Source organism: Sander lucioperca, chromosome 22 (genome assembly GCF_008315115.2).
Source record: "Sander lucioperca isolate FBNREF2018 chromosome 22, SLUC_FBN_1.2, whole genome shotgun sequence".
Classification (NCBI taxonomy): Eukaryota; Metazoa; Chordata; class Actinopteri; order Perciformes; family Percidae; genus Sander; species Sander lucioperca.
This window is the reverse complement of record NC_050194.1, coordinates 14,118,683-14,262,861: the sequence shown is the minus strand read 5'-3', so window position 1 is coordinate 14,262,861 and position 144,179 is coordinate 14,118,683. Positions and strand designations below refer to the sequence as shown.

The following is a 144,179-nucleotide window of genomic DNA, read 5'->3' as shown; positions in this document are numbered from 1 at the left end:
TGAACATACCTAAATAATATAAATTCAAATAATGAAATGACAACTTGTTTTCCCTCTCTGCAGTTGTCACCATGGATGAAGAGCCTTGTTTGCTCCTTCCTCTCCACACCAGAGAGAAAGTGGAGAAGCTGCTGTTCAGGGGTAGCGAAGGAGATGACTGCAACCACATGGAGGACAGTGACTGGTGCAACCTGGCGGGCCTCCTGGGATACGAGGAGGAGCGGATCGCCACCTTCCAACAGGAAGAGCATCCTGTCCGCGCGCTCCTGTCTGACTGGGCGAGCAAGGACTGTGCCAGTATCGACACGCTGTGCACAGCGCTGCGCAAAATTAACCGCGATGACATCGCCCAGAGTCTGGTGCTAAGCCCGAATGTTGCGAAGCCTACCGCCACTTCTGTAGTGTGATTTGAACTTAACAGTAAGCAAACCACCTTAACCTTAATATTCTTCCATGGCCTTCTTTTGGGCCTGCATACCACATAATTCATGCTAGAACCGCTTAAAGTTATTCCCTCATGAAGCCAGCAGTCAAATATCATGAGTCCTGAAAAATCATGTTTAATCAAGGAATAAAAATGCCAGAAATTCAAAAACTGCTTGAATATCAACATACTTAATAAAGCCAAAACCCTTCACTTAATCATCTGGATGTGCTTATAATCATTCATTCTCATGTCTCATGTCTCAAAATCCACACACTGTAAAGCCTATGTGGAAGAAAAATGTCTATAATCATTCCATTTTTGAGCCTGGATATCCATTTGCCTTCCCACACTATTACCATCCTCTGACTTTATTAGCCATAGAGCAGAAATGGGCTTTGAACTGAATTTATTGTGGATACCTGGCTCTTTCATTCCTACAACTTGATCCTCTGCATCTTTATTCCTAAACATTCATAGTTAGTTTGTCCCTAGCTTATAGCATTCAAAAGCCAGTGTTGTACCTTGTTACTTTACAAATCTATGCTACCAAAGAGGAGTAAATGTCTCGAGACCATACCTGACAAGCGACATTATTTACATGCCATGTTAGACTTTTTGCATTTAAGTTGTCAAATGGCTTGTGTCTGTTACTGCTGCCCGATTGGGCCTGCATACCACGGAGTATCTGGATCTTTGCAAATACGACAACCTGAGGAAGGATGCTTGGATGCTTTTCAAATGAACTTGATCTCTTTCAGCAAAAACAAAAGTCCGGCTATGTGCTCTTATTTTAAATATGTGGGACATTGAGCTGCTGCAGCACACATGGGATTGATCTCAACTAACTGGTTTCTGCAGACCCTTCCTTTTTTCCGACAACTGCTATAAGAACTGCTGGCTGGACTTTGCCAACTAGGTGGTCTGTGGGGCAGGTCATTGACCGAGGCAACATGAGACACTATTCTATGTGCTCAGGTCTATCTGCATAACACAGAAGCTCGCCAGATCCTGCCATATACTGTATGAAACACTTTCATGAGAGGACCATGTATTGTTTAATCTCATTATTAGTAGCCAATATATGGTAATAGTATGTATAAAATCAATTTAATTTACAATGTGTGCTATAGATGGTGAAATGCTACCTTAACAGTAAACAGCATGCAGAAACTAGCAACTCAAATTCCAAGAAAAAAAAAACATACAGAATAATCAGAATGCCAAACAAAAGTCCAGGGTTTTCTATCTTTTTTGCTTAATTTCTCAGGGTATCTTGAATGAATGTGTTACATCAATATTACACTTATGATTGCACCCTTTATAGACACTGTGTTTATCCAAAGCAGTGATTCTTGCAACTGACAATCCTTGAGACAGGTGAATAAGAAAAGGGAAGCGGGCCAGAAAAAAAAGAAAAAAGGGTGTCTTGTTTCCTCATTGTTTGCAACAATGACCTCTGGATAAAAGGCAAGTCAGTGGAGACATAAGTCAAAGGATGTGGGATGATCAGACCGAGGGAAAGCGGAAAAGTTTTGGATTACTTAAATGTAAAAGGTGAAACCCAGGATCCAGCATTCAGCTTGTTTAAGTACAAGCATGACTTCCTCTTCTCATGGTGGTACTGTATGTGCTTTTTACATTGTGTTGTGTTGCACCCTTTTGGTTTGAATTTGTCAGAGCATACTTAAAAAAATGTGATTATGATGATATTATGCTGCCGACTGAGGATTGCACCTATTTGTTTTTTCTTTGTGGGGGAAAATATTTGAAGGAGCAAATAGTTTACTGTTCTAAACTTACCTATATCAGCAATTTCATCTGTTACTTTCAGTTACAGATTGTACATTGGTACTAACCACTAGCATACTAAGTTAATGCTGTAGTGTTACTTTAAATGAAGGTATTCTCACTCTACTCTCTAAGGGTTGTTGTATTTTAACTACCGAATAACAACTGTAAATGGTATTATGTTTCTCTTGTTGTCCTAGATTTTAGTACTTAAATGTCTAATTATGTCTGTTTGCATCACAAGTGCCTGGGAACTATTTCAGGTGTCCGCTGATGTACATTTGTTGTTTGTTAGCTGTTTTTGTAAGTATATTTTCTTTAGTTGTTTTTTAACTTGTAAATAATTTGTCTTTTTCTAGTTTTTATTTTAGTTAGAGCATAGAAGGCTCTACTGTACTATGTGAATTGGATGTTGTTACAATATCAATGCTGTCCAAGTTTAAAAGGGTAAGAAGGGCAAAGGGGAGGTAGGTGCCTTTGTGAGTTACAATTAACAAATTATTCACTATCAGTTGTATTAATGCAGTGCGTCATTAAGACTAGACACAAATTTAATATACTTTTAAGGCTAGTCAGAACTGGAAAGGTTCAAATTGTCCATTAGGAAAAACACCCCCTACCAACAAACTCAACTATACAACAATATAATACACTGTGATGTGAGTGCCCTCTACAATAAGTCAATCATTTTGCAGTATGACATTTTTGGAAATATGCTTAACTTAACTAACAATATCACTCTCATATGTGTACATTTAATATAAGGCTACAGCAAGGAGCCAGTTAGCTTAGCTTAGCATACAGACTGAAAACAGGAGAAAACGATGGCCTGGCTTTGTAAAATACACAGTACACAGTACATTTAAAGCTAGCTAATTAGTATGTTATACCTTGTTTGTTTAATCTGTAAATGTAATAACAAATTGTGGTGTTACAGGGGGTTACATACCAGACTATTTATGATAGCCTGGCTTAGTCCAATAGCATACATGGTCCAGTGCTGGTAGGTAGATTATGTTTCCTTAGGACAGAGCTAGGCTAGCTATTTGCCCTGTTTCCACTCGTTATGTTAAGCTAAGCTAACTGGTTGCTGGCCAGAGCCATATATTTATCAGACAGACAGACAAATTGAAAAATTATACAAAACTTAAATGACTCTGGTAAAATAGCAATTAACAGGATTAAGGAAACGTTACAGATGTTTTCAATATTAGCCATTACCACAGAATGACATTCCGTGAAAGCCCTTTTTTCATTGTACTATAACTTAGTCAACACTATCTTCAGAGTGGGGACTGTGACTGAAGATGGAGGCTTTTTCCTCAGACAGTATTTAGTTTGATAGATGTGAGAGATTGAATTGAGTAACAGTGAGCAGACATACATGTACAGTAAACCCAACTGAAGGTGAATATGTCATATTGCACTTGAGCGAAACAAAGTAGCCATGCAGATGGGGGTTTGAGGGAGGTGGTGGTGGTGGTGGTGGGGGGGGGGAGGATAAGCTTGTTAAAAAAGCGCTAGTAATGTGGCTCATGGTCCACCAGTACTGAATTGTAGAAATCTGAGAAATACTGAATGTTCCTTGTATAGCCTACCAATACATATACTGTACTATACTTAATGTGAATTTGCAAACCAAATTCCTACATCAGACAAGCAGAAAAAACAATAATAAAGCTCTTAAATCCACTTATACCCTGTATTGATCCAACAATGCACACACAAACATAAGAGTGCATTACCTGCAGTAACATATGAGCCCCACACACACACACACACACACACACACACACACACACACACACACACACACACACACACACACACACACACACACACACACACTAGCTAGCAAAGCAAAAGTACAAAACAGGTTAGTTTGTGAGTCAGTGAATTGGTCTACGTGTTTACAGAGCTATGAAATACTCTGATGAATACATATAGTAACATATAAATCAACCAAGAAATTATTCTGAAATGTTATTTAATCATTTATTTTTTAGCTCCTCCTAGTTGCTAGAGGCTGCTGCTGTAAATAAACAAACAACTAACCTCACCTTTTATTAAGCTTAACAAAGCTATGCTACCAACCTAGCCAGCTAACTAGCTAAACTGGGTTGTGAGCTTGAATTATTACTCCAAATGAAAGGGAAACGCAGGTAAGCAAAAATTAACTAGCTGCTGCTGCTAACACTGGCTCTTTACTGTACACTGATACTGGGTAATAATAATCCATACTAACATGAACAAATTGCTAGTTAGCTGTCTAGCTAGGTACCATAGCATGTGTACTGTAGCCTTGTTAAGATAAATAAAAGGAGGACATTATGAAATAAAAGTAGTGTTAGGAAAAATGCTATAATGAAATATAAGCATAAAATGCAATAAAAAAGAACTACAATAAAACTGTTATTATGAAAATAAGGATACAATGACATTTCACATTAATATGTTGAGTATAATGCATAACTTCTTAAAGGATTTACAATTTATAGGTTAATATGTGTTACACAATTTATTCATTTGATACATTTATTTCATAATTACTTATTCATTTATTTAATATTGTGCACTTTGGGGCTCCATATGCCCTGGATTCTTTTGTATTTTGCCCTCAGGATGGAGGTCTGTGCATTTTCCTCAAAAGCCACTAAAGTCCTTCTGACGTGTAATCCAAGCCAAATGAGACAGACTGATTACTGGAAGCTTCAACAGTTGCAGCCCAAGGAGGGAAGAAAGAGGATGGGGGACTGAAAAGGGGGCTAAATAGGATGGACTAGTTCCTCTTTAGCTTCATCAAACTGACTGCATGAATTATGGCATTGCGTGTGGTCAATGTGGCAACGGCAACACAATACTATAATAATAGAAACCAACAGCCTGTCAACGCAATTAGACTTACTCTGGTGAGTGATACGGCAAGGTAATGGTGCGTGACATGACACATGCTGGCACACTGGTTCCCACTGCCTTTATATTTTTATGTCACTGTGGGCTTAAGCCAGTGGTAGTATTACTAGTGTGGAAACATTGTGATGAATTAGTATACTTTATGGTCCAAAGGTAAATACTTCTTACAAGAAGAGGTAGCAAACATATAAAGAACAGTTTACAATAATAAATACAACATAATAACAAGGAAATTACATTGAAAAGCTGTATGCCTTACAATAGGCAGGTGATTGATTAGTGCATTGTGCAGATAGCTGTATTTGCTAGTTTGCTCATGTGTGTGAAGAGGTTATGCGTCAGATAGATAGATAGATAGATAGATAGATAGATATTAGCAACAATCTTTACCCTGCCATCTTGCTCACTGCACCCTGACCTGCTTCTGCTTATTCAGATAGAAAAGAGAAATATCATCAACAGGTTCTGACCCAGTCCCAGTACCCAGGATCAGTTTCTAAGTGAACCGTGATTCAAATGGAAAACACATTCCCCAGCTAACTGCTGCTAACCTCCAGTGAGTCGTTAGCGAGGAATGTTCGATGTGTGAAGGGAACCATGTGTGCAGGAGTGACGTGGTGGTGAAAGAGGATAGGCCACGTTGAGTTTGGGTGACCAGTTGAGTGTTGGCTTCATGTCGAACAGAGTGAAGAAAAGCTGTCTTCACTGAGTCTGTAGAGGCGCGCCGCTTATAATCAGTGGGTTTGTATTATTAATCTTTACATCATCTTGAACACTTCGACATGCTGATTTACATTCTGTAATGATGAAAACCTACTGAAGTTCCTCTTGAGTGATTACTTCCAATGTGATTCATACTGAAACGATGGATCTAAGGGCTACCTTCGATTTTGCAACAAGATCGATAATGCCAAAAACATTCAGCCACTAGACTGGGTAAACCCCGCCCAATCTCCCGGCGATTTGATTTCGCCCTGCAGCTCAGGCTGGAAACCTGTACATTTATCTATCCTGCTTCCGTTCACAATTTTGCAAGAACCAAACACTAACTATCTGATTGGTTCAAGGACTATCCAATTGCGTACAGAATCATTTGAACTATGCCCGTTGATCACGCCTCTTGTACAGAGAAAATACAGAGCAGACTCCACCAGACTAATGTTCAATCTTAAAAGATTGAGCTTGGTCTGGTGATAGTCAGACTAGCACCATACAGGAATGCAGCTTAAATGTTGCCCTTTATTCTGTGAAGACTATGAAAAGAATGAATGAGAAAAGCAAGGAAAAAAAAGTATATTACAAATTCTTATTTACTCTACAAATCACTGATAAAGTGAGAATGTGGAAAATGACTCCCTCAGGACTGTCTAGAAATGTGAGTTGGTGAAACCTTTGCCATGAAAAACAGTTTTCCACAGGTCTCACACAAGTAACACGTAATAACTTCAGAAGGTTCATATCCATCCTACCATCATCAACTAGGAATAAACTATTTAGATCCTTGTTTAAAGCTATGGTATTGAATTTTTGGGGAATACACATATTTGCTTTCTTGCTAAGAGTTAGATGAGAAGATGAATACCACTCTCCTGGTTGTAAAGTGAATATGAAACCACAGCCAGTAACTAATTAGCTTAGCACAAAGACCGGAACCTCTAGAGATCACTAGTTATATCTTGTTTGTTTAATCCATACAAAAACTGAAGTGTAAAAAGAACACATTATGGTTTTGCGGGGGGTTATGTGCACGACTATTTCTTGAAAAGATTGATGCCTTACATGTAGAAATGTATTTCTATTGACTTAAGTGAGTTATTAAAATAACCTTGCAGAGACTTTCTTGAGGTCCCAATGGCAACAATGACAACCTTGACACTCTGGTATTAATCTTCTTATCCAACTCTCTACCAAATATCGTATTTCCCCAAAATGTTGATAATTTCCTTTTACAGCAAACCATTCAACATAAGTATTTCTGCAGCTCCAGAAATGAAAAGAAATGCTGACTGGCAGCTAAAGAGTCAGAAGCAGCATACAGTATTTGCCTGTGAAGCCGATTTAAGAACTCCTTGTTAGTTATTTCTTCTAACCTCCATGTCTTTTTTCCCTTATACAAGTTAGCACAGTATTCTTTAAAAAGGCAATCATGAGATGAGGTCAAAGGTCTGAAGCATCTTCTTCTTTAAGACCAAGTGAAAAGCATTTCTCTGAGGATCTTAGTAGACACTCATGATGATGTATGGCTGACTGTAGCAAGTCTGCAGATCATTCAAGACGTTGGCACACGTGTTCTCTTTGGTCACAGAGGACTTTAACAGGAGATCAAACACAACTGTGCAGCCTTTGAAAGTAGCAACATGGCGTGGGACAGTAGGGAAGAAGTGACTGATCTCCTTTGAAGTCAGAGGTTGGCATCTGACAAGGTAACAGAGGTAGAGCAGCTTTTATTTCTTTCTTAGGCGTGAATTTAAGGGTCAGTTACAATTTGTATACAATACATTGAAGGTCGTACCAATCTGGTTTTAAATGACATTTTCCTAATACAGCAAATTAATTCAGACAGTTTATTTCTCTTCTCTAACCATACAGTAACATTCACACACTAATACCAAGGGCCAAAACTACAACCAGGTTTTTAACTGAGGATTGTGATTGTGAAGTATTATGGCTTGGGTTTGGAGACATTTTTAAGAAAGCTTCTGAAGTTATAGAGTTGTATTAGGGGAAATGAAGGATGCTGTATTTTTGGAGCTTGACCTAAAGCAAGGTTTCCTAAACTTATATTACTCAAAAGGTCCGCATTGATTGATTGATTTTTATTCAAGGTGAGAGGTCCGGAACATTTGGCAATAACAAAATAACATTCAACTCAAATCACTTAAAGGTCCTATGACATGCTGCTTTTTGGATGCTTTTATATAGGCCTTAGTGGTCCCCTAATACTGTATCTGAAGTCTCTTTTCCCGAAATTCAGCCTTGGTGCAGAATTACAGCCACTAGAGCCAGCCCCACAATGAGCTTTCCTTAGGATGTGCCATTTCTGTGTCTGTAGCTTTAAATGCTATTGAGGAGGAGAGAGGGGGGGCAAGGTGGAGGGTGGGGGAGTGGCCTTGACCAACTGCCATGCTTTGCTTGTTTTCAAGCCATGATGTCTCTCGCTTTCTCATGGGCAGGCCAAATTCTCTGGGCGGGCAAAGCAGAGAAAGGGGAGGTAACCTTACTCCTTATGACGTCATAAGGAGGAGATTCCAGATCGGCCCATCTGAGCTTTCATTTTCTCAAAGGCAGAGCAGGATACCCAGAGCTTGGTTTACATCTATCACCATTTCTAGCAACTAGGGGACCATAGGCAGGCTAGGGGAACTCACATTAACGTTAAAAAACCTCATAAAGTGAAATTTTCATGCCATGGGACCTTTTAATAACTTTTAAGCAACTTACATTCAAGTTGAGTACTCACTTTTCCTGATCAACTTTTGCCCAACAGTACCTTTTTCCACAAGTACACAGTGCTGCCCATATATTATATTGCAGTGAACGTTGTCTGTTTGGGGAACAAGCTGCAGAGGTGAGCTACTGTAGTCTTCCGTCTCCACCGCACCACGTTAAATTATACATATTGCTTTGTGTAATCTATCCCAAATCCCAGTTTTGTGTCCCTTTAATATGGTTTTAAAAACTTTCAAAAACTACAGCATGTACAGTTTACCTAAAATGTATTTATTTGAGTGAGTCTGCTTCTGAAAATACAGTATATAGAGCTGGGCATATTGGATTGTCTGGGCCAAACTTTCACTTCAGTAAGCTATAAAATATTACAATGCAATTACTGAACAAAGATTTATGAATGTACAGACAAAAACTCACTGACTCACGCATAGGTATATTTTTACTTTCCAGAACAATACATATACTGTTACTTCTGTTGTCTCTATCTGCTGACAAAACATTTATATATTTGGTTATTGCCCCATCCCTATATAGAATTGGTAGCATCTGTATCATGTTCGAGAAATGGACAAATAAATTACTTCACAATTTGTGTTGTAGAAAATATAGGCCTATGTAATGCATTTCGATGAATGCAAATTCTGACGGAAACATAAATTTATCAACTTTCAAATCATCTTTTTAACCACACTGTAAAATATACTCTTTTTGTTTAACTTTTTCTTGACTAGGAAAAGCAATCATATGTAAACAAAGGCAATAATTATATTATGTCTACATGGATTGTGTTATGGGTTAACAGCATGTTACTGTAAATCCATCTAGTGCTGTATTCTGTATGACACACTGAGATCCCGCTCAGTGTTCTGGCTGTGTTTACACTTGGCTACTCAGAGGGGACCACGTAACCCATCACTTTTACACGCTGTCCATCTATAAAAATGAAGTGATGTGGTTGCCCACTCTGTTCTATTATTCTGCTCTTCTTCCTCCTCTCCCACCTGCCTCTGTTTGCTGGAACAGAGAGTGAGCCTCTGCCAGCAACGCACACAATTAAGTGAAGAGTGATGAAATTATATCTCCGGCCCGGGCAAATGGAGGGATGAGAGGATAGAGAGGCAAAGTGGGAAGGAGGGAGAGTCCATTCTGTGTCCCTCTGGGCCAAGGGAAATTCTATTAGGCCTATAATAGAGCCATTTTTCACCTCCTTCCACATCAGCCCGTTATTCAATTCCTCCCCCTCCTGTCCTTTCCTCTCTCCTCTCCTCTTTAAAGATGGTGCATGTCCTCTCTCTTACTTCTCCCTGGAAAACCCTTCTCTTTTCTCTGAACTCTATTCTCTGCATTGTACCTTATCGATCACCTCTCAATTACAGTCTTTTTTTTACTGCCATATGATGTAAATAAGACAGAACACCCCTTACTGTGGCCTCAAGAAAATGTAGTAAAAAAAGTCATAAAATGTCAAGTACATTCAAATACAGTGTCAAATCATTCCAACAGTTAACATAATTCCTAAGAAACAACATCTTTGTTGACTGAAGGGTTATAAAATGTCTGCAGCTTTAAAGCGTGGATTAAAGCATAACGCTGGGAATGTGCTTTGGAGAGTAACAGCTTTTATTGTCCACAATTATTCCATTTTCAGCAACGATGAAGCTTTAATGTGTGTAGTATAAAGTGACAAAAAAAGGAAAGTTTTACACAATTCACACAGTGTCTTTCAGAAGCTCGTAATTGGTAAGGCATTCCAGCCAGTGGCTTTGCGGATTTATTTGTTTGTCATGGGCTGGTTCAAGGGGGAAATGTCATTAAAACATTACTGGTTTAATTGGATTTTATGTAAAACCCCGTTTCTATTTGTGTGTCCCATCTGTTTACCAGGTGCCTGGCACACACATGTCAGCTGTGCCATTAGAAAATATTCAGGCACTATTGAGATCAGACACATAGTTTCTTGTCTCGTGTTTACAACAGAATTCATACCCAGGACAGTGTTTTGGAAGAGAAAATTAATGTGGTCGTCATTACAACAACAAGATGTCAACCATAGACATAACCCATTGTTTCAAATTTTGACTTGCTTCATCACACATTCATGTGAAAATGTTGTACATGCTTCCTCCCTTTGATTCAGCCTGTCCTGACAAGTGAGTCACTGAACCAACAGAGCCTCCGTGTCATAACAGGAAAAAAAAAAAGATCTACAGCACAGATTACAATTGCAACAAGACAACCAAGATACCTCCAAAGCCTGATCTGCACCTAGAGGTACAAACACACTGCTTGAATGACACGGATACTCTGAGGCAGCTGCATATTTCAAACGCCTGTCAAAGAAAGGCTTTGAAACCTTGTAAGCACTTAACATTAAATGCTTTATATTTAAACATTGTTTATGATCCAGGGATGTTATTAGAAAATCCCATTATATCATGTAGGGGTAGTTATTAGCACATGCTGAGAATATTAGCAAAATGCAATACTGTAGAAATAAATCACATCTATGAGGTATATGAATAGAATATGAACATATCTTTTATCTTACAAATGAAACATTTGATTTATAAGCAATACAATGCATCCTTGTTCAATTAATGCCCTCAGTTTTGCTGCTAAAGCCCTACAGTACTTGGTCCGGTATGATCAGTAGCTTATGTGTCTAACGTAAGCAAACTTTAGATAACTTGATACTACTGTGTAACTGACATTACTGAGTCACTTTACTGGCTCTATGACTCTCCTCTACTTGTGCTATTGCTACACTACATTCTTGCATGTTACTTTTGCAGATCTGTGGCTTCAAACCGTAGTTGGGAGGCCTCTAGTTCTGGCTCGTATTGGTAACCAGCTTTTTACAGTTTGGGCCAACTCTGCGGAGAAGAACAGTAAAGAGATTCTGTTGCAGATGCTGTTGTAACTTTACATGAAAATTTATTATTTTTCTCTCTTCTGTTGCAGCAATCACAGCACACAACCTTTTGATAACCATTATGCTACCCCCCAAGCTTCTTTAGACAGTAACTTAACCACTGTTAACAGCATGTACTCTACTGAGGCTACGGCTGAGTGCTGGCATTTCTAACACACACCAGCTGCACAGGCACAGGTTACTGTTAAGAAATGTTTCTGTGCAGGGGCAGGGTTGGCCAGTAACACTTGTTGCTTCTATCACAAAGGTAAAACAAGAAGGTCTCTTTCAACTCGTGGTTACTGAGGTTGACTAATGAAGATGTCTTTTAAGCAACTGACTGAAGTAAATCTTTGGAAATTACGGGAAATGCCACTTGGTTCATTGAAAGTTACATTTGCAATATCAGTGGCGTATATGTAATTGGGTTGTCAAGCAAGTTATAAGTCTCTGCAAGGCAATTTTAATGACACTGACGTAAATGGAAATAAATTAATTGAATAAATTGCTACATGTAGTAGGGCATCAATCTTTCCAAGAAATAGTCGTGGACATAACTCTCACGTAAAACTATAATGTGTTAATGTGTAAAAACTGTGAAAAGTGTAAAAACTTTTCACAGTTTTTAGATGGATTAAACAAACAAGATATAAGGTGTAAGTGATCTTTAGAGGTGTTTAAAACAGAGCCACACTAGCTGTTTCCCTGTTTTTTCAGTCTTTGTGCTAAGCTAAACAGTTGCTGGCGGTTCATATTTACCATATAGACATGAGAAAGGTATCAGTCTTCTCTCCTAATTCTCACAGAGAAAGCAAATTAGCGCATATCACAAAATGTCTATCGTTTTAAATGAATTGCCACACATTGTACCTGGGGGTAAACTGGGCCCTGCTGGTAATCCAACCTAGGCTAAAACATGCTAACCAACAGGATGATCTCTTCGAGACATGGGTCATTTGTGAGATGTCCACTATATCTATTATCTGGACAGAGCGTACAGGAAACTGGAACTCTGTCCCCATATTCTGCCTCATGAAATCTGATTAGCCTTCAGAATAGCCAAGGACAAGCATCAATGTTCTGCATCTCATATAATACAAAGGCTTTAGTTTCAATCCCAGCCAACCGTCTCTGTGGTGAAAGCAGGTATAGAGTGATGATCATGATGTCACATTGATATGGCCTCTAAATAAAGGAGTGATGTAATGTTGCACTGTGGATGTGGAAGAGGACACAGATTATTGTACTCCAAAAGATAATACAGCTCTCTAGAATGACATGGTCCTTTCCCACATCTATCTCAACATCCAAGAATAAGAAAGAGCCTGTGGGTTTTGGTACTTCATCTGTGTTTTATGTAATGAAGATACCGATACCGTGTTAAGCAAGCGTTTTTTCCAAAAGCATCCCGTGAATAAAGAAACCATTGTGCTAGAAACGCCAAAATCTTTTGTGAAAGGTTTAATATGACTCCTCTGGTCTACCGCTTATATGCAAATGATGCAGAAATGATAGAGCAATTTGTTTTTAAAAGGAGCCTCTGAGGAACATGCAACCCTTCAGTTAACATTACTTGCAATGAAATGTGAAAATACTTATCTAATTGTTGGAAAGTCCTAAACATGACCTGACATAGTGGAGAATTTCACAAATGCACATTTCTAGGTTCTTTTCACTGTATTGTTCAGGTATGTTCATAGTCTGTGATGACAGACAAGAGGCCCAATCGGTCAACATCAGTTCTAGTGCTGACCTGAGGCAGAATGTGTTGCAGCTTGTCTGTTTGTGATGTATGCAAACTGCATTGGTAATCTTCAGAATTGAGAGTGGGAGTATTTCTAAGAAAACATAAGTGGAACCCAAAACACCTCAGTAAAGCTTGATAAGCTTGGTTAAGCATATACACAGAGAAACACACAACATCAAATGTCTCTGAACGCCCCCGTGTATCCCAAGGGATCTTTGTGCAGCCACTGTTTAAATGGCTTTTCTATCAATTTAATTCAGGAAGGCTCGGGTTTCTGATAGCTCTATACCATTCAGCCAATAGCAGCTAATGCTGGTGGGGCCCATCTGTAGCACCTGTGGAGGGCTGGCCATTCAGCCTTCAGACTCAGTCTGAAACGTCCCTTCAGGAAAAATACAGCTGTCAGAACTGTAAGATCAGGGATAAAGTTATGAGAAAGTTAGGCTCTTTCTTTTATGTTGTCTTCTGACTTGTTTTGAACTTCCTTGGTACACTTACACTTAGAGCAGCAAATATAGTAGACTTAACCCACGGGCAAACTTAAGACCCCTTTACACTGAATGTTGACAATCATCTTTGGTCATCAATCAAAAATAGTAGATGGCAGTGTGAGACAAGCCCTGATCCAGGACAATTTACTGCACTACATATCACAGATTGCGTCCCAACCTCCCATGACATTTTAGTCTCAAATCCACTCATAAAATTTGTCACGAGAACAATGTTCAAAACACAAAAAATACAAACGCTGAAACTATATCGCAGGCATACTAGTACTAGTATACATCTTCTGGCCAGCAGTGAAGCTGAGCAGCACATCAGTCGCTGACCGAGAAAGCACTCCTGCGCAATCTTTAATTTTTACATGATTTGTGGAGACTCTTTTCTGTCTGGAATTTAAGTTTTTTGTTAGTGCCATTTGGACAACTGGGTCAACACTAGCCCCATCCTGATATTGTGTACAGTCTGACACGGATGGAGACAAAGATTTTACGAGACCCTGGCTAGACTCACTGAACCTCCTAGCTACTATTTTCTGATCAAGCTATTGAATTCATTATGACAAAATACAGGTGTATCCTGCCTATGGTGCTTCATTGGATTTTGAAAATCTCCAGGGCAAGGTATTATCTGTACATTATCCACAATATTTACACACCTTGAAGAACAGAATCCTTATATAGATGCTAATACACAATCCCATATCACCATCATGTCCAAATTATATTTTAGGCATCCATGTGAACAGATGAAAGTGACAAAAACATCAAGAGACACTCAGGGCATTCCCTTCTCTTTATGGTGGACCGTGACCTCTTGGGCTGAGTTTAACCAAGAGGGCCATCATGTCTGTCTGGCACACAAAACAACAGATTCTCTGGCATTCAGCCCTGCTCGTCTCAATCCCATTCTCCTCTTCCCATTCCAGATTTGTTCAGAGGCAGCGCCGAGTGTCAGGTTCAGCTACAGTATCGGCTGTCAGGGATTGGAGTCAGATCAAAGTGGGATAGTGAAAAGAGTGAGATCAACACCCCGACTCCTAACCGTACAATGAAGCTAAGGAGCAAAACCCCCTCCCACGGGAGTTGTAATGGGAGCGGCCGATTACCCCTGTGTACCAAAGCCATTTGGGCCAACCCAAGGGAGCCTCAGCGGAGGATAGCATGCAGCCAACGATGAGGCCTTGCATAGCATGGGCCAAAGTTAGACCATCACTGACCATAGTGGGAATATTTTTATCCCAATCAGCTACATATACAGTATAACCATAAATAATGCCAAATTCCTGCAATTCCTGTGCTGAACAATCACAATATATATTTCCTGTTTTGTAAAACTCATTAATTGCAGCACAACCTAGACCCAACAGACCCACATTCAACCCATCCTTTTCCGTGTTAATCTAGTGTTATCCTGTCTGCTGCTTCGTGATGAACTATCCTCCTCTTTCCCCTCCGAAACCAAGTGAAAATTGCATTAGGACCGATCCGCTGCCCAATTTATCTCAAATCCTCTGCGATGCAGATCTAATTTCAGCCTCTTAGTACCACAAACAGGAAGAAGAAGCCAGTCGATAAACAGCCCATGGTCACTGTTGGAGGGAGTGAAGTGGTGGTGGGGCGGAGGAAAGAGAATATGGTGACACAGTGGAAAAGGAAAGCAGGAGGGTTGTCATTATCTTTTGTCCAGTCCATCACTCACTCCATCAACCTATGGCCTTCTAATTTCTGGGATAAACTTAATTAGAGTATGTAGGCAAATTAGCTAAAAGCATTTTAAGTAAATTGAAAATACTCAGAAAACTACATACAATCTGGTTTGACCAAATGACTTGAAAGCTGGGAATGAGACTGATTTTTCACTAAACATTTATATTCTTGCTCAAATATGAAGCCAGTGCCAGCAGAATATTAGCTTAGTTTAGCAAAAAAAAAAAAAAATAGAAACAGTGGGAAACAGCTATCTTGGCCCTGTCCAAATGTGTTTACAGGTTTCGTTTTTACACTTTGCTTTTTGTACGGATTAAACAAACAAGATATAAATTATAATTTATATAATAATGTGTTAATTAGCAAGCTTTAGAGATGCTGGATTTTGCTACCTTCCTGTTTCTAGTCTTTGTGCTAAGCTAACTAAGCTTCAGAGATAGAGAGACAAGAATGTTATTGCTCTTCTCATCGTACTCTCTCTCAAACGATTCCTTTAATCCCAAAGAAGTTCAGTTCTTAACGAAGGTCCCATCAACACTGTGTTAACATACAGATTCCTGCTGCAAGAGGCAATACTACAAAACTGAGGCCTGAATTTTAAATGTGCTCAGGATATAAAATCTGAGGTTAACACACTATAAAGTGTGAACTGGAGAAAATGCAACATGTGAGAGCAGCCAGGGGGCTTCTCAAAGGATGAAATGTAAATGTTATCTTATTTTTATATCACGTTTTTTTCGGAACGGTGTGCAATGGTGTGCAACAGGCTTTGAAGTATGTTTTTTCTCATTTGGTGAATGTGTCTCTCGTTGAGTGGCTTTGTCAAAGTGAAACCCAATCAGTAGCAACATGTATGCAAACCTGTGGTAATAAAATGGCAGTACGCTTGCGCACAGAGCAAGGTGTTCAACGCACCCGTTTCAGTTTAAATAAACGGTTTGCTACGTTTTGTCGGGGCTGAACGTGGTCCTATTCCCACATCCCTCATCTGCTCTGTCTGGCCTTCCTTGCCCACCTCCTCACCTGCATCACCCAATCACCCACCTGCATCAACCAATCACCCACCTGCTTCCCATTCCCTTTGATTAGATCCAGCTCCACATATACTGGCCCAGAGCTGTTGTTCCTCTGTCAGGTTGTCATCATAGTTGCAATGCTGTTTTGTGTCTGCCTTTTATCTGCCTGCTAGACCTGCTGCCATTTGGACACTCTGCCTGTAAGCTATTTCCAGTAAATCATTGAAATCACCCTGCTTCCTCCTCAACTGTCTGCATTTAGTTCAATCCCTGTTCCCCCCACTGTGACTGTGCGGGGGACTGCACTGTCACACGTGTTGGAGATGAGAGTAAAGTTCTCACATTAACCGATTTATTAAACCACACAAACAGTACCATAAAGTACATTATCATTATTAGGCCTATCAGATGTGTTGTAATGTCTCACTGAAAATAAAATGCACGCACTGTGCGTACAAGATTACGGCGCTACTGCACACCTTACATTGATTATGAATGGTGAAATGGTGGTGCTTGAATTTTGAATTTTGCTGCCGCAAGGACTTGTGGGACGGCATTATCGCAAAGGAGGCGATGAAGCACCTTTCATATCACTTAGACTATTCAAACGCCTCTTATCATGGCAGCCACTTAACTACTTCCGGGTCATTTCACTCCGTTAGGAACCTTCCTAAGCAAATTTGACTATTCGACTGCAGCCAATATGTGAAAGTACGAGGACATGGCTATCGCACAGACAAGACAAACCAGTCAGTGGAAGGGGGGAGGAAGAGGGTTACAATGTTAAATTATTTTATGCATGTGTTTCTATTTAACATATAGGCTAGTGTGACCATAGGAACACATGCATGCGCATGATCTTACTTCAACACATGCTTTGTACAAACATATAAATGCATTTTTTTCCCCAGATGCTTTTTAAGACAAATCTTTAGCGAGTCACTGAAAGCCGTACTACAGGTTTAAGGACTGAAGGAAGCAGTCATGGGTTGACAGCAGAACCAGATGGCAAGAGGAAGCCCTCTGGTAAACCTCTGATCTAATATTTCAAATGGAAGACTGATGGAAACAGCATGTCACAGACAATATAATTCATAATCATGGCATTTTTATTATAATGGATTTTTATGGAATTAATTGATGAATAAGCATGACCAAACACAACATCATAGTATTATTATACTTTCCCCATTGGGGAAGAGAGGCTGATAAGACATGATTAGATTTTTGTTAGTTTTTTCACTTTAAATGGGACATAATATAAATACATTAAGACTGCAGATAAACTATGAAGATTCAAAAAAATTTGCTCTTGTGAGATGTAATTTTCAGGACAGTAACAATGTCACAGTAAATCTGTGAAGAACACAGCATGGATGAAAGTAATGGTACGTACACGTAACAAAGTGCTGATTTTTCACACATGGTTTGCTCAGTCAGTTTCATGACTTCTAGGATTGCAGCTACAGTCCCCTGACTGTCCAGTCTTCTCAGGAGTATAGAATTCACCAGGGAAATCAAATTACTCTCGACAGAAACAGTAGATGTCTGGATATGACTTTATCAAGAGAGGTCAGATCAAAACAAACGGCCTTGTGAACAACAAGAAAAACAAACTACAAAAAAGGAAAGTCTTTTCCTGTGAATTTGTGAAGTTTGTTCACACAGGATAGACTGGATAGGTGGGCTAAAGTATACCTGCATTAGTCAGTCTTAGAACGTTTTTTGTCTATAGAATTAAAATACTATATTGATTTTTTTCAGTCGTATTTCAGTGTTACCAACATAAACGTATTACTTTTGTTTCCATCCTCTGTAAAAAAAAATTAACTAAAAAAAAAATATATATATATATATATATATATATATATATATATATATTATTATTATTAGGGCTGTCAGCATTAATGCGCTAATCGCGATGCGATTAAGGGCTGAGCATAATGCGTTCATTTTTTTATCGTATTAATCGCATGCCGCCATTTATTAATTTATTTTCACTTCACTCGGCTTTGCGTCGTGCCTAACAGGCTACTATTTTGCCGTACTTCCTCGTAACACATCCTTCTGCTGCAGGAATAACAACGCGGATTTCGGCGCCTCATTCTGGTGCCACTGATATGCCTGCACTTCTCTCTGATGCTCTGAAACAGACATTACAGGCAACAGAAACATTGCTGCACGTGACGCTAGTTAACACTATACTCGACAGCAGCTAACGTTAGCCTACCGCTAGCTAGTAGCTGGATTAAACACAGTTACAATGCTGACAGCTAACACTAAACGGTGTAAAGTTTGTCTGTATTTCACTGTAGAGGATTCCGACACCGGGATGTAACAATCTGCAGCTGCTGTTGACGGAAAAATACAGATGGTGCGTTCAATGAAACTGGTAATTTACAGCCTTGTGGTGCATTCAAAGTTGTTGTTAAATGCCCTTTTCCCATCTGGTGGTTGTTTTTGTCATTCAACAGCTATTTACTAGTGAAATAAGTTATTGTTATAGTGATTACATTATTATTAAACATTTAATTTTGACGATATGGCCTTAGCAATAAACAAGCCGTTCTTTAATGTTGCTTTAGTAACCTTCTTTTAAAAAGTATCGGTTCAGGCATCGTTAAGGCACCGGTACCGTTTTAAAAGTACCGCTTTAGCACCGGTATCCAAACCAAACAATACCCAACCCTAATACTGACTCTAGATTCAAATGTGTGACTAGATTAAATATATAATAAACAAATACAAATCTTAAAATCAAGTTCATAAAGTAACTGTCTTTGCATTCATTTGATTCCCAGTCAAGATACACTGGTAAGAATTGCTTCCCATTATTAATATGTACTTAAAAACAGTTCTGAAATGCAAAATAATTGAATTTTAATCATGTGATAAAACATGCGATTAACTATAGAAATTCAACGATTAATCGCAATTAAGAAAATGTTCGTTTGACAGCCCTAATATATGTAACGGTACATGTATTCGTACCGGACTGTTTCGGTACAGGGCTTTCGGCGCGGTGCACATGTGCACCGAATGCAATCTTTTCTGTACGGAACATAGGTCAATTTTCGTGTTTCCACACGAACATATTAAGTGGCGGAAGTCTCCGCGTTCAGCGCAAATCCCGCCCTGCAGCTGATTCTAAAGTTTTCATTGGTCATGTCAATATGTCAGTCACTGTACAGATTGCCTACACCAAACACTGATCTCTAAACCTACCCGCCGTCACTGTAACCTAAACCAATGAAATCGACTGCAGGGCGGGATTTCCGCTGAAGTGGTTTGGGGAAAAAAATAAAAATCACACACCGCACGCTGTACAACAACATACACGGCACGCTTTAGCCCAGCCTCTCGCTAGCTAGCGTCATGGCCAATGCAGACAAGCCCATAGACAGTACGGACAAGCCGGAGCTTGAAGAGCCACCCATATCATTAAGGTCTCCTGTTTGGGAACACTTCGGTTTCCCAGTGAAATACGTCAACGGACAAAGACTAGTCGATAAGACGAAAGCAGTGTGCTGACATTGCTCAGTAATGATCGGGTATGTTTCTGGTAACACTTCAAACTTGTTAACGCACTTGAAAAGGCATCACGCGAGTGTGAACTGAAACTGCTGATTCTGCACTTTACACTTTGGAAAAGTTATATATATTTTTTTAATATGAGCAGGCCTACAAGCTGGGATTGGTAATGCTGCACTGTAATCCATAGTTATTTATTTATATTTTTCATTATATTTTATTATGTGATATTGGTTTGAGACTGAGAGTATTTTATTTAGTGGAGAACTTTGCAGCAGTATTTTATTTCTTATTCTTTTTTTTATTTTATATATATTTTATTTATTATATTTTATTAAAAAGTGTTTTAAAAAGTGTAAACCAATTGTTAAAAAAAAAGTTTATAGTAATAAACAACCTGCAGTTTAATGTTTGCATTTCTTTCCCTTACTGTACCGAAAATGAACCGAACCGTGACTTTAAAACCGAGGTACGTACCGAACCGTGATTTTTGCGTACCGTTACACCCCTAATATATATAGATATATATTTAAAGTTTAATTATCCAAAAACTATGATTAGCTGTCTCCTGCTTACTCTTACCAATTAGCAGAGATACACCCAGAGAAAACAAAACAGTAATGAGAAAATTCACTACAAATGACAGGTAAGGTTACACTTGCCAGTTGAAAGCCTTCTGGAAAATGCAAATTACAAGTATTAAAAGCAATAATATCTCACTGTTACTAGCTAATAAATAATTACATAGCAACACTTACTACAGTGGAATACGTTCTCAACAAAAGAGTAAAGAGGCAAGGAGGCAATGTAGTCCACCTTTAGTTCTTACCGTACATTGAAACCCAATTTAAAATATAATATATATTAACTACTTTTAATTTGAAGAATCATAACATGTGTCTATAAGGTGTAGTTCAAAATGTAATTGAATTATTTCCATTGCTTTCTTTTAAAAAAATGTTGTCATTTCCATATGAACATGTTGCAATATCCTCAGAGCTATTAAACCTTGATTGATGTTAGATTTGTGTACAAACCTACAGAGCACACTTTTTTACACTTAATAAACTAATTCTCCCATGGAACCCCATAAAACATTAAATTCATTGTTTAGGGTTTTTAAGCCATAGCTTTTATCTCGAAAAAGTGATACAGCAAGAGACAATAATGTTAAAGATTTAATTTACTTGTCATTTATCTGTTTCTTAAATTATTAGTTTTTTAGCCGTCATATTCCATTATGTTTCAATAGCAATGCCTTTGAAGTGGCAGCATAAGCCCACATTCATCCTCATAACCAGAAACTGAACATGTCTTTCAAACTGTGGGCATGTAACACACTGAAGTGTAGTTGTGATGTTTGGAACTATGTGGAACTAATGTTCTTGGTGGGAACTACAATTAGTCAGTTATCAATGGTTAATGTGCCCTTTTATAACCACAAATTAAAACTTCTACTTCTGCTATTAAAACATCTTTTATCTGCATAAAGAATCCCAGAGGCTGGAATCTGGCATAAATGGACTCAAGTTCAGATGTAATTAGCTGTGAGCTGCATAGCGGTCAGTGGTGCTGACATGAGGGAAATAGGAGAGGTCAAACGTCAGATGGGACCAATCCTGACCCCTCCAACACAGCACACAGGGGACTTTATGAGCGAATCCAATTAGGCCCACTAAGCCCTCAGCATCTTGTAAAAGTCAACAAGCTATCACTCATATTTCCTTCTCTTCCCTATCCACCAACTTCTCTCTCACCATCTTTCACTTTATTCTGTCTCTCTCCTTACCTCGCTCCTGGGGCAACAAACTCCAAGGCTTGCTTCTAAAAAACAGCTCAGGTCTGAAGTGGAGGGATGAGTATTCAAGATTGGTTTGATGGCTCAGAGTTGGAAAACGCTAGGTAGACAGTCTTTGCCTGGAAATCAGACCAAAACAAAGGAAAACAGCATCCACTAGACATTTAATGAACCTTTAATGATGGCTGTTGAGATATATCAAATACTATTTAAACTGAGAATTACATATACATGCTATTTAAGTACTTGCAAAGACATTCATGAAAGTTTGCCATAGTTTACCAGCTTGTTCTTTTCTCTTCCAAGCCATCTAATGTCAATGCAGTTCACCCAGCAGCTCTCTGCATCAAGGAGCAGGATAAAGTGATTGTATGACATCCATTTACAAATAACAGATAAGGTATGACTTACCACATATGGATGTTGTTAAGTTTGACATATGTGGATGGGTTCAAAAAGGTGGGTTAAAATCTGTGAAGCTTTAGGAACTGCATTTAGTTAATGTGATTAGATACGGGATAGATGAGTTAAAGAAAAAGGACTCAATAAATGGGACTGAAAAGAAGATATGAGAGCGACCAGGGGGGATTAAAGGGCTACATGCATTTCAGGAGGATACATTATACCTTTAATTCTAAAGAGAAGAGATTTTCCAAATATTGATTAGGGTTAGCCACGGTGAAATATCTCAACATGTACTTGATGGATTGGCAGTATATTTTCCACTGGCGTTCATGCTTCCCAGAGGATGAATCTTACTGACTTGGGGATGCCCTGACTTTTCCTCTAGGTTGACATTTTTGGATTTGAGTAAAATGGCTCAATATGGCTCTTATGTCCAGCAGGATACAACAAGAACACCATTCAAGCCCAAGTCCACCTTCATACCAAATATATACAATCACACTCTTAGTACCTTCTACAAAAAAGGGACACATGAGGTGGACAAACTTTTCACATCTAAGAGAAAGGGGACTATAATTTGGCAAGGAGGAAACAGGGGCATTAAAATGGCTGTCAACTAATGATGACATCATAACTAAAAGATCTGACATAGGGGCAGCAGTAGTTGTATGGGGCAGAGACCACTACATCACAGAGGCAAATCGACTGGATAACAACCGTGAGTACTATGAGCTTTTATTGTTCAACCCAATAGAACAAATTAAGACTGAACTTACAGAAATGCTCTTACAGGCGAAAAATGAAGAGCTGATGTCACAAAAAGAACATGATTTTTTATTATGTAAGAGCCCAAGGATACCTTCTTTTTACATGCTTCCCAAAATACATAAGAACATAGAGAATCCACCAGGAAGACCATTAATCAGTGGAAATGAGTCAGTTACAGAACCAGCATCTCAGTTTATTGACTTTTACATCAAGCCATTTGTGTCTGAGTTGCCCTATTTCATTCAAGATAGCACACACGTATTAAATAAAATTAAAGATATAAAGAATACTGGACATTGTGACGAAAAGAGAGCTGAGCCAGAAGGCAAAGCTCTCGATCTACCGGTCAATTTTCGTTCCTACCCTCTCCTATAGTCATGAAGGCTGGGTCATGACCGAAAGAAGGAGATCCAGGGTACAAGCGGCCAAAATGGGTTTCCTCAGGAGGGTGGCTGGCGTTTCCCTTAGAAATAGGGTGAGAGGCTCAGTCATCTGTGAGGAACTTGGAGGGGAGCCGCTGCTCCAGGAGCCAGTTGAGGTGGTTTGGGCATCTGGTAAGGATGCCCCCTGGGCGCCTCCCTAGGGAGGTGTTCCAGGCACGTCCAGCTGGGAGGAGGCCTCGGGGAAGACCCAGGACTAGGTGGAGGGATTATATCTCCAACCTGGCCTGGGAACGCCTCAGGATTCCCCAGTCGGAGCTGGTTAATGTGGCTCGGGAAAGGGAAGTTTGGGGTCCCCTGCTGGAGCTGCTGCCCCCGCGACCCGACCCTGGATAAGCGGACGAAGATGGATGGATGGATGGAAGAATATTGGATTAGAGCCCAACCGATATATCGGCGTGCCGATATTATCGACCGATATTATCAGCCGATATTAGGCATTTTTCAAACTATCGGTATCAACATTTATAATGGCTGATAAATTAATATTTAAAAAATAAAATAAAAACGGATGAAACACCCTTCAACCATGTTGCATAGTTTGTCCACCAGAGGGCACTCTACAACGTCCTTGTGGGCAACACTCGTGTTTAACCCTTTAAGTTTCATATCTTAAGTTTGTATTTTTATACATTTTATTTATCAGAACTTTAATATATTTTGATGTTCCTCTGTTCTGTTGTGACAATAAAACAAACAAGTTTATTTTTAAACTGCATTATCATATTATTTTAGTGAGGACTCATAAATAACTAATGTTAGGGAAATCTGTTTATGTTTTGTTATGCGTTTCTGGATTTTTTTTTAAATATATATCAGCCGATATATTGGAATATCGTATTTTTAAATCACCAAATATTTGTATCGATATCGTCCTTAAAAATCCTTTATCGGTCGGGCTCTATATTGGATTATCATATCTACTAAACTATTCCAATCTGTTCATGGGTCTTTGGGAGGAAACATATGTATATTCCAGCCTAAATGTCTTTTTGGGAAAAAATGATGTAGTGGGGTAGATACACTGATGATATTCTTCTGCTATGGTCCGGGTCAGAGACAGAACTTCTTCAGTTCCATTCATATTTAAATAGCACAAACAGCAACTTGAGGCTTAGTTTGGATTTTTCTTTAACTGAAATTATTTTTCTTGATTTAAAGATCTTTAAAGATGGTAATGGTGATTTACATACTTCAATATTCAGAAAAAAACAACTGACCATAACACCATTCTTGGAGCAGACAGTTTTCATCCTCCTTGGTTAATAAATTACATACTCTTCGGTCAGTTTCAGAGACTTAAACACGTCTGTGATTCAGAAGAATATTTTGAAAGAAATGCTCAAGACATGAGCCAAAGATTAAAGAAAAGTGGATATAAACATAAAACTATATCCATAGCTTACAATAAAGCAAAATGTCTCACTAGAGAACAGTTACTTGACCAAAACCACAAGCAACAACAGTGCTCAGACCAAGTGTACTTTGTGACACAATATAGCAGTGAAGCAAATAGAATTAAACAAATCATTAAAGGAAACTGGGACATACTAAAAGGTGACAGTTCTCTTAGAGAAGCTATTCCAGATTCCCCTACCATCAACTTCAAAAGAGCTCCAACTCTAAACTTGTTAGGAGTTATCTTCCCAAAATATAAAACTTGTTTAACCACCAGAACAGGTAGCCACAAGTGTGGATAGTGTAATCACTGTGGTAATATGACTAATACCAACTACTTTACAGACATGAAATCAGGTCCTAAGTATAATATAAAGTCATTCATTAATTGCAATACCTCATATGTGACTATACAGACTTGAGTGTCCATGTGGCTGTTTTTATGTCCGGAGAACAAAACGTAAACTGAAGGCAAGACTAGCTGAAAATAAACATGCTATAAGAACTAGCAACCCCCAATACCCCATGGCGCTACAGTACAAAGAGGCTAACCACAGAAGCTGTGATTCTTTAAAGATATCAGGCATAGACCATATAGGAGATTCTATAAGGGGTGGAGACTAATTAAAAAGGCTCTTACAAAGAGAATTATTTTGGATTTATACTTTAAAATCTATGCAATATCCTGGTTTAAATAATTAACTTGACTTCTCGACTTTTGTTTGAGTTTCTTGAATGGCCTCTTCCTGTCTTGTTAAGCATCAGCGTCCTGTAAACGAAATGTGCTCTTTTGGCGGGTGTGTCTCTCTTGCCTAAATGCTGAGAGACATAGAGAAGTTTTGTATAAATATTTTTCTAGTTGTCCTGATAAATGATGGGATAGGCTGTTCTGCCTAAGAGATTTCTATTTTTGGTATGTATCTTTTGCTCTTTTTTCTTCTGTATGATTATTGCTGATTCATTTACTGCTGAACATGGTCTGTCATGTGACTATCAACAATCGTGTGACTCTTTACCTACTGACCATGTGACTACCGTCCAATAGGCTATAAGATACAGTTCAAATGGAAACATTTTATATTTGCCCTGATTAAGGCCTTCAAGGGCCAAGAAATATAATATAGGCTTTTTAAACTTTACCCTCCTCAGTGTCCTTAATCCCTTGTACATTTGGCTCTCCAAGCTGAGAAGCACCGGAGCTTTTCATTTAGAGTCATCAGGGCAAATGTTTAATTTGCCCAATACTTTGGTGACATTCCCATCACCCTCGGCTGTACTTTGTGCTAATTAGCAAATGTTTTCATGCTTGCACGCAATACTAAGATGGGGACCATGGTAGACAATATGCCTGCTAAACATCAGCATGTTGTCACTGTGAGCATGTTAGCAGACAGACATTAGCAATAAGCTCAAAGCGCTACTATGCCTAATTACAACCTCATATAGCCGCTAGTGTAGCTGTAGACACTTAGTCTTGTTGGTGGAAATAAGTAAATGTTAAATATGCACAGCATCTGCACATATTACCGCACCACTATTTTCAACATCTATGCTCGTACAAATCACAGTGGTCCTGTCCAGGGCTTTTTACTATTCAATGTTGCTTTGATGCCATCGTCAATATCTTATTAAGCTGTTTTCAAACTGTACAACTTTTAACTCTGGATAATTTCCTTCAAACTGAATTTTCCTTCAGTAATTTGGGTATACAGTACGTGTAAAGTAATACACTTTCATACTAAACCTGCCTTGTCATCTTATGTGGAGCTCAGGAACATGGTTTCCTGCAAAGCCTGGGCATGAGAGATTAGATTTGTTGCGAGATTTTCTCTTAACAAATGATGTCTGCATGCTATATAATGACCTGCAGATATCAGTTCCATTGCAAGTCTCTGTTTCTCATTCACATTCATGTTCACACATTGACTTTGAAAGCCTGCACATGCCACATAAGGCACAGGATTAACCTCCCAATGGTACACCGTGAGAGGAGCTACTTTAAGCTATTACAAGCTAAAACAAAGAGTGATCAAACAATGACTCCAGTATAAAGAGGGTGTTGGTGCTCTAGCACCATCATAAACACATAGATATGTTTTGGGTACAGAAGAAGACCATGAAAACTCCTAACAAGGATTATACACGTATATTCTTTTTCTACTAAGCCAACCGATGTGAAACATGATCTGTAAAGTAATCTCCACATAACTTACCTGAATTGACAGTAGTGGACTGGAGAGTCTGTGTACTGTATTGGGCCATGAAGTATTGGGCATATTGCCCCTCTTTGAAGTCTTTGTAGTAACACCAATGACAAATTACATGATGTAAGTGTGTGGTAAGTGTTGTCATGTCTACTGTAAATCTCATCCCATACTGTTGAGGACACGTTGACTGACAATGATGAATTTCATCCCTGAAGAGAAGACACAGGAGATACCGGCTGTGTCTGCACAAAAGAGAGAAACCTGGCCTCTTGTCTCACCAACAGCTTCTTTCATGTCAAATGACACCATGATACCATTCTGTATTAAAGGTTGGGATTGTGGTTACTGTTACATTTACTGCACAGAACATGTTGTGGTAGCACAGTGGAGTTTATTTACCTACTTATTAGTATTTCTAGATGCTTCTATGCAATTTCATGAAATACCTACAAACTTTAAGTGAATAAAAATTTTTTTAAATTTGATCAGAGTCAAAATGTTATACAACATGAATACTATATGATTTATAATTTACACATAAATGATGTTAATCTTGATTAAGGATTGTCACTAATGAAATATTGATTTAATATTTATAAAGAATCACTACAAAAGCCCAGAGGATACAACTGATAAACATTATGCTAAATACACGTTTCATGAAAAAAAAGAGCCAAATGTGTTTTTGGTTTTATGCTGCCCTCTAGTGTTGTAAAGAAAAACTACAACAACAGATCTCTCAGAGTAACACAAATCAGGAGCAATTTACAGAACACATTCTAAATATACTGATACATTTATAACTTTTTATGGCATGCACAATCATCACTATGTTATGTGGTAAATTATTTACTTGTATGCATTCATTAAAGGAAACATGTAGGCTATGGTCTAGTACTGCAGTCATTTATTATGGGAAAGAACCACTAATGTTAACTACTGTTAACTACTGTTCGACCTACTATGTGATATGATTTTATGTGTTGGTGTACATCTCTTGTATATCTCTGCTAGTTGTGTTTGTGTGAGAGTGAGTGAACAGGACACGGTGCGCTCAAGTTATTGTTAGATCTTGGCTGAATTTTTTCAACTTTCTTGCCCACTCACACATTGTTGTCTGAAGATTGTAATTGTATGGCAATTAATGTAATTGTATTTTGTCAATGAAGGAATATTAAAATAATCTGAATGACATTTTTTAAAGGGAGCAGGGAAACAAATTCAGAGATGTATACCATGTTCACATTGTACACATTTTGAATTGACTTAAATCTTAGTCTTTTGTAACAGTAATTTGCATTATACTGCAGTGCCATTCAGGTATAAAACCACAACCTGATTACTGTTGATGAGCTTAATAAGGTTGTTGTTGGCGCACCCACAGAACCATTCACTATGTACAATAGATAAAGTTTCATCCTTTTCCAGTTCGATCCGTGGGCTGGACAGGGACTCTGTACAAAAGTTCTTAGGCAACAAATGACGTTAATACTCCATGCATAAAATAGTTGAATTTATAATTTTAACCTTCATTATAAATGATTACACGATTACTTCTTATATGATAGTATATGATATGTAATGAAAAGAACCACCACAAAGAAACTAAGGATACCATCGATAAACACCTTGCAAAGTGAATACAACAAAGGGCAAGTGAGTTTAGTATGCTGCACATTGGCGTCCCCTACTGTTTTAAAGCAATAACTAATTCTACTTTTCTCCTGCATACAAATAACAAAACACAAATAGAAATAGAATGCAAAAGCAAAGGTATGTTGAGTAATTTTACAATATAGATCACCTTTGATCAGCCTAGACCAGAGTTTTGGCTGTCAGCAAACTGATTAGCAGGGTCATCAGTGAGGTCAACTGGCCTGAAGCACTGCTCGGTTGCACCATTCTTCCTGCAAGAGAAAAAACAAAGTTGAATTAAAATGTATTCATTGAGCTCTGTCTTATTAATACATCAAGTACAAGTACAAACGTATGGGAAGATAAGTTACCTCTCCTATGTGACCTCAGGGTTAGTGGTCCTAGTGAGATGTCTGTGGTGGCATGGTAGGATACGTCCCTCTGAACGCGCCTGAGGTGACCTGGGTAGCAGTGCTGCAGGAAACGACATTAGAGGCGTCTGTTTATGCACCTGTTGATAATTTATCCAAACCCACAACAAACACACACAGAAACACAGTAGTACTTACAGCTGTGCAGTTGTTGTGTCTTAAAAGACAAAGGTGGACCTGGCAGTGCAGGTAGATGGATGAAAAGTTCATAAAGGTGAACATCCTGAAGGAGAATTGGGACACAGTGGAGATGCCGTTCTGAACCATCTCTACTGTTCCATCTGCTGGGTTAGGACACCTGGAAGACGGAGAAGATGGTGAAAGTTACAATGTTACCAGGCGGACAATAAAGTAAACAGAATCAAGTTGTAAAAGAGAGGATGGGTAGAGCAAGTGAAGAGAGGTCCTTCTATGCCCAATTCTTTATTTATTGTTTCAGCTCTTAGCAATGAAGAACCAGGGATCAGTGTGCTAAGACAAGATGAAGTTGCAATAGCTCCTTTACTCTGCATTTATGAGATCCCAGCGGACAGGGTAGCTGGCGAGGTTGACTGGTGTTGCCCAACAAGAGTCCACAACGGTGGAGATCTGCCTTTGGTCGACTCCTTCTGTCCGCACCTCCACATACAACCTCTGGTCGATTTCCATTTCTATGTTCCTGTTACTGGTCAGGGGGAAGCGGAAGCCAGCGTCCTGGTAGGGGATCATTCTCATATGATACTGTCCATGGCCTACTGGAAGCTTCTTCCTCACAATGCTACGGAAAAAAATGACACATAATGTCACTACACTTGAGAAGGAACAATTCACTGGCAGGTGAAAGTCTTGCTTGCAATCTTTGTCGTATTCACATTTACAGGACAGGGACAGACTCCCCTGAATTTCCTTTTACTTTTGTTTGTGTTGTTGGCTTAAACAGTAAGTTTATTAGAGTGGGTGCAGAATGTGAGCAGTGGGCAAATACACAACATTTCCAGGAACCAATCCAATCTATCACCTATCTTCAATCTTTGTCATTGTCATTATCACTGTCATGCACCACTGTTGCCTTACTCAAAAAAGGCAAGGTGCAGATGTAGCAGTGTTTAGTATACTGTTATTGGAATACGTAAATACTGAAACCCTATCATTACATACGCCATGATGTATCACTATAGACAGATGTTCACTATAAAAAAGGACAGTCGGGGGTTGTGATTGTGTCTTCACCTCTCTATAGGGTTGATGCCCACAGCCATGGACAGCGCCTGGGCCAGAGGGTATTCACAGCAGAAACGCAGATGAATGCTTCTCTGGCGGCTGATTAGACGTTTATGAGGGTCCACGTTGCCCTGGATGGCGTTCTCATAGATGAAATGGGTTCCATTGCTCTTATAATGGAAATGACAAACTGGTTTGAGTTGTTTGAAGTTATGTCTTAAGGAGAACATTTACATCTCAAATCGTCTTCAGTCTGTGTTGATAACATTAGAGTCTATGGACTGTACCCTGAGAGTTGTCCCACACAGCTGATCATCATTGTTAAAGTTGAACACCAGTCGTCCGTTCTGGAGAGTCCCATTGCAGAAGTCATCTTGGAGATGGAGGGCGTTGGAGTGGAAGCCAGCTTCAAACAGCTGGCAGCGTGACACGGACATGGTGCCTGAACTACTGACACAAGTGATGGACGAGTCTATGAAAGAGAGAAAAAATATATATATATCTTTCTGTAGATTTTGTATAGAATCTCATGGTTAAAGGGTACTAATCAATATGTTTAGATCAAATGACAGCTGTAATTTAAAAGGTTTTTCTACCCACAACCCACAGAGAACAGAGTTGAGACTCTCACAGATATTGTACCAATCCTATGAGTTTATGTTTGATTACCAGATTTAAAATTGTTTCTGAAAAATCATGTTTTGTCTGTTATTTTGTCATGGTGAATGGTTCACATTTCTTAAATACCCATGAACCTTGGCCTCAATAGCAATGTCTACTAATCATCTCACATGCATCACTTAAGTGATCTAAAAGAGCTGCCCTCACCGTAGCTCTCATTGTTGGGCCGATGGTAGAGCTCATCACAGAAGCAGCCGTACACACCGTCCTTCTCACCACACCACTCGTACTCTGTGCAGTTCAGCTGTTTACAGGGGTCTGACTCAGCTATGGACATAGTGGGGAAAGGATGAGACAAGGAGTCATAAAACTGTAAAGTAAAAAAAAAAAACAAGTAAAAGATAATACCTCTTTCCTCAAGAAAGATGACAACAAAAGAAGTGCATTAGCTTCAAAAAAGCCAAACTACTAAGTGCCACATGTAAGTGCAACATAATAATTTGTGGTCTCATTCATTATATTGGCCGTGTATTAGCTCAGTGCAAACATACCACATTGCAAAGCAGAGCGCCATTCTGGGATGTTTAACCCCAGAACAGAGCAGGTTCTCTCATAGGCTGAGACTGCAGAACACAGCATGCCATTGGCTGGAGTGTAGAGGCAGAGATCGTAGACACAGGAACTGAAAAACGGCTGTGGGTCAGAGTGCAGGTGACAGGCTCTGAATGGGCCGCTACTGTTGGTGATGACACTACAGAGCTCAGAGTATTCTTCCATAAAGGGACAGTTGTTCAATCCATCACCACTCCTTTCATCGGTGGATCCACACCTAGATAACACATGATACGTTTAACACTTGGGCTGACTTTTGCCACAACGTACATTTCTGTAATAGTGTTATAATAATTGTCTTTCTTTAAGAAGTGCAAGACATGTCAACTGATGATACTTTAGTTTTTTTCACAACACCCCACCCTGGTTGGCTTGTGGGTGACTTCCAGCTGTGTCCAAAGTGATTGTCATTTTGTGCTGATGTGCCATTGGGCAAGACTTTGTCATCTGCAGGATCACTGTTGAAGTTTCCACACATCCCAGTGACTCTGTTTTGACAGTGTTGGCCTATTCTGACCAGTAAAGTACTCTGCCCGTCGAACTGGACTATCAAGTCAATGGCATCGACCACTATGTAGCTTCCCTGCCTTACCACCTGAGCTAATGTTCCTACAGTGGCGGGAAGAGACACTTCACTTCCATTCACCTGGAGGGATAAGAGATATGAGAGAGACAGACTGACAAGAAGTAAGGAGGCACTACCGATGTTTTCACCAGACACATATAGAAAGTTGTTCATCCAAAAAGTGTTTACCTTTACTATTTGGTTGGGTCCAATCCTGACATACACTCTCTCTGGTTGTTTTGAGAGGTATATATCCACAGCTGACACAAACGACACACGGTTGTTGCCACGGTGATTATTCGTGGCTACTACCTGAAACTGTGTTTCATTGGTGCCGTGGCTCACACTCTCAGTAATGATGTAAGAGCATGTGCCCTGGAAATGAGCCAGTGCCCCATCAAAGGTGATGTAGTGTGGGTCCCCCCACACAGTGCAAGAAGACATTGCATCAAAACAGCCCAGCCGACCATTTCTGATGGTGCAGTCTTGTGCAGGAGTGCAAGATGCAGCAGAACAGCGCAGGTCATTGGGGGCATGGCATTCACATCGCTGGGAGCAACCCTCTGTCCAGAAGGACTCACCAGCCTGTAACATGTGAGAAAAAGAGACACATAAAAAGGTTATATTTAGCATGTGATACATCAAGACAAGACAAAACGCTGCTGAGGGGGATGGGATAATAAAATTGTCATTGTTCGGTGTTGTGCATCATACATTAAATATGCATATGCAACATATTCATATTCATATGCCATGTAGTACAGTTATACAGATTTATATAAATTGTGGGCTGTGTATAACAATATAAGATGTAATATTCCAAGTCATTGCAAGGCAATTAGAGAAAACTTAAATACATTTAAAAGAATGAATGAAATAGAAAAAGAACAATGGACAAATGGTGTTAATGATAATGGAAATGGTTTTAAGAGAAAAGAGGGGAAAATTGAAATGTAATGGGGGAGTAGATGTAAAAAGGGTTAATTTGCAAATTGTATTAAGCAAAATCTGAGGATACAGTCAGCCAGTGTTCTGCAACTACAAAATTATTACAAGTTTTTACACACAAAATGTGTAGCACAATAAAGTAGCAAATTGTTATTCCATATTTAAGTAATCTGATGATAAACAGAACCACTATTGTAGCGTTGCTTTGGTCATCTCTCTATAGTATTGTGAAATAATTAACTTTGTTAAGCACAGTGAGGTTGATGGTTGATAGAGGTGGGCAGATTGAAAAAGACAATGGGAGTCTGACATCTGTGATATAGGAGAGCTGCTTAATATTTCTTGACCAAAGGGAAATGGTTGTGTGTGCAAAGGCTAAAATCATAGAGATTAATTAACTTACACTATAGTAGAAGCCGTCATATTGACAGCCACAGCTTTCCACAGGGACACATGTTGTCCCACTCCTGAGGAAGCCCTCATTACAGAAACATCCTTCAGAGCAAACCTGCTCACAGGTGGCATCAATGCTGCTGGCACAGGTGTGGCCACAGCCGGTACCACACAGCTCATAATGGCTGTTGGCTGGACAGTCAAGTCCTTTATAAGAATGAAATGATGGATGTCAGGTGGTTAAAATGATTATCTTTGGTCAATTAACTAAGCATGAACATATGTGTAGTAGATCAAAAGACTTTCTTGGGAAACACTTACTGCAGTTGTTCTGTCTCCAAGGGTAGATTCGAACATTAGCAGACTGACAGGCACTGACATATGTTTGAATGGCCCTACACTGAAGATCTTGGCCTTGATTTCCAGCCACACAAACATCAAACACACAGTCATTGAAGTATGGCGCTGGGTCCACATGCTCATGGCAGAAGCTGAGGGGACCGTCAGCTGCCCGAATCACCTCACATTGTGCTCTTGCAGGTAGCTCATTGGTGCATTGTGGGCAAGAGGAGCCACAGCCCTCACTGCAGGTGTAGTTGGCTGCCACTTTCCAAGCTGTCCCAAACTCTTGTGGAGTGGTGACCATCATTCCAGATGGGGTGTGGAACTCATCATTTGGATTGCCATTGAAGTTTCCACAAAGTCCACATGTTTTTCCTCTGTATTAATGACAATAGTTAAATACATCCAGGGTCAAAGCTACATGTGTTCAAAATGTGTGATAAAAATAATTTTTCAGAATGTAAACTAAATCATTCAAACATAAATACCTGTAACTTGAAGGCACAGAGATAGACACTGTGTACTGTCCATCGTACATGACACTCAGGCCAAAATCAGTGCTGAGATATGTGCGAGATCCACTTGCATAGATAGAAACACGACTTCCATTTAAGAGAATAGGTAAGTTTTTAGTTACTCCATTCACCTTTAAAATTGGAAAAACAGAAGATGATGAACAATCATAGATTTGTATTTGTGTTGCAACTATCTATTGCTTTAAAAAAATTATAGATGTCAAATCCAGTGTAGATTAAAATAGATGTAGAGTCAGCGGAATGATTTGATTAAGGATGTCTTAAATAGGAATCTGTGTTACTCACCTGTACCACACCGTGGCTCACCCTCGTCATTTGCACACGATAGCCCCACACGTTCACAAAAACTTCAGCTGTGATTGAAACGGTCAACCCATTCCACGGCTCGTTCTTAGCCTCCACTGAAAACTCATGGAGCCCATCAGTGTCATTACAAAGGGTCGCCAGCACATAGCGGCAGGTTCCCTGGAAGTCATAGGCCTTGTGATCAAAGGTGAGGTAGTGAGGGTCACCAGATGCAGAGCAGGTGCCATGAGGGTTTGTATGGCAGCCAAACTCACCCTCCACCACACGGCAGGACTCCTGGGGACCACAGGAGTTGGGGATGCAGTGGACCGCCCCAGTAGTGCCATTGCACATACACAAGCTCTGACATTCCTCACCATCCCAGAACTGTTCGCCCCCGCGCCGATAGCGTCCTTGGTAATGGCATCCACAGGCTGTTGGTGTTACACACTGGTTGCCATTGAGGACAAATCCATCATTACACTGGCACCCCTCCTGACACACAGTGTCACAGGCGAAAGGGAAAGAGAGGCTGGGGCAGGCGGAAGGACAAGTGGTTCCACAGACTTCATAATGGCTGTTTATAGGACAGTTTGGCTCTAGAGAAAAACAAAGCAATTCATTTAGCAAAATCATTGAAATTATATTAAAATCACCTACCCTAAAAGGGAGCAAAGTTCTTACCACATTCAGTTGCATTCCTCCAGCGTTCAAGGTGTACGCCATTCTGTTGACACATTAGTGCATAATCTCGTAGGACTTCACATAGCACTGATGCTGGATCTCTAGAGGCTCTAATGATCTCCACACATGCATTCACATGCTGCCGAGGGTCCACCATGGCCCAGCACTGGGCAAACGGCCCATGCGGTGAGCCAAGAATGCCACAGTACTCACTAGAATTGTAATTTGTTGTAGAGTTATTATTTACACTTTCCACACAGTGTGCAGCGAGAGAGCCATCTCGCCAACTGTCCCCAAAATCCTGAGAACTGTTGACCAGGACTCCATTGGGTGTGCGGAAGTCATCTTGTGGGTGACCGTTGTAATTACCACAGAGTCCACCCAGTGAATTATTGTAGATACCAGGTGCAGTGACACGCACAAAGTGAGGCCAGACTATCTGCACCGTTACACCGAAGGAGGTGCGAACTATGACACTTTGAACGCTGCTGTGGTAGATTTGTATTCGGTTGGACGCTGAGCTGAATGGTAGTCTTATCTGCTGACCATCAACCTAAAGGGACATTTAAACAGCCAGTAAAAGTGTTTTCAGTTTTCATCAAAAAACTTTTCAGAACCTTTTTTTGAAAAAAAGTGCCAATTTTAATGTGTTGTTCAAAACAATATTTCTACATGCAAGACTGTTATTCTATAATTCAATTTTTTAATAAAATGTTTCTCTGGTGTCACAACTCACTTATTTTCATTAGCTCTTGAAACATATTCGGGACTTACCTGAACACTGCTGCTACCTGTCATTTCAATGGAGATTTGTGTTCCCTCGGCCTCAAACTTTAGCAACCGGGCAAAACCCTGCTGGCCTCTGGGCACTTTTTCTGCTGTCACCACAAAATGTGGGTGACTAGACAAGCCCATTACTTTGGCAAGGGTCAATCTACATGCCCCAGGATACTGGTATGTCAGTCCATCAAATGTATGGTATGACCCTGGGCCTCTTATCCAACATGTTGCATAACTGTTAGGCCTGCATCCTCTTTCTCCCTCCTCCACCCTGCAAGACTCTTGTGGCCCACAGCCATGAGAGTGGCAAGTCATGGAGCCAGAACTGCAGCTACAACGTCTCCCACAGTCCTCGTCTAGTATTGTACTTCCTCCAGAGCGGTAGTAGCGACCCTCAAAGCTGCAGCCACATTCAGAATGAGCCACGCAGACCCCAGCACTGAGGACATAGCCTGGATTGCAGATGCAGCTCTCCTGGGCAGGGAGAGGGCAGTTGTAGGTAGAATTGGGATTGACACAGGTAGCTGGACATCCTGTGCCTTGGGACTCAAAGTGGCTGTTGGCTGGGCAGAGGATTTCTAGACAGAAGAAAGAAAGAACATTGATCTTGAAATCATGGACATTTTACCAAAAGGATTATTTAAAATAATGTTGATTGATGAACAGACATACCACAGAAGCCTTGTCTCCTCCAGCTGGGCAGCTGTATACCATTCTGCTGACACTGACTTGCATACACATTTAGTGCTTGGCACAGAATGGGTTGGTAGCCTCCTCCTACACACAGATCATACACACAACTCTCAACAAAGGACTGTGGGGGAAGTAGTCCATGGCAAGCAGCAAAAGGTCCAGAACTGCTCTGGAGGATACCACAATGGGCCATGTTGCTGTATAAAGCTGTCTGAGCCTCAGTGCAGGCAGCACAGTTCAGACCTCCACATCGCGTCCCACAACCAGGCTCATCATCTCCTGATGTTTGCCAGCTGTTGGCAAAAACCACATCAGAGCTCACAACTTCACCTTGGCGGGTTCGAAAATCATCCTCAGGGTGATTATTGAAGTTTCCACACAGGCCACATGTTGCATTCTGGTAAGTGTATGGCACACTGATTCTGACATAGTGATATGTGTCATAAGACACCTCCAAGCCAAAGTCAGTACTGATGATCACAGAAAAACCTGACTCATAAACCTGGACCGTGCCGTTGCTAAGGGAGATCGGAGTGGCTGCAAAGTTCCCATTAACCTGTAAGTACACAAGCAAGCAAAGACATAGTAAACTACTTAAATAGCGATAGTAATAGAATATGAACTAAATTCTAAATATTACAGTAGGTATAAACTTCTTATTGCTAACCTTAGCCTCACCAGGTCGTCCCTTGACAAGCTCGATTGTTTCATTATTGACATACACTTTGACCAGTCGTGTCCAAGCAACGTGAGTGCTGCCACGGTGCTCGTTCTTGCCCTCTACTCTGTAGTAGGGCAAACCACGGCCACATTGCTCAGAGAGAACATAGGTGCAGGTGCCTTGGAAGTGAAACACTGTGTTATCGAAGGTATAGTAATGTGGATCACCACTTATGGTGCAGGCACGTCTCTGCACCGTCTGGCAGGAGAACTGAAAGGCAGTAGGCTGGCAGATTTGGGAAAAGGAGCAGGGTTCGCTGTGACACTCCAGGCCAGCTGAGGTACAGGTGCACTTCTGTGCACAGGTACTGTCACTCCAGAATGAGTCACCTCGCTGCACAGGTTGACCTTGAAGACAAATAAAGGGACAATTTCCTTGAAAGGCATTGACTACAACATGCAAACACTAATAAGACATTTTTGGGGGGCATATGAGCCTTTAGTAGTAGTTTATAACAAACAGTAGAGTGGGGACAATAAATGAGGGGATAGAGAAGAGGAAGACATAAAAACAAAGGTCTCCAGCCACCTTGGACTTGGGTGCTGCAATGTCACTTTCAGCGTCTTGACCTTGTAGAATACTTAAATGCCCCAACCATTTAACTCTTCAGAACTACTTAAGCATGCCAATGCAAATTACAAATTTAATAAAATAAAAGATATGATATAAAAACTAATAATTAATAGTAGTAATTAGTAATTACTGTAAAAAGTACCATGGTGAACACCCTATGGTTCTGGTTTTACCATTGAAAGTGCAGCCTCTTGATCCAAGGTCTATCCGGAAAGCCCAACGACCGGGTACGTTGACATTGCTGCCCAGGCGGAAAGCTGAGTAAATGCCGGTTGCATTGTTTGAGAATGATCCAGGAATGGTGAAATGATGAGTAGAGTTTTCTGAGTCATATCCAGCCTGGAGGTACATCACACATTAATTTTATTAATAGTTATTTTACTATTTTAAAGTTTTTTGTACATTATTGTGTTCAGATTTAAATAATGCATGGCAACTTAAAAACACATTTTGTAGTATACATTACATAAAATTTTAATGGTTCTAACCTGAACATTGTGAGTTGTTAAGGCTATTATCCCATAGTTCATTAGCACAAATGAGTACTGGCCACCAGAGATCAAGACTGCTTGGATAGTTGTACGCTGTAAAAATTGAGTTGTGATTATTATAGTAAATATAGTAGGTAAAATGCACATACACATCATTATGTATTTCTCCACTTGCTGATCAAGTTGACTTACTGTTCCAGTGGTTGGATAGTAGGCCACCTCATACCATGTTGCAACAAAGACCCAGTTGGCATTGAAGTTCAGCCCTGGGAAATACCTATTAATGTCCTGTGTAGCTTGTTGGAGGACACTGCCGCTGGTGTATTGGTTGTAGTAGATCTCACCATTTACTCTGTTATCTAAATCTGTCCAGAATACAGTGATGATGTCTCTGGTTCCATACATTGGAAACCTTTGAGGAGTAAAACTAGAAAATGCTCCGTTAAAGGTAAGGTGTCCATTGTTGTTAACCTGGAAACAAATAAACCAGTTCTTATTAACAAAGTTAGACCTTGATTACATTGACAATTGCACGTTATCTAGGATCAATATATTTACTGTATTTTATAACCATATTAAAGATATAACAATATATTAACCACAACTAACTGTAGTAGTTTTTTTTTAAATATCTCAAACATTAAATTTAAGTTGAAGTTAAACAAAGTATTTTAGTTTCATAACATATTTAAAGCATGAAATGCTTTTTTCTTCTCTTATTATTTTTTATATAAATGTTTGCTCATTTACAACATAGATATAGAGTTAGAAGTGATTTTAGTCTCCAAAAGTTATAGATTTTGTAGTTTGCTAAAAAAATATTTTTACATACATAAATCTGAGAATATGACCGGCCGAAATACACAAAAGGTCGTTGCAGGGGAATTAGAGGAGAACTTCCATCGTCTAATCGAGGGCTTGTTGTTCCAGCAATTGGGTAGAGGGGTCCTAAGGAACAAAAAACATCACATTTAAAAAAAAAAAATAAAAAAAATAAAAAGATAGAATGCTCATCCACATTGGCCTTATTGGCAAATGTTGCAAACTGTTTTTAACATTAGATCATCATAGATCGCTAGATTTAACATAGATCCGACCAACCAAAATTCCCCTTTCCCTTTTAGATATTTTGACAATGTCATAGCGGGAAAAGCACAGATGTCTTTGAAAACATTAGAAATGACATCATTTTGCAGCAATTTGACCGAGGAGATGAAGGACCCTGGATCTTTATAAGGCTATACTGGACATATAATTGAATTTACTAATGGTTCTGCCCCCCCCCCCCCGTATGTTGTACTTTGGATTGTAATGTTTAATGAGTTTGTGGTCTTGTGTTGTATGTGTATATGTGGTTTGTGATTGTTTTGTCAGAAAAGAAAAACAAACAAAAAACATTTAAATTAAAAAGAAAAAAAAGAAAAAGAAATGACAATTTAAAAGCAACTTTACACCACCTGAAGATCTGCTTTTGCCTGAGTGTACTTTATAATGTTTCAGTGCACCATGATATCACTTCCTACCACATCCCAGGTGCAACCAGAGGGGGCAGTGAAACACTGCCTTTCAGCCTGGTATTATGTAACTTGGTAAGTATAGCAAGGCAAATCAAACCATTGCCAAGTGTGGTACTTTCCCAACCTCCACACCCTTAGCTTTTGCTGTTCTACGTAACACTAAGAATTGGCATGGGATGTAAATTGAGTACTAATATAACACAATTAATTTACGATACTTTAGGTTGTGTGCTATCAGTTTATAGTCAGTATTGGTTATTTTCCACATCGGCTTAGTGCATGTGAAATTCCTGTGTTTTTTACTGATTGTATGTCTGGCCTGTTATTAAGAATATGAATAAATGAAAACTACGAGGTTATGTAAGTGTCAATTTACCTGAAGTCACCTGAGAAGTAATATATATTTTATATACTGTGTGAAAACAAACATAAACATAGGTGGATCATTATTTGAGACTGTCAGTCGCTGAGTGTTGTTTGCGCTTATCCAGCAGTTCAGAGTAAGGGTATGAACAAATAAAAAACTAAAACATTATCTAAGCTTCAACTTACCTGAAGTCTGAGAAATCACCGTACCTATGAAAACAACGCATGAATATCAGAATTACATTTAGTGGCCAAGTATGTGTGCCCATACAAGGAACTTGACAGTTTTGTTGTTCTCAAAGTACAAACACAGAAATAGACATACAGCTAAAAACAAGCACAACAAATCTGAACAAGTTTGCCTTGCAGAGTGCAAATGGTGCTGAAACACAGAATGATAAATGTAACAGGTTGCTTATATACATTAGGTAGGTGGATATGACATACAGTGTATCTACAGCTTGCTTGGATTAGCTAGTGAATTTACGTAAATGCATCAACAGAAATAAAAAATGTGTTTAATTGAATTTTATTTAATAAAATACTCACCTATCATTCCCAAAAACAGCACAGGCAACACGATTTGACCCGCCATTCTCCAAAACAAATTCTAAACCTGCTGACTAAATATAATGATTTAAATTTAAAAATAAATAAATAGGACAGAACTAAAAAGAGAGAGCACATTTTAGTATATAAACTTATATCCTGCTAATTGGCAAGCAAACAAGACTGTAAACATCACTTAAGTGTCTTTAATCATTTTAATAAAAATAACATTTTGATTATGTCAAGTGAAGATTGTCCTCAATAATATTCTGGCTATAATTCAGTTGGAAACCAGCACCATGTTTCAAGGAAATACTATTAATATGCAGCATCAGTTTCAAAATAGTGTCTCATTTATCAAAAATAAATTGATTACCTGTTCATATGTGCTTCTTTTTTTCTTATATCTCTCATCTACGTGAGACTGCAGTGCTGCAACAATGCTTTATACAGCTAAATCTGGCACAGTCCCATACATCTGTCATCTGACCAGTTAATGGAATATCAGATGGATGAATTCAAATTGCTTCCTCATAACAAGTACAAGTGAACCAAACACTGTATTATGCATTAAGAATAGTGAAGATTAACAGACTGTGTTCAGCAGAAACAGAAAGAAGACGTAATATGCTTCCAAAGGCTTTTATACTTAAGTAAAAAAGAGTAAATTGTTAGAAAGCTATATAAGTGTCAAGATACTTGTTCCCAATGAGTATTTATTACAATATTGGTCACCATTGTAGAAAAGCTTGAACTTACTTCTACTGTCATAGTAATAGGACCAATTACCTCTTGAACTATCAAGTAATTTTCTTATAAACTAAAGTAAAATGACAGAAACGTTAATATTAACTTAGTTTTTGCAACACTGAATATTTTTTTTACTGTTATCTGCTCAGAATATATGACATACTCTTTGTTTTAAGTAATCTGCCAAGGAGGTTCTGTTTGCAGTCTCACATTATTGCAAGGCATCTTAAAAACTGCTCAAAGAGTTGGTTTGTCTAGACAACATCAGATATATTCAACAGGGGGTCCGTGACCCCTAAGGGGTCCTCCGAGTAAGTGCAGGGGCACTGCCAAATTATGTTAAAAATTGGCCTTTTATCTATAACACATTGAAGATAAGCTTACTATAGATAAGGTAGCCATACAGTTACGATTAAGGATTCACTGTGCTTTCCACATGTATGTTTAACATTAAAACATCATGTATAAATAATATATTAATATTCATTCATTTTTATTTATCCGGCCCCATTTAACATGCAACTTGATTTTATACAATACATGTACTATAGGGGGTAAGCTAAATCGTTTTGGTTTTATTTGCTTTGAGATACCAATCTCTGAGATTTCTGCCTCCACACCAGTACAATGCAGACCAATGTGATTTCTTTTGTGGTGTTCCCAACATTGACAAATTATTTCTAAAAACTTTTCTTTCTATGAACATTCACCAATAATCTGCATAATCCAGGGAACATGAACAATTTTCATGGGGTTATTTTATTCGGTTGTTAACATTTCAAGTCAACCTCTTTTGTTTTTACCATGAAGGCAATCTTTCCTTTACTTTAACCACAAAGTTTAAGTTACCTAAACCTAAACATAGCCTTAACCATGTGCGTGTGAACACTTTCTGTTCCGAGGCCCTGTTGTTTTGTTTCTGTTTTGTTTCTGTTGAAAGGTGAAGAATTTAAACTCGATAGGAACCAGATCAAGTTGTCATCAAAAATGAAAAGGGCATCTCTCATAAATGATTGATTTAAAGACTTAAAGACTAATGTATAAAAGATAGATTGTTTAGAGAAAAAAAGTTTAGACAATTGCAATGCTATAAGAATTGTATTTAAGAGACTAAAAACATTCACCCTACTCTTTGTACCTTTTAACAAAGGTGTGCTTTTTCAGGTTTCAACATTTAGTCTATTTAAAGTGTATTTAAAGTAACCCAGTTTATTAATAAAGAAACACAGCCACACCTAAACATAGACAATTGATTAACTCACAGTTAATCAAAATCTGAAAATATTTGAAGTAGGTGTGTATCAGTGTGAAAAATGAAACTGTGGCTTGTAAGAACACCATGTCTTGCAAAGAAACTATTTGGTACACAAAGGGACTTAAACAATGTGAACAATTTTAACTGGTTTGACAGATGAAGGAGTAGTGAAGTGGTTGAAAATATGCAGGATGTATCTCTTGTTATTCTGGTTTCTCTGTGTGGGAACACACACCCCAATGGTGATTTGATGATGATAAAGACTCACTATGGTTTAATCACAGAATTTGCTCTCTATCTTACAGTAACAGCAGTTATTTTATCCATGTTGCATCATTACAATGACATAACAATCTATACAGAGTGAGATTAGAGGTGAAACATCTGCATCATCTGCATCATGATAAGTAAAGAAATGCCACAGTAAATGATGGAATGACAGATAAGGAAGCAGTGGGAGCCACCTAAACTTCTTTTGTTTTATTGAATCATGGGATGTGGGCCGATTGTGAGCCCAGATTAGATAGTAATTCCTCACTTGCAAAAGTGAACCCATTTATTAAAGCTTCTGATGCACACAAATCAACAGAAGTGAACACAGAGCAAATAACAGACTGAGCTTTAGTAACAAAACACACAGCTAGGCAGGAATCACGTTTTGAATTTATTTATGTGCATTGAAAGTGCATGAAATCAAACAAAGCTCTTCTAATTGTAATTTTACCTTCCTTTGTGCAGATATTTTGGGTAAATGTACTTGTTGCTTGTACTTTGACTTAGTATGTTCAGCCTACATGACACTGAATAAACTGGCTTTTCAAACTGAAAGTTTAAATCTGATCGGTCTAGTGGCAAAGGTTATTTTGTGCAGAAAAATAATGGAGGGTAAGTAAATTGAATATCCAAAATGATCTAAAATCCATTCAAAATGGCAATTACACAATCACCACTTTATCGTCCCATACAGACCTTTTTAACAATTAGGCCGTCCACCCTGAAGAAACGCTCTGGTAGATCGCTTCCAAGGTATCTGCGTCCCCTGGCCCGGGACCCTGCTGTACTTAGCAGTGGGTCCACGCCTCTCAAGATGGCGCTGATAAATGCTCGATCCATTACAAACAAATCTTTTATTCTGAATGATCTGTTTATTAATAGGTGTCTTGATTTCTTGTTCCTGACGGAGACTTGGCAGAAAAACTTGGAATACGGCCCTCTATTTGAACTTTGTCCACCTGACTGTTGTTTTATCAGTACTCCCAGGACCTCTGGTCGTGGTGGAGGGCTCGCGGTGGTATATAAAGGCTGCTTTCAAAGTCGGACAGTACCCACTAGAGTTTTTTCCTCATTTGAACTGCAGATTACCAAAGTTGGTAGTTGTAATCCATTTTATTGTATTTTAATTTATCGACCGCCTGGTTCTAACAGTTCTTTTTTGTCTGAATTTAGTGATTTTTTATCATCCATTATTATGTTGGATAAAGTTATTATGGTTGGAGATTTTAATATTCATGTAGACGACTTGTCTTGCACTTTAGCTGCTGACTTTCTTAATGTAACTGAGGCTTTTAATTTTATCCAGCATGTTTCTGGTCCCACACACATTGGGGGTCACACTTTGGACCTTGTTTTTACTCTTGGTCTTAATATTGACTCTGTTTGCTCTGAGGAACTGCATATCACTGACCATGATTGTGTTTTGTTTAATTTGTCTTTCAATCCAGACGTATTGCCCCGTAAAAATGTAAGATGTTCTCGCATGTTAAATCACTCCTCAGCTGAGAAGTTTACTGCAGCTTTTGTCCAAAGCGCAGCGCTGTCCTCTCATGCTGACATTAACGATCTGGTCCATTCATTCAACACAAATTGCATATCAGTGTTGGATAAAGTGGCTCCATGTCAAATGCGTCGTGTTTCCACCGTCAACTCATCCCCATGGCTTAGTGACTCCATACACTATTTCATGTCGGAGGGCGGAACGACAGTGGAAATCCTCCAAGCTTCACGTTCACCAGCTATATTACAAGGACCTTTTAACTGAATACAACATCATGGTCAAGGAGGCGAGAACAATTTATTTTGCTAATCTTATTTCTTCCAGTAAACAAAACCCTAAAGTCCTTTTTGAAACCATCAACAACATTGTCAATCCTGCTCCCCCTGAAGTGCCAATTTTTTTCAAATAAGGACTGCAGTGACTTTCTCAACTTCTTTGTAAAGAAAATTAATTATGTCAGAAATGGCATTATCCCTTCGACTACTCCACTTTTGGCTCACTCAATCCGGCCACCAATCATGAACCATTTTGCTCCAATCTCGCTACAAGAACTCACTGATCTGGTTAGCAGCATGAAATCTTCCTCGAGCCCAGGAGATATTATACCAACTTCATTATTTAAAAATGTTATTGGGTCTGTGAGTAGTTGGGTTCTCGCTATACTCAACAGCTCTCTGCAATCTGGTTGTGTCCCTTCATATTTTAAACATGCAAGTGTTCAGCCACTTCTAAAGAAAACCAACCTGGATACATCACTTCCGGCAAATTACAGGCCCATTTCGAAATTGCCTTTCATCTCCAAAATTTTAGAAAAAGTTGTTGCTAAACAGCTCACTGCTGTCCTGAATGCACACAACATTTTGGACAAATTTCAATCTGGTTTCCGTCAGAAACACTCAACGGAAACCACTCTTCTTAGAGTGTCCAACGACTTATTAATGTCCTCTGACAAGGGTCAATGCTCTGTTTTGGTGTTGCTGGATCTTAGTGCCGCTTTCGATACAGTGGATCACAACATCATGCTTGACAGACTGAAGAATTGGGTTGGTATCTCAGGAAGCGCCCTGGATTGGTTCACCTCCTATCTATCAGATAGAAGTTTTTCTGTGTCTCTTGGTCCCCATTCCTCAGAAACTGCGGCCCTTTCCTGTGGGGTGCCACAGGGTTCTGTGTTAGGTCCGCTTTTATTTGCATTGTACATGCTCCCCCTGGGAAATATAATAAGCCAAGTTGGAGATATTTCTTATCACTTCTATACAGATGACATCCAGCTGTATGTCTCTTTTGAGCCAGAAGAGACTGATAAAGTGTTGAAATTGCTTAAATGTTTCAATTTGATCAAGGATTGGCTCACAAACAACTTCCTACAGCTTAATGAAAATAAGACCGAAGTCCTTATTGTTGCTCCGGACACTTTAGCTTTCAAGATTAGTCAGCTGCTGGGCTCCTTGTCCTCAGCTGTTCAGTCCAAACTGAAAAATCTTGGTGTTATATTTGATAATACTATGTACTTGGATCAACATATTAAATCTCTGACCCACACATGCTTCTTTCAATTAAGAAATATTGCCAAACTTAGAGAAGCTGTTTCACATTCTGAGCTTGAGATGATCATTCATGCTTTTATTTCATCTCGGCTTGATTACTGCAACTCTATTTTCACCTGTCTCAGCAAATCATCCCAGGACCGTCTACAAATAGTCCAGAATTCTGCTGCAAGGCTGCTGACCAGGTCTAGCAGGATGTCGCACATCACTCCGATTTTATACTCATTATATTGGCTTCCGATTAACTTCAGGATCAAATTTAAGGTTTTGGTTCTGACTTATAAAGCTTTGCATGGTCAGGCTCCAGTGTATATCTCGGACCTGCTCCATTCGTACACTACGAACAGGCCCCTCAGGTCTTCTAACCAGGGATTACTGGTTGTCCCACGCACCTGTTTAAAAACTAGAGGTGACCGTTCCTTTGAAGCGGTGGCTCCAAACCTGTGGAATGCTCTTCCAATTGTCTTACGTTCTGCAGTCTCTGTTGAAGCTTTTAAAAAGCAGCTGAAGACGCACTTGTTTAAATTTGCTTTTGATTCGTGTATATAAAAATGATGATTTTTTAATGATTGTTTTTAGTCTTTTTAGTTTTATAACTTACTATGTTTTGTACAAATTTTTATCATGTGAAGCACTTTGTGACTTTGTCTGTGAAAGGTGCTATATCAAATAAACTTATTATTATTATTATTATTTAGTTGTATTAGTGAGGTAAATGTGTAATTCAATTAGTCACTAATCAAATTAAAAATAAATTGCTTTGCGTTGATAAAGTAATCCAAATAAAGTAATCCAAAACACATTTATAATGGGTAACTTATAACAGTAAGCAATTACATTTCCAAAGTAACCTTCCTAACACTGAATGTGAGATTCAACACATTCTTTCTGTTGTGTAACTGTGTGGAATTTCTTTGAATTGCCATGAATTTAATTCCACTTCCTGTCATTCAAATTCAAATTCAACTTCCTGTGGGGCGGAGTCAATTCAATTCAAATTCCAATTCATGAATTGAATGGAGGCCAATTCTGAAATTCCGAATTTTGCACAAGCCTGATGTTTAATATTAAAACATGATGTATAAATAATATATTAATATCCATTCGTTTTTATCTATCCGGCCCCATTTAACATGCAACTTGATTTTATACAATACATGTACTATAGGGTACTATGGGGTAAGCTATGGTAATAGTTTTGGTTTTATTTGCTTTGAGATACCAATCTCTGAGATTTCTGCCTCCACACCAGTACAATGCAGACCAATGTGATTTCAAGTCAGTTTGTTTTTACCATGAAGGCAATCTTTCCTTTACTTTAACCACAAAGTTTAAGTTATCTAAACCTAAACATAGCCTTAACCATGTGCGTGTGAACACTTTCTGTTCCAAGGCCCTGTGTTTTGTTCCTGTTTTGTTTCTGTTGAAAGGTGAAGAATTTAAACTCGATAGGAACCAGATCAAGTTGTCATCAAAAAATAAAAGGGCATCTCTCAAAACTGATTGATTTAAAGACTTAAAGACTAATGTATAAAAGATAGATTGTATACCAAAAGCTTTTATACTTAGAGTAAAAAGTGTCAAGATACTTGTTCCCATGGAGTATTTATTACAATATTGGTCACCATTGTAGAAAAGCTTGAACTTACTTCTACTGCCATAGAAATAGGACCGATTACCTCTTGAACTATCAAGTAATTTTCTTATAAACTAAAGTAAAATAACAAAAACATTAATATTAACTTGGTTTTTGCAACACTGAATATTTTTTTACTGTTATCTGCTCAGAATATATGACATACTCTTTGTTTTAAGTAATCTGCCAAAGAGGTTCTGTTTGCAGTCTCACATTATTGCAAGGTATCTTAAAAACTGCTCAAAGAATTGGTTTGTCTAGACAACATCAGAGATATTCAACAGGGGGTTCGTGACCCCTAAGGGGTCCTCTGATTAAGTGCCGGGGCACTGCCAAATTATGTTAAAAATTGGCCTTTTATCTATAACACATTGAAGATAAGCTTACTATAGATAAGGTAGCCATACAGTTACGATTAAGGATTCACTGTGCCTTCCACATGTATGTTTAACATTAAAACATCATGTATAAATCGGCTATTTGGAGGACGAATGACAGGCCAACAGGAACAACATATGCGTGCAGGCATTCACATGGAATCCGTAACGGAGTTCCCCCTAGCAGACGGTCAGCTGCTACATACTAAATTCCAGTACTTGGGGGGTAGAAAAGCAGGGGATGAGTCCTGTTTCTGCAGCTGTCGTTACAACTATTTAATCACAAAAGCTGTCACTAAAAGCCATGACTCGAGGTTCCTGCTTTGTGTCGAGTTGCGTTATCGTGTGTTGGGTACTGCAAAGCCCTTGTTGTGTGAAAATTGAGCCCAGAATGTGCTTTTTCCTCCGCATAAAGGGACACATTTGAAAAAACAATATTCGTGGCTCACAGCTATCAAAACAACCTTTTAAAGTCCGTCACCCAAATGGCATGTGGTATCCATGCATGCAAATAGCTTGTTTTAATTCAGGCATTAAAACTTGCTGCCATCTTTTCTCTCCTCCTCTGCCTGCCTGACTGGTTTATTTTGTAAATTTTTTTGCCTGTGTGATTGTCTGTTTCACTTTCACTGTATAGTTAGGCAAATCTTCTGTTGCTTGTTACTGTCCCAGCAATGTGGTTTTTGTGCATGTCCACCAACATGTATGTCTATGCTATTGTACCTTGTTTGTTATAAGGATCGACCGATACTGGTTTTTCATGGCCGATACCGATTATTAGCAGTTAGTGAAACCGATAACCGATGCGTTGTCCCTGATAAATAAACCTGAAATACATTTTCCCAGGTTGTGAGATAACACTGTCATTTTTGTTGCCACCAGTGACCATTTGGCTAATGGTTAAAAGGTATAGCGCAGTATGGACTAGAAATCGCAATATGGACTAGTAATATCCAAACTGCAGAGGGGCGCACTATTTGTTAAAGGCAAAATATATGTCAAACCGTTCTGAGTGAAGTATTGTGGTGCTGCGGAGATGTCCCGGCCTACAAATCCTATCCTACAGACTACAGAAAAAATCTTTGATTGGTACAGATCCTCGCAAAAATCACACTATAATATAATATTAATAATTTTCAATAAAAAATTAGAATAATGACACAAAAACGATCATTCCCTCCAATATCGTGAATCATATCGCAATCGCAATATCAGTCAAAATAATCGCAATTAGAAATGTTCCTCATATCGTGCAGCTCTACTGCGGAGGCTCCACGCAGATCTTTCTCCGTAGCCTACGTAAGTGGCCTGAAGTTTATACTTGTGCGTTGGTGTGTGCGTCGATCTCAGCATGTGTGTGGGGAGTGTGTGGTTGAGAGAGTGACTGGCGATTAGCTTCGGAGCGAAACCGACTCCAGAGTCATAGTGAGAGAAACAAAGTGTCTCCCCTGTGCTTTCTGACCACGGTGGGAAATCTGTAGCAGGAAAAGTTAACCCTCTCCTTGAGTTCATGTTGTTTATGGAGAAGGAGAACCAGTAAACGAGTCGGGGGGGAAACGCAAAGCTACCAAGCCACGGCCGAGCGACGTGCGTCGCCGCGTAATTTTTGCACGTCAGGCTACGGCGTAGGGTCCAATGTAGGTTTGAGTCTCTACGTACGTAGCCACGGCGTAGATTTAACGCAAAAGTATAAATCAAGCTTAACCCGTGGCTGGCTTGTGTGCGTTTCCCAGTCAGGAACCGGGTGAGGACTACCTGGCCCTGTTCGACAGCAGCTCAGATGGACGCAAGAAACTGGCCAGCCTCAGCAAAGCCTGACAGAACCACATGGAACATCCTGGTATTTGACAGAATCAGAATCACAATAAGTACTCTTGTGTGGAATTTGCCTCAGATGAAAGTGTCATACATAAACAAACAAAGGAACGTATTAAACATTAAACTTGTCATCACATTAGATTTAATATACATCTTGATCATTATAGAGCTGCAACGATTAGCTGACTAGTCGATTGACAGAAAAATCCATTTATCCAATCGCTTCGATAGGAACCAGATCAAGTTGTCATCAAAAATGAAAAGGGCATCTCTCAAAACTGATTGATTTAAAAACTTAAAGACTAATGTATAAAAGATAGATTGTTTAGAAAAAAAAAGTTTAGACAATTGCAATGCTCTTCATATAAGAATTGTATTTAAGAGACTAAAAACATTCACCCTACTCTTTGTACCTTTTGTATCTCCTGTTTGTGTAAGTATACATGTCATCTATTTTAGTTCCTGTGCTTTTTCAGGTTTCAACATTTAGTCTATTTAAAGTGTATTTAAAGTAACCCAGTTTATTAATAAAGAAACACAGCCACACCTAAACATAGACAATTGATTAACTCACAGTTAAAAAAAAATCTGAAAATATTTGAAGTAGGCGTGTATCAGTGTAAAAAATGAAACTGTGGCTTACTAAGAACACCATGTCTTGCAAAGAAACTATTTGGTACACAAAGGGACTTAAACAATGTGAACAATTTGAACTGGTTTGACAGATGAAGGAGTAGTGAAGTGGCATGAAAATATGCAAGATGCATCTCTTGTTATTCTGGTTTCTCTGTGTGGGAACACACACCCCAATGGTGATTTGATGATGATAAAGACTCACTATGGTTTAATCACAGAATTTGCTCTCTATCTTACAGTAACAGCAGTTATTTTATCCATGTTGCATCATTTATTGAATGAATTCATTTCAACAATAACAATCTATACAGAGTGAGATTAGAGGTGAAACATCTGCATCATCTGCATCATGATAAGTAAAGAAATGCCACAGTAAATGATGGAATGACAGATAAGGAAGCAGTGGGAGCCACCTAAACTTCTTTTGTTTTATTGAATCATGGGACATGGGCCGATTGTGCGCCCAGATTAGATAGTAATTCCTCACTTGCCAAAGTGAACCCATTTATTAGAGCTTCTGATGCACACAAATCAAGAGGAGTGAACACGGAGCAAATAACAGACTGAGCTTTAGTAACAAAACACACAGATGGGCAGGAATCATGTTTTGAGTTTATTTATGTGCATTGAAAGTGCATGAAATCAAACAAAGCTCTTCCAATTGTAATTTTACCTTCCTTTGTGCAGATATTTTGGGTAAATGTACCCTGTGTTACATCTACTTTGACTCCGTATGTTCAGCCTACATGACACTGAATAAACTGGCTTTTCAAACTGAAAGTTTAAATCTGATCGGTCTAGTGGCAAAGGTTATTTTGTGCAGAAACAAAAACATTACATAGATCATATGAAACCCTTAACACTTATGGAGGGTAAGTAAATTGAATATCCAAAATGATCCACCAAAATGAAGAGAACACAAAACTACCAGAAGTTTTAAAGTTAACTGCTGAGAATATATAATCTTTATTTTCAAGTAATTTGAAGGAGGTTGCTAAGGAGGTTCTGTTTTCAGTCTTAGGTATTTGCAAGGTATCTTAAAAACTGCTCAAAGAGTTGGTTTGTCTAGATGACAAAAGAACATTTTTCCACATCCCTTTAGTGGAAGCTAAATGGTTTTGGTTGTATTTGCTTTGAGATACCAGTCTCCAAGATTTCTGCCTAAAAATTCTTTCTAGAAACATTCAACAATAATCTGCATAATACAGGGAACAATTAAAGGGTAATTCTAGTTTTTGATTTATTGTAAGCCTGTAGACTGTACTTAGTTATTTCTATCTATGTTATGTCTATGCAGAGGGAAATACAATATATGAGCAAAGTTGTAGTTTCAAGTTGTTGTGGCATATAGAAATTCATTAGGCCTACATAAACCTTGATCTTCTAAATAGTGACCCTAAAATTTAGGATGAAAAGTAAGTGACATGATTTGGCTACTGCCCTCTGATAAAAACATTATGGTGATCCGTTTACTGTATGTGAGGTCATCTTTGATCTCCCCACAGTTGTTGCAGTCATCAAAGAGATTTTATCATTTTGTCTGCAAAATGATTTTATCATTTTGTCATGCATTTTGTCTGCATTTTGTCATATTATTTTTTATACTCAATTTACCATGTCTGAGATGTTGTCTGTATGTTTATCTGTCTTGTATGTCTGGTGAGCCAAAGGAAAATTTCCACCCTGGCAGACAATAAAGATTTATTCTATTCTATTCTAAGTCATAGAAGAGAAGAATGGTAAAGCAAGTGGAGAGAGGCAAGAATACATCTAGAATTGAATCTGGATTGAATTCATCCACTGTTTAGTGTGATAACACAAGGTGACTAGTTTTGTACTTAGTTATAATTAGATCCAAGCAGACATGCAGACATAAGAAGAGGGAGGATGGATTATACGTAGCCTAACAGTTACGTAGTTGTTGTGTCTTAAAAGACAAAGGTGGACCTGGCATCGCAGGTAGATGGATGAAAAGTTGGTAAAAGTGAAAATCCTAAAAAGGAGAATCGGGGAACAGTGGAATTGCGGTTCTGAACCATCTCTACTGTACCATCTGCTGGGTTAGGACACCTGGAAGACAGTGAACGTGGTAGAAATAACAATCTTACCATGGCTACAGGGTTAAGTGCAATGATAGCGAGCTACAGATCAATGTGGCAAAGACAAACAACTTACTCTTTTGGAAAAAACAAGACGTAACATCAGAGCCAGTTTTATTAAATGGCCTAGCAGTTGAAACTGTGGGAACTTTTAAGTACCTAGGTATGGTTCTTGACAACCACCTGAGGTTTTCAGATAACAAAGACTATATTTTTAAGAAATGCTCACAACGACTCAGTCTCCTTAAGACTGAGCTGTGTGGGCGTCAGTGCTCAGATTACTGAGCTAGTATACACCATGCATACATGGTGTACCATACATGTAAAAACCTCAGAAAATGAAATAAAATCAAAACAATGTCCAACTTCAGGCAGGTCGACCCTTAGGACCATCCAATGGACCTATCCCTGCCTAGCTCCCATATCCCTAAGCGTCGAGAAAAAAGAAAAACATCTGAGGTCTCCATATATTCACTCCATGACAGAAAACATCCTTCTTCAAACAATTAATGCAAAAAGTATATGATACAAAGTATGTATCACTCATGCAAATATGTATATATATATCAGAACAAACACAGGAATGTAGTCCACTACACTGCAGCTTCTCAGCAGTGTCGATTATCAATGCAGTGTTGGTGTGGTGGAATCTGAACATTTCCACACCGTCTTGGTTCAGAGTTCTCCTAGTTAATTCATATTGTCCATATTTGTATCTGTATCCCCTCTGCACATTCTCCCATATGCTCTGGAAGAAAAGAAAACACCGACCAGTATCTTTTGCAAAACAACACACGGAAATTAAAAAATATGAATCACATGCCGTTATGAATCACATTCCATTTCCCCCCTTTGATTAATAAGAAGACACTAAATATCACAACAACCGGCAAAGAGGAAAAGTTGTACTCGGTGTCGCTGCTTTAGTTGATGTATTAACACTCTTTTTTGTTTCTGAGGGCAAAGTGACAAATGTCCTCTGTGTATTAGTTACTCTCAGAGTGATTACTCTAGGATATTATTCCTGAACTCCTTTGTGACTGTAGAAACTTCAACATGCTCTAAATCTTTCCTCATAAGCGTCACTTTATGAGTCACATGACCTGCTACCCAATAATTCTGAAACGGAACAATTTTAAACTCCGGCTCTAAATAAGTACACACGTATTCCCCCCTTGATCCTCCTGCTGGGAATTATACACATCAAGACTACAATCACCTTTAATCTTCAGTCTTCTCAGTTTATGTCCAACTATTATCAAAAGTATCATAGTCAATTGTCATGCTATCCATCTGAGTCTTAATAAATGAATCATTGGTAATCCTCACACTTAGTGGTTCTTCAGTAGTCTTCATAGTATTCTCAAATTTCTTATCTTTAAGCCAACAGAGCCAACAGTTAAACAACATATCATAAGGGACTGTTCGTTATTTATTTAAGGGGTTACCAGAGGAGTTTTGGGACCTTTGACCAAAAAAGACATGACCCTCCCCTCGCAGGTAAAAAAAAATTCTATGATCCTCCAAAACAATTTGTAAAAAATGCACGTCCCTCCCCAACAATTCATCGATATCTTCCATACTTGTTTGCGCTTGGCAAAGATATACAAATTCCCATTGTTTTTTTACAGCCATGAGATATGTAACTAAACCTCTGCATTCTCATCTGACGCATCACACTCCTCTGTTATGGTGTGGTGGCCATTTCAGTAGATTTAGTCACTAACATTGTTATGAAAACACAATAAGCATGGAAACTAAATACTCACTTCCTGCATTACTGCATTACTTCAAATACTAAGTTACTCATCTAGTAAACTAGTATTCACATGAAATAAAACAATAAAATATTGAGACCAGTCACCAGTCTGGGTAACATTCAACACATAAACTGGTTGCTCGTCACTAGGCTTCTTCCACTTCGCCGTTTAAACAAAGTGGAATAAACGTATAAAAGTCCAAATCTACACAAAACCCGCAATCAATTAGTAAGCTGACATAAAATGTGGCATTTAGGAAACCTTTATTGCAACCTTGGCACGGTAAGCAGGGCTCGACATTAACTTTTTGAGGCACTTGTCCTTTGGACAAGTACATTTACGTTTCACTTGTCCAATGCAGAATTTGAACAAACCGTTGAAAGCATCCAAACTATTAACATTAATAAAATTCAGTAGAAACAAACGTGTCCCAACAATAGATTTCCCCTTCAACAAGAAGGAAGGATCTCCGGACTCATAATACAAAATAATACGTTGCACGGTGCAAGTGGTGACTTGAACTTATATTATATCTAAAATAATTTTGTAGACATAACAACGGATTTTGCCACTAAATGTTGGTGTTAACGTTTTTTTTTTTCTTTCTACAATTTCACTTTCTACCCGACAGAGGCTGATTTACCAAGGGATCCTTTAAAAGGTGTAGCTACTTTACAGTTGATTATTACCTGATATTTAATCTGGCAAGTCGCAGAGCTGAGGTTTTACAATAACTGACTGAAAAACGAGCAGTGGAGTAGTAACGTTACAGGGCAGAGAGCCAGCTGCTAAATGAGTCAAATTAACTTCATGCTTCATCCACACAAAGCACACTGCTATCGCCACGAGTGACAGCTTTATTCGGCTCGTTTTCTGTGAACGATGTGGCGACGGGGTAACGTTAAGGCGGAGTTAGCAAGCTAATGTTAGCTAACTAACACCGGTTGGCTGGCTTGCTGGTTCCGCCGTGCTTTTATGCTGCATCGCTTACAGAGAATGAGCTGAACAGCTAGCGGTCCGTCCAACGTTAGCGGTCCGTCCAACGTTAGCGGTCTGCTGACCCACTGCCGCTGGGTCTAACATTAGCAGTCAGTCCGACGTTAGCGGTCAGTCCGACGTGAGCGGTCCGCTTACCCACTGCCGCTGGGTCTAACGTTAGCAGTCAGTCTGACGTTAGCGGTCAGTCCGACGTTAGCGGTCAGTCCGACGTTAGCGGTCCGCTGACCCACTGCCGCTGGGTCTAACGTTAGCAGTCAGTCTGACGTTAGCGGTCAGTCCGACGTTAGCGGTCAGTCCGACGTTAGCGGTCCGCTGACCCACTGCCGCTGGGTCTAACCTATAGCAGTCCGCTGCCCCGGATTGTGGCGAAAAAAATGTATTTGTTTCAAATCGGTAACATAGACGTAATGACGTGAAGTAACATGGCATTTTATTTTGTTTTATTTGAGTTTTAACTTGTCCAGTGGGGCAAGTAAATTTCTCTTCCACTTGCCCTACAAAAAAATCCACTTGTCCCGGACAAGCGGACAAGCCTTAATGTCGAGCCCTGGTAAGATGTCCAGACTAGTGCAACAGTAACTTTCGTTTTTTGCGTCCTGCTGCTCCCATTGTCAGCCAGGAAATACTTTTTTTTACTAAAGCAGTATATGAAATCTGATGTATTACCTACCACCATTTAGTTGTTTTGTGTTATTTAAGATAATTATAAAATATCTGGTCATGCCAGATATAATTAATTATTCCACTAATTTTTTAAACAATGCAATTACCCGTTTCAGCCACTAGGGGGTAGCTCCCTCTGCCCCCCAGCAAACTCCGTATGCGGTCAGACCCATCTGGTAGTGAAGGAGGGCCGAGACTGAGAGCTACATGGAAAAATATGCACCAAACAAGCCACTTTGAAATGTTGCTGTTTCATGAATGCAAAAGTTGGGTGACCCCCCTCTCCGGACTGAAAAATGTTGGATGACCCTCCCCTCAGCAAAGAATAAAAAGACATGACCCTCCCCTATTTTCCTCCAGTGGTCCATTCCATAAATACCGAACGGTCCTTACAACTGTGACTTTTGCTCCTGTTTTAAAAGAAGACACTACATCTGTCAATCTCAGCTGCCAAAAACAGGAAGGCTGCCTGTCCCGCAACACAGTTCACACTGTTTACGATTACCAATCCAACTTTATCTCCTAAAGTCACAAAACAGAAGGCTGAAGGAGGCCCTAATAAAAACACTTCTGTCTCCTCAAGGTTTTACGATTTCAGTATTTTCTTCTAAGTGTAAACACAAATGTAAAAGAATATAATTAATTTCATTGTTAAAGGTAATTTTTGCCATTACAGTGCTCTGGCATGTACTGAAAAGATGAACCAAGAAAACTACATGTATATTCCCTAAATCTTCTTTGTAAAACATTTACCCACTTTCTTTCATTAAGTATAAAAATACTTCCTCTGATTGAAAGACACCTCAAATCCTTTCGTGGCTATTTTCTATCCTGAATGTCTTTCCACACAGGAGGACTATATCACCTAGGACATTGTTTCACTTAGGACATTAACATGGAAGCTGAACCTAATCTCCTAACTTTGCTCTAACCATAATGAAACATCTTCCTCCCAACATTATTCTTCAAACAGATTGTACACCTTCAACAAATTAAATCAAACAAATCGACCAAAACATAAACATCCCTTTTTTTTTAACACGTATGGATGGAGAGGACCAAATTTATGTTAAGAGCCAATCATTTTGTAGCATGTAATTACTTGCTTCCTACAAAGTACCACACAAAAGTCTCTCTTCACTGTTTGTTTACCAGATAGTGGGTGTGATAAATCTCCTTATGTCCTTATGTTTCAACCTCATCTATGTGACATTCCTGTTTAAACTAGACAGAGGCTGAAAAGTAACATGACACAGCAATATACTAGCATAAAGCAATGCAGCCACTTTGCCACATTATAAAATTATAACCATGCATGTGTTAGTCAATACTGAATTCTCAATTGCCCAATGCAAGCATTAATTGAAATTTAGACTGATACTTAATATAACATTGCAACACATCAGTGTAAACATCTTGAACTGTGAATATTATCCTAAACTCTTCACATTTAACATTTTCATTCTGAACACAAGACAAACCAAGTCTACTTGCTAATGTAATGTGCAGAACAATCATTCCTCTCCAATAAATTGTTTCTGTAATTAATAAGCCAAAATTGTAATCACTATCAAAATTCAATGAATTGCACAGCTTCACTCTGGAGTCTTTGTAAGTTTTTGTTTTTTTTACCTTCTAATCCTACAGGCTTCAGTACCACCACTGCAACTTATGCAGAATAGTGAAATTCAAATCAGATTTCTAAACCTCTATATAAATGACAAAAGATGCTGATCCATCATTGGGCTACAATAACTGATTTCCGTTTGCGAATCTATACTTAGAGAGAAGTCATGAACAAATGACTGGTACACTATAAACAACAAATTAACCAATGCAAAAACCTTTTCATTTGACTAAAATATATCTGTGATTGGGAGTTGTCTTATCTTTTCTCATATTATCACTGCTACTGTTTTCATGCATTCCATATGGTCCTAATGACACTTATGATACACCTTGCCCTTCTTTTTTTTTGTTAAAGATAAAAGGTGCATTTACAAACTACATCCAAGTACATCAGGCTATTTTACTTATAGTCACACAATTGTTCTAAGCTTATTTTTAACAAAATTCTGAGAACAGCACTTTCAATCTGCTGTTTGTAACAACTTTACATCAATCCAATTCAAATTCGTACGTGAGATCACTTCCCAATAAATTATCTGGGCAGCACTCAAATAATAGAAACATGTTCAAAAGTTGCCTGTCATTAGAGCACAAAAATAAAACAGTGAAATGTTCTCTTAATATTTCCTGACACACCAACCAAAGTAACATATTTGTCACTAATCTTGTTAGAAGTTGTCACAGGAAAGTCATTACTGACAAAATGTAAGGTTTTCATACCAAGTTGCTTAATTTAGAGGCATGTCTTAACCCTTCATAGGTGTGTTCACATAGAAGTACCTCTATTTTAAAAGTAGAAATAATTACTTCTTTAGAGTATGTGTATTTTCAAAATGTGTGCTTGTCGGTGCATTATCTCGTTTTTGTGTGTCGATGCGTCGATGCGTCAGAGCAAATCCGGTTTCTCACTCCCCCCTCTCTCTCTGGTCAGTCTGCTGATACCAACGCTCATCTGTGGAGATCTGTACCAACTTGTGACTGTCCTTGTCCTTGAGCTCAATTGTTGGATCTCTTTCCGGCCCTGATGACACCCCCCTTTCAGATCTTATGGGCATCTCTAGAATCCTGGCTCCGGACCCCTATAGGGGTTCACCGGTCCTCCAGATGACCTCGACTGGCCTCTGTATCCCCCGTAATTTATTGCACTCACGGGAAAAGTGACCATCCTGTCCACAATTAAAACACTCTTCTGAAGATTGCTGAAAATACGGATCATATCTTCTTCCTCATCCTCTTCCTCTCCAGTTCTGTGTCTGTCCAGGAACTGGCTGTGGGTATGAAACAACACCTGCTTCTTGTCCTTCTTCTTATTCTCCACCAGCTGCATTCGAGTTTTCTGAGAGTTTCTCGGTCCTGTTCTTTCCGCTCATGTTCCTTTTTCCTATATAGCTTCACTTGACGGGCTATATGATCTGTATAAGAACCTTTTGCCATGCTTCCAAGTCCAACCACCTCTGCTAGCTTACTCCTTACTTCTGCAGTTTTGCGCAAAATTGACTGCTCCATTTGACTCACATCTGGATCATTTCCGGTAATATTTCTCCACACCTGGTGAGCTCTTGACACATAAGCTCTCGGATTTTCTTCCTGTCCCAGTGGTTCAATCAGAATGTTGTCTGGATGCACATTTGTTGGATATGCATCTCTCAGCGCTCTCAACAGCCATCCTCTACTTGCGGCCAACAACTCAGGATCATATACAAAAGTCCCTACATATCGATTAAGTCCAGCTCTCTGGAAAACTTCTCCCATAGCTGGAACCCCAAGGAGATTAGCCAAAAGTCTCTTAATATCTCCTATGGCATACTCTTCCAACTTTGCAATCCAAGGATGTGCTCCAGCTTGAAGAGCAGGCAACTTATCAAGAATATCTGAAATATCAGTATTCTGCAAGGGCTTATACTCCAAATTCTGTCCTTGAATGATCACTGAAAGCATCTTCTTACTTGTCTTCCCTTTTCTTGAGCGCAGTGTATACTTCTTCTCCGCTTTTCTGGACCCTTTTTTCCGCAATTCTTCCCTCTGTATCTTCAGCTTCTCCAAGTATGACACGCATCGCTCCATGTCTCTTTCAATCTCTTCTATGCTAATCGCTGCAGGATGAAATCCTGTAGCTCCTCTACTCTCCAAATCTTCATCGCTGTCTCCATCTTCACTTTCATCAGAGGTCTGATTTCTTGTATGTTTTCGTTTCCTCCATTTTTCGTCACCTCTTTTTTCCGCTATGGCCAGCCTCCATCTGATCACAGGATCATATCCACCCATGATCTCTTCTGCATCACTCTGATCATCATCATCTTCAAATTCCATCCTCCTGAACCTCTGTTTGTTCTTAGTTTCCAGGCGTTTCATTTTCTTCTTACTTCTGGAGCTTGGATTCATTTTTATGGTCGTTTGCTGCTTATCCTCTCTCAATTATTAGTTCATCTGTGAATGTTTTCACCAAAATACTTTGTAGGCATATGTGACCTTGCTTCTTTAATGTCAGTCTCTGATCATGCCCTGAAAGCCATCTGGGTGTCCAATTCAATCACTTAATCATGGACAGTTGTAAATCTGTCGCCCCTCCTTCTCTGATGCGTTTCTGGTGCAAGTGTGTGGGGGATGGGGCCAAAGTTGCCTACAGAACGGAACGCTGAATCAGCTTGTAGGGGAGTGAGACTGGTCCACTCTGACATCCATCGAGGCACACTGAATAAACACAAAACACAACACCTCCGAGAAGCATTACTTGTATTTTAATCATACTCATTTTAGTTTTCTTGCTTCTAACCTATGACATCATTGATTAAAAATGTTGCTACAAAAATATTACCTAGGTAAGAAAAAGCACCATAAAAAAATATGTACTTAAAGTATCAAAAGTAACAATGCAGAAAAATCCTCACATTTCTGAAACTAGAAATGATCACAACAGTCCTGTCAACTAACTAAGCAATTAAACAGCTAATCATTTCAACTGGACTTATAGGCCTATACATTTGTTGGGAATGTTTCACAACAATAAAACATCATATTTCATAAACATATGTTTGTTCTACACAAATCCTAATTCATTTTTTTATGTCAGATCACCATAATATCTAAAAGCAATTCGTCTTGGAAATTACATTAGTCATTCCTGAAAATTACATAATTTATCTCTTTTTTCCCTAAGTTTTGGTGCTTGTGGTATAGCAGTTTTTCCCATTTTCATCTAAATGTTTACCCTCCTGTAGATTGAAACCCAAGTGCTACAGTTGTCTCTGTAACAACAATATTAGTATGAACTCCATTATCCTAATTCAAAAGTACATTTATCTCTTTCTTTGTCTTTCTGTCACTTTCACAACACTCTCTTTTTGTCTTTAACAAGCTTAGTACATTCTTGTACACTTAACTTTCCCTTAAAGTCATGCCATTTTTTTTTTTTTAAATAAAACTTTCTTTTCCCTTTCTACAGCATACACTTACCATCTTCTCTTGGCTTTCCTTACTATCTTTTGTAACAATTGTTACCCATTTAATATATAAAGTATATGAACCAGCTCAATCTGATGTTTCATTAGATTGAATTAACTCGCTGTTTCTTCAGAGGAATCTGATTCATTCGTTCTGTTCCCCACCTTCACAAATGTCACTCATTTCCTTGGTGCAATAACATGACCCCATGTGACAGTGGAGAACCTTAGCAAAGTCAAAAACCTTATAAATTTATCAAATATTTTAGAATTATTTTATTCAAAGTAAAATCATTTTAGATGCCCCGCCACTCAAAACAAGTGGTCCAACATTTTTAGAATAGCAGAGGTGACAATCCTGAAGCCCATCAAGCAGTCCTCTCATCTCTTACTTTCAATAGAGGTATAGAGGCTGGAATTTATTTTCTTAATCCAGGGTGATCAATCACTGTATGGGTTCCAGCAAATCACCAATACCAGCTGTTAATCTCTTTCCTTTCCTTCCCCTCCCTTTTTTTTTAAATTTATTTATTTTCTTTTTTTTTCTCTTCAGGCCTGAGCCTTGTTTATACTACTTTTATCCTCTCTTTCAAATACTACTTTACACCATCTTTAAACAATCCCTTCTATGTGTGCCTATGATAGATAACACTAATCTAATTACATGATATCAAATGTAATCACCATCATTCAACATTGTTTCTAACTTTTTCTGAAATTTCAGCAATGTCTTTAAGAGAAAAATAACATATTGACAACTTCAATCTGTTTTGGGAACGTGGCTCCCTGTTCAGCAGGGATGGGATTCATCCCAATACACGCGGAAGCCAGATGCTACATGGAAATTTGCACCACGCCCTGCATACCCAGACCTCTGATTGACTGTTTACATCCCGTAAACACTCCCACAAGCACACTGACCAGACACACTCTCCCAAAGTCAATAATCAGAGATACAGCGCTACACGCCCCTCTGTGCTCCCTTCAGAGCAATCACCCATTCATAATCCCATAACCACCGTGTCTGTCCCCCGACTGAGACCGTTTAAACAAAACACTAACAAAAGAGGTGCTATACTAAACAACCTAATTGGAATTAAAACAACCACTGCAACGATAGAACAGAACAGGAAAATCAAATGTGGACTATTAAATATTAGATCTCTGTCATCGAAAGCATTATTGGTAAACAAATTGATATCAGATAACCACATTGATTTATTCTACCTCACCGAAACCTGGCTGGGCCATGACGAATATGTTAGTTTAAACGAAGCCACTCCTCCCAGTCATAATAATACCCAAATTCCTAGAGGCTCAGGCCGAGGAGGGGGAGTTGCAGCCATATTTGACTCGAGCCTGTTAATTAATCCTAAACCTAAACTAAATTATAATTCGTTTGAAAGCCTTGTTCTTAATCTTCAACACCCAACATGGAAAACAGTACAGCCAATTATATTCGTTGTTGTTTACCGAGCACCAGGTCCATATTCTGAGTTTTTATCTGAATTCTCAGAGTTTTTATCATGCGTAGTCCTTCAATCAGACAAAGTACTTATTGTAGGTGATTTTAATATCCATGTGGACGTTGACAGCAATAGCCTTAGTACTGCTTTCAATTCACTGCTAGATTCAATTGGTTTCAGTCAGAGGGTGCATAAGGCCACTCACTGTTTTAACCACATCCTTGACCTTGTGCTAGAATATGGCATCAAAATTGACGATTTAATAGTATTTCCGCAGAATCCTTTATTATCAGACCATTCTTTAATAACTTTCGAATTCCTACTACCAGACTATACGAAATTAAATAAAAGTTTCTACACTAGATGCTTATCTGACAGTGCTATAGCTACATTTAAGGAAGATATTCCAACAGCACTTAACTCAATGTCATGCCTTAATATAACAGAGGACCGTCATGTTAACTTTAGTCCCTCCCAACTTGATAACTTTGTAGACGCTGCTACGGCCTGCCTACGGACTACTTTAGACTCTGTTGCTCCTCTCAAAAAGAAGATGATGAAGGAAAGGAAACTAGCACCTTGGTATAACTCCCAAACTCGCAAATTAAAACAAATCTCACGAAAACTTGAAAGTAAATGGCGTTCCACCAAACTGGAAGAATCTCGTGTGGATTGGCAAGATAGTCTAAAAAATTATAGGAGGGCCCTCAGAAATGCCAGATCAGACTATTACTCAACACTAATAGAAGAAAATAAGAACAACCCAAAGTTTCTTTTCAGCACTGTAGCCAGGCTGACAAAGAGTCATAGCTCTGTTGAGCCATCTATTCCTATAGCTCTGAGCAGTGATGACTTCATGACCTTTTTTAATGATAAAATTATAACAATTAGAGAAAAAATTCATCACCTTCTCCCCACAGCTTCTAACGGCTCACCATTGGGCGCAGGAGGGCTAGAGAGAACGATAAGACCTGATACTTATTTAGACGGCTTTTATCCTTTAGACCTCCAACAATTAATGTTAAGGGTCTCTTCAGCTAAGCCAACTACCTGTCTCTTAGACCCCATCCCAACGAGGCTACTTAAAGAAGCACTACCCGTGGTCAATACCACATTACTAGATACGATCAATATGTCCTTATTAACGGGTCACGTACCGCAGTCTTTTAAAGTAGCTGTGATAAAACCTATTCTGAAAAAACCCACCCTCGACCCTGAGGTCTTAGCCAACTATAGACCTATATCTAACCTTCCCTTTCTCTCCAAAATCCTTGAGAAGGTAGTCGCTAATCAATTGTGTGACTTTCTGCATAGAAATAGTCTATTTGAAGACTTTCAGTCAGGATTTAGAATGCATCATAGCACAGAGACGGCACTGGTGAAAATCACTAACGACCTTCTAATTGCTGCTGACAAAGGACTTGTCTCCATACTTGTCTTATTAGATCTTAGTGCTGCATTCGACACTATTGACCATACCATCCTCTTACAGCGACTGGAACATTTAGTTGGCATTAAAGGAATCGCACTAAGCTGGTTTAAGTCCTATTTTACTGAGCGATCCCAATTTGTTAATATTAACGATAAACCATCCAAATACGCTAAAGTTAGCCATGGCGTTCCTCAAGGCTCAGTGCTTGGACCAATTCTATTCTCTTTATATATGCTTCCTCTAGGCAATATTATTAGGAAACACTCAATTAACTTTCACTGTTACGCAGACGACACCCAATTATATCTGTCAATTAAGCCCGACGAAAGCGGTCAGTTAGCTAAACTTCAAGCGTGCATTAAAGATATAAAATCCTGGATGACCCACAATTTTCTGATGTTAAATTCAAACAAAACGGAAGTTATTGTGCTGGGACCCAAGCACCACCGAACTTCATTATCTAAATATATAGCTACCCTAGATGGTATTGCCCTGGCCTCCAGCACTACTGTCAGAAATCTAGGAGTCATTTTTGACCAGGATCTATCCTTTAACGCCCACTTAAAACAAACCTCAAGAACAGCCTTTTTCCATCTTCGTAACATTGCCAAAATCAGGAACATCCTCTCGCAAAACGATGCAGAAAAACTAGTCCATGCATTCGTTACTTCCCGGCTGGACTACTGTAATTCTTTACTGTCAGGCTGCTCAAATAAGTCCCTCAAGACCCTCCAGCTGATCCAGAATGCTGCAGCACGTGTTCTGACAAGAACTAACAAAAGAGATCACATTTCTCCTGTATTAGCTTCTCTGCATTGGCTTCCTGTAAAATCCAGGATTGAATTTAAAATCCTTCTCCTGACCTACAAAGCACTAAATGGTCAAGCACCATTATACATAGAAGAGCTCTTAGTACCTTATTGTCCCACTAGAGCACTGCGTTCCCAGAACTCAGAGCTACTTGTGGTTCCTAGAGTCTCTAAAAGTAGAGTGGGAGCCAGAGCCTTCAGCTATCAGGCTCCTCTCCTGTGGAACCAGCTCCCAACTTGGGTTCGGGGGGCTGACACCATAGCCACATTTAAGAATAAACTGAAAACCATCATCTTTGATAAAGCTTATAGTTAGGGAGTGAGGAGTTGCAGCATAGTAGAGTAGAGGGAGGCAGGAAGTACAAGCCCGTTCCGGCAGGGGAGAGTACGAGCCCAGTCCAGGGCCCCTCTCTTTAGCCTGCCTCTCTTAGTTATGCTATTATAACTCTAGACTGCTGTGGGAAGCTCCTTCCAAGGACACAATGAGCCGCTCCCTCTTCTCTCTTTCACTTGTCTCCTTTTGTGTGCATCTTAATCCCAGAAATGCCTGTTACTAACCTAGCTCTGGGGAGTTTTCTCCCCGGAGTCCCTTTGCTTCTTCTTCACCCAGAACATCGCCTTGGAATTGGGTGGCACCTACACCGGGGTCCTGGGTGCAGCTGACACTATGGACTTACTACACCCTGCTACGCTCTGCGATTCCCCGCAGTGTCCGACTGCGTCCTGCCGCGTCCAACCGCGTCCACCCAGGCTGCTGTGCCACACTACACCCCGTAACGCCCTGCTGCACCCTACTATGACATGAACTACTACGACTACCATTGTGATCACTGTTTCACTATCTTTATTATGACTATTATTGCCACCATTCACCACTCCCCCAACTGGTGCCGTCAGACACCGCCTACCAAGAGTCTGGGTCTGTCCGAGGTTTCTTCCTAACAAAAAAGGGAGTTTTTCCTTGCCACTGTCGCAATAGCTACTGCTAATGCTTGCTCTTGAGGCAACCACTGTAATAGTTGGGGCTTCGTAAACTACAGAGTTTGGTCTAGACCTACTCTATCTGTAAAGTGTCTCGAGATAACTCTTGTTATGATTTGATACTATAAATAAAATTGAATTGAATTGAATTGAATTGAATAAAGTAAGTAATTTAATTTCTCCAATTTGATCCCTATTTCTACCATAAACTCACTTGAACTGGTTTGCCTTTAACTTCAATAGACTTATTGTTCACACACCATTCCCAATCTCACGGATATTCCAACATAAAACTCCCATCCCCTCAATTCTCCTCAGGAACTGACAAACTCAGTTCCAACTGCATCTTTAGTACTCACGTACAGATGTAAATGAAAGAATAAAGATTCAATGTCTTGTTGAACACACTTGCTTCATACAAACTTATTCAACCTTGCATATTGATTAATTATTTATATCATCAACTAAAATTAACCATATATTTTTGAAAGTAAACAGTTGTTAACCATTTGAGTAACCACAATATATTTTCCTATCGTTTTAAACATACCTGTATTTACTTTCAAACTTAAGAAATAATCAATCAGCTTAACTCAGGAACACCTCTAATCGCTATGATAACTCTCTTTTTTCTCTTCTGTCAACATAACTCTCATTTATAAATTTAATGAATTCCAGTCAAATAGTTACATAGTCAAGCAACTGTAACCAAATATTTTTCTGGGCTACACTCAAAAACTCCCCCCTTCTCCTTCTCCTCTCTGCCTCTGCACCTAACAGCCCCCAGTTCAGACCGAGGTGTGAAAAGCCTGAATTCCTAGCATTCCTATGCACATTTACAACACAGTGAACAGTGACACGGAACGAAACGAAATGCACAAACCAACACAAAACATAAAACACAAATCCTAATTAGTCTATTTTCGCTCTTTTACTTCTTCACATATTTTACTCTAATCTGCAGATTGTACTCTTCTCTTTTATAGCCTACACATATACATACAGTTTACAACACACAACTAAACCCCGAGCACGACAGAGACAACGCTCTTAACCCACACTCACACACACAAAAAGTCGGCATTATTCATCCATACAATTCCTAAAAAGCATGCTTTCCGCCGTTCCCTTTTCTTATTTCTTTATCATTTCTTTCCTAATTTTTTGCTACCTTACACGTCCAGTTCCCAGAACTGACCTGAACGTTCAGGATTGCGGCCTATCTAAATGGCCTCAAGTCACCCGTTACCTTGAGGGCTTTATTTCACATTAACGGCATCCTAATCGTATTTCCTCTTATTTCGCCTCAAGTCACTCGTTACCTTGAGGGCTTTATCTCTCACAATTTATTTTCACTTTAAACCTCTATTTCTCTATCTTAATTACATTCACACGACACACTCCCCCCTTTTTGCATTGTTTCCAATGCAAACAAAATTTAGAACGAAACTTCAGCTCACAGCAAAACAGCAAGGCCCCCACACGCAGGTAACACGGTGCAACCTGACAACACGCACACGGCTCCAATGAACAAACTGACGTCCAAATATGTGAGGAATGCTCACCCTTTTTTCAATAACTTTTGGAACGGAAGGCGTCCATTGAAGCCTGTCTGCGATGCGGCCTCAGGTCTCAGACTCGTCCAGATTCTGACAACGCCAATGTTCTGTGGTATCTTTAGTTTCGTTGCTGTGATGCTGTATGGAAGAAGTATTCGCCGACACTGATCTTGATAATAAAAGGTTTATTACATCAGAGATTCCAGCATCATGACGGGTCCTGCAGAACCCGGAGAGGACAGTTCTCAATTCTCAAAATGGTCACTCTGAAGATTTTTCTCTTCAAACATGAGGTTAAGTACTGTCCTGTGTAAAATGAGACGTGGTGATGGGGGTAGTTCAGTCCTGGGGCCACTCAGTCAGTGGTCCCCATTTGCTTCAGCAAAGTCACTTCCTCTAGAAGGTGACCTCTAACCATATGTCTCAGCCAATGGCACCATGTGTGTAAGTAAATCATACACTACATTGGTTTAGCCATTTAATCTGCAAACTCAAGAACAAGCTTAACAGAATAGTGTCAATGGCTAAGAAAATAGTGGGAAAACCCCAAAAACATCTGACCCAAATATACACTGACAGAATGAGGAAGAAAGCTAGGAAAATCACTGCAGATAGTACACACCCTCCTCTTTCCAGCCAGTTAGAGCTCCTGAAGTCTGGGAGGCGCTTCAGAGTGCCTCTGGCAAAAAGTGTTTTTAAAAAATCCTTTATTCCAAATGCCATCAGTATCCTCAACCAAACCAAGTGACAACATCAAATTGAGATGCTATTTTAATGAATTTAAGCATATTTATTCTGTTTTATCCTGATGTTTTTCTTCTCATATTATTTTTTATACTCAACTTACCATGTCTGAGATGTTGTCTGTATGTATATCTGTCTTGTATGTCTGGTGAGCCAAAGGAAAATGTCCACCCTGGTGGACAATAAAGATTTATTCTATTCTATTCTAAGTCATAGAAGAGAAGAAGGGTGAAGCAAGTGGAGAGAGGCAAGAAAACGTCTAGAATTGAATCTGGATTGAATTCATCCACTGTTTAGTGTGATAACACAAGGTGACTAGTCTTGTACTTAGTTATAATTAGATCCAAGCAGACATGCTAGCTGGCATCCTTGACAGGTGTGGCCCAACAAGAATCCAGAATGGTGGAGATTTGTTGTTCATCGACTCCTTCTGTCCGCACTTCCACATACAACCACTGGATCTAATGACAGAAATATAGTGTTTACCAGGCAAAGATTTAATAATTGGACAACTGCATTGGAGAAAGAAAAGCGAGTTAGCGAGGTGAAGCTCTGCTCCTGGCGGGAGGAGGAGCTGTTGCTGTCGGGCACGGAGCTCCGACAGCAGGTCGAAGGCAGCAGCGAAGCTGATCTGGGTCTGTCCTCGGCAGACTGCATGATATCTTGGCATCGGTAAATTGAGACGGTTTTAGAACCGGTTAAAAACGTCTCGTAGTCGCAGTAAATAGCAGCCCACTTCCGTGTTTCGGTACAGTTGGTTTTAACCAACCCGGTGGACTTTGGCACAAATCAATGTAGCCTACACACTGATCAAACAAACTGGACTTGGGGTCAAGTGTAGGCTACTCGGATCAGGGCCCAGGTCCCTAATCTAAAACCCCCCTTACTGCATTATATTCCATTAGCTAGGCTAATATCACATAGCCTAAATAAAGATGTGTCCACCATAAACTGGTGCATAAAATGTACCAGAAAGAATGCAGGAAATTAAGTGTTTGACGCCCAGACCCTGCCTTAATGTGTTCCCCAAAGGCTCATTATCAGCCAAGAAAAATCAAAAAAAATAACACGTAGCATGCTAGTCGTTGATGCCCAACCAACATCTTTTGTTTGAGTGAGTAGCTAGTGTGAAGGGTTTTATTAAAGCTTATGGTAATTAGGAATCACAGTTCAGTTTTACTGGAACACACCAAGAAGGTTAATCAAAATGTTAACTTGTTGCTCAGTGATGCACAGCTTTAGGTTCATTTACAGCCAACAGAAGTGTTAATCACTCTATTCACTTTGTCCTGAATTGGACACTTAATACTCTCTCAATCTGCTTCCTTACTGTAACTCTGACCATAGAAACTGAATCAGAGAAAAAAAAACATGCAACATGACCTGAGCCAGAGCAAGGCAAACTGCAGGGAGGCGGGACATTTTCCAGCTGCAAGTGATTCCAAGAAATTGTGACCCAAAAACATATAGGCCTGCAGCATGTGAATGAATGACCTCTACTGGACTCATATTTTATCTTTATCTTCAACCAATTGAGGCAAACTATGAGTTTGAATAATCAAGGTTGCTAGGATATTAAGAGTATGCAGCTGCAGAGATCTGTGCCACCTTGCCATCAGTCACATCATCTTGTTGGTTCCGTCCCCCGCGGCCGTCTCCCGGCGTGTTTTTAGGCGTCCTTTCCCCGTTCATCTTTTCCTAAACCCAACCTCCGCCATCCCGTTATTGTCGCGTGTCCGCCGCGGCCGTCTCCCCGGTGTGTGACGCGTCCTTCCCCCGTTCATCTTTTCCTAAACCCAACCTCCGTATAGATGGTTCCCATTTCGTGCTGGCCACCACGAAAAAAACTACGAGAAAAACGTGTTCTTGTACACAAATCAATAGATTAAAAATAACGTGACAATTTCTGCCATGAGACCGTGTTGTTGGTTCAGTGCCACAATTCGAAAATCTTTGCAGCCACTTTGCAGGGTTAAGCGCACAAACCAAAGGATGTGATGATGAAGTGTCTATATGCCATAAAAATGCCATAAAAAGTCATAGAATACTGTTTAGTGTAGCATCTAAAAAAGGGCTCCAGACAGGAGAATTACAATCCTACACTGTTACAAAAATGTTAATGTTAACCAGTTGTAGAGATAACCCAGATAGCAAAACACTAACCATAAATTCATTTTCATCAAATAAATCTTGTTGAATTTTACCCAAAAAGTCTTCAAATTAAATGGTTATGGTTTATACTCAAACACAAAAGTCTCACACACAAAATTCCCAATAAATACATTCAAACAAAATACAAATTTTGACTCCAGAAATGAAAATTAAATTAAATGAGGACTCCAGATAAACATCAATGTTTTAGTGAAAGAGATGTGGTGTGAGTGTGAATGTTTTGGATCCCAGAAACCAGTCCTACTAAAGTGAATTACCATCTCCTTGGTCTTAATGGTGTAATCTAATTTGGCTGCTCAGCCTGCACTGTGCAATCAGGCCACAGGGTGGCAGTACCACATTGTCTTGGCTGAGTCTCATCCTCATGTCATTCAAAAAAAGGGGGAGGAGGACTAAAGGGCAGCACACCCAGTGTGATATTAACACTGCATACCCTTAAAGAAAATATGTATGTGTGTGATTGGGTGGGAGAGAGAGAGAGAGAGACAGAGAGAGAGAGAGAGAGAGAGAGAGAGAGAGAGAGAGAGAGACCTCCTCTGTTATCAATCCCTGAACAGAGATATCCAATTGGCCGAATATCTCAAAACAAAAAATCCAAAAGAAATACGAATTTTAACAAAATACAGAGTCAGTGACCACGAGCTGGAAATTGAAAGAGGTAGACATTTAAAAGTGTGGAGACCAAGAGAGGAACGAGTCTGTACACACTGCCACCAGGATATCGAAACAGAATTACATTTCCTATGTACATGTCCCAAATATGAAGACTTAAGAACCAAATATTTCCAAAAATTTGAAAAACATATACCAGGCTTCACTACCTACACTGAGGACAAAAAGCTTCCTTTTTTATTAGGGGAAGATAAAAGCACGGCATGGCTAGCAGCTAAATATGTCGTCTACCCTTTGAGGGACACTAAATTTGTCGTATCTGCAATTATATCACAATTATCCTGTTCACTTGTATTATTAAATCTGATATATTTACTGCTTGTTGCTGTTTGTCCTTGTGATTTGGCAACACAGATGTATTTTTTGTCATGCCATTAAAGCAAACTGAAATTGAAAATTGAAATTGAGAGAGAGAGAGAGAGAGAGAGAGAGAGAGAGAGAGAGAGAGAGAGATTATTCTTTTTGTTTTTTTTAATATTATTGTTTCAACGTACCCTTTGAGGGACACAAAATTTGTTTATTATCTGCAAAAATATCATAATTATCCTGTTCACTTGTATTATAGCAGCCCACCCACCCACGGGTTAACCAGAAGTCAAGGACACTAGAGGAGAATAATGTTTCATTGAAGACATTTTTAATTTCTCTAGAGAATGTTTGTTTTACAATTTAGCAAATCCTTTAAAGTATATGTTTTAGTGACATTTATATGCTTGTTGTAGACTACAAGAATTGTATTAGACTTTTTTTTTAATCAAATGCATATAATTAGGGCCGCAACTAACGATCATTTTCATTATGGAGTTTACGATACTAATCGATTGATCATTTGGTTTGATAAAATGACAGTTGTCAAAAATGCTCATTACAATCTTTACTATCACATAAGACTAATGAAATCCTTACAAATGAATAGTTAGGTCATATTTAGCATTTTCTTTGTTTACAGACTGACGTGAACGATTAAGCAATTCACAAAATAGCTGCCAATTAATTTTCTATCGACCAATTGAATAATCAAGAAATCCTTTTCACTCTATACATTATTCCTTTTACAGTACTTTGTTGGAACTACATAATAGCTACTTTTTGGGGTTTGTAACCCTTAAGATATTATATATATAACCTTGTTTTGCCCAAATGCCTCTGCAAGAGGGAAGACATTGATGATTTCAACATGCTTTTCATTTATTTGGCACAAAAAAAGGAGAATGTGTATTGCCATCTACAGGAACTTATGTGCCTTTGTAGCACACGAAGATTGAAATATTACAGAATATCTTATCAGAATATAACTTGCATTTATCAAACTGCCAACTTCAGTGTAGCTCTTACAAAAATCGTATCCTTTAAAAGAAAAAGAGAGGAACTCTTAAAGCTCCGTTTTTTGAATAAGTCAGAATACGTTAAACATTAAAAGTTGCGATTTTTTTTTTGTATAGTTCTTTAAAAATAAAAAGGAAACTTGTTTTGGGGAGAATTAAATTACTCAAGGCTGAGTTTTCCTAGTAACCTTACTAAAAAGGCTCAGGATGCTGCAAATGTTGGTAAAATATGAAAATGGCTGGTGGATTTAAGACAAAAAATAATAATTTATTGAATGAATCAAATTTGAACATGTCTGTCAGTGGCTTGTTGATCTTTACATTGTTAGTTAATTTCCTATCCTGGCCTGGGACACACATTCATACAGTTTGATAAAGTACTTATTGGACTTTAACTATTCATTGCACTTACAATAATGAGCATAGCTGTCCTCAATTTAGGTCATCCTGTACATCTCATCTCCGTTTTTTCCTGCATCCACCGTGTGTGTTTGTGTGTGTGCGCGCGTCAGTCGTGGGGGAAACTGAGCAGCCCCGCCCGCTGCAGAGAGCCGACAGGATTGAAACAGCAGCACATTTCAGTGACTTTAGAGTGAAAAAACGTTACAGTGTACATTGATGGTAAAATGTATACAGGTTGGCAGGACGGTCTGAAATGTTTTGCACGGTCTTTCGCTGTACGTTTTCTTGGTAACTATGTCCATACCTCTTCTTTCACGTGAAAGGGAAACACACTGTCTTAGGTCACATACGCGCACAAGGCTACATTGCGCATGCGTTGAACCGTGCAACGCACTCATGGTCAGAACCGAGACAAGCGAACCGAACAGTTCGGATGTTTTTTCATGAACCGTGCCACCCCTACTATTTAAGGAAGGACAGCTGAGGCTCATTGAGAGAAGTCGAGTTTTCTACTTCAGCTGTATCTAATGTGATAAGAGTTGCATATTATTTTGTCGGCAGCATACACTGCCAGCTTTCAGATATTCCCACAGGTAAAGTTAATAAAATGGACTAAGTGTACAGTATCCACTAAACCAAGTAGCCCAGTAAGCCATCAGGATTTCAAGAAACGGTTTGATGATTTCACACTGATCTGATCTCACTACTCTGACACCAAGTTGGAGGCTGACTTTGAACACAGTATCATACTAGATGGACATTTTGAATGCTGAAATGATATTTGCAAATACCACATGAATACTGATGAGGACAGTAAATATACTGACATTGTGTCCTTTCTCTTTCAGTATGCTCTGGAGAGACTGAAGGTAATGTGCGAGGACGCGCTGTGCACCAGTCTGTCTGTGGAAAATGCAGCTGAGATCCTCATCCTGGCTGACCTGCACAGCGCCGACCAGCTCAAAACACAGGCCGTCGACTTCATCAACTAGTAAGTTCACACTTTGTCACTTTGCGATTAATCGCATATTTTATCACATGATTAAAATTCTATTATTTTGCATTTCAGAACAGTTTTTAAGTACATATTAACAATCGAAAGCAATTCTTACCAGTGTATCTTGATTGGGAATCAAATGAATGCAAAGAAAGTTACTTTATGAACTTGATTTTAAGATTTATAATTATTTATTTACTGTGTAAACAAAAGAAAAATGTGTGAATCTGTCATTATTGCACAATTCCTCCAAGTACCTAACTAAAAAACTAAAAATCCCTATCCTTACCAGAGTCAATATAGTGTTTAGTAACTCCTAAATAATTTTGATTACTCAAAGACGTCCAGTGATCACCGGTAAATGAGACAGCGTTTGCAGCACCACCACTGTGGCTGCTTTCTCCGTGGAGTAGGCTACAGGCTGTGTGTGGGGCTGTTGTCCCCCTCGACGGCAATGAGACGAGTCCTCTACGATGCTGACAGGTCTGCAGTTAGTTGCCACCCGTTTCGCAAGAGCTGTAGTAATTTTTTGGGATTTGGTTTCATCCACAGGTCGGCAAGTAGCACTCCAAAATACTGCTTTGCATGAGTAGGGAACATGCTAGCGGGTAACATCACGTTAACTGAACTATATGCTTAGCTAGTAGGTGGTAGCTCAAGCTTGACGTGCTTCGGTGATATTTCAATTCGGCTTTACACAATGTGCATATAGCTTTCGACTTGTCTACGAGCCGTCCGGGAGTTTTGGAAAATAAAAAGCTCCATTCAGAGTTATTGCTGCTGTCTTTCTCCATCATGCCTGCAGCAGGAGGAAGTGGCAGCTTGATGATAAGTAACGGTGCTGCAAAGGGTCAAAATAGTAGCCTGTTAGGCACGACGCAAAGCCGAGTGAGGTGTAAAATAAATTAATAAATGCCGGTGTTACACCGAAATCTGTGACCCATCGAGATCGGTGTCCCCCTACCTCAACCTGAACCAAACCCCTGTCCCTAACCTTAACCACGGAAGGGGGCGCTACGCTTTTAACAGGAGGGACACAGATCACGACGGGTCACAGATTTCGGTGCAACACCGGCATGCGATTAAAAAAAACAAAAAACAAAAAAAATATATATATATATATATATATATATATATATATATATATATATATATATATATATATATATATATGTATTTATCACTTATAATTAGGTCTCCAGCACCTTTTTACAGACACAGGAGTCCACTGAACATTTAGTCTCTGTTGTGTCCTTCTGTTCCATCTCTTCTTTATCTCGGCATCGTTACTGATGGTACCAGGACTCAGTCTCACCCTCTCGCCTCATCCCTTGGTGTCACAGTTTCAAATGTAATGTCACATGTCCCCTCATAGAGAGGTCCGTCTGATATTATTAAACCCTGCCCAGGCTTTGAAAAGGAACAGAGCAACCTGAGTCCTAGGTCTGCCGTCATGTCATCTTCTGACTCGGATGAATGTGTGATAATAACTCTAAACACTGATGTTCAGCTCACACATATTCCTTCAGATTGTTTCTCTCCCTAAACTGCACCCGATTCATCCTTTATATTTATAGAGCTGAAACAATTAGGCGATTTGTTGATCGTCAGAAAAAGAAACGGCAAAAAGGATGATGATTGATTAATTGTCATTTTATAAGCAAAAATGACAAACATTCTCCAGTTTCACTTTTCAGTTGGGAGATTTTTATGTTTTTCTTACGTTACATTTCTTAGTTTTGAGTCCCCTCCGACGTAGGTTAAGAAGAAAAGTTCTGCTACGACTGTATTGGCCTGAATATTGGACGACCCTGATAATATGCTTTCAGAAGCTCCTGCAGTTTTAACCGGGCTAATGAAACACTTTTAGGGCTGACCATACACTAGCAACGAACAGCCATATCTGTTTATTTATACAAATCCATTTTCCTTAAATTGATATTTGTTTTTTGTTTCCGTTCTCCAGCCATGCTGCAGAGGTGATGGAGACAGCAGGTTGGAAGTCCATGGTGGCGTCTCATCCACACCTGGTGGCCGAAGCTTACCGCTCCCTGGCTTCAGCCCAGTGCCCTTTCCTCGGACCCCCACGCAAGCGCCTCAAACAATCCTAACAGCAAAACGTCTACACTCGTGCATACCCACACACATGCATATACATACAAAGACACACAGATTTCCGCCTCACACAGGGACAACCTTCCCCCTTGCTGTTACTACACTACTTACAGCCTCCCCCGAATCTCCTCCTTCTGCCCTATCCAAACCTGCTGTATTTAGTCTCTTCTAAAGATGGAGGGAAGAAAAAGAGGATGAGGAAGAGAGGGGCAGGTAGGCTAATGAAGTGGATGTTTGTTGTTTACAAAAAACACAACACCCCTCCCCTTTGCTCCTTGGCTCTGGGTTAGTGAGGTCTGACATTGTGCTCTTTTCCGTGTGTGAAAGCTAAATCCCTCGACATCGTCGTAAGTTCCTACTTTGGAATCCGTTCGGGAGGAAGGACTGAACACAACAACCCAAAAAGAGCCAGCTGTCTGGAAATGTGGAGGATGAAAGGACAAGTGCAGATGATAAATGAAGTCTTTAACTGGCTATTTCTTCATATGGCTTCTTTTTGCTCTGTTCTTAGTGTTTGGAGTAAAGCAGTCAGAGAAGCCCCCAAACTAATGGACACATGGGCCTGTGAGGGACTAAAGAAGAAGAAGTGGGCCTGTTAGTTATAAACTAGAAGCCCCCGCACCCCTCCCCTCTGAGAAAGACAACCAAGGGCTAGTCAAAAAAGCAGATATGGGACAAACTCATCATTAATTCTCCCAAAGAAAGTTGGGAAACTAAACTTGCACTAAAGTCACAGGTCACCCCTCTACAACCAGCAGTAAGGTAGAAATACTGTAGGCAAGCACACATTGAAGCAAGCTTCATGGACTAAAGATCCAGCTGGACCACCAAGAACAAGTACCCTTTAAGAAGATTAATCAGCAAGTGACAGAACACACATACTCCCATATAGAACTCTGCTTCATCTGCGTCTTTTAAATAGCTGGGGAAAAAAGTATAGAGGGATACAAAAAATAGCAACGCACAACTGGATGTCATTCTCGGGGAAATTGTATTTTGTGTGTGTCTTTGTAGCCCTTGAGATAAAAAAAAAAGAAATCCAAGGTGTCAATGGACAAACCAACCAGGAGACAACAAATGGAGGGAGGGTGGGGGAGGGGGGGATGTCGAGAAATGGTTTCAAAATGACGTTAAGATTTAATCAGGCATGTTAATGTTCTTTTATGACAGATTTCTTATTTGTTTTTTTTTTTCCTCAGAACTGTCATTTCTATTTTTTTCATAGGAATTTGTACAGCCACTAGTGTTTTTGAAGCTGTGTAAACAAAGCATTTTCAACCGTGAAATTGAAAAGAAAAAGCGGACAGATGTTTTCTTTGCAGGCGTGAAGACTGAGGTGAAATTAAATTGAAATGAACACGTTTTAATGTTCAGAATAGACAGAATGTGAAAGAATTGCACACCAAGGCAAACCACATGAAATACATTTGAAGTTATCATTTTAACCCGGGGGGAAATGGTAATTGATAGAAGGAACCGTTGTTTCTTTCCTGTAGATATTGCTGGTTATGAGAAGTGACACTTAGTTGTTGCCATTTTTTTGTTCCCAAAAGATTAAACCACAACTATTTTGTATTGAATGCAATGCAAACGTTGTCTGGTATTTTTGTATGAAATGTTTGTATGAATTATTTTCAGCTGTCACATTAAACAGGCGTTTCATCAGGAATTGATAATGGACTCCACAGAAACGGATCTCAAAGTGAAGACATTTCAGGGAGAAAGACGAGTGTTTATATTTAGTGTTAATGATTCAAACTCAGTATTTCAGCCTAATTATTATCATTAACCTAATTATGAACAAATCTGGGAGTTGCAGTTTGTTAGCCAATATTTTTGTAGTCATCTCTTCAATATTAATAATCCCTATACTCTTGCAAATGTATTTCACTTTTTAGAGTTGTTAATACTTAATGTGTCCTCACTCTCCACTTTTATTGGTGGGGATTACTGTGTGAGGATTGGACTGAATGCAACACTGGTGGAATGTAACTAATTACATTTACTGATACTGTACTCAAGTATAAGTAAATCTACTTCTACTTTTCTACATTTCTTTGTTTTTAGGGCTTTTATTGCCTTTATTAGAACAGCTGAAGAAGACGGGAGAGAGAGAGAGAGAGAGAGAGATAAGAGGGGGGGGTGACGTGCAGCAAAGGGCCGTGGGTAAGATTCGAACACGGGCCGCTGCCAAGGACTCAGCCTACACGCTCTACCAGGTGAGCTACAGGTCGCCTCCTCTTCAACAGGGAAATAGTTTTTTATTCCATATTTATTTGACAGCTTTATAGATGAAGATACAAAACATATGATCAGCTAAAAATTGCTATAGATATACTGAATATAAAGTGGTTAAAATTAGCTCTACCACAACCAATACTACTATACATCAGTGAAATGCTACTTAGACATTAATGCATCTGTAATAATAATCCAATAATATCTAATAGTCTAACACTCACAGGGGACAGTATTCTGCAATTAGAGTTAACAGTATTTTTATATTGCACTATTGCTATTGGTGAAAGGATCTGAATACTTCTCCACCACTGCCAACATACAGCACCTGAGGGGAAACTGCTTGACATGCAGGCATGATCTAAAAACCACAGGCACTGTTTATGTTGTACGTGCTTAGGCCAGCCTTCACGTGGAGGATGATGCACTGTTAAAGGTCCCATGGCATGAAAATTTCACTTTTCAGGTTTTTTAACATTAATATGTGTTCCCCTAGCCTGCCTATGGTCCCCCAGTGGCTAGAAATGGTGATAGATGTAAACCAAGCTCTGGGTATCCTGCTCTACCTTTGAGAAAATGAAAGCTCAGATGGGCCGATCTGGAATCTGCTCCTTATGACGTCATAAGGAGGAAGGTTACCTCCCCTTTCTCTGCTTTGCCCACCCAGAGAAAAGGCTACATGTGAATGCAGTGACTGGCAGCTAACAACAGCTCCGAAACAAATCTGTAAAAAGTTTAAATTATCATGAAATTGGTTTTTGTTTTACAAAAGGCTTCATAGGTCAACTAATAGTATTTTAATTTTCAAATCTATGACAGTTCATAGATTATGTTCAAATCTGACAAATATACAACTATCAAAATCTGCAAATATGTTGAATACATGTCTAATATCTTTCTAATACATTTGTTGTTCTTTTACATATAGGTCACGTGAAGATCATTCCAAGGGACATACATGAGGGGTCCTTGGCTAAAAAGAATTGAAAACCACTGGTGTAAAGGACTTTCTTGGTAACTATGTTGGTTTTAGTTTTTATTCATTTTTTATTGGTGTAATGAAGGTCCTCTTCATCACTAATATTTTGCAGCATTAGTACACTGTAGCTCATTATGTTACGGGTAAATAAAATGAGGCACAAAAGTTTTTAATGTTTATTGGAAAATATTAACAATCTGTTTGGTGAAGGTTGCAGCTGGTGTTGATTGGAGGCCAGCCCTGTCAAGAGAAACACATGTGCTCAGTTTACTAGTTTGGTTACCTAAACATGTGTAGTATGGTATAGTCTTTGCCTAAATAATTGAATGCAGGTTAACAGTTGCTGCTTGTGTAATAGTAAAGTTTGTGTTCAAGTAACTCACCTCTGTTGTCTCCTTTTGTGTGCATCTTAGTCCCAGAAATGCTTGTTACTAACCTAGCTCTGGGGAGTTTTCTCCCCGGAGTCCCTATGCTTCTTCTTCACCCAGAACATCGCCTTGGAATTGGGTGGCACCAACACCGGGGTCCTGGGTGCAGCTGACGCTATGGACTTAGTACACCCTGCTACGCTCTGCGATTCCCCGCAGTGTCCGACTGCGTCCTGCTGCGTCCAACCGCGTCCACCCAGGCTGCTGTGCTACACCACACCCCGTAACGCCCTGCTGTGCCCTACTATGACATGAACTACTACGACTACCACTGTGGTCACTGTTTCACTATCTTTATTATGACTATTATTGCCACCATTCACCACACCCCCAACCGGTGCTGTCGGACACCGCCTACCAAGAGTTTGGGTCTGTCGGAGGTTTCTTCCTAACAAAAAAGGGAGTTTTTCCTTGCCACTGTCGCAATAGCTACTGCTAATGCTTGCTCTTGAGGCAACCACTGTAATAGTTGGGGCTTCTTAAACTACAGAGTGTGGTCTAGACCTACTCTATCTGTAAAGTGTCTCGAGATAACTCTGATAACTTGATACTATAAATAAAATTGAATTGAATTGAATTGAATTGTTGTGTCTCCTCTCCAGAGTGTTCAGGCGAAAAGAGTCCCCAACATATCGAGCCCCATTTTAAAGGTTCCGGGAGATACCACATTTCATGGAGAGAAGGGGTGTTTGAGTACTTTAATTGACTGTACTTGCTAAACTAAAGATGTTTGATTGTATTGGGTAACATAATGCAAGTAAATTGAGATAACAGTAGAGAAGTAGAAATGCATTTGATGTGGTTGTTGTATTTTGTATAATTGTTAAATTGAGTACATTTCAGATTTATCCTCATATTATGGTAGGGTCGAGATAAGGTCAGTGGCAGGCTATAAAAGGCTGCCTGTTTCCATCTAGCGCGGCTGCTGTCTGGACCACATGCTGCCTGTGGTGCTCAGTTTATTGGTTGCCCTCATGGCTTCCATGTTTTGTTAATGGTTGGGGAGATAAACACCTGTTGATCTGTACCGTACCTCTGCCTCAAGTCTCCTGCTGTAATTATCCAGCCGCTATGCGGCCATCCTAACAATTGGTCAAGACACAATAAAGAGTGTTAGGAAATACATGAAAGAGAAAGGATGCCCTATGACAAAAGTGTACAAGGTACATGCAAAATTAGAGTGAAATGTATATCCTTATATATATTTACAAAATCAATCATCTTAAAGATGATGATGTATCGATATTTTCACTTTTGTATCTAATATTGGATCTTTGAGGATTGAATCGATATTTCGATCGATGTATCGTTACACCTCTATAAAACATATACAGTAAGTCAGTGTCAATGCTTAATTATGGGATAAAATGGTGTTCAAGTACTGTATTGCCCCCTTTTCTACACCTTTTGGCACAATGCCAGATTCATAAGCCTTTTCCATCTTGCTGCAAAGTAGGCTTACATTGAAAAATGTAAGCCTACTGTTTTTCCACTTTTTATAATACCAACAGTTTCTTTCTTGGCCCTGATACTGTTCATCTGTGGCCAATCCCACAGTTTCCATAAGAGAAGACACAGGAGATACCGGCTGTGTCTGCACAAAAGAGAGAAACCTGGCCTCTTGTCTCACCGACAGCTTCTTTCATGTCAAATAAGACCATGATACCATTCTGTATTAAAGGTTGGGATTGTGGTTACTGTTACGTTTACTGCACAGAACATGTTGTGGTAGCACAGTGGAGTTTATTTACCTACTTATTAGTATTTCTAGATGCTTCTATGCAATTTCATGAAATACCTACAAACTTTTAGTGAATACAATTTTTTAAGTTTAAATTTTATTTGATTTAGTTAAAGTTTTATACAACATGAATACTATATGATTTATATTTTACATATACATTATGTAATTGATCATCTTAATCTTCATTAAGGATTGTCACTAATTAAATATTGATTTCATATTTATAAAGAATCACTACAGAAGCCCAGAGGATACAACTGATAAACATGATGCTAAATACAGGTTTCATGAAAAAAAAGAGCCAAATGTGTTTTTGGTTTTATGCTGCCCTCTAGTGTTGTAAAGAAAGATTACAACAACAGATCTCTCAGAGTAACACAAATCAGGAGCAATTTACAGAACGCATTCTAAATATTCTGATACATTTATAACTTTTTCAGGCATGCACAATCATCACTATGTTATGTGGTCAATCATTTACTTGTATGCATGTAGGCTATGGTCCAGTATTGCAGGTTACTAAGTCATTTACAGCTAAAGTTGACTAAAAAGAGGAATAAAAAAATCATCTTTTGGAAATTGATCTTAATGCCTTAATTAAAAAACTGAGGAAAAATCTGACCTTTAAGGACACCAATTTTCAATGTGAATGAATAATGTATTATATAAATGTTCTTCCTTAACATACAGGGGGAATAAGTAAGTACACCCCTATGTTAAATTCCCATAGAGGCAGGCAGATTTGTATTTTTAAAGGCCAGTTATTTCATGGATCCAGGATACTATGCATCCTGATAAAGTTTCTCTTGGCCTTTGGAATTAAAATAGCCCCACATCATCACATACCCTTCACCATACCTAGAGATTGGCATGGGGTACTTTCCATAAAGTCATCTCTTAATGCAAATCAAACCAGCTATTAGGCTAACTGAAATAAATCCATGCCATTTTAAATCCAAAGGCCAAGGGAACTTTATCAGGATGCATAGTATCCTGGATCCATGAAATAACTGGCCTTTAAAAATAAAAATCTGCCTGCCTCTATGAGAATTTAACATAGGGGTGTGTGTATACGTATGCCCCCTGTATTTTAAGGAAGGAATCCAAAAGCAAAGGTATGTTGAGTAATTTTACAATATAGATCACCTTTGATCAGTCTAGACCAGAGTTTTGGCTGTCAGCAAACTGACTAACAGGGTCATCAGTGAGGTCAACTGGCCTGAAGCACTGCTCGGTTGCACCATTCTTCCTGCAAGAGAAAAAACAAAGTTGAATTAAAATGTATTCATTGAGCTCTGTCTTATTAATACATCAAGTACAAGTACAAACGTATGGGAAGATAAGTTACCTCTCCTATGTGGCCTCAGGGTTAGTGGTCCTAGTGAGATGTCTGTGGTGGCATGGTAGGATACGTCCCTCTGAACGCGCCTGAGGTAACCTGGGTAGCAGTGCTGCAGGAAACGACATTAGAGGCGTCTGTTTATGCACCTGTTGATAATTTATCCAAACCCACAACAAACACACACAGAAACACAGTAGTACTTACAGCTGTGCAGTTGTTGTGTCTTAAAAGACAAAGGTGGACCTGGCAGTGCAGGTAGATGGATGAAAAGTTCGTAAAGGTGAACATCCTGAAGGAGAATTGGGACACAGTGGAGATGCCGTTCTGAACCATCTCTACTGTTCCATCTGCTGGGTTAGGACACCTGGAAGCGGGAGAAGATGGTGAAAGTTACAATGTTACCAGGCGGACAATAAAGTAAACAGAGTTAAGTTGTAAAAGAGAGGATGGGTAGAGCAAGTGAAGAGAGGTCCTTCTATGCCCAATTCTGTATTTATTTTTTCAGATCTTGGCAATCAAGAACCAGGGATCAGTGTGCTAAGACAAGATGAAGTTGCAATAGCTCCTTTACTCTGCATTTATGAGATCCCAGCGGACAGGGTAGCTGGCAAGGTTGACTGGTGTTGCCCAACAAGAGTCCACAACGGTGGAGATCTGCCTTTGGTCGACTCCTTCTGTCCGCACCTCCACATACAACCTCTGGTCGATTTCCATTTCTATGTTCCTGTTACTGGTCAGGGGGAAGCGGAAGCCAGCGTCCTGGTAGGGGATCATTCTCATATGATACTGTCCATGGCCTACTGGAAGCTTCTTCCTCACAATGCTACGGAAAAAAACGACACATAATGTCACTACACTTGAGAAGGAACAATTCACTGGCAGGTGAAAGTTTTGCTTGCAACATTTGTTGTATTCACATTTACAGAACAGGGACAGACTCCCCTCAATTTCCTTTTACTTTTGTTTGTGTTGTTGGCTTAAACAGTAAGTTTATTAGAGTGGGTGCAGAATCTGAGCAGTGGGCAAATACACATTTCCAAGAACCAAGGGCACCTATCTTCAATCTTTGTCATTACCACTGTCATCATAGAGCACCACTGCCGCCTTACTCAAAAAGGCAAGGTGCAGAAAAAGCTAAATGAATTGCTTTGTTTTTCTTTAGAGCCCTTTAAAAAAAACCTATCATTACATACGCCATGACGTATCACTATGGACAGATGTTAACTATAAAAAGGACAGTGTTAATTTTATTTAGTAAGCAACATATATGTGTGTGTGTGTGTGTGTGTGTGTGTGTGTGTGTGTGTGTGTGTGTGTGTGTGTGTGGGGGGGGTCTTCACCTCTCTATAGGGTTGATGCCCACAGCCATGGACAGCGCCTGGGCCAGAGGATATTCACAGCAGAAACGCAGATGAATGCTTCTCTGGTGGCTGATTAGACCTTTATGAGGGACCACGTTGCCCTGGATGGCGTTCTCATAGATGAAATGGGTACCATTGCTCTTATAATGGAAATGACAAACTGGTTTGAGTTGTTTGAAGTTATGTCTTAAGGAGAACATTTACATCTCAAATCGTCTTCAGTCTGTGTTGATAACATTAGAGTCTATGGACTGTACCCTGAGAGTTGTCCCACACAGCTGATCATCATTGTTAAAGTGGAACACCAGTCGTCCGTTCTGGAGAGTCCCATTGCAGAAGTCATCTTGGAGATGGAGGGCGTTGGAGTGGAAGCCAGCTTCAAACAGCTGGCAGCGTGACACGGACATGGTGCCTGAACTACTGACACAAGTGATGGACGAGTCTATGAAAGAGAGAAAAAAATATATATATATGTTTCTGTAGATGTTTGTATAGAATCTCATGGTTAAAGTGTACTAGTCAATATTTTTATAATAATGGATCAAATGACAGCTGTAATTTAAAAGGTTTTTCTCCTAGTGACCAACCCACAGAGAACAGAGTTGAGACTCACAGATATTGTACCAATCCTATGAGTTTATATTTGATTACCAGTTTTAACATTGTTTCTGAAAAATCATGTTTCGTCTGTTATTTTGTCATGGTGGATGGTTCACATTACTTAAATACCCATGAACCTTGGCCTCCATAGCAATGTCTACTAATCATCTCACATGCATCACTTAAGTGATCTAAAAAACAAAGCAGCATTTTAAGAGCTGCCCTCACCGTAGCTCTCATTGTTGGGCCGATGGTAGTGCTCATCACAGAAGCAGCCGTACACACCGTCCTTCTCACCACACCACTCGTACTCTGTGCAGTTCAGCTGTTTACAGGGGTCTGACTCAGCTATGGACATAGTGGGGAAAGGATGAGACAAGGAGTCATAAAACTGTAAAAAAACAAAAAAACAAGTAAAAGATAATACCTCTTTCCTCAAGAAGGACAAATGGAAAGCTCTGTTATATTACAATGAATTTAATTTAAATGCTTTTGTCCAAAGCGACTTCCAATAAGTCCATTTAACCATGAAGGTACAAACTTGGAACATCAAGAATCACAACAAAGAAGTGCATTAGCTTCAAAAAAGCCAAACTACTAAGTGCCACATGTAAGTGCAACATAAGGATTTGTGGTCTCATTCATTATATTGGCCATCTATTAGCCCAGTGCAAACATACCACATTGCAAAGCAGAGCGCCATTCTGGGATGTTTAACCCCAGAACAGAGCAGGTTCTCTCATAGGCTGAGACTGCAGAACACAGCATGTCATTGGCTGGAGTGTAGAGGCAGAGATCGTAGACACAGGAACTGAAAAACGGCTGTGGGTCAGAGTGCAGGTGACAGGCTCTGAATGGGCCGCTACTGTTGGTGATGACACTACAGAGCTCAGAGTATTCTTCCATAAAGGGACAGTTGTTCAATCCATCACCACTCCTTTCATCGGTGGATCCACACCTAGATAACACATGATACGTTTAACACTTGGGCTGACTTTTGCCACAACATATTTCTGTAATAGTGTTCTTTCTTTCTTTAAGTAGTGCAAGACATGTCAACTGATGATACTTTAGTTTTTTTCACAACACCTCACCCTGGTTGGCTTGTGGGTGACTTCCAGCTGTGTCCAAAGTGATTGTCATTTTGTGCTGATGTGCCATTGGGCAAGACTTTGTCATCTGCAGGATCACTGTTGAAGTTTCCACACATCCCAGTGACTCTGTTTTGACAGCGTTGGCCTATTCTGACCAGTAAAGTACTCTGCCCGTCGAACTGGACTATCAAGTCAATGGCATCGACCACTATGTAGCTTCCCTGCCTTACCACCTGAGCTAATGTTCCTACAGTGGCGGGAAGAGACACTTCACTTCCATTCACCTGGAGGGATAAGAGATATGAGAGAGACAGACTGACAAGAAGTAAGGAGGCACTACCGATGTTTTCACCAGACACATATAGAAAGTTGTTCATCCAAAAAGTGTTTACCTTTACTATTTGGTTGGGTCCAATCCTGACATACACTCTCTCTGGTTGTTTTGAGAGGTATATATCCACTGCTGACACAAACGACACACGGTTGTTGCCACGGTGATTATTGGTGGCTACTACCTGAAACTGTGTTTCATTGGTGCCGTGGCTCACACTCTCAGTAATGATGTAAGAGCATGTGCCCTGGAAATGAGCCAGTGCCCCATCAAAGGTGATGTAGTGTGGGTCCCCCCACACAGTGCAAGAAGACATTGCATCAAAACAGCCCAGCCGACCATTTCTGACGGTGCAGTCTTGTGCAGGAGTGCAAGATGCAGCAGAACAGCGCAGGTCATTGGGGGCATGGCATTCACATCGCTGGGAGCAACCCTCTGTCCAGAAGGACTCACCAGCCTGTAACATGTGAGAAAAAGAGACACATAAAAAGGTTATATTTAGCATGTGATACATCAAGACAAGACAAAACGCTGCTGAGGGGGATGGGATAATAAAATTGTCATTGTTCTGTGTTGTGCATCATACATTAAATATGCATATGCAACATATTCATATTCATATGCCATATAGTACAGTTATACAGATGTATATACATTGTGGGCTGTGTATAACAATATTAGATGTAATATTCCAAGTCATTGCAAGGCAATTATAGAAAACTTTAATACATTTAAAAGAATGAATGAAATAGAAAAAGAACAATGGACAAATGGTGTTAATGATAATGGTAATGATTTTAAGAGAAAAGAGGGGAAAATTGAAATGTAATGGGGGAGTAGATGTAAAAAGGGTTAATTTGCTAAATGTATTAAGCAAAATCTGAGGATACAGTCAGCCAGTGTTCTGCAACTACAAGTTTTTACACACAAAATGTGTAGCACAATAAAGTAGCAAATTGTTCTTCCATATTTAAGTAATCTGATGATAAACAGAACCACTATTGTAGCGTTGCTTTGGTCATCTCTCTATAGTATTGTGAAATAACTTGTTACTTTGTTAAGCACAGAGAGGTTGATGGTTGATAGAGGTGGGCAGATTGAAAAAGACAATGGGATTCTGACATCTGTGATATAGGAGAGCTGCTTAATGATCCTTGACCAAAGTGAAATGGTTGTGTGTGCAAAGGCTAAAATCATAGAGATTAATTAACTTACACTATAGTAGAAGCCGTCATATTGACAGCCACAGCTTTCCACAGGGACACATCTTGTCCCACTCCTGAGGAAGCCCTCATTACAGAAACATCCTTCAGAGCAAACCTGCTCACAGGTGGCATCAATGCTACTGGCACAGGTGTGGCCACAGCCGGTACCACACAGCTCATAATGGCTGTTGGCTGGACAGTCAAGTCCTTTATAAGATTGAAATGATGGATGTCAGGTGGTTAAAATTATTAACTTTGGTCAATTAACTAAGCATAAACATATGTGAAGTAGATCAAAAGACTGTCTTGGGAAACACTTACTGCAGTTGTTCTGTCTCCAAGGGTAGATTCGAACATTAGCAGACTGACAGGCACTGACATATGTTTGAATGGCCCTACACTGAAGATCTTGGCCTTGATTTCCAGCCACACAAACATCAAACACACAGTCATTGAAGTATGGCGCTGGGTCCACATGCTCATGGCAGAAGCTGAGGGGACCGTCAGCTGCCCGAATCACCTCACATTGTGCTCTTGCAGGTAGCTCATTGGTGCATTGTGGGCAAGAGGAGCCACAGCCCTCACTGCAGGTGTAGTTGGCTGCCACTTTCCAAGCTGTCCCAAACTCTTGTGGAGTGGTGACCATCATTCCAGATGGGGTGTGGAACTCATCATTTGGATTGCCATTGAAGTTTCCACAAAGTCCACATGTTTTTCCTCTGTATTAATGACAATAGTTAAATACATTCAGAGTCAAAGCTACATGTGTTCAAAATGTGTGATAAAAATATTTTTTCAGAATGTAAACTAAATCATTCAAACATAAATACCTGTAACTTGAAGGCACAGAGATAGACACTGTGTACTGTCCATCGTACATGACACTCAGGCCAAAATCAGTGCTGAGATATGTGCGAGATCCACTTGCATAGATAGAAACACGACTTCCATTTAAGAGAATAGGTAAGTTTTTAGTTACTCCATTCACCTTTAAAATTGGAAAAACAGAGATGATGAACAATCATAGATTTGTATTTGTGTTGCAACTATCTATTGCTTTAAAAAAATTATAGATGTCAAATCCAGTGTAGATTAAAATAGATGAAGAGTCAGAGGAATGATTTGATTAAGGATGTCTTAAATAGGAATCTGTGTTACTCACCTGTACCACACCGTGGCTCACCCTCGTCATTTGCACACGATAGCCCCACACGTTCACAAAAACTTCAGCTGTGATTGAAACGGTCAACCCATTCCACGGCTCGTTCTTAGCCTCCACTGAAAACTCATGGAGCCCATCAGTGTCATTACAAAGGGTCGCCAGCACATAGCGGCAGGTTCCCTGGAAGTCATAGGCCTTGTGATCAAAGGTGAGGTAGTGAGGGTCACCAGATGCAGAGCAGGTGCCATGAGGGTTTGTATGGCAGCCAAACTCACCCTCCACCACACGGCAGGACTCCTGGGGACCACAGGAGTTGGGGATGCAGTGGACCGCCCCAGTAGTGCCATTGCACATACACAAGCTCTGACATTCCTCACCATCCCAGAACTGTTCGCCCCCGCGCCGATAGCGTCCTTGGTGATGGCATCCACAGGCTGTTGGTGTTACACACTGGTTGCCATTGAGGACAAAACCATCATTACACTGGCACCCCTCCTGACACACAGTGTCACAGGCGAAAGGGAAAGAGAGGCTGGGGCAGGCGGAAGGACAAGTGGTTCCACAGACTTCATAATGGCTGTTTAGAGGACAGTTTGGCTCTAGAGAAAAACAAAGCAATTATTTTAGCAAAATCATTGAAATTATATTAAAATCATCTACCCTAAAAGGGAGCAAAGTTCTTACCACATTCAGTTGCATTCCTCCAGCGTTCAAGGTGTACGCCGTTCTGTTGACACATTAGTGCATAATCTCGTAGGACTTCACATAGCACTGATGCTGGATCTCTAGAGGCTCTAATGATCTCCACACATGCATTCACATGCTGCCGAGGGTCCACCATGGCCCAACACTGGGCAAACGGCCCATGCGGTGAGCCAAGAATGCCACAGTACTTACTAGAATTGTAATTTGTTGTAGAGTTATTATTTACACTTTCCACACAGTGTGCAGCGAGAGAGCCATCTCGCCAACTGTCCCCAAAATCCTGAGAACTGTTGACCAGGACTCCATTGGGTGTGTGGAAGTCATCTTGTGGGTGACCGTTGTAATTACCACAGAGTCCACCCAGTGAATTATTGTAGATACCAGGTGCAGTGACATGCACAAAGTGAGGCCAGACTATCTGCACCGTTACACCAAAGGAGGTGCGAACTATGACACTTTGAACGCTGCTGTGGTAGATTTGTATTCGGTTGGACGCTGAGCTGAATGGTAGTCTTATCTGCTGACCGTCAACCTAAAGGGACATTTAAACAGCCAGTAAAAGTGTTTTCAGTTTTCATCAAAAAACTTTTCAGAACCTTTTCTTGAAAAAAAGTGCCCATGCCCGTGTTGTTCAAAACAATATTTCTACATGCAAGACTGTTATTCTATAATTCAATTTTTTAATAAAATGTTTCTCTGGTGTCACAACTCACTTATTTTCATTAGCTCTTGAAACATATTTGGGACTTACCTGAACACTGCTGCTACCTGTCATTTCAATGGAGATTTGTGTTCCCTCGGCCTCAAACTTTAGCAACCGGGCAAAACCCTGCTGGCCTCTGGGCACTTTTTCTGCTGTCACCACAAAATGTGGGTGACTAGACAAGCCCATTACTTTGGCAAGGGTCAATCTACATGCCCCAGGATACTGGTATGTCAGTCCATCAAATATATGGTATGACCCTGGGCCTCTTATCCAACATGTTGCATAACTGTTAGGCCTGCATCCTCTTTCTCCCTCCTCCACCCTGCAAGACTCTTGTGGCCCACAGCCAAGAGAGTGGCAAGTCATGGAGCCAGAACTGCAGCTACAACGTTTCCCACAGTCCTCGTCTAGTATTGTACTTCCTCCAGAGCGGTAGTAGCGACCCTCAAAGCTGCAGCCACATTCAGAATGAGCCACGCAGACCCCAGCACTGAGAACATAGCCTGGATTGCAGATGCAGCTCTCCTGGGCAGGGAGAGGGCAGTTGTAGGTAGAATTGGGATTGACACAGGTAGCTGGACATCCTGTGCCTTGGGACTCAAAGTGGCTGTTGGCTGGGCAGAGGATTTCTAGACAGAAGAAAGAAAGAACATTGATCTTGAAATCATGGACATTTTACCAAAAGGATTATTTAAAATAATGTTGATTGATGAACAGACATACCACAGAAGCCTTGTCTCCTCCAGCTGGGCAGCTGTATACCATTCTGCTGACACTGACTTGCATACACATTTAGTGCTTGGCACAGAATGGGTTGGTAGCCTCCTCCTACACACAGATCATACACACAACTCTCAACAAAGGACTGTGGGGGAAGTAGTCCATGGCAAGCAGCAAAAGGTCCAGAACTGCTCTGGAGGATACCACAATGGGCCATGTTGCTGTATAAAGCTGTCTGAGCCTCAGTGCAGGCAGCACAGTTCAGACCTCCACATCGCGTCCCACAACCAGGCTCATCGTCTCCTGATGTTTGCCAGCTGTTGGCAAAAACCACATCAGAGCTCACAACTTCACCTTGGCGGGTTCGAAAGTCATCCTCAGGGTGATTATTGAAGTTTCCACACAGGCCACATGTTGCATTCTGGTAAGTGTATGGCACACTGATTCTGACATAGTGATATGTGTCATAAGACACCTCCAAGCCAAAGTCAGTACTGATGATCACAGAAACACCTGACTCATAAACCTGGACCGTGCCGTTGCTAAGGGAGATCGGAGTGGCTGCAAACTTCCCATTAACCTGTAAGTACACAAGCAAGCAAAGACATAGTAAACTACTTAAATAGCGATAGTAATAGAATATGAACTAAATTCTAAATATTACAGTAGGTATAAACTTCTTATTGCTAACCTTAGCCTCACCAGGTCGTCCCTTGACAAGCTCGATTGTTTCATTATTGACATACACTTTGACCAGTCGTGTCCAAGCAACGTGAGTGCTGCCACGGTGCTCGTTCTTGCCCTCTACTCTGTAGTAGGGCAAACCACGGCCACATTGCTCAGAGAGAACATAGGTGCAGGTGCCTTGGAAGTGAAACACTGTGTTATCGAAGGTATAGTAATGTGGATCACCACTTATGGTGCAGGCACGTCTCTGCACCGTCTGGCAGAAGAACTGAAAGGCAGTAGGCTGGCAGATTTGGGAAAAGGAGCAGGGTTCGCTGTGACACTCCAGGCCAGCTGAGGTACAGGTGCACTTCTGTGCACAGGTACTGTCACTCCAGAATGAGTCACCTCGCTGCACAGGTTGACCTTGAAGACAAATAAAGGGACAATTTCCTTGAAAGGCATTGACTACAACATGCAAACACTAATAAAACATTTTTGGGGGCATATGAGCCTTTAGTAGTAGTTTATAACAAACAGAGTGGGGACAATAAATGAGGGTATAGAGAAGAGGAAGACATAAAAACAAAGGTCTCCAGCCACCTTGGACTTGAGTGCTGCAATGTCACTTTCAGCATCTTGACCTTGTAGAATACTTGTCTCAACCATTTAACTCTTCAGAACCACTTAAGCATGCCAACGCAAATTACAAATTTAATAAAATAAAAGATATGATATAAAAACGGAACCTAGATCACCAGTATATCATCATATTCTAATGGTCTAGCAGTTCAGTGCACAACATACACAATATAGCATATAAAACATTGTTCAATAGTTCAACAACAAGCACGTTTATCGTCAGACTTTCTAGTATCTTTATAGAACGATGATCACATGTACAGATTACTGTAAAAAGTAGGCTACCGTGGTGAACACCCTATGGTTCTGGTTTTACCATTGAAAGTGCAGCCTCTTGATCCAAGGTCTATCCGGAAAGCCCAACGACCGGGTACGTTGACATTGCTGCCCAGGCGGAAAGCTGAGTAAATGCCGGTTGCATTGTTTGAGAATGATCCAGGAATGGTGAAATGATGAGTAGAGTTTTCTGTGTCATATCCAGCCTGGAGGTACATCACACATTAGTAAAATAATTATTAATAAAATTATTTTTAAGTGTTTTGTACATTACTGCGTTTAGATTTCAATATCAATAATGCATGGCAACTTCAAAACATGTTTTGTAGTATTCATTATATACAATTTTAATGGTTCTAACCTGAACATTGTGAGTTGTTAAGGCTATTATCCCATAGTTCATTAGCACAAATGAGTACTGGCCACCAGAGATCAAGACTGCTTGGATAGTTGTACGCTGTAAAAATTGAGTTGTGATTATTATAGTAAATATAGTAGGTAAAATACACATACACATCATTATGTATTTCTCCACTTGCTGAACAAGTTGACTTACTGTTCCAGTGGTTGGATAGTAGGCCACCTCATACCATGTTGCAACAAAGACCCAGTTGGCATTGAAGTTCAGCCCTGGGAAATACCTATTAATGTCCTGTGTAGCTTGTTGGAGGACACTGCTGCTGGTGTATTGGTTGTAGTAGATCTCACCATTTACTCTGTTATCTAAATCTGTCCAGAATACAGCGATGATGTCTCTGGTTCCATACATTGGAAACCTTTGAGGAGAATAACTAGAAAATGCTCCGTTAAAGGTAAGGTGTCCATTTTGGTTAACCTGGAAACAAATAAACCAGTTCTTATTAACAAAGTTAGACCTTGATTACATTGACAATTGCACGTTATCAAAGATCAATGTATTTACTCTATTTTATAACCATATTAAAGATGTAACAATATATTAACCACAACTAACTGTAGTAGTTTTTTTTTTTAAATATTTAAGTTAAGTTGAAGTTAAACAAAGTATTTTAGTTTCATAACATATTTAAAGCATGAAATGCTTTTTTCTTCTCTTATTATTTTTTATATAAATGTTAGCTCATTTACAACACAGATATTGCGTTAAAAGTGATTTTAGTCTCCAAAAGTTATAGATTTTGTAGTTTGCTAAAAAATATTTTTACATACATAAATCTGAGAATATGACCGGCCGAAATACACAAAAGGTCATTGCAGGGGAATTAGAGGAGAACTTCCATCGTCTGATCGAGGGCTTGTTGTTCCAGCAATTGGGTAGAGGGGTCCTAAGGAACAAAAAACATCACATTTAAAAAAATTTAAAATTTAAAAAAAGATTGCTCATCCACATTGGCCTTATTGGCAAATGTTGCAAACTGTTTTTAACATTAGATCATCATAGATCGCTAGATTTAACATAGATCCGACCAACCAGAATTCCCCTTTCCCTTTTTAGACATTTTGACAATGTCATAGTGGATGTCACAGATGTCATTGAAAACATTAGAAATGACATCATTTTGCAGCAATTTGACCGAGGAGATGAAGGACCCTGGATCTTTATAAGGCTATACTGGACATATAATTGAATTTACTAATGGTTCTGCAGCTGCAGATATATATATATAAATTAAAAAGAAATAAAAGAAAAAAAAATGACAATTTAAAAGCAACTTTACACCACCTGAAGATCTGCTTTTGCCTGAGTGTACTTTATAATGTTTCAGTACACCATGATATCACTTCCTACCACATCCCAGGTGCAACCAGAGGGGGGCAGTGAAACACTGCCTTTCAGCCTGGTATTATGTAACTTGGTAAGTATAGCAAGGCAAATCAAACCATTGCCAAGTGTGGTACTTTCCCAACCTCCACACCCTTAGCTTTTGCTGTTCTACGTAACACTAAGAATTGGCATGGGATGTAAATTGAGTACTAATATAACACAATTAATTTACGATACTTTAGGTTGTGTGCTATCAGTTTATAGTCAGTATTGGTTATTTTCCACATCGGCTTAGTGCATGTGAAATTCCTGTGTTTTTTACTGATTGTATGTCTGGCCTGTTATTAAGAATATGAATAAATGAAAACTGCAAGGTTATGTAAGCGTCAATTTACCTGAAGTCACCTGAGAAGTAATATATATTTTATATACTGTGTGAAAACAAACATAAACATAGGTGGATCATTATTTGAGACTGTCAGTCGCTGAGTGTTGTTTGCGCTTATCCAGCAGTTCAGAGTAAGGGTATGAACAAATAAAAAACTAAAACATTATCTAAGCTTCAACTTACCTGAAGTCTGAGAAATCACCGTACCTATGAAAACAACGCATGAATATCAGAATTACATTTAGTGGCCAAGTATGTGTGCCCATACAAGAAACTTGACAGTTTTTTTTGTTGTTCTCAAAGTACAAACACAGAAATAGACATACAGCTAAAAACAAGCACAACAAATCTGAACAAGTTTGCCTTGCAGAGTGCAAAGGGTGCTGAAACATAGAATGATAAATGTAACAGGTTGCTTATATACATTAGGTAGGTGGATATGACATAAAGTGTATATACAGCATGCTTGGTGAATTTACGTAAATGCATCAACAGAAATAAAAATGTGTTTAATTGAATTTTACTTAATAAAATACTCACCTATCATCCACAAAAGCAGCACAGGCAACACGATTTGACCCACCATTCTCCAAAACAAATTCTAAACCTGCTGACTAAATATAATGAATTAAATTTAAAAATAAATAAATAGGACAGAACTAGAACGAGAGAGCACTCAAGAGACTGCATACCAAACCCAAAGATTCTTAGTCCTGTGCATTTGTTACAGTACATGGTTTTAAGAGCAAAATATGTTTATAGATTTAAATTAATGTCGATCCAGATGTACATTAAAATATACATTATACATTATAATCACATGCACATAACATTGTTACTCATGTACTGTAAGTACATGCAAGACCTGAATGCAAGAAGTGTTTCAAAAAGCCATATATTGCAGTCTAATTTTCTATGATTTTTCATTAACATTTTATTATATGAACTTATATCCTGCTAATTGATAAGCAAACAAGACTGTAAACATCACCTATGTGTCTGAGGTAATAATTTAAATAAAAATAACATTTTGATGATGTCAAATGAAGATTGTCCTCAATAATGTTCTGGCTATAATTCAGTTGGAAACCAGCACCATTTTTCAAGGAAATACTATAAATATGCAGCATCAGTTTGAAAATAATGTCTCAAATATAAAAAATAAATTGATTACCTGTTCATATGTGCTTCTTTTGTTCATATATCTCTCATCTAAGTGAGACTGTGGCACTGCAACAATGCTTTATACAGTTAAAGCTGGCACAGTCCCATACATCTGTTAGGGAATCAGGTACAGGAATATTAGCTGGATGAATTCAAATTGCTTCCTCGTAACAAGTGAACCAATCATTCTATTGTGCATTAAGAATAGTGAAGATTATCGGACTGTGTCCAGCAGAAACAGAAATAAGTTGTGATATATGCTACCAAAGGCTTTTATACTTAGATTAAATTGTTAGAAATTAGTTCCCATGGAGTATTTATTACAATATTGGTCACCATTCATAAACTAAGCCTTTTTATTCACCCCGTGAGTATGCTTCATTCATTCTGGTCGGTGTTTACATCCCGCCACAGGCCAACGTGCAGGACGCGCAGCGCATGCTCGCCGACCAGATAGTGTGTGTGGAGCGGACCAACCCAGACTCCCTAGTTATTGTCCTTGGTGACTTTAATAAAGGAAACCTCACTCATGAACTCCCTAAATATAGACAGCATATTAAATGCCCGACCAGAGAGGAGAACATTCTGGATCACTGTTACACCACAGTCAGGGATGCTTATCACGCCGTCCCCCGTGCTGCACTAGGACTCTCTGACCACGTCATGGTACACCTGATCCCTGCATACAGGCAGAAACTAAAACTCTGCAAACCTGTAGTGAGGACATCAAGGAAGTGGACCAGTGAGGCTGTGGAGGATCTTCAGACGTGTTTGGATTCTACTGACTGGGATGTGTTTAGGACTGCTACCAACAGTCTGGATGAGTACACAGAGGCTGTGACGTCATATATCAGCTTCTGTGAGGACTGTTGTATTCCATCAAGCACCTGGGTGAGTTACAACGACGACAAACCCTGGTTCACAGCCAAACTCAGAAGGGTACGGCTGGCTAAGGAAGAGGCATTCTAGAGTGGGGACGAAGACAGATTTAAAGAGTCGAAGTACAAGTTTAGCAAGGCAGTGAAGGAGGCTAAACGACGGTACTCTGAGAAGCTCCAACGCCTTTTCAGCTAACAACTCTGTGACTGTCTGGAAAGGACTTAGGCAGATCACCACCTATAAGCCCAAAGCCCCCCACTCATACTCATACTCATACTCGGTCATACACACATGACCGACACCTAGCCAACGACCTGAACGAGTTCTACTGTTGATTTGAAAGACAAAAGCACAGTCCTGAAACCATCCTCCACGACACCTCCCCACAGCTCCAGCTCCAGTGTATCACCTCCAACTCCCCCACCTCAGCAGGGTCCTGGGCCCCCCCACCAATGCAATCTGCCGCTGCTCCAGGGGCCTGTTTCACAAAAGCAGAATATATAAATCCAGGATAACTGATAAAGCGAGGCTTGACCTAGTCTAATCTGTGCATCCTGGCTTGGTGCGTTTCACGAAGGTCAAGCCAGGCTGAGGAGGAGCAACTAGGTTGAGCCAGGCTGAAGTAATTCATATAGATGCGCATCCACGGCTTTCCTCAAAAGACCGCGAGGTCGATCACAGATTTACTGATGCCAAAATGGAGAATACGCATTGTACATACTTTACTACAGAGTGAGCAGCAGCTTCTTGTGGAAGTATGATGACGTGAAACACATTATTTGTATAAAAAGAAAACACGGCTGCCGTAATGAAACAGCAAGAGAAAGCGTAGCAGACGATCACGGACCGACTGAATGCGTAAGTAGACTAAATATATACATTAACTGACCACTGCTCTGAATTGAAACCGTCATAATCATTCCATTCAAGGATTAGGCTACTAATCATTTGCACAAATAAACAGTTGTACTCTTTGCCTTAAAAGTAAGCAGAAGATAATGTTACTCAGGAAATTTACCATGAAGATCAATTTTCTACAACGCTAGAGTCCATCCATCCATCCATCTTCGTCCGCTTATCCAGTGTCGGGTCGCAGGGGGAGCAGCTCCAGCAGGGGACCCCAAACTTTCCTTTCCCGAGCCACATTAACCAGCTCCGACTGGGGGATCCCGAGGCGTTCCCAGTGCAGGTTAGAGATATAATCCCTCCACCTAGTCCTGGGTCTTCCCCGAGGCCTCCTCCCAGCTGGACGTGCCTGGAACACCTCCCTAGGGAGGCGCCCAGGGGGCATCCTTACCAGATGCCCGAACCACCTCAACTGGCTCCTTTCGACGCGAAGGAGCAGCGGCTCCCATTTCGAAACCCATTTCGGCCGCTTGTACCCTGGATCTCGTTCTTTCGGTCATGACCCAGCCTTCATGACCATAGGTGAGGGTAGGAACGAAAACTGACCGGTAGATTGAGAGCATTGCCTTCTGGCTCAGCTCTCTTTTCGTCACAACGGTGCGATAAATTGAATGTAATACCGCACCCGCTGCGCCGATTCTCCGACCAATCTCCCGCTCCATTGTCCCCTCACTCGCGAACAAGACACCAAGGTATTTGAACTCCTTCACTTGGGGTAAGGACTCATTCCCTACCTGGAGAAGGCACTCCATCTGTATCCTGCTGAGAACCATGGCCTCAGATTTAGAGGTGCTGATCCTCATCCCAGCCGCTTCACACTCGGCTGCGAACCGATCCAGTGAGTGCTGAAGGTCACAGGCCGATGATGCCATCAGGACCACATCATCTGCAAAGAGCAGCGATGAGATCCCCAGCCCACTGAACTGCAACCCCTCTCCACCCCGACTATGCCACGATATCCTGTCCATAAATATTACAAACAGGATTGGTGACAAAGCGCAGCCCTGGCAGAGGCCAACCCTCACCTGAAACGAGTCCGACTTACTGCCGAGAACCCGGACACAGCTCTCGCTTTGGTCGTACAGAGATTCGATGGCCCTGAGAAGAGACCCCCTCACCCATACTCCCACAGCACCTCCCACAGTATCTCCCTTTGGGCCCTTCGGTACCTTGCAACTGCCTCCGGAGTCCTCTGGGATAACATATCCCGGAAAGACTCCTTCAGTCGGACGGCTTCCCTGACCACCGGTGTCCACCACGGTGTTCGTGGGTTACCGCCCCTTGAGGCACCTAAGACCCTAAGACCACAGCTCCTCGCCGCAGCTTCAGCAATGGAAACTTTGAACATTGTCCACTCGGGTTCAAAGCCCACAGCCTCCACAGGGATGCATGAAAAGCTCCGCCGGAGGTGTGAGTTGAAAGTCTGTCGGACAGGGGCCTCCTCCAGACGTTCCCAATTTACCCGCACTACCCGTTTGTGCTTACCAGGTCTGTCCAGAGTCTTCCCCCACCCCTTGACCCAACTCACCACCAGATGGTGATCGGTTGACAGTTCCGCCCCTCTCTTCACCCGAGTGTCCAAAACAAGGCCTCAGATCAGATGAAATGATTATAAAATCGATCATTGACCTTTGGCCTAGGGTGCTCTGGTACCAAGTACACTTATGAGCATCCCTATGTTCGAACATGGTGTTCGTTATAGACAATCCATGACTAGCACAGAAGTCCAACAACAAACAACCACTCTGGTTTAGATCAGGGAGGCCGTTCCTCCCAATCACGCCTCTCCATGTGTCTCCATCATTGCCCACGTGTGCGTTGAAGTCCCCCAGCAGGACTATGGAGTCTCCCACTGGAGCCCCATGCAGGACTCCATTCAAGGTCTCCAAGAAGGCCAAATACTCCGAACTCTTGTTTGGTGCATATGCACAAACAACAGTCAGAGTTTTCCCCCCCACAACCCGCAGGCGTAGGGAGGCGACCCTCTCATCCACCGGGGTAAACTCCAACGTAGCGGCGCTCAGCCGGGGGCTTGTGAGTATCCCCACACCTGCCCGGCGCCTCACACCCTGGGCAACTCCGGAGAAGAAAAGAGTCCAACCCCTATCCAGGAGTATGGTTTTCAGAACCGAGACTGTGCGTAGAGGTAAGCCCCACCAGATCTAACCGGTAGCGCTCCACCTCCCGCACCAGTTCCGGCTCCTTCCCCCACAGAGAGGTGACGTTCCACGTCCCCAGAGCCAGCGTCTGCTGCCCGGGTCTGGTCCGTCGAGGCCCCTGACCTTCACTGCCACCCGTGTGGCAACGCTAGAGTATGATGCGTATATATCTCTTTCACTCTGTTCCTTCCTCTCTCTCATGGGCTAAAATATAAATTTCCTAAGTCATATTAACTTCACCTGCTCGCTTTTAATGCAAAGTGTACAACTGTTTGCTTTTGCAAATGACAGTGACTCAATGAATGGTTTCAGTTAAGAGCAGTAGTTCATAAATGTATATTTTTAGACTATCATTCAGTCTGTCCGCTATTATCTGCCACACGTTTTCTCGCGTTCTTTTATTTTTTATAGAGGACGAGTTTCCTTTTCTGCATAGCCTTGCTCCCTTGTATATATGGACATAGAAAATAAAGACACTGAAGAAACTGGACTCTAAAATCTAGAAACTATAAAGATAATTAAATTCCATGCACACTGCAAACATGAATGGAACAGAGTATATTCATCAGTTATTTCCCCCCCAGCAAAAATGAATATACAGTAGCCTACATCACTAGATAGTTACTGGTCCAGTGAACTAAGACTATAATTTGGGAGGATTGTACAATTAGGATATGTTCTTTAAATTGTACAATCCTCCCAAATTATAGTCCCAGTTTACTGGACAACACAATTTGTGTGCTAAGAATGCCAAATACAATGCACATGGAAGAGGAACAAACATGATCGTTATTGTTAAAGAATAAAAAAAAAAAAATGAATCAACTAAAAAAATTCAAGGTGCATTGGTCAACTATAGAAATGTACAGCATTGTATGTATTGCCCTTAGTAACAGACTTCATTTAAAACACATTTGAAATTGTATCAGCCTTTTCTAATTATCTCAACAACTGCCATAATATATTCATCAAACTTCTAACAGCAATATGAACAGCAGTCTTCATACAGCAATGTAACAGTAACAATGACTGTCACATGAATAATTATAAAAAAAATTATGGTCCCAACTTTAAATAATAACAGTACTTAAATGAACAGCAATATGCACCTGTTGTATTTTAATCCAGGCTGATAACAATAGGGTAAAACCACTGCTGGGTGATCAGAAAAGGCTCCAGGATTAAATAAATCCTGGCTGTTAGCCTGGTCGGGAGCAGGCTAGCTGCACAGAAGAAATCTCCATGGTGATTTATATGCCTCCGCTTTCGTGAAACCGAGTCAAGGCTAAATTCATCCAGGATAACGGGGAAATCCCGGCTTAATCTTCTTGGTTTTGTGAAACAGGCCCCAGGACCAATACGCCACCAGGACTCTTGGACCAGGAAAATTGTGGCCGATCGCTCCCACCCCGGCCACAAATTCTTTGAGACACTCCCCTCTGGCAGGAGGCTGAGGGCCATCAGGACCAAAACCTCACACCACATGAACAGTTTTTTCCCCATCCGCCACTAGCCTTATTAACAAGGCCCGGAAACCACCCTGACTCCAACCCTGACTCTCCCCACACGCCACCCCTGGCTTTTCATGCCACTGTACTCTCTCTGCTGTAATGCTCTTTTTATTTCTATCTTTATTTTTTATTTAATACATACTTTGTACATATACTTATATTGTTTATACCTATACTTATATTGTTTAATATTTGTGCATTTCATATTTAACTGGAACTCGAAAATTTGACCATATTACAACCATTCTCCAATCCCTCCACTGGCTCCCTGTGCACTTTCGCACTGATTTTAAAATTCTTTTATTTGTTTTTAAATGTCTGCATGGTCTAATCTGCTCGTGCCCTACATCACCTCTTGTTCGCTCCGGTCGGCTGACCAGGCACTACTGGTCGTCCCCAAGACCAAACGTAAATCCAGAGGTGACCGTGCGTTTGCCGTGGCAGCTCCGAGACTCTGGAATGAGCTGCCTTTGCACATCAGACTGACTGAGTCCTTCTGAGTTCTTTGGCTTTTAACTCAGTTTGAGGGTTGACTTTGAGTTTTGTATTATTGCATTTATTTTATTGTTTTATTATTTTGTGTTGTGCCTCTGTTGTATGTTATTGTTTATTTATAGACTGTGTTCAGCACTTTGGTCAACAGTGTTGTTTTTAAGGTGCTTTATAAATAAAGTTGGATTGGATTGGAGTCCATTTAGAGAATGTGTGACGTGTACCAACAACACCAAAACAAATTCCTTGTATGTGTTAAAAACGTACTTGGCAATAAAACCCTTTCTGATTCTGATTCTGATCATTGTAGAAAAGCTTGAACTTGCCATAGAAACAGGACCAATTACCTTGTTTCAAGCCATTCTAGTGTGGTATACACTCACCTTGAAGATTATTAGAAACACCTCTTCAATTTTTCGTTAATGCAATTATCTAATCAACCAATCACTTGGAAGCTGCTTCAATGCATTTAGGGGTGTTGTCCAGGTCTAGACAATCTTCTGAACTCCAAACTGAATGTCAGAATGGGAAAGAAAGGTGATCTAAGCAACTCTGAGCGTGGCATGGTTGTTGGTGCCAGACGGGCTGGTTTGAATATTTTCCAATCTGCTCAGATACTGGGATTTTCATGCACAACCATTTCTAGGGTTTACAAAGAATGGTCTGAAAAAGGAAAAACATCCTGTATGCGGCAGTCCTGTGGGCGAAAACGCCTTGTTGATGCTAGAGGTCAGAGGAGAATGGGCCGACTAATTCCAGCTGATAGAAGATCAACTTTGACTCAAATAACCACTTGTTACAACCGAGGTATGCAGCCAAGCATTTGTGAAGCCACAACACACACAACCTTGAGGCGGATGGGCTACACCAGCAGAAGACCCCACCGGGTATAGGGTTGGGTATCGTTTGAATTTTAACGATTCCGATTCCGATTCCTTGTCCTAACGATTCTCGATTCCGATTCTTTTAAGAGGCAGGGTCAAAAAAGTTTAGGATATTTTAAATGAGCTAGCTAACCAATGGTCTTTCTGAAGGAAATAGTCTGACCTTCTCCATCAATTTTAATTCTATGAACTTTTTATGAACTTTACTATGAATTTCTCACAGGGCTGTTTTCAACTACAATATAAATATCAAATCTATGAACTTGAATATAAATATTATAAATTATGAATATATTTTCACAGGGGTACACTTTCCTCGAGAGCTTTATTTTTGAAAACCTCATGAAAACACATTTACACATGAGTGTATGATGCTGCAGGTACTTAAACATGTTACCGTGCTCCCACTGATGGGCTAACCTGGTGCAGAATAGCAATTAAACAATAAGAAAGAACTTGTAAAACCCAGTCCAGATTAGCAGCAGGTACAGTATAAAATCAGAAACAGTTCTTATTTGACCATATCTGCCTTCTCAGGCAGGATGCGTGAGTGTTCTGGACAGATAGTATCTCCTGCTGTGGAGAAAACACAGAACACAGAGTCGTGGAGTCACCAGCCTGGCTAACGTTCGCAATCGCAGGTCGTAAATTGTCTATGAAAAAATACGTGGGCTAATTTGTTAGCTGCCTCAATGTTGGTGCAAGACATTATTTATTGTATATGCATTGTTTTACTTACCGGATTCGGACTGCAGTGCAGTCACTGCGGTGCCAGGCTGGGGTCGGAGCCAGAGCCAGAGGAAGAGGCAGCGGAGGACGGTCGGCGCAGCGCGTCAAAGACGGGGCACACATTTATTTCTACTCCATGAACTCAGAGGTGCTTTATCATGTTCGATGTGCACCCTCCTATGCACGAAACAATCTTGTCGCAAATGTTGCATTTTACCGAGATTTCGTTCTGTTTAGAAAAGTGAAGCCACACTTTGAACTGCCGACGCACGCTATCCATGTTCGACTCGCTCGGTTATGCCAACACTTCCGGTGGACGCTTCTTCGTTGGTGTTCAGCGGTTTCTTCTTCTGGTCGGCGGACTGTGAATCAAAACTAGGAATCGAAATTTAAAGTTTTGAACGAGTCCGGGAAAATCGCAAAGCTAGTCCCGGTTCCAATCAATACTCGATACTCGATACCCAAGCCTAACCGGGTACCATCTCATCTCCACTAAAAATAGGAAAATGAGGCTACAATTTGCACAAGCTCACCAAAATTGGACCTTTCAAGACTGGAAAAATGTTGTCTGGTCTGATGAGTCTCGATTTCTGTTGAGACATTCAGATGATAGAGTCAGAATTTGGCGTAAACAGAATGAGAACATGGATCCGACATGCCTTGTTACCACTGGGCAGGCTGGTGGTAGTGGTGTAATGGTGTGGGGGATGTTTTCTTGGCACACTTTAGGCCCCTTAGTACCAACTGGGCATCGTTTAAAGCCCATGTTGCAGGTTAACCACCACTGTTGATTAATGGGTACATAAAGCACTCAACATATGTATATCATTGTTAAAAATGTCTCCAAATAGTGTTAAATGCCATTTTTCGCCATTTTAGTCGTTTAGTGGGTTTTTTAACGCAATTCGGTGATGACGTCACGTTGGGGAGACGTGCCTCAGTCTAGTACTAGAACTATGGTGACTGACTGGGATGAGGAAGAGGTGGAAGAGGGGGTTTTACTGTCAGTGAATAGCACCAAGTGAAAGTCAATGTTTTCTTTATATCTAGTGACAGTGATCATGTCGTTAGTTCAGATAAGTACCAGTAAACTTATCTAGATCTAGAAATAGAAGGCATCATGCTAGCTATGGGCTAACTTGCCAGTCAGTCTCACCTGTGAAATCCCCCGACGTTGTAAACACATTTTCGATTAGATAGCTCACGTTTTGATGGTAGCCTACTAGCTCCAGTAACAACATATTATTATTTATTACTTGGATGGGGATGCTGTTCGGCTTTTCACAAGTTTAGACAGCTAGCTAACGCTACGCCGATGTTTTGCTAACGTACGCGCAATGTTAGCCTAGACGGCTAGGTAAATATTACGACTGCCTTCGGAGTTTCCTATATCTGCGTCCACGTTGTCAACATAAAAGGCCATTCACATTGTACGCGCAAACGGCAGCGCTGCACTATGAAACCCATTATTGTCAATGGCATGCGCACAAAAGAACTGGTCTGCCACTGCGCTGAGCAAAGCGCAGCGCAAGAGGCATTTTGCGGCTGGCCGCTCATGCGCGTGCCGCGTCAAAGTTCAACATGGTTCAACTTTGACCGCGGCACGCGCAAGAGTGGCCGCAGTGCGCTGTAACGTGCATTCAAGTATCTGAAAAAAAACAACAAAAACACAGAATACACGTGGATCCACAAACGGAACATGGACGAGAGGTTGATTTTGGCCATCAGCGATCTCCCAGAGCTGTATAGGCTACGACACAAGTTCGAGGTCGTACAGAGACCTCGGACGCAAAACTATGCTGTGGAAGCATATTTCACCATAATAAGCATGCCAGCTGTGTAGATTATTGTAGCCTCTTAATTTAAATCATTCAGGTTTGTTTTAGCTATGTGAAATCAACATATATGTCTCCACTGAAATACAATCCTATGTTAGATTTTTTCTCAGTTACTTTGGTGCATTTGTCAAATCATAATTGCATTTGCACAACAGTGAGTGCATTTCTTAAAACAATTGGTGTAAACTGCACCGCATAGTGACTGACCTGAAAAATCGTGTATCTTTCTGGAAATCTTTTGTTTATGTCCAAAGCAAGTAACAATGAATCAAATTGACTTACGCCATTGTTTATACCAAGGTAGTGAAACTGCTTTGTGTTCTTGTCCATATTTAACAGTTCACTCTGTAAGTATAGTCTAATTAGAATGAACAAAGTACATGAAAGGGAGCACTATTCCCTATGTGACAAAGTTACACATTATTGTCATCTCTGATCTGAGAAATGCGCCAAACTGAGAAGAACTGTAGTCTACTGTTGTGAGCTGCGAAAACCAAATACCAAGTTATATTATACAGCTCCATACAGGTATTTGTAGAATATATTTGTATTTTTTATAAAAAAAAAGATTATAATTTATACTCTTTATTGATCCCCAATGGGGAAATTACAATTTACACTCGGTTGTTTTTACACAATAATAATATTGTATTTATATGTTTATATGATGTAAAATATGTTCGGACTGATTGACACAAGTCATGTTCATTTTCATTGAAGTTCACATATAGGTATATAGGTAGGTATATGGCCTTTACACAGAATAACTACCCATTTCCAAATGTGTAAGCTCCAGTTTTGGAGGAATTAATTGCACATATGCATTAAACAAAGTGTTTTCCAGAGAAGGAATGATGCATGTATGAATGTAGGCTCATATCTTAGCTTTATTATACCCAACTGCAATGACTGCAGACCTCTTACTTAAGTATATAAACATGCAATAGTGTTGAAATGCAACATTTTATTTAGAAATTAAAATAATCCACACGTCTTCATCTATTTAGAGGAGGAGTGTAAGAAAAGGTGGAAGAACCTAAGGGACAGGAACATAAAGGAGAGGAGACAAAAAAGTGGTGCAGGGGCAGACTTGGAAGCACTTTTCCATACTGTCTTGTCTGGAGCCACACGTCAGGGAGAGACAAATAGCCAGATGCTCCGTTGTAGAAATGGGCTTTCGGAATGTTGTTCGCCCTGGAACCGGTCACAGTGAAAGCGGAGCTCCTTCACCAGCCAGAATTCCCCCAACTGCTCTCTGGACCTGAGGGTCTCGTGCACCCACACCCTTCTTCCTGCTGCTTTCCTCCATCTTCTCCTCACAACCAGGGCAAGTGCCAAGGATTTCTTTTGTTTCAAAGACAGAAACATCGTCTCCACCAAATCACTACAATGTGAAACGGCCTTAAGACATGTGCCGTTAGTGCTCCTTTTGTACCATAATTGTATTGAATGAAATCTTAAGCTTCGCTCCTACGAGATGGGTGGATTTTTGTTAGCTACGTTACACACAAAGTTAACTGGCTATAGTTAGCCTGTGCTAGCGGAATTAGCTAACGTTGCGTAGCCAGCCAGCAGCTTCGGCAGTAGTTTCGGCAAGCTAACCACGACAGCTAACACATCCACAAGCGTCTCTATTTCAAACATCACTGCAGGTTGACTGCTTTTAGCAGCAGCTGTTGATTGTGGGCGACAATATTGTCATGGTTAGCTCACCGAAACTACTGCCGATTGCCAAAGTTGCTGGCTGGTTACGCAGCGTTAGCTAATTCCACTAGCATACAGGCTAACTATAGCCAGTTAGCTTTGTATGTAACAAAAACCCACCCATCTCGTAGGAGCGAAGCTTAACATTTTATTCAATAAAATAATGGTACAAAAGGAGCACTAACGCAACATGTCTTATGTTGACAACGTGGATGCAGATATAGGAAACTCCGAAGTCAGTCGTAATATTTACCTAGCTAGCAGTCTAGGCTAACGCTGTTGCGCTAACGTTAGCAAACGTCGGCGTAGCTAGCTGTCTAAACTTGTGAAAAGCTGAACATCATCTCCGTCCAAGCTGTGTTTCACTTTCCCTCCAATATTATTATTATACACATAATAAAGACACATGGACTTGGTCGAGACCAAAAGCCATATTTTGCAACACCAGTGGCACAGACCGAGCCAATAGACAGTGAACAGAGACGGGGCTTTCGTCTGTCGTCTCCCCAACGTGACGTAATGCAATGCATTGTGGGGGAAAAGAGAATCATTGCAAACCGCTGTAAAATAGTACTACTTTTTGTATTTTATTCAGTTTTGTGATATCCATTGTATTTGATGTTGTTGGGTAACAGTTTAAATGTTTATTACCAACAAGCAAATTGCACAAATTCATTAGAAAATAAACCCTGCAACATGGGCTTTAAATGCCACAGCCTACCTGAGCATTGTTTCTGACCACGTCCATCCCTTTATGACCACCATGTACCCATCCTCTGATGGCTACTTCCAGCAGGATAATGTACCATGTCACAAAGCTCAAATCATTTCAAATTGGTTTCTTGAACATGACAATGAGTTCACCGTACTAAAATGGCCCCACAGTCACCAGATATCAACCCAATAAAACATCTTTGGGATGTGGTGGAACGGGAGCTTTGTGCCCTGGATGTGCATCCCACAAGTCTCCATCAACTGCAAGATGCTATCCTATCAATATGGGCCAACATTTCTAAAGAATGCTTCCAGCACCGTGTTGAATCAATGCCACGAAGAATTAAGGCAGTTCTGAAGGTGAAAGGGGGTCAAACACGCTATTAGTAGGGTGTTCCTAATAATCTTCAAGGTGAGTGTAGAAAGCCTGCAGGAAAACTCAGCTCGATTTGTGCCAGTTCTCATTAATATTCAACGAGCTAAGCTGCTTGACTCTGATTGGAGTGGAGCTAGCCAATGAGAGCCTGGCTATCAGCATCCTTTACCCTGCAAGCTCATGAACAGTAATGAGCTCAGGCAACACCACATTAGATGGACCAGCTTTTGTAATTGGCCTGATTCCTCCGCTTATTTCTTTTCAGTGGCTAGACAAAGGAGGTAGTAGTTCATTTTCACATTCACGACATAACACAAACACATATGAACCTAACATTTAAAAAAAAAAATGCAAGTAAAAACAGTTTTGTGTGGCAGGGGACCTTTAAGTAATCTGCCAAGGAGGTTCTGTTTGCAGTCTCACATTATTGCAAGATATCTTAAAAACTGCTCAAAGAGTTGGTTCTTCTACTCGTCCGTGAACCATAAGGGGTCCTCCGAGTAAGTGCAGGGGTGCTGCCAAATTATGTTACAAATTGGCCTTTTATCTATAACATTTAATTTACACATTGAAGATAAGCTTACTATAGATAAGGTAGACATACAGTTAAGCTTACAGTTACGCAGTTATTGTGTCTTAAAAGACAATGGTGGACCTGGCATCGCAGGTAGATGGATGAAAAGTTAGTAAAAGTGAAAATCCTAAGAGAATTGGGCCACAGTGGAATTGCCATTCTGAACCATCTCTACTCTAGTCCTACCATCTGCTGGGTTAGGACACCTGGAAGATGGTGAAGGTGGTAGAAATAACATGGTTACAGGGTTAAGTCATAGAAGAGAAGAAGGTGGAGAGCAAGTGGAGAGAGGCAAGAAAACGTCTAGAATTGAATCTGGATTGAATTCATCCACTGTTTAGTGTGATAAGACAAGGTGAATAGTTTTGTACTTAGTTATAATTAGATCCAAGCAGACATGCTAGCTGGCATCCTTGACAGGTGTGGCCCAACAAGAATCCAGAATGGTGGAGATTTGTTGTTTGACTCCTTCTGTCCGCACTTCCACATACAATCACTGGATCTAATGACAGAAATATAGTGTTTAACAGGCAAAGATTTAATAATTGGACAACTGCATTGGAGAAAAAAAAACGATTTAGCGAGGTGAAGCTCTGCTCCTGGCGGGAGGAGGAGCTGTTGCTGTCAGGCACGGAGCTCCGACAGCAGGTCGAAGGTAGCAGCGAAGCTGATCTGGGTCTGTCCCATAGACAGTGAAAGAAATAGACACAGCGACGCCATAGACTTCGACGGAGACCAGTGAAGTTAATTGGAAGCACTTTTCTGGTGATAGCTGAGCGTACTGTGCAGCTGCTGTGCAGCCTCAGCTTAAAAATGTAGATGTGACATGAGCAACCTGTCTGAAAGTTGTAAGTCTTCTGGTAGCTGTGCCAAGAGAAATCTGAATCATTCCGAATATTGCAGAGACGAAGAGCGTGAGTAGGAGCTGTCCATAAGCATAGGAGCAGGAGCAAAACGTTGCTGAAATATTTTGTTCCGATGCTTTCATGGACTCTCTATGGGCTTCTCCTTGCACTGTATGCCTCAACGTCCCCCCGATTGCCTGCGAGCTTCTCCTGACTATACGGTACGATATGTATATCTACTGTGCGACAGAAAGTCGCGTGGTTATGACACAATCGTTAGCCTATTTTTACAGGACCATAACGTGAGATACATAGTAATGGAGCCTTTTATACATTGTCGTGTTTCTTTAGAAATAAACAATGGACAAATAGAGTCTTTAAACACTTCAGATGTAAAGTTATTTGCTGTCAAAGTGATGCCAAAATGAATGGCAGTCAATGGAATGCTAGTGGAAGGTGATGGCTTGTTAGCCTCAGAAACTCCCCATAGGAGGTACGCTTTCCGATTGCTCGCTTACCCCCTTGGTCTGTCCTCGGGGGCTGCATGATATCTTGGCATCGGTAAATTGAGACAGTCGCAGTAAGTGGACTTTGGCACAAATCAATGTAGCCACACACTAATCAAACAAACTGGACTTGGGGTGAAGTGTAGGCTACTCGGATCCGGTAAATGTACCACAAAGAATGCAGGAAATTAAGTGTTTGATGCCCAGACCCCACCTTAATGTGTGCCCAACCAACATCTTTTGTTTGAGTATCTAGTGTGAAGGGTTTTATTAAAGCTAAACAGAAGAATTCATCTCTATTCACTTTGTCCTGAATTGGACACTTAATAGTCTCTCATCTGCTTCCTTACTTACAGTTTCTTTTGTCAGAGTTACAGTAACTGTAACAGTAACTGTAACTCTGACAAAAGAAACTGAATCCGAGAAAACAAAACGGGCAACATGACCTGACCAGAGCAAGGCAAACTGCATGCAGGGATTTTCCAGCTGCAAGTGATTCCAAGAAATTGTGACCCAAAAACATAGGCCTGCAGCATGTAAATGAATGACCTCTACAGGACTCATATTTTATCTTTATCTTCAACCAATTGAGGCAAACTATGAGTTTGAATAATCAATCATTATTATCACCTTAAGAATATATCAAGGGTTAAAGGACTTGCAGCAGGATTTGGAAAATGCTTTTATCTTTAGTAGACTTGACTACTGTAACAGTGTCTTAACAGGTCTCCCTTAAAAATCAATCAGGCAGCTGCAGCTGATTCAGAACGCTGCTCCTCATTAAGACCAAGAAAGTGGACATCCGGTTATGGAGAGGTGTTGAGCTACTGCAATTATCAAGCTAAATCCTTAAAAATCTACTCACAAACACTATTTGCAGTAAAAAAAAAAAAAGTGTAGCTAAGGTTTGAGGATGCCTTCAAAGGGGAAAAACAACTCAAGAAAGAACCAACAGGGAGAAACAAGATGTTCAGCTGGTAGCCGACCACACTGAGAATACGGGAGAGATGGAGGAAAATGGTGACGGTGAATCGGCCAAAGATGTTGTCCTTAACCCCAGTACCATTTGGGTACCATTTTTTTCCGGCAGGGTCACAGGGGAGGTCTCAGGGGCGCTCTCAGGGACGCCGGAGACCGGCAGTGTCTCAGGGGCGGTCTCAGGGGCGGATCTGGGATGCTGCTAGCCACCCGGGGATCTGGGAAGCTGCTAGCCAGCCGGGGATCTGGGAGGCTGCTAGCCAGCCGGGGATCTGGGAGGCTGCTAGCCAGCCGGGGATCGGAGAGGCTGCTAGCCAGCCCGGGATCACAGAGGCTGCTAGCCAGCCCGGGATCACAGAGGCTGCTAGCCAGCCAGGGTTCGGAAAGGCTGCTAGCCAGCCTGGATTCTGGGGGACTGCTAGCCAGCCGGGATTCAGGGAGGACACTAGAAAGCTCAAGGACACAAGGGAGCTTGGGGACACTAGGGAGCTCGGGGACACTAGAAGGCTCGGGGACACTAGGGAGCTTGAATATCTTTCTAATACATTTGTTGTTCTTTTACATATAGGTCACGTGAAGATCATTCCAAGGGACATACATGAGGGGTCCTTGGCTAAAAAGAATTGAAAACCACTGGTGTAAAGGACTTTCTTGGTAACTATGTTGGTTTTAGTTTTTATTCGTATTTGTTTTTTATTGGTCAAGACACAATAAAGAGTGTTAGGAAATACATGAAAGAGAAAGGATGACCTATGACAAAAGTGTACAAGGTACATGCAAAATTAGAGTGAAATGCAAATGCATGGTATATCCTTATATATATATTTACAAAAAGCAACTAAAATATGATTTGACAATGCCATTACTAATGTCTAGACATTTAAATTAAAAACAAACTACTCTTTTTAATAAAAAGTATAAAGTGGGAATATCAAAATAAAGGTGCATCTTAGAGAGAAGACACACCAGCCCGATAATCAGGCGTCGGGCCGTCTGGCGAGGTCCGTGACTCGAGTCTGTTCAGTGTGTCCCGTGCCGTTGGCCGTCCGAGGAGCCATCGGCATTCATTTGGGCCGACCCGACATGTACAGGGCAGTTGGGACTCACCCGGAAATGGGGAGCGGATGAGCCTCTCAAAATCTGACGAAAATCTTTTAAACTGACCTTTGTCAATCTGAAATGAAGACAGATTCAGCAACTGCATGGCCTATTTCTCGCTTAAAATGTTTTCAGAAACACGTTTCGGTGAACTATTTTAGTACAATATGAGATCGTATTCTGAACAAGCCGCCATGACAGTCTGGCTGTGAATTTCCGGAGAAAAAAGAACCACGTGACGCATTCGTCCAATCAGCTGCCGGTCTTCATTTTCTGGTAAATAATCAGACTGTTAATGGAAACAATACAGAGCAGCGCCGCCTGCTGCTATGGAGACCTATTACGTTTCGTGCAGAGCGTACGCTCAAGTCGGCGTCGCCTCAGTGTATTCTGAGGCATTCTTTGGACCTCGGGACCCGACTGATCAGTCCGACTGGCTTTTCTGCCAACGGTCGGCCCGTCTGGTTGGTGTGTCAGGGCCCTTAAAGATGATGATGTATCGATATTTTCACTTTTGTATCTAGAATATTGGATCTTTGAGGATTGAATTGATATATCGATCGATGTATCGTTACACCTCTATAAAACATATACAGTAAGTCAGTGTCAATGCTTAATTATGGGATAAAAAGGTGTTCAAGTACTGTATTGCCCGCTTTTCTACACCTTTTGGCACAATGCCAGATTCATAAGCCTTTTCCATCTTGCTGCAAAGTCAGTGGTTGAACAATGTAAGCCTACTGTTTTTCACAATGTTTTTTCACTTTTTATAATACCAACAGTTTCCTTCTTGGCCCTGATACTGTTCATCTGTGGCCAATCCCACAGTTTCCATAAGAGAAGACACAGGAGATACCGGCTGTGTCTGCACAAAAGAGAGAAACCTGGCCTCTTGTCTCACCGACAGCTTCTTTCATGTCAAATAAGACCATGATACTGTGGTAGCACAGTGGAGTTTATTTACCTACTTATTAGTATTTCTAGATGCTTCTATGCAATTTCATGAAATACCTACGAACTTTTAGTGAATACAATTTTTTAAGTAAGTTTTATTTGATTTAGTCAAAGTTTTAGGGCGTTTTCACACATGAAAGTCCGAACCAAGGTCCGGACCATGGTTCATGTTTTTGTTACATTGTATACATTTGATCCGGTAAGTTTTGGTTTCACACTGCAGTTATGCAAGCGCACTAAAGATCTCTACGTGACAAAACTACGTCCTGCCGTCATCACATACGTGAGCTGCGTCAGATACTTATACAATTGATTGGTTTGTAGACAGGCTTCCCCGTCCTCTCGTATCCTCTCTCTGTGTCAGAGTTTTTTCAGCTGACTGCTGCTCTCCTCTACTGCCGCGGCTCTTTTTGTTTTGTTGTGATGTTGAGAAGCAAGACACTGGAACTTTCTGGAGAATTTATTCAGAGACAAACGGAAACGTACACTGTACATTTACTACCACTTAACAAATAAACTGCTGATGTATTCTCTGCTCTGATAGCCGACAGCTGTCTGCTCTGAGCGCATTCACCGTTACTCTCTCATGTAGCCTACACACTAAGCACCGAGCTATTCCTTAAAGGAGATATTCCCCGGTCTTGTAACACAAGGAGAGCCTGCCAGAGCTTCTTCTATTTGGTCCAAAAGTCCAAACCATCCAAAAAATGCTTTCACACTGTAAACGAACCGGACCATGGTTCAGTTTGGTCCGGACCGAGACCACCTCTTTTGGTCGGACCAAAATTTGGTCTTTTGATCCGGACCGTGGTCCGGGGGAGGTTTCACACCTCTAATTTTGGTTCGGATCAAACTGAAAAGTCCAAAAGTCCGGACCAAATGAGGTATGTGTGAAAACGCCCTTATACAACATGAATACTATATGATTTATATTTTACACATAAATTATGTAATTGATCATCTTAATCTTGATTAAGGATTGTCACTAATTAAATATTGATTTCATATTTATAAAGAATAACTACAAAAGCCCAGAGGATACAACTGATAAACATTATGCTAAATACACGTTTCATGAAAAAAAAAGAGCCAAATGTGTTTTTGGTTTTATGCTGCCCTCTAGTGTTGTAAAGAAAAACTACAACAACAGATCTCTCAGAGGAACACAAATCAGGAGCAATTTACAGAACGCATTCTAAATATTCTGATACATTTATAACTTTTTCAGGCATGCACAATCATCACTATGTTATGTGGTCAATCATTTACTTGTATGCATGTAGGCTATGGTCCAGTATTGCAGGTTACTAAGTCATTTACAGTTGTGTTCATACGTTTATGAACCCATGCTAAAAGTTGACTAAAAAGAGGAATAAAAAATCATCTTTTGGAAATTGATCTTAATGCCTTAATTAAAAAACTGAGGAAAAATCTGACCTTTAAGGACACCAATTTTCTTTGTGAACGAATAATGTATTGTAAATAAATAAATGTTCTTCCTTAACATACAGGGGGCATAAGTAACTACACCCCTATGTTAAATTCCCATAGAGGCAGGCAGATTTTTATTTTTAAAGGCCAGTTATTTCATGGATCCAGGATACTATGCATCCTGATAAAGTTCCCTTGGCCTTTGGATTTAAAATAGCCCCACATCATCACATACCCTTCACCATACCTACTCAAACAGGCTCAAACAGGTAATTGCATTGTTTAAAAAATGAGTGGAATAATTACATCTGACATGACCAGATATTAAATAACTATCTTAAATAACACAAAACAACTAAATGGTGATAGGTAATACATCAGATTTCATATACTGCTTTAGTAAAAAAAATATTACCTGGCTGACGATGGGAGCAGCAGGACGCAAAAAACGAAAGTAACTGTTGCACTAGTCTGGACATCTTGCCGTGCCAACCTTGCAATAAAGGTTTCCTAAATGCCATGTATATACATTAGGGCTGTCAAAATAACACGTTCATTTCGATTAATTAATCTGAGAAAAAATAACGCGTTAAAAAAAATAACGCAGATTAATCTATTCCATATTGACGTTTGACCCGGAGCCCTTCTAGCCACCATTGGACTGTAAAATGAAGGAGGGAGACGAGAATGTGCTGCCTGAATCATTAATTGGAACATTTACTTGTAAAAATCTTCTTCCTGCCAACCCTGACTACCGAAATCTGGTGCCACTGATATGTCTGCTCTTCTCTCTGCTGCTCTGAAGACGATACAGGCAACACAAACACCGCTGCACATGACGCTAGTTAACACTATACTCAACAGCAACATTAGCCTACCGCTAGCTAGTTAACACTATACTCGACAGCAGCTAACGTTAGCCTACCGCTAGCTAATAGCTGGATTAAAAACGGTTAAAATGCTGACAGCTAACGCTGAACAGTGTAAGGTTTGACTGTGTTTTACTGTAGAGGATTCAACACCGGTACGTAACAATCTGCAGCTGCCGTGGGAGAAACAACACAGACGGTGCGTTCAATGAAACTGGTAAACTACAGCCTTGTGGTGCATTTGAAGTTATTGTAAATGTCCATTTCCCATCTGGTGGTTGTTTTTGTCGTCCAACACTGATCGTTCACTGTTAAATTTTAGTTGAATTTAAGCGTCTGTCTATTGCGTTCCAAAACAGCCGTGCCGCGATTGGATTTCATAAGGGCGAATTGTTAAATTGTTACAATGTAACTTAAAATCTGCTTTAAAAATAAACATATGTGTTTTGGAATATAATGTTCAGCTTCGGCAGCTTTACCTATGTGCTAAAATATATAATGACGAAGCCTAGTGACAAGTCCATAGCAACCGCTGTTTAATTGGTTATATCCCAGTGTCCTTTGCTGAATGGTCTCAATGTTTTATTGTTTTATTTCATGTGAATACTAGTTTACTAGAGGAGTAACTTAGTATTTGAAGTAATGCAGTAATGCATGAAGTGTGCATTTAGTTTCCATGCTTATTGTGTTTCCACAACTATGTTAGTGAGTAAATCTACTGAAATGGCCACCACACCATAACAGAGGAGTATGATGTGTAAGATGAGAATGCAGAGGTTAACTTGTGTACATCATGTTCAGATTGTACACATTTTGAATTGACTTAAGTCATAGTCTTTTGTAACAGTAATTTGCATTATACTGCAGTGCCATTCACTATGTACAATAGATAAAGTTTCATCCTTTCCAGTTTGTTTCGTGGGCTGGACAGGGACTCTGTACAAAGGTTCTTAGGCAACCAATGACGTTAATACTCGATGCAAAAAATATTTTAATTTTAACCTTCATTATAAATGATTACACGATTACTTCTTATATGATAGTATATGATATTTAATGAAAAGAACCACCACAAAGAAACTAAGGATACCATCGATAAACACCTTGCAAAGTGAATACAACAAAGGGCAAGTGAGTTTAGTATGCTGCACATTGGCGTCCCCTACTGTTTTAAAGCAATAACTAATTCTACTTTTCTCCTGCATACAAATACAAAATACAAATAGAAATACAATCCAAAAGCTATTTTGAGTATGTTGAGTAATTTTACAATATAGATCACCTTTGATCAGCCTAGACCAGAGTTTTGGCTGTCAGCAAACTGACTAGTAGGGTCATCAGTGAGGTCAACTGGCCTGAAGCACTGCTCGGTTGTACCATTCTTCCTGCAAGAGAAAAAACAAAGTTGAATTAAAATGTATTCATTGAGCTCTGTGTTATTAATACATCAAGTACAAGTACAAACGTATGGGAAGATAAGTTACCTCTCCTATGTGGCCTCAGGGTTAGTGGTCCTAATGAGATGTCTGTAGTGGCATGGTAGGATACGTCCCTCTGAACGCGCCTGAGGTAACCTGGGTAGCAGTGCTGCAGGAAACGACATTAGAGGCGTCTGTTTATGCACCTGTTGATAATTTATCCAAACCCACAACAAACACACACAGAAACACAGTAGTACTTACAGCTGTGCAGTTGTTGTGTCTTAAAAGACAAAGGTGGACCTGGCAGTGCAGGTAGATGGATGAAAAGTTCGTAAAGGTGAACATCCTGAAGGAGAATTGGGACACAGTGGAGATGCCGTTCTGAACCATCTCTACTGTTCCATCTGCTGGGTTAGGACACCTGGAAGCGGGAGAAGATGGTGAAAGTTACAATGTTACCAGGCGGACAATAAAGTAAACAGAGTTAAGTTGTAAAAGAGAGGATGGGTAGAGCAAGTGAAGAGATTCTATGCCCAATTCTGTATTTATTTTTTCAGATCTTGGCAATCAAGAACCAGGGATCAGTGTGCTAAGACAAGATGAAGTTGCAATAGCTCCTTTACTCTGCATTTATGAGATCCCAGCGGACAGGGTAGCTGGCGAGGTTGACTGGTGTTGCCCAACAAGAGTCCACAACGGTGGAGATCTGCCTTTGGTCGACTCCTTCTGTCCGCACCTCCACATACAACCTCTGGTCGATTTCCATTTCTATGTTCCTGTTACTGGTCAGGGGGAAGCGGAAGCCAGCGTCCTGGTAGGGGATCATTCTCATATGATACTGTCCATGGCCTACTGGAAGCTTCTTCCTCACAATGCTACGGAAAAAAACGACACATAATGTCACTACACTTGAGAAGGAACAATTCACTGGCAGGTGAAAGTCTTGCTTGCAATCTTTGTCGTATTCACATTTACAGAACAGGGACAGACTCCCCGGAATTTCCTTTTACTTTTGTTTGTGTGGGTGGCATAAACAGTAAGTTTATTAGAGTGGGTGCAGAATCTGAGCAGTGGGCAAATACACAACATTTCCAAGAACCAATCCAATCTATCACCTATCTTCAATCTTTGTCATTGTCATTACCACTGTCATCATAGAGCACCACTGCCGCCTTACTCAAAAAGGCAAGGTGCAGATGTAGCAGTGTTTAATATACTGTTATTGGAATACATAAATACTGAAACCCTATCATTACATACGCCATGACGTCGACATCAAGTAACGAAGTACAAATACTTTGTTACCTTACTTAAGTAGAAATTTTGGGTATTCTAGAATTACTGGAGTAAGTATTTTACGCAGACTTTTTACTTCTATCCTTACATTTTCACCAATTATCTGTACTTTCTTTACCTCCTTACATTTAAAACATTAGCCCTCGTTACTCCTCATTAGTTCGGCTTTCTTTCTTTCCGGATGTCATCGTTCAAAAAAAACACACACACAAAAAAACCAACGTAGCCAGATGAAATGAGCCATCCGGATAGAATGAATTTGATTAGTGGTTGGATGATAAGTAAAACATTACCATCCGACCTCCTATTGGTTGTACGCGATCCATCTTTTTGACCCGACACAGGACCTGGTGTAATACAGGCACCGGTTGCCCAAAGACCGTTATCTCCGGACCGAATAGCAAAGCAGGCTTTCGGGCTATATTAGGTGACAAATACATTGCCTGTGCTTCTCTATGAGGCTCCGACAAAAGGACGCTAAAGGGAACTGAAACATCGCCCGCCAGGGACGTAGTTAACACTACAATTGGCAGCAGGTAACGTTAGACCTAGCGCTAGCTAGTAACTGGATATAACTCTGTTAAAATGCGACAGCTAAACGGGTATGTTGTGTTGTAAAAGTGTCTGTATTCCTGTAGAGGATTTGTAACACCGAGATGTAGCTGCCGTTGTCTGAAAAACAACCGATTCAGCCTGAAATAAGTTATTGTTGTTATTACATTTTTAATAATCATTAATTGTGAGTCCTGTGGTCTCAGCCGTTTCTTTAACGTTGCTTGTGCTCCTTCTTTTTAAGACAACTTTTTAGGTGTGATTTATATTTTTGAACCATACAGACACAGACCATACAATTGAACAAGGGTTCTCTTCTTTGGTGGCGGTGGGGGTGTGCACTTCGGTCTTGTGGGGGATAAGGCTTTGCCTTAATGGCATTTTTACCCCTTAACATTAGTTACTTAGTAAAAGCTTGAGTGTAATTTCAACTTCTACAGGAAGGTCTTTAAAACAACTAGTATCTATACTTCTCTTGGTAATGAATGTGAATACTGTTTGACCCTCTGGGTGTGGGGGGGGGGTGATGGTGTCTTCACCTCTCTATAGGGTGATGCCCAAGCCATGGGACAGCGCCTGGGCCAGAGGGATTTAAGCAGAACGCAGATGATGCTCTCTGGCGTTGATTAGACCTATGAGGGACCACGTTGCCTGGATGGCGTTCTCGTAGAGGAATGGGTACCATTGCTCTTATACTGGAAAGTGACAAACGGGTGTGAGTGTTTGAGTTATGTCTAAGGAGAACATGGTACATCTACAAATCGTCTTCAGTCTGTGTTGATAACGATTAGAGTCTATGGACTGTACGAGAGTTGTCCCACACAGCTGATCAGCATTGTGTTAAGTGACACACCAGTAGGTCCGCTCTGAGCGTCCATTGCAGAAGTCATCTTGGAGAGGAGGGACGTTGGCAGTGGAAGCCAGCTGTTCAAACAGCTGCAGGCGTGACACGGGCAATGTGCCTGAACTACGACACAAGTGATGGACGAGTCTATGAAGAGAGAGAAAAAAGAGTCTATTATATGTTTCTGTAGGATGTTTTATTAGAATCTCATGGTAAGGTATAATCAATATTGTTATAATAAGGATCAAATGACAGACTGTAAGTGTAAAAGGATTTGTTCGTCCTCAGGACCAACCACAGAGAACAGATGGAGCTTCTCACAGATATTGCTACAATCCTATAAGTTTATATTGCTTACCAGGTTAACATTGTTTCTGAAAATATCATGTTCGTCTAGTCTGTTACTGTGTCATGGTGAATGGTTCACAGTACTTAATACACATGCACTTGGACCCTCATAGCAATGGCGACTATCAGCTCACAGGCATCTACGTAAGTGATCTAAAAAACAAAGCAGCAGATTTAAGAGGCTGCCTCACCGGTAAGCTTCCCATGTTGGGCGAGGTAGTGCTCATCACAGAAGCAGCGTACACGACCGTCCTTCTCACCACACACCGTACGCGGTGCAGTCAGATGGTACAGGAGGTCGACTCAGCTATGGACAGAGGGGGAAATGATGAGACAGGAGTCATAAACTGTAAAACACAAAAGTAAAGATAATACCTCTTTCCTGCAGAAAAGACAACGGAAGACTCTAGTTCTATTACATGGATTATAATTTAACTGCTTTTGTCCAAAGCGGACTTCAAGAAGTCCATTTAACCATGAAGGTACAACACTTGGAATCAGAAAGAATCACAACAAAGAAGTGGCGATTAGCTTCCAAAAAAGCCAAACTACTAGTGCCAAATGGTCAGTGCAACATAAGGATTGATGGTCTCATGTACTTATATTGGCCCTTATTAGCCCAGGGAAACATACCATTGCAAAGCAGAGCGCCCTCTATGGGATGTTTAACCCCAGAAACAGAGCAGGTTCTCTCATAGGCTGAGATGCAGAACAGCAGTCCTGGCTGGAGTTGTAGATGGCAGAGATCGTTAGACACAGGAACGTGAAAAAACGCGGCTTGTGGGTCAGAGTGCAGTGACAGGCTCGAATGGGCCGTACTGTTGTGATGACATACAGAGCTCAGAGTATTCTTCCATAAAGGGACAGTTGTTCAATCCTCACCCACTCCTTTCTCGGGGATCCACACCTAGTAAACATTTACGTTTAACACTTGGGCTGAATTTTGCCAACATATTTCGTAATAGTGTTTCTTTCTTTCTGTAAGTAAGGGCAAGACAGTCATACGATAACTTTGTAGATTTTTTTTTCACAACACCTCACCCCGGTTGGCTTAGTGGGGACTTCCACTGTGTCCAAAGTGATTGTATTTGTGCGAATGTGACATTTGGCAAGACTGAATGTCATCTGCAGGATCACGGTGACGTGTTCCACACATCCCAGGGGCTCTTTTTGACAAGCAGTTGGCCTATTACTGACCAGTTAAAGTACTCTGCCGTCAAAATGACTATCAATGCAATTTGGAATTTGAAACCATCTAGTAGCTTCCCACTGACTTACCCATCTGAGTTAATGTTACTACAGTGTCGGGAAGAGGAACGCACTTCATTCCATTCACATGGGAGGGAATAAGAGATATCGAGAGAGGACAGGACTGACAAGAAGTAATGAAATGGAACTGTACGAGTTTTCAACAGACACATATAGAAAGTTGTTTATCCCCAAAAAGTGATTACCTTACTATTATGGTTGCGGTCCAATCACTGACATACCACTCTCTATGGTGTTTTGAGAGGTATATGGTATCCACTGCTGAAACCAAAAGCCACCACGGTTGTTTGCCACGGGATTATTGGTGGTATACCTGAAACTTGTGTTTCAATTGGTCCAGTTGCTCACACACTCTCAGTAATGATGTAAAGCATGTGCACCTGAAATGAGCCAGTGCCCCATCAAAGGGGATGTAGTGTGGGGCCCCCACACAGTGCAAAGAAGACATTGCATCAAAACAGCCCAAGCCGACCATTTCTGATGGTGCAGTACTTGTGCAGGAGTGCTGCAGACTGCAGACAGAACAGCGAAGGTCTGTGGGGGCATGGCATACATCGCTGGGAGCAACCCCTCTGTCCAGAAGATATCACCAGGCCTGTAAACATGGTGAGGAAAAAGAGACACATAAAAAGGTTATATTTAGCAGTGATACATCAAGACAAGCATCAAAACGTGCTGAGGGGGGATGGGATAATAAAAAGTAGTCATTGTTCTGTGTTGTGCTCATACGGAAATATGCAATAGCAACATATCATATTAATAATCCCATATAGTAAGTTATTACAGATGTATACTAGTACATTGTGGGCTGTGCTATAAAATTTCGATGTAATATTCAAGTCATTGCAAGCAATTAGAGAACCTTTAATACAGTAAAAGAATGAATGAAATAGAAAAAAAGAAACAATGGGCAAATTTGTTACTGATAATGGTAATGGTTTTAAGAGAAAAGAGGGGAAAAATTGAATGAATGGGGGAGTAGATGCCAATCTCCGTCTTTTAAAAAGGGTTTAATTTGTAAAATTGTATTAAAGCAGTCCATATTATGCTTCATTTTTTTCAGGTTCATAATTGATTTTAAGGTTGTACCAGAATAGGTTTACATGGTTTAATTTTCAAAAACACCATGTTTTGTTATGTACTGCCCGCTCTCTCTCACTGTGCAGATCCTCTTTTCAGCTGGTCTCTGTTTTCGCTAAGAGTGAGGACCCTTTTTCGTCTTCTTCTTCTGTACTATATTTGATTGCACCTGCACCTGACCAGTAGATCAGAGTAGAATCATGGTCAGGCGAGCTAGCTCATAGACAGTAAAAGAAAGGCTGTTTTCTTTTTGTGTAAACTTCGGTACAGGTTCACAAGGCAGGATTAGATGGGAGAATTCTAAATGAGGGAACATGTAAGTAGTTCTTTTGTAGATTATGGTGAACTTGTGTCGGTGGTACAGTGCTTGCTACTGAGACGATAGGTTAGCATGCTAGAGTCGCTGCTAGCGTTAGCATTAGCGTAGCATGCTAAACGCTACTAGCTAATGGGTTTGCGGTTCGCTGCTCGTTCGGTTGTGTTGACGTCAAAAGCCAGCGATTTTGAAAAGCTCACCAGAGACTGAAGCAGGGGACACATGCAGAAACCGTATATCAATCTAAACAGCATGGATGGATTTTTTTCAAAGTTTGTATGTGTGTGGAAGCACCAGAGACACAACATAACACCCCAAATCCCAGAAAAAGTGATTTTTTCATAATATGGGCACTTTAAGCAAAATCTGAGGATACAGTCAGCCAGTGTTCTGCAACTACAAAATTATTACAAGTTTTTACACAAAAAATGTATAGCACAATAAAGTAGCAAATTGTTCTTCCATATTTAAGTAATCTGATGATAAACAGAACCACTATTGTAGCGTTGCTTTGGTCATCTCTCTATAGTATTGTGAAATAACTTGTTACTTTGTTAAGTACAGTGATGTTGATGGTTGATAGAGGTGGGCAGATTGAAAAAGACAATGGGATTCTGACATCTGTGATATAGGAGAGCTGCTTAATGATCCTTGACCAAAGTGAAATGGTTGTGTGTGCAAAGGCTAAAATCATAGAGATTAATTAACTTACACTATAGTAGAAGCCGTCATATTGACAGCCACAGCTTTCCACAGGGACACATCTTGTCCCACTCCTGAGGAAGCCCTCATTACAGAAACATCCTTCAGAGCAAACCTGCTCACAGGTGGCATCAATGCTGCTGGCACAGGTGTGGCCACAGCCGGTACCACACAGCTCATAATGGCTGTTGGCTGGACAGTCAAGTCCTTTATAAGATTGAAATGATGGATGTCAGGTGGTTAAAATGATTAACTTTGGTCAATTAACTAAGCATGAACATATGTGTAGTAGATCAAAAGACATTCTTGGGAAACACTTACTGCAGTTGTTCTGTCTCCAAGGGTAGATTCGAACATTAGCAGACTGACAGGCACTGACATATGTTTGAATGGCCCTACACTGAAGATCTTGGCCTTGATTTCCAGCCACACAAACATCAAACACACAGTCATTGAAGTATGGCGCTGGGTCCACATGCTCATGGCAGAAGCTGAGGGGACCGTCAGCTGCCCGAATCACCTCACATTGTGCTCTTGCAGGTAGCTCATTGGTGCATTGTGGGCAAGAGGAGCCACAGCCCTCACTGCAGGTGTAGTTGGCTGCCACTTTCCAAGCTGTCCCAAACTCTTGTGGAGTGGTGACCATCATTCCAGATGGGGTGTGGAACTCATCATTTGGATTGCCATTGAAGTTTCCACAAAGTCCACATGTTTTTCCTCTGTATTAATGACAATAGTTAAATACATCCAGAGTCAAAGCTACAAGTGTTCAAAATGTGTGATAAAAATAATTTTTCAGAATGTAAACTAAATCATTCAAACATAAATACCTGTAACTTGAAGGCACAGAGATAGACACTGTGTACTGTCCATCGTACATGACACTCAGGCCAAAATCAGTGCTGAGATATGTGCGAGATCCACTTGCATAGATAGAAACACGACTTCCATTTAAGAGAATAGGTAAGTTTTTAGTTACTCCATTCACCTTTAAAATTGGAAAACAGAAGATGATGAACAATCATAGATTTGTATTTGTGTTGCAACTATCTATTGCTTTAAAAAAATTATAGATGTCAAATCCAGTGTAGATTAAAATAGATGAAGAGTCAGAGGAATGATTTGATTAAGGATGTCTTAAATAGGAATCTGTGTTACTCACCTGTACCACACCGTGGCTCACCCTCGTCATTTGCACACGATAGCCCCACACGTTCACAAAAACTTCAGCTGTGATTGAAACAGTCAACCCATTCCACGGCTCGTTCTTAGCCTCCACTGAAAACTCATGGAGCCCATCAGTGTCATTACAAAGGGTCGCCAGCACATAGCGGCAGGTTCCCTGGAAGTCATAGGCCTTGTGATCAAAGGTGAGGTAGTGAGGGTCACCAGATGCAGAGCAGGTGCCATGAGGGTTTGTATGGCAGCCAAACTCACCCTCCACCACACGGCAGGACTCCTGGGGACCACAGGAGTTGGGGATGCAGTGGACCGCCCCAGTAGTGCCATTGCACATACACAAGCTCTGACATTCCTCACCATCCCAGAACTGTTCGCCCCCGCGCCGATAGCGTCCTTGGTGATGGCATCCACAGGCTGTTGGTGTTACACACTGGTTGCCATTGAGGACAAAACCATCATTACACTGGCACCCCTCCTGACACACAGTGTCACAGGCGAAAGGGAAAGAGAGGCTGGGGCAGGCGGAAGGACAAGTGGTTCCACAGACTTCATAATGGCTGTTTAGAGGACAGTTTGGCTCTAGAGAAAAACAAAGCAATTCATTTAGCAAAATCATTGAAATTATATTAAAATCACCTACCCTAAAAGGGAGCAAAGTTCTTACCACATTCAATTGCATTCCTCCAGCGTTCAAGGTGTACGCCGTTCTGTTGACACATTAGTGCATAATCTCGTAGGACTTCACATAGCACTGATGCTGGATCTCTAGAGGCTCTAATGATCTCCACACATGCATCCACATGCTGCCGAGGGTCCATCATGGCCCAACACTGGGCAAACGGTCCATGCGGTGAATCAAGAATGCCACAGTACTCACTAGAATTGTAATTTGTTGTAGAGTTATTATTTACACTTTCCACACAGTGTGCAGCGAGAGAGCCATCTCGCCAACTGTCCCCAAAATCCTGAGAACTGTTGACCAGGACTCCATTGGGTGTGCGGAAGTCATCTTGTGGGTGACCATTGTAATTACCACAGAGTCCACCCAGTGAATTATTGTAGATACCAGGTGCAGTGACACGCACAAAGTGAGGCCAGACTATCTGCACCGTTACACCAAAGGAGGTGCGAACTATGACACTTTGAACGCTGCTGTGGTAGATTTGTATTCGGTTGGACGCTGAGCTGAATGGTAGTCTTATCTGCTGACCATCAACCTAAAGGGACATTTAAACAGCCAGTATAAGTGTTTTCAGTTTTCATCAAAAAACTTTTCAGAACCTTTTTTTGAAAAAAAGTGCCCATTTTTATGTGTTGTTCAAAACAATATTTCTACATGCAAGACTGTTATTCTATGTCTATGTTGTCTATGTATCTATGTTTCAATAAAATTTTTCTCTGGTGTCACAACTCACTTTATTTTCTTTAGCTCTTGAAACATATTCAGGACTTACCTGAACACTGCTGCTACCTGTCATTTCAATGGAGATTTGTGTTCCCTCGGCCTCAAACTTTAGCAACCGGGCAAAACCCTGCTGGCCTCTGGGCACTTTTTCTGCTGTCACCACAAAACGTGGGTGACTAGACAAGCCCATTACTTTGGCAAGGGTCAATCTACATGCCCCAGGATACCGGTATGTCAGTCCATCAAATGTATGGTATGACCCTGGGCCTCTTATCCAACATGTTGCATAACTGTTAGGCCTGCATCCTCTTTCTCCCTCCTCCACCCTGCAAGACTCTTGTGGCCCACAGCCAAGAGAGTGGCAAGTCATGGAGCCAGAACTGCAGCTACAACGTCTCCCACAGTCCTCGTCTAGTATTGTACTTCCTCCAGAGCGGTAGTAGCGACCCTCAAAGCTGCAGCCACATTCAGAATGAGCCACGCAGACCCCAGCACTGAGGACATAGCCTGGATTGCAGATGCAGCTCTCCTGGGTAGGGAGAGGGCAGTTGTAGGTAGAATTGGGATTGACACAGGTAGCTGGACATCCTGTGCCTTGGGACTCAAAGTGGCTGTTGGCTGGGCAGAGGATTTCTAGACAGAAGAAAGAAAGAACATTGATCTTGAAATCATGGACATTTTACCAAAAGGATTATTTAAAATAATGTTGATTGATGAACAGACATACCACAGAAGCCTTGTCTCCTCCAGCTGGGCAGCTGTATACCATTCTGTTGACACTGACTTGCATACACATTTAGTGCTTGGCACAGAATGGGTTGGTAGCCTCCTCCTACACACAGATCATACACACAACTCTCAACAAAGGACTGTGGGGGAAGTCGTCCATGGCAAGCAGCAAAAGGTCCAGAACTGCTCTGGAGGATACCACAATGGGCCATGTTGCTGTATAAAGCTGTCTGAGCGTCAGTGCAGGCAGCACAGTTCAGACCTCCACATCGCGTCCCACAACCAGGCTCATCATCTCCTGATGTTTGCCAGCTGTTGGCAAAAACCACATCAGAGCTCACAACTTCGCCTTGGCGGGTTCGAAAGTCATCCTCAGGGTGATTATTGAAGTTTCCACACAGGCCACATGTTGCATTCTGGTAAGTGTATGGCACACTGATTCTGACATAGTGATATGTGTCATAAGACACCTCCAAGCCAAAGTCAGTACTGATGATCACAGAAAAACCTGACTCATAAACCAGGACCGTGCCGTTGCTAAGGGAGATCGGAGTGGCTGCAAACTTCCCATTAACCTGTAAGTACACAAGCAAGCAAAGACATAGTAAAACTACTTAAATAGCAATAGTAATAGAATATGAACTAAATTCTAAATATTACAGTAGGTATAAACTTCTTATTGCTAACCTTAGCCTCACCAGGTCGTCCCTTGACAAGCTCGATTGTTTCATTATTGACATACACTTTGACCAGTCGTGTCCAAGAAACACGAGTGCTGCCACGGTGCTCGTTCTTCCCCTCTACTCTGTAGTAGGGCAAACCACGGCCACATTGCTCAGAGAGAACATAGGTGCAGGTGCCTTGGAAGTGAAACACTGTGTTATCGAAGGTATAGTAATGTGGATCACCACTTATGGTGCAGGCACGTCTCTGCACCGTCTGGCAGGAGAACTGAAAGGCAGTAGGCTGGCAGATTTGGGAAAAGGAGCAGGGTTCGCTGTGACACTCCAGGCCAGCTGAGGTACAGGTGCACTTCTGTGCACAGGTACTGTCACTCCAGAATGAGTCACCTCGCTGCACAGGTTGACCTTGAAGACAAATAAAGGGACAATTTCCTTGAAAGGCATTGACTACAACATGCAAACACTAATAAAACATTTTTGGGGGGCATATGAGCCTTTAGTAGTAGTTTATAACAAACAGTAGAGTGGGGACAATAAATGAGGGGATAGAGAAGAGGAAGACATAAAAACAAAGGTCTCCAGCCACCTTGGACTTGGGTGCTGCAATGTCACTTTCAGCGTCTTGACCTTGTAGAATACTTAAATGCCCCAACCATTTAACTCTTCAGAACTACTTAAGCATGCCAATGCAAATTACAAATTTAATAAAATAAAAGATATGATATAAAAACTAATAATTAATAGTAGTAATTAGTAATTACTGTAAAAAGTACCATGGTGAACACCCTATGGTTCTGGTTTTACCATTGAAAGTGCAGCCTCTTGATCCAAGGTCTATCCGGAAAGCCCAACGACCGGGTACGTTGACATTGCTGCCCAGGCGGAAAGCTGAGTAACTGCCGGTTGCATTGTTTGAGAATGATCCAGGAATGGTGAAATGATGAGTAGAGTTTTCTGTGTCATATCCAGCCTGGAGGTACATCACACATTAGTAAAATAATTATTAATAAAATTATTTTTAAGTTTTTTGTACATTATTGCGTTCAGATTTCAATAATGCATGGCAACTTAAAAACATGTTTTGTAGTATACATTACATACAATTTTAATGGTTCTAACCTGAACATTGTGAGTTGTTAAGGCTATTATCCCATAGTTCATTAGCACAAATGAGTACTGGCCACCAGAGATCAAGACTGCTTGGATAGTTGTACGCTGTAAAAATTGAGTTGTGATTATTATGGTAAATATAGTAGGTAAAATACACATACACATCATTATGTATTTCTCCACTTGCTGAACAAGTTGACTTACTGTTCCAGTGGTTGGATAGTAGGCCACCTCATACCATGTTGCAACAAAGACCCAGTTGGCATTGAAGTTCAGCCCTGGGAAATACCTATTAATGTCCTGTGTAGCTTGTTGGAGGACACTGCCGCTGGTGTATTGGTTGTAGTAGATCTCACCATTTACTCTGTTATCTAAATCTGTCCAGAATACAGCGATGACGTCTCTGGTTCCATACATTGGAAACCTTTGAGGAGAATAACTAGAAAATGCTCCGTTAAAGGTAAGGTCTCCATTTTGGTTAACCTGGAAACAAATAAACCAGTTCTTATTAACAAAGTTAGACCTTGATTACATTGACAATTGCACATTATCAAGGATCAATATATTTAGGCCTACTGTATTTTATAACCATATTAAAGATATAACAATATATTAACTACAACTAACTGTAGTAGTTTTTTAAAAATATCTGAAAGTTGAAGTTAAACAAAGTATTTTAGTTTCATAACATATTTAAAGCATGAAATGCTTTTTTCTTCTCTTATTATTTTTTATATAAATGTTTGCTCATTTACAACACAGATATTGCATTAAAAGTGATTTTAGTCTCCAAAAGATATAGATTTTGTAGTTTGCTAAAAAATATTTTTACATACATAAATCTGAGAATATGACCGGCCGAAATACACAAAAGGTCGTTGCAGGGGAATTAGAGGAGAACTTCCATCGTCTGATCGAGGGCTTGTTGTTCCAGCAATTGGGTAGAGGGGTCCTAAGGAACAAAAAACATCACATTTAAAAAAGTAAAAAAATAATAATAATTTTAACATTAGGTCATCATAGATCGCTAGATTTAACATAGATCCGACCAACCAGAATTCCCCTTTCCCTTTTTAGACATTTTGACAGTGTCATAGCGGGAAAAGCACAGATGTCTTTGAAAACATTAGAAATGACATCATTTTGCAGCAATTTGACCGAGGAGATGAAGGACCCTGGATCTTTAGAAGGCTATACTGGACATATAATTGAATTTACTAATGGTTCTGCAGCTGCTCCCCCCCCCCGTCTGTTGTACTTTGTATTGTAATGTTTGATGAATTTGTGGTCTTGTGTTGTATGTGTATGTGGTTTGTGATTGTTTTGTCAGAAAATAAAAAATATATATATATCTAAATTAAAAAGAAAAACTAGAAAAAGAAATGACAATTTAAAAGCAACTTTACACCACCTGAAGATCTGCTTTTGCCTGAGTGTACTTTATAGTGTTTCAGTGCACCATGATATCACTTCCTACCACATCCCAGGTGCAACCAGAGGGGGGCAGTGAAACACTGCCTTTCAGCCTGGTATTATGTAACTTGGTAAGTATAGCAAGGCAAATCAAACCATTGCCAAGTGTGGTACTTTCCCAACCTCCACACCCTTAGCTTTTGCTGTTCTACATAACACTAAGAACTGGCATGGGATGTAAATTGAGTACTAATATAACACAATTAATTTACGATACTTTAGGTCAGTGGTTCCCAAACTGGGGTCCGGGGACCCCTCAGGGGGGCGGCAAAGATCACAGGGGGGGCGCAAGTCTTTATCTGGTTTGAGGTTGAGGTAAAACAAAATATGTGCACATGTTAAACAAATTATGATAATATACTAGAATATATAATGTATACAAAAATCGGTATAAAAACTATATATTTTTGTTCTCGCTTAAAATTGTAGGCAGGCTACTTAGTAGGCCAAACCTCTGGGACCTCTTAACCTGTGACCCTTGCTGTCATCAGGTCAGCTGCTAGCTGCTATCATCCCGCCACGGCATAACTATTTTATGAATGAAACATGGCGGAGAAACGTAAAAGTGCTGATAACTCCTCTGTATCAAAAAAGAAAGTAAGGTTCTATCTCGAGAGTTACCTCAACTTCGGTTTCGGGAGGGGGGGCTCAGCTTTTCTTAGACATAAGTAGGGGGGGCGCCAAGGAAAAAAGGTTGGGGACCACTGCTTTAGGTTGTGTGCTATCAGTTTATAGTCAGTACTGGTTATTTTCCACATCGGCTTAGTGCATGTGAAATTCCTGTGTTTTTTACTGATTGTATGTCTGGCCTGTTATTAAGAATATGAATAAATAAAAACTGCAAGGTTATGTAAGCGTCAATTTACCTGAAGTCACCTGAGAAGTAATATATTTATATACTGTATGAAAACAAACATAAACATAGATGGATAATTATTTGAGACTGTCAGTCGCTGAGTGTTGTTTGCGCTTATCCAGCAGTTCAGAGTAAGGGTATGAACAAATAAAAAATGAAAACATTATCTAAGCTTCAACTTACCTGAAGTCTGAGAAATCACCGTACCTATGAAAACAACGCATGAATATCAGAATTACATTTAGTGGCCAAGTATGTGTGCCCATACAAGAAACTTGACAGTTTTTTTGTTGTTCTCAAAGTACAAACACAGAAATAGACATACAGCTAAAAACAAGCACAACAAATCTGAACAAGTTTGCCTTGCAGAGTGCAAAGGGTGCTGAAACACAGAATGATAAATGTAACAGGTTGCTTATATACATTAGGTAGGTGGATATGACATAAAGTGTATATACAGCATGCTTGGTGAATTTACGTAAATGCATCAACAGAAATAAAAATGTGTTTAATTGAATTTTATTTAATAAAATACTCACCTATCATCCCCAAAAGCAGCACAGGCAACACGATTTGACCCACCATTCTCCAAAACAAATTCTAAACCTGCTGACTAAATATAATGAATTAAATTTAAAAATAAATAAATAGGACAGAACTAAAAAGAGAGAGCACTCAAGAGACTGCATACCAAACCCAACGATTCTTAGTCCTGTACATTTGTTACAGTACATGGTTTTAAGAGCAAAATATGTTTATAGATTTAAATTCATATCGATCCAGATATACATTAAAATATACATTATACATTATATTCACATGCACATAACATTTTTATTCATGTACTGTAAGCATATGCAATACTTTCTGAGAAAATGGCATGGCAAGTGTTTCAAAAAGCCATATATTGCAGTCGAATTTTCTATGATTTTTTATTAACATTTTATTATATGAACTTATATCCTGCTAATTGGCAAGCAAACAAGACTGTAAACATCACCTATGTGTCTGAGGTAATAATTTTAATAAAAATAACATTTTCATAATGTCAAGTAAAGATTGTCCTCAATAATGTTCTGGCTATAATTCAGTTGGAAACCAGCACCATTTTTCAAGGAAATACTATAAATATGCAGCATCAGTTTGAAAATAATGTGTCATTTATCAAAATAAATTGATTACCTGTTCATATGTGCTTCTTTTGTTCTTATATCTCTCATCTATGTGAGACTGCAGTGCTGCAACAATGCTTTATACAGTTAAAGCTGGCACAGTCCCATACATCTGTCATCTGATCAGGTACAGGAATATCAGATGGATGAATTCCTCACAAGTGAACCAATCATTCTATTGTGCATTAAGAATAGTGAAGATTAACGGACTGTGTTCAGCAGAAACAGAAAGAAGACGTAATATGCTACCAAAGGCTTTTATACTTAGAGTAAATTGTTAGAAAGCTATATAAGTGTCAAGATACTTGTTCCCATGGAGTATTTATTACAATATTGGTCACCATTGTAGAAAAGCTTGAACTTACTTCTACTGCCATAGAAACATGACCAATTACCTCTTGAACTATCAAGTAATTTTAAATTTCAAAGTAAAATAACAAAAACATTCATATTAACTTGGTTTTTGCAACACTTCATATTTTTTTAATGTTAACTGCTGAGAATATATGACATCCTCTTTGTTTTAAGTAATCTGCCAAGGAGGTTCTGTTTGCAGTCTCACCTTATTGCAAGGCATCTTAAAAACTGCTCAAAGAGTTGGTTTGTCTAGATCAGAGATATTCAACAGGGGGTTCATGACCCCTAAGGGGTCCTCCGAGTAAGTGCAGGGGGGGGCTGTAGACTGGGTAAAGCCAGCCCGATCTGCCGGCGATTTGATTTCACCCTGCAGCTCAGGCTGGAAACCTGTACGTTTATCTATCCTGCTTCCGTTACAAATTTGCGGGAACCAATGACAAACCTGCTTATCCCCTGGCGCGCTATTGGCGGGTTTAACACTATGCCAATAGAGAAGCTCCAAGCAGCTTTTTGTTTCAGTCACCAAGGGCCCGGCACCGAACGCAGCAACCCTTTGATGCCGCTGTAGCTGCTCACGTCACCCGTATCTTGGTCTGATTGGTTCAAGGACTCCAATTGCTTACAATTCATTTGAACTATGCCCGTTGATCACGCCTCTTGTGCAGAGAAAATACAGAGCAGACTCCCTAGACTAATGTTCAATCTTAAAAGATTGAGCTTGGTCTGGTGATAGCCAAACTAGGGGGGCTGCCAAATTATGTTAAAAATTGGCCAGATAAGGTAGCCATACAGTTAGGCTTAAGGATTCATTGTGCCTTCCACATGTATGTTTAACATTAAAACATGGTGGTCTTAGGGAGAGTGCTGTCTGACCCTAGTGTAGTTGAATGTGGCGTTCCACAAGGAAGCATTCTCGGGCCGTCCTTATTTTTAACATACATTAATGATATAGCAGACTCCTGGTCAGGGGCAATGTTTTTGTACGCTGATGACTCCTTTTAAGTCTCTAAACCAAAACAAATTTCAACACTATAGCTACCCTGAGCTGCTGAGCTTTCATCTGTACACAAAAAACTGGCTGATTGAATATGCTGTCCCTACATTTGGGTCGACATAGGCTATCTTGTTCGTGTTCAAACGACAGGTGAGTATATGTGTTCGGAATTTAGGGGTGCAGTTTGAATTAAGCGTTGACGTAGTACAAAAACACAGTACTACCTTGGTATCTTAGAAAACAACTTGGATGGCAGAAATATGGCGAATAAGGGTTTTGATAAATTTACGGGGCCTCACAATAGTTTTTTTTGTCAGAAACTCTAAATTTTTTTAGAAAGGTCAACAAAGAGCGAAAAGAAAAGAGGATTTTAGCAAACGCCTTAATTTTACCACTTTGAATTTGCAGGTACCTCCTGGTTTTGAAGGCCTAACAACCGACTAAAGTGAGGCTGCAACAGCACAGAATCATTTAATCGATTTCCGTACTTGGGTCCATAGATCGCAGATAGGTAGTTTCAATTTGTTTTGAGCTCAATTGGCTCCCTGTGAGCTCGGGTTAATATGTTAAGACTGACCATGATCCATAATATTGTTTGGTAGTGTCCCCAATTTTTCTGTCATGTCTTATAACTACGGTAAAGGACAACACACAATATTTATACTCGGCAGCATATCTGACCTTGTGTCCTTATAATTTAAAGACAGTGTTAGTGAAGAAGTAACCTTTGCCTATATAGGGGCAGTTCAGGGAACAATTAAATCGTTATATACATAATTTCCCCTCCTGAACTCTTTTTAAAAAGAGTATCAAGGCCTGTTACTAGAGAGGGTTGCGGAATAGATCAAGGGCAAGTTACCATGTTTTTATTTATTTAAGAAATGTTTTTAGTGATGTCATTGATTATTACACACTCCTGTGAATGCATTGTCTTGGTCCTGATGTTAGGTGGTGAGGACCACAATGGAAAAAAGTCCGGGACTTGTGTTTTTATCCTCGATGTATTTCAGTCTTTTTAATTTCATATTGTAAGTCATGCTTGTACAATTAAATAATCAAATCAATCAAATCATAAACATCATGTAGAATAATATCTTAATATCCATTATTTTTTTATCTATCCGGGCCCCATTTACTGCAACTTGATTTTATACAATACATGTAGGCCTACTATAGGGTAAGCTAAATAGTTTTGGTTTTATTTGCTGTGAGATACCAATCTCTGAAATTTCTACCTCCACACCAGTACAATGTGGACCAACCCGTGATAGACTGGGGACCCCACACTGGTCTGTTTAAGATTATAAGAAGAGGGAGGATGGATTATACGTAGCCTAACAGTTGCGCAGTTGTTGTCTCTTAAAAGACAAAGGTGGACCTGGCATCGCAGGTAGATGGATGAAAAGTTGGTGAAAGTGAAAATCCTAAAGGAGAATCGGGCCATAGTGGAATTGCGGTTCTGAACCATCTCTACTGTACCATCTGCTGGGTTAGGACACCTGGAAGACGGTGAAGGTGGTAGAAATAACAATCTTACCATGGCTACAGGGTTAAGTCATAAAAGAGAAGAAGGGTAAAGCAAGTGGAGAGAGGCAAGAAAACGTCTAACAAGAATCCAGAATGGTGGAAACTTCTGTGTTTCGGTACAGTTGGTTTTAACACTTTTCCAAGTGGACTTTGGCATAAATCAATGAACACACTGATCAAACAAACTGGACTTGGGGTCAAGTGTAGGCTACTCGGATCAGGGCCCAGGTCCCTAATGTAAAACACCCCTTACTGTATATTCCATTCCAAGAAAAATCAAAAAAATAACACGTAGCATGCTAGTCGCTGATGCCCAACCAACATCTTTTGTTTGAGTGAGTATCTAGTGTGAAGGGTTTTATTAAAGCTTATGGTAATTAGGAATCACAGTTCAGTTTTACTGGAACACACCAAGAAGGTTAATCAAATTGTTAGCTTGTTGCTCAGTGATGCACAGCTTTAGGTTCATTTACAGCCAACAGAAGTGTTAATCACTCTATTCACTTTGTCCTGAATTGGACACTTAATACTCTCTCAATCTGCTTCCTTACTGTAACTCTGACCATAGAAACTGAATCAGAGAAAAAAAAACGTGCAACATGACCTGAGCCAGAGCAAGGCAAACTGCAGGGAGGCGGGACATTTTCCAGCTGCAAGTGATTCCAAGAAATTGTGACCCAAAAACATATAGGCCTGCAGCATGTGAATGAATGACCTCTACTGGACTCATATTTTATCTGTATCTTCAACCAATTGAGGCAAACTATGAGTTTGAATAATCAAGGTTGCTAGGATATTAAGAGTATGCAGCTGTAGAGATCTGTGCCACCTTGCTATCAGTCACATCATCTTGTTAGTTCAGTGCCTCAACTCGAAAATCTTTGCAGCCACTTTGCAGGGTTACGTGCACAAACCCTGCAAAGGATGTATTAAGATGATGAAGTGTCTATATGCTTCTCCGGGAACCATCACCTTATCGTGGTGGAGAGGTTTGTGTGTCCCTATGAACCTGAGGGCTGTGTTGCCTGGAGCTTTGTGCTCCTGGTAGGGTCTCCCAAGGCAAAGTGGTCTCAGGTGAGGGGCCAGACAAAGAATGGTTCAAAAACCCTATGAAAAAACGAGGTAGAGATGATGTGACCCTGCCCGGAGGAAGCCCGGGGCCCCCGTCTGGAGCCAGGCCCAGATGGAGGGCCCGTCAGCGAGCGCCTGGTGGCCGGGTTTGCCACGGAGCCCGGTCGGGCACAGCCCGAAAAAGCTACGTGGCACCTCTCTCTCCAACCCATGGGCCCACCACCTGTGGGAGGAACCGCTGGGGTCGGGTGCGCTGCCACATGGGTGGCAGTGAAGGTCAGGGGCCTCGACGGACCAGACCCGGGCAGCAGACGCTGGCTCTGGGGACGTGGAACGTCACCTCTCTGTGGGGGAAGGAACCGGAACTTGTGCGGGAGGTGGAGCGCTACCAGTTGGATCTGGTGGGGCTTACCTCTACGCACAGTCTCGGTTCTGGAACCATACTCCTGGATAGGGGTTGGACTCTTTTCTTCTCCGGAGTTGCCCAGGGTGTGAGGCGCCGGGCGGGTGTGGGGATACTCACAAGCCCCCGGCTGAGCGCCGCTACGTTGGAGTTTACCCCGGTGGACGAGAGGGTCGCCTCCCTACGCCTGCGGGTTGTGGGGGGGAAAACTCTGACTATTGTTTGTGCGTATGCACCAAACAAGAGCTCGGAGTATTCGGCCTTCTTGGAGACCTTGAATGGAGTCCTGCATGGGGCTCCAGTGGGGGACTCCATAGTTCTGCTGGGGGACTTCAACGCGCACGTGGGCAATGATGGAGACACATGGAGAGGCGTGATTGGGAGGAACGGCCTCCCTGATCTAAACCAGAGTGGTTGTTTGTTGTTGGACTTCTGTGCTAGTCATGGATTGTCTATAACGAACACCATGTTCGAACATAGGGATGCTCATAAGTGTACTTGGTACCAGAGCACCCTAGGCCAAAGGTCAATGATCGATTTTATAATCGTTTCATCTGATCTGAGGCCGTATGTTTTGGACACACGGGTGAAGAGAGGGGCAGAGCTGTCAACTGATCACCATCTGGTGGTGAGTTGGGTCAGAGGGTGGGGGAAGACTCTGGACAGACCTGGTAAGCACAAACGGGTAGTGCGGGTAAATTGGGAACGTCTGGAGGAGGCCCCTGTCCGACAGACTTTCAACTCACACCTCCGGCGGAGCTTTTCGTGCATCCCTGTGGAGGCTGGGGGCATTGAACCCGAGTGGACAATGTTCAAAGTTTCCATTGCTGAAGCTGCGGCGGGGAGCTGTGGTCTTAGGGTCTTAGGTGCCTCAAGGGGCGGCAACCCACGAACACCGTGGTGGACACCGGTGGTCAGGGAAGCCGTCCGACTGAAGAAGGAGTCTTTCTGGGATATGTTATCCCAGGGGACTCCGGAGGCAGTTGCAAGGTACCGAAGGGCCCGAAGGGCTGCAGCCTCTGGCGTGAAAGAGGCAAAGCAGCGGGTGTGGGAGAAGTTCGGAGAAGACATGGAGAAGGACTTTCGGTCGGCACCAAGGTGCTTCTGGAAAACCGTTCGCCACCTCAGGAGGGGGAAGCGGGGAAACATCCAAGCTGTGTACAGTAAGGATGGAACGCTGTTGACCTCAACTGAGGAGGTAATAGGGCGGTGGAAGGAGCACTTTGAGGAACTCCTAAATCCGACTAATACGCCCTCTATGGTAGAGGCAGAGCTGGAGGATGATGGGGGATTGTCGTCAATTTCCCTGGTGGAAGTTGCTGAGGTAGTTAAACAACTCCACAGTGGCAAAGCCCCAGGGATTGATGAGATCCGTCCAGAAATGCTTAAAGCTCTGGGTGTGGAGGGGTTGTCTTGGTTGACACGCCTCTTCAACATTGCGTGGAAGTCGGGGACGGTGCCTAAGGAGTGGCAGACCGGGGTGGTGGTTCCCCTTTTCAAAAAGGGGGACCAGAGGGTGTGTGCCAATTACAGGGGTATTACACTTCTCAGCCTCCCCGGTAAAGTCTACTCCAAGGTGCTGGAAAGGAGGGTTCGGTCGATAGTCGAACCTCAGGTTGAAGAGGAACAATGCGGATTCCGTCCTGGTCGTGGAACAACGGACCAGGTCTTTACTCTTGCAAGGATCCTGGAGGGAGCCTGGGAGTATGCCCAACCGGTCTACATGTGTTTTGTGGATCTGGAGAAGGCGTATGACCGGGTCCCCCGGGAGATACTGTGGGAGGTGCTGCGGGAGTATGGGGTGAGGGGGTCCCTTCTCAGGGCCATCCAATCTCTGTACGACCAAAGCGAGAGCTGTGTCCGGGTTCTCGGCAGTAAGTCGGACTCGTTTCAGGTGAGGGTTGGCCTCCGCCAGGGCTGCGCTTTGTCACCAATCCTGTTTGTAGTATTTATGGACAGGATATCAAGGCGTAGTCGGGGTGGAGAGGGGTTGCAGTTCGGTGAGCTGGGGATCTCATCGCTGCTTTTTGCGGATGATGTGGTCCTGATGGCATCATCGGCCTGTGACCTTCAGCACTCACTGGATCGGTTCGCAGCCGAGTGTGAAGCGGCTGGGATGAGGATCAGCACCTCTAAATCGGAGGCCATGGTTCTCAGCAGGAAACCGATGGAGTGCTTTCTCCAGGTAGGGAATGAGTCCTTACCCCAAGTGAAGGAGTTCAAGTACCTTGGGGTCTTGTTTGCGAGTGAGGGGACAATGGAGCAGGAGATTGGTCGGAGAATCGGCGCAGCGGGTGCGGTATTACATTCAATTTATCGCACCGTTGTGACGAAAAGAGAGCTGAGCCAGAAGGCAAAGCTCTCGATCTACCGGTCAGTTTTCGTTCCTACCCTCACCTATGGTCATGAAAGCTGGGTCATGACCGAAAGAACGAGATCCAGGGTACAAGCGGCCGAAATGGGTTTCCTCAGGAGGGTGGCTGGCGTCTCCCTTAGAGATAGGGTGAGAAGCTCAGTCATCCGTGAGGAGCTCGGAGTAGAGCCGCTGCTCCTTCGCGTCGAAAGGAGCCAGTTGAGGTGGTTCGGGCATCTGGTAAGGATGCCCCCTGGGCGCCTCCCTAGGGAGGTGTTCCAGGCACGTCCAGCTGGGAGGAGGCCTCGGGGAAGACCCAGGACTAGGTGGAGGGATTATATCTCCAACCTGGCCTGGGAACGCCTCGGGATCCCCCAGTCGGAGTTGGTTAATGTGGCTCGGGAAAGGGAAGTTTGGGGTCCCCTGCTGGAGCTGCTACCCCCGCGACCCGTTACCGGATAAGCGGACGAAGATGGATGGATGGAAGTGTCTATATGCCATAAAAATGCCATAAAAAGTCATAGTATACTGTATAGTGTAGCATGTAAAGTAGGGCGCCAGACAGGAGAATTACAATCCTGTCACAAAAATATTAATGTTAACCAATTGTAGAGATAACCCAGATAGCAAAACACTAACCATAAATTCATTTTCATCAAATAACTCTTGTTGAATTTTACCCAAATAGTCATAAAATTAAATAGTTATGGTTTATACTCAAACACAAAAGTCTCACACACAAAATTCCCAATAAATACATTCAAACAAAATACAAATTTTGACTCCAGAAATGAAAATTAAATTAAATTAGGTCCACTATACTTAGGACTCCAGATAAACATCAATGTTTTAGTGAAAGAGATGTGGTGTGAGTGTGCACTGCATTTGTTTTAGAGCAAAGATATCTAGAAACTGAATTACATTTTGAATTATCACCTTCTTTGATTACTCTCACTCCTCTTTCTATTCTCCTCCATGCTGCATTTGTTAGGGTTGTCAGGGTTGAAAAGGGCTATCCTGTACTTTTTCTTTCTCATAGTCATAATATATTAGAACCCTGAAAAAAACTTTGTTTATTGCTGCTTTAATAATGAATATTTAATGTTATAGAGGAATCTTAAGATTTCCAGGGATTAAATCTTAATGTAGTTTACTGTAATGGGATAGTTGCATCAAGATTTCTTTGTCATTTTATTGCACCGCATAAAAACAAAATTGCGTTTCACACATCCACTATTCAATAAACAAATCCATGCAAGGCGTTTTCACACCTGAAAGTCTGAACCAAGGTCCGGACCAAGGTTCATGTTTGTGTTACATTGTATACATTTGAGCCGGTAAATTTTGGTTTCACACTGCAGTTATGCAAGCGCATTAAAGATCTCTACGTGACAAAACTACGTCCTGCCGTCATCACATAGGCCTACGTGAGCTTCGTCTCCAGATAGGCCTACTTATATTGATTGGTTTGTAGACAGGCTTCCCCGTCCTCTCGTATCCTCTCTCTGTGTCAGAGTTTTTTCAACTGACTGCTTCTCTCCCCTACTGCCGCAGCTCTTTTTGTTTTGTTGTGATGTTGAGAAGCAAGACACGGGAACTTTCTTTCTGGAGCATTTATTCAGAGACAAACGGAAACCTACACTGTACATTTACTACCACTTACAATAACACAACAACAATACAACAATAAACTGCTGATGTATTCTCTGCTCTGATAGCCGACAGCTGTCTGCTCTGAGCACCTTCACCGTCACTCTCTCATGTAGCCTAGCACTAAGCTATTGCTTAAAGGAGCTATTCCCCGGTCTTGTAACACGAGGAGAGCCTGCCAGAGCTTCTTGTATTTGGTCCCAAAGTCCAAACCATCCAAAAAATGCTTTCACACTATAAACGAACCGGACCATGGTTCAGTTTGGTCCGGACCGAGACCACCTCTTTTTATCGGACCAAAATTTGGTCTTTTGATCCGGACCGTGGTCCGGGGGAGGTTTCACACCTGTAATTTTGGTTCGGATCAAACTGAAAAGTCCGGACCAAATGAGGTAGGTGTGAAAACGCCCTAAACTCATATAAATTAAAGCACTTAATAAATAAACTAAGATTACGCTCAAATAAACACTTATTAAATAACTAAGATTACGCTAAAAATAGATGTATTAGCTGTTTAAAATATTTGAAAGGAACAGTCTCTTATTTGCAGTTCACTAATTAAGCAGTCTGACTGCTGTGGGAAAGAAGCTGTTAAACAGCCGAGTAGTCCTTGATTTGATACTTCTGTATCTTTTCCCGGACTGCATGAGTGTGAACATGCCACAAGAGGGATGAGTGGCATCCTTTATGATGCTGTCTGCTCTACACACGTAGCGCTCAGTGTGGATGTCCTGCAGACGCGGCAGCTAAGGCACCAATGTTTTGTTCAGCTGTTCTCACTATCCTGTTCACTTTGTGTCTCTCCTCTGCTGTGCTGTTACCAAACCGAGAAGAGATGCAGTGGGTGAGAATTATCTTAATGGTGCCTCTGTAGAACATGGGCATGGCTGGGATGGGATGGGGAGGTCCACCCTCTTCAGCCTGCGGAGAGAGCGAAGGCCCTGTTGAAATGGCCACCATAATAGTGGAGTGTGGTGTATACGATGAGAAAGCAGAGGTTAAATCGTGTAAGTCATGGTTGTAATAAAAAATGATCTGTACATCTTGGCCAAGTGTAAACCAGTACATAAGGCATCGATAAATTGTTAGGGAGGGTCATGCCTCTTTTCCCAACCCTTTCGTAGGGTCGTAGAAAAATGTATTGCTGGGGAAGGGAGGGTCAAGTCTATTTTGACTAAAGATCCCAAAACTCCTCCGGTAGCCCCTTTAATAAAAAACGAACAGTCCCTTAAGGCGAGACACGGCAGGCAAAAACAGTTTTTTTCACTGATCAATTTTGAGATTTTGGGCTATTTGTCTTCAATAACATGTCTTCTTTCAGACTTGTGGTGAAATAAAGTCCGAAATACACATTTAGGTCTTTATTTTACTACACTTTGTCTGTTTGCGGCGGTAGATTTCACCTAAATTCAAGAAAAGTTAGCGTTCTAAATCATTGCGCTGCTCCGCGATCGCTATCTGCACCCTGTCATCACATATACCGTTGGAAAGCTCTCTTTCTCCTCTACAATGCTGTCGGGTATAAATGTGGTCATTTCCTTTTTATCAGCAACCAGTCGTGAAAGTAAAAGGGGGGATTTAACTGAAAATGCGCAATCTCATTGGCTGATGCCAATTTCTGACAACGTGATTCGTTCAGAATGGTCACGTGACGCGCTCTGACATTTCCGCGGTAGCTCAAAATGTTGAAAGAAATGCGTCGAAAACGGCCGAAAATCACCTCAGAGAAGAAGAAAACAGTTGTTATTAGCAAGAAGACACAGGGGATCACAAACTAAGACAGCAGATGATGAAATGACTTCACATAGTACGTCGATGTTTAAACTGTCGTTCAGAAAACAGGAGTGTTCAGACAGCGGAGGTAATCAGACGCTCTCTCTCTCTCTCTCTCTCTCTCTCTCTCAGAAAGTCATAGCCTACATGTCATATATTAAATATTTGTCACATATATACCACACTGTACTGATCGCGATACAACACACTATATTACAAAACAATTACATTACACAACAGTTACAGTTTTGTATAATATAATTACTATATAATAGGCTACTAAACAAATCTGTAATTTGGGATCCTAAGTGGTGTGAGTCCCTCAGGCTGTAGCAGGCTCTTCTTTGTATCTCTGACAGTGTGAAGATAATCTGTGAAATAACAATTTAGTCTACTTTGTTTGCTTTCTCCAATGTTCTAAATATTGGTCTTTTGAATGAGTCATAATTAGTTTTGTTCTGTTGTGTTATGAACCAGTGCTGATGGGAGCCTGGTTAGTTATCTTCACCATCAGCTGACTGAGGGGACTGGTTCTGGTTAGTTATCTTCACCATCAGCTGACTGAGGGGACTGTTTTGTGGGAAAAGTAAGCTGGAGCAGCAGCAAGTATGGCCATGAAGGTGCCTCTGCCATGCTTTCTGTTATGGAGAAGTTGTGGCTTCAGAGCACAGTTGTGACGGTCAATTCAATGAGAGAAACTGATATGCTCAGGACCTCAAAAGCTGAGACCGTCACAGCTGCCAGTGTAAAACATAGGCGCAAGAGTCTAAGCACAGCTAAAATACATATGGTGCTGGAATGGACAGTTAGACTTTAAAAAGCTGTTACAGCTACTGTTGGTCTTGTTCTGTGTCCATACAACTGTCCAGTGTGGGTTTTGTCTGCAACTTTGTGCATGATACGCCAATGTTAATTCATTAAGTTACTGCAGTTGTAGGCCTTATATGCCTGCCATTTTATTAAATAATCAATTTTCATGAGCTTGACATATTCTATATTATTATCACTAAGGGCCTGAGCATTTATTCTGTTTTTGAGCAATTTTTCCAATAGAAATGTATTAAATTCCACTATTTAAATCTTTAAATGCCGTTTTCTCAAAATGAGTTTTTTGTCATTCTCCAGTAGAAACATCTCAGCCTATGTAGCACCTATGTACACCAAACTTTCCAGTTATACACTTAGTAGTATTCTGAAGATATTTACAGAGGGATTTGTTAATAAATCATTCCTGCCCTGATTTATGTGACATTTTAAGCAAAAAAACATGGCGAAAATCGATTTTTTTTAGGGCTATGGACAGTATATTTTGATTTCCTAGGTAATGAAAGCAGATATCCTGAAATCCCTCTGTAATTTTGTTTTCATCTTGTGTGTAAACAAAATGAAAAAAGAATTTTGCACCTGGCTTTATCATATGTTCAGATCTATCTACCGAAAATATATGCAAAATCGTGCATATTTAATGAGAAAATGCATAATTTGCATAATTAAACATACACATTTCAAAAACTTGTAATACATTTTTTTATATACTTGTGTAAGTAATCAACTGAGGAAGTTTCATGGAGATATCTATTATTTAAAAATTTTAGCCTATTCACCTGTAGTGTCTCGCCTTAATGACAGCGGTGTTGTCCTCATAGACAGTATATAAGAATGGACCAACAGATCCCGTTGCTCTGGACGGAGACCAGTACGGTGGCCGACAGGGGCAAACGCCCTGCAACTTAAGAAAACACACGCAAATAGACAAAACACAAGCAAATTAAGAAAACAACTTCATTAATTTGACAACATATGTGCAGCATTCAGCAAACGCACTGCAAATACCACAACACAACCAAATAGATAAACGCACTGCAAATAAAAAACGATGCATAAAGAAAAGCCCGCAAACTCCGAAAAAAGAAGTGATGCAAAAAGAAAAACAACTTCATTAATTTGACAACACATGCGCAGCATTCAGCAAACGCACTGCAAATATCACAACACAACCAAATACATAAACGCGCTGCAAATACACACAACACAACCAAATAGATAAACGCGCTGCAAATATGAAACGATGCAAAAAGAAAAGCACACCAACCCAGAAAACAAATGCAACAAAAAAAACGCTGCATCCAGATTACACAACGGAAGTTCTCCAGACCTCTAGAGGGAGCAGCTAGTAGAACAGCTGGATTTTCGACCTCACGGGGAGGGGGGGAGGGAGGGGGGGAGAGAGAGAGAGAGAGAGAGAGAGAGAGAGAGAGAGAGAGAGAGAGAGAGAGAGAGAGAGTGAGAGAGAGACTGTAAATATTAAATCTATGTTTGAGATATGTTTTCTCTCGTGTGTGTCTCGGCTCAGGTCCCAGCTGATACTCAATCAGCAGAGACGTCTGTAACCTCGTGGTGATAAAACATTTAAAACTGCATCATCGTTTAACGTTGACGTTTGTTTAAGCCATATTACATGAGCGGGTTTAATTTCGAGGTCCGAAATTACTGAAGTGTAGGCCTCCTCAAGTGTAATATTGTGATTATACAACAACGGTTACCAACAAAATAAGTGATCAATCTGTATTCATATTGTGGAGCAATTCGCTCTTGAAATACAAAAAACAGACAGGATTTCTAGTCCCTCCCTGTTAGTAAACCAGCCAATTTACCGTGGGATT

The 144,179-nt window shown here is 40.6% G+C and overlaps 5 protein-coding genes across 7 annotated transcripts in view; 2 read left to right on the top strand and 3 right to left on the bottom strand.

Annotated features, from left to right (window-relative positions):
- ngfrb (nerve growth factor receptor b) overlaps positions 1–3,907 on the top strand; it is a 32,644-nt gene extending 28,737 nt beyond the window's left edge. For 2 of the 3 annotated variants that reach the window (XM_031315487.2, XM_031315486.2), the window contains one exon: positions 64–3,907. In XM_031315487.2, the coding sequence (XP_031171347.1) occupies positions 64–407 (344 nt within the window). In that variant the 3' untranslated portion in view covers positions 408–3,907. The remainder of the gene's footprint in view (positions 1–63) is intronic. The other variant, XR_004896398.1, reaches the window with a different exon arrangement.
- Positions 3,908–27,590: 23,683 nt separating this feature from the next.
- LOC116060953 (alpha-tectorin-like) lies at positions 27,591–41,025 on the bottom strand. The gene is made up of 24 exons (XM_031314735.2): positions 40,952–41,025; positions 40,589–40,612; positions 39,352–39,467; positions 38,712–38,990; positions 38,517–38,612; positions 38,202–38,367; positions 37,402–37,802; positions 36,714–37,290; positions 36,036–36,619; positions 35,262–35,814; positions 34,578–35,176; positions 34,245–34,402; positions 33,736–34,133; positions 33,425–33,621; positions 32,263–32,658; positions 31,871–32,154; positions 31,448–31,725; positions 31,104–31,223; positions 30,563–30,747; positions 30,285–30,445; positions 29,581–29,832; positions 29,214–29,373; positions 29,016–29,118; positions 27,591–28,916 (listed from the first exon to the last, which is right to left on the bottom strand). The coding sequence occupies exons 1-24, from the start codon at positions 40,995–40,997 to the stop codon at positions 28,825–28,827; spliced, it is 6,225 nt and encodes a 2,074-aa protein (XP_031170595.1). The 5' UTR covers positions 40,998–41,025; the 3' UTR covers positions 27,591–28,824.
- Positions 41,026–52,328: 11,303 nt separating this feature from the next.
- Positions 52,329–95,546, bottom strand: LOC116060952 (alpha-tectorin-like). Its single transcript, XM_031314733.2, has 27 exons — positions 95,514–95,546; positions 94,880–94,953; positions 94,523–94,546; positions 93,396–93,511; positions 92,764–93,042; positions 92,569–92,664; positions 92,248–92,413; positions 91,315–91,715; positions 90,627–91,203; positions 89,949–90,532; positions 89,177–89,729; positions 88,493–89,091; positions 88,161–88,318; positions 87,652–88,049; positions 87,341–87,537; positions 86,187–86,582; positions 85,795–86,078; positions 85,381–85,658; positions 84,929–85,048; positions 84,358–84,542; positions 84,080–84,240; positions 83,311–83,562; positions 82,944–83,103; positions 82,746–82,848; positions 82,544–82,646; positions 68,642–68,786; positions 52,329–52,570 (listed from the first exon to the last, which is right to left on the bottom strand). The coding sequence occupies exons 5-25, from the start codon at positions 92,974–92,976 to the stop codon at positions 82,555–82,557; spliced, it is 5,973 nt and encodes a 1,990-aa protein (XP_031170593.2). The 5' UTR covers positions 92,977–93,042; positions 93,396–93,511; positions 94,523–94,546; positions 94,880–94,953; positions 95,514–95,546; the 3' UTR covers positions 52,329–52,570; positions 68,642–68,786; positions 82,544–82,554.
- On the top strand, positions 73,676–77,593 carry LOC116061006 (speckle-type POZ protein-like). Its single transcript, XM_031314821.2, has 2 exons — positions 73,676–73,887; positions 75,860–77,593. Exons 1-2 carry the CDS (start codon positions 73,691–73,693, stop codon positions 76,002–76,004), a joined length of 342 nt encoding a protein of 113 aa, XP_031170681.1. The 5' UTR covers positions 73,676–73,690; the 3' UTR covers positions 76,005–77,593.
- A 20,447-nt stretch (positions 95,547–115,993) lies between the features above and the next one.
- LOC116060951 (alpha-tectorin-like) lies at positions 115,994–131,498 on the bottom strand. The gene is made up of 21 exons (XM_035997850.1): positions 131,399–131,498; positions 130,756–130,829; positions 130,400–130,423; positions 128,724–128,839; positions 128,092–128,370; positions 127,897–127,992; positions 127,582–127,747; positions 126,782–127,182; positions 126,093–126,669; positions 125,415–125,998; positions 124,625–125,177; positions 123,941–124,539; positions 123,609–123,766; positions 123,100–123,497; positions 122,785–122,985; positions 121,173–121,275; positions 119,073–119,210; positions 116,995–117,246; positions 116,633–116,792; positions 116,435–116,537; positions 115,994–116,335 (listed from the first exon to the last, which is right to left on the bottom strand). The coding sequence occupies exons 2-21, from the start codon at positions 130,799–130,801 to the stop codon at positions 116,244–116,246; spliced, it is 5,046 nt and encodes a 1,681-aa protein (XP_035853743.1). The 5' UTR covers positions 130,802–130,829; positions 131,399–131,498; the 3' UTR covers positions 115,994–116,243.
- Between the last annotated feature and the right edge of the window lie 12,681 nt (positions 131,499–144,179).

What these genes read in the sequence shown, in the direction of transcription:
- LOC116060953 (XM_031314735.2), bottom strand. Translation starts at nt 40,997, where the DNA reads ATGGCGGGTCAAATCGTGTTGCCTGTGCTGTTTTTGGGAATGATAG. An exon ending in TAACAACTCACAATGTTCAG is followed by an intron (nt 38,368 to 38,516) that starts GTTAGAACCATT and finishes ATGTACCTCCAG; the next exon opens with GCTGGATATGACTCAGAAAA. An exon ending in CCTGAGGTCACATAGGAGAG is followed by an intron (nt 28,917 to 29,015) that starts GTAACTTATCTT and finishes TTTCTCTTGCAG; the next exon opens with GAAGAATGGTGCAACCGAGC.
- LOC116061006 (XM_031314821.2), top strand. Translation starts at nt 73,691, where the DNA reads ATGAATACTGATGAGGACAGTAAATATACTGACATTGTGTCCTTTCTC. An exon ending in GCCGTCGACTTCATCAACTA is followed by an intron (nt 73,888 to 75,859) that starts GTAAGTTCACAC and finishes TCCGTTCTCCAG; the next exon opens with CCATGCTGCAGAGGTGATGG.
- LOC116060952 (XM_031314733.2), bottom strand. Translation starts at nt 92,976, where the DNA reads ATGTATGGAACCAGAGACATCATCGCTGTATTCTGGACAGATTTAGAT. An exon ending in TGAGCCACGGTGTGGTACAG is followed by an intron (nt 88,319 to 88,492) that starts GTGAGTAACACA and finishes CCAATTTTAAAG; the next exon opens with GTGAATGGAGTAACTAAAAA. An exon ending in TCTGTGCCTTCAAGTTACAG is followed by an intron (nt 88,050 to 88,160) that starts GTATTTATGTTT and finishes TCATTAATACAG; the next exon opens with AGGAAAAACATGTGGACTTT.
- LOC116060951 (XM_035997850.1), bottom strand. Translation starts at nt 130,801, where the DNA reads ATGGTGGGTCAAATCGTGTTGCCTGTGCTGCTTTTGGGGATGATAG. An exon ending in GGTCATATTCTCAGATTTAT is followed by an intron (nt 128,371 to 128,723) that starts GTATGTAAAAAT and finishes ATTTGTTTCCAG; the next exon opens with GTTAACCAAAATGGAGACCT. An exon ending in TCTGCAGCACTCCTGCACAA is followed by an intron (nt 119,211 to 121,172) that starts GTACTGCACCAT and finishes CTCTCTTCATAG; the next exon opens with ACTCGTCCATCACTTGTGTC.